We start from the raw sequence: 123,564 nt of genomic DNA on the forward strand, positions 1-123,564 counted from the left end.
TAAAATAGTCTTTTAGGCAAATGTACATTTGGCATTCAAAAAATATGGCTAGCCCAGTGGAGTTGTGCTCTCTGCAGTACAGTTTGAATGCTTGGCAGTTCAGCTCAAGAAAGGACCTCAGTACCTGGTACCTTATCTTGCCAGGTGATCTTCGGGATCTTCCTAAGACAATTCAAATGGAAGCAATTCAATTTCCTGGCATGATGCTGATAGACTGTCTAGGTTTCACAGACATACAACAATGAGATCTGCACAGGGGCTCTGTAGGCCTTCAGTTTGGTAGTCCATCTAATACTTCTCTCCCACACTTTCCTTCAGAGCCTCTCAAACACTGAGCTAGCCCTGGCAATGTACCCATCATCTATGGGTACATCTCTGGAAAGTATATTGCCAAGCATTCAAAATCTCTCCATTTGCTGTAACTAATAGTTCCACATATGGATGGTGCAGTGCCGACTGATGGAGAACCTCTGTTTTCTTGTTAATTTTTAGGCCAAAATCAACACAAGCAGCAGAGAATCAATCCACATTCATTTACAAACAAAAAGTCACTCACCAGTTCTCCCTCCATTTTAGCCTTGGTTCATAGCCTTTTAATAATTTACTGTCAGGGCAGTAGCTGAACTTGGTGCTATTTTCATCCTCTTTGAAGGAGTCTGACATCATGCTAAAAAGCATGGGAGTAAGCACAGAGCCCTGCTTCATTCATTGGTGACTGAAAAAGCTCAAGAGCAACATCCATTATCCAGAACCAATGCAAGCATGCCATTGTGGAGCTTATAACATACATATACAGTGTAAGTGGGAAGCAATCTCCTTATTAAGAAAACTAAGAGAGACCCTGATATTTGGGGGAGTTATGCGTACATATATAGTTTCAGAATGATGATGTAACAGTTATAGAGGTTTTTATGGAGGTTAAAGATTAAACAGAAGGGAGGGCAGATTTGGGGAACGGATGTTCAGAATGTACACTGTTGGGGCAGCTAGGTGGCGCAGTAGATAGAGCACCGGCCCTGAAGCCAGGAGGACCTGAGTTCAAATCCAGCCTCAGACCAAAGACTTGACACTTACTAGCTGTGTGACCCTGGGCAAGTCACACCAACTGCCTAACCCAAAAAAAAAACCCCACCAGAATGTACACTGTCTTGGGGTGGGAGGAGGGGAGAGATGGGGAGAAAATCTGGAACTCAAAATTTTGTGAAAGTGAATATTGAAAACTCAAAATTAATTAATTAATTAATGGAAAGTTAAAAATATTAAAGACAGGACAGGATGAGGGAGACAAAAGGAATCTTTTATGGTTTAAAGATTTAAGGGGGTATACAGATTAACATTAGAGATGGGGCAACACAGGATGAGGGAGCTGAGAAGAGAAGGAGCAGTTTTGTGGCATTTCAAGTTTATCTTGAAAGAAGCGACTTTAGTTTGCCTTCAAGTTACAGATTTCCAAAGTACTAGAAAAGCAACCCTTAATATTCTTTTTAACCCTTAGGGCACTGTTTGTATCCTCTTCAATTAACATATTGATGTCAGCTTGGAAGGAGATGTTGATAGTCCAGAAAATTTGACTGAATCTAATAAGATAAAATTTAATAAGGAGAAATGTAAAATCTCACGCTTGGGTTCAAAAATTCAATTTCACAAGAATGAGATGGAGGAGACGTGATCAGATGATAGCAATTTATCTGAAGAAATGACAGGGATTTAAGTGGATTTTAATATGAGTCAACAATGTGATATGGCAGCTACAAAAACAAATGTGATTTTGGACTACATTGAAAGCTGACCAGAATTTAGTGCCAACAGTACTGTTGTACTATGCCCTGGTCAGACCACATCTGTAGAATTATGTTTAGATCTGTGTGTCACAGTTTAGGAGGAACATTGGTTAGCTAGAGAGCAGAGGGCAACCAGAATTAAGGGTCTTGAAACCAAGACGTATGAGGTTTAAGGACCTGGGAACATTTAGCCTGGAGAATCAAAGTTTCAGGGGGAAATCTTTTTTTAAGTACTTGAAAACTGTCAAGTGAAAAAATCAAATAGACTTGGCTCTGTCTGGCCTCAGAGGGAAGTTGCAGATATTAAAACTTAGAATTGATATAAAGGAATACTTTGATATAAAGGAATACTTTGTCCAAAAGTGGAATGGGCTGTTTTGGGAGGTAGTGGGTTGCTCCTCTTTGTAAAGATCTCTTTTAAGCAGAAGCTAGATGAGCATGGTTTGGGTATACTGTTTGGGGAATAAGTCGGACTAAATGGTGCTAGATTCTTTCCAACTCAAGATCTGTGATTCAAAGGCGTATGTTGATTAGTAGGCATGCCCATTTCAAAAGCAGTTTAATTCATTGCTACTTTTGCTTCCATACAACAAAACTAGATTATATTTAATTTTAAAAGATTACTATCCTATTCATGCAACTGTAATATGTAAATATTTGTTGGATGAATCTGTTAATGAACATGGACTAACCAAATAAAAAAGCTACTTGTGATAGGGTGAGATTTCATTATGAAATAGCTCTTCCTTTAGGTAGATAAATCTAGAGGGGAAAAAAACCCCACCTTTCCAAGCAATTGAAATTTCTGTTTTGTCAGTCAACAAAAAAAGGAACTACTGTATCACTTTAATTTCCTTAAACTTTTTCAATTCTGAACTTAACACCAAATAAAATGCTCATTTCCACATACATTGTAGAACAGGAGGGAATTTTATGTGAAACTGTGAATCTTTATTGTATAAAGCAGTGCTGTCAAACTCAAACAGAAACAGAAGCCACTAACCCATACATAAGAATCTCTGCAGGCTACATATTTAGCTTTAAAATGTATTATATATTTTTTTGTGTGTTTTTATTTATTTTGTTAAGTATTTCCCAATTATATTCTAATCTGGTTCAGGCCACACTTGAGGGTGTTGTCATTGTGGGCTACATGTTTGACACCTCTGGTGTAGAACTTGCTTTTCTTTTTTTAGTATATGATAAATTTAGTGTAACTTAAAAAGCCATCCTGCTTGTCTGTGACTTCTTTTCTTCCTTCTGTTCTCTTTCATTTTTGTTTTTTGAGACCACGGCTCTCCCCCTCAGTTGAAAAGAAATCAAAGCCCTTATAACAAATATGCATAGTAAAGCAAAATACATTCCCTTATTAGTTATGTACAAAAATGAATTTTTCATTTGTATCTTGAGTCCATCACTTCTCTATTAGAAAAGTAGGCAACATATTTCATCTCTAGTACTCTGGAACTGTTCCTAAATCTTTCAAAGTTGTTTGTCTTTACATTGTTGTCGTTAATGTATAAAACAGTTGTTTGTCTTTACATTGTTGTCGTTAATGTATAAAACTGTTCTGATTCTGCTCACTTGACTCAACATCAGTACCTTTGAGTGTTCCCAAGTTTCTCTGAAATTGCGCCTTTCATAATTTCTTACAGCACAATAATAATCCATTATATTCTTATACCATAATTTGTTCAGCCATTCCATAACTAATGAATACCCCTTTAGTTTTGGGTTCTTTGCCACTACCAAAAAACCCCAGCAAACCTGCTATAAATATTTTGTACATTAATTTCTACAGAAAGTATATTTTGTACTTTTCCTTTTATCTATTTAGGGTATAGGCTACAAGTAGCATAGCTGGGATGACTTTAGTGACTTTGGGGGCATCGTTCTAATTGCTTTTCAGAATGGTTGTTCTAACCCACAGCTACACCATCAGTGCATCAATATTCCTGTTTTGTCTCAGCCTCTCCAATATTTGTCATTTTCCTTATATGTTATTTTCACAAATCTGATGAGTTGCAACATCAGAGTCGCTTTAATTTGCATTTCTATTACTAATGATTAAAAACATTTTAAAATTTGTAGGTAGCTTGGATTTCTTCCTTTGAAAACTGCCTGCTCACATTTTTTGACCATTTATTAATTAGGAATGGCTCTTGTTCTCACAAATTTACATAATTTCCTTATATATCTTAGAAATGAGAACCTAATTAGAAAAACTTGCTGCATGCCTTTTCCCCCCAGTTCAGTTTCCTTCCTGATCTTAGTTTCATTGGTTTAGTTTCTGCAAAAATAATTTTATTTTTATGTAATCAAAACTGTCCATTTTGTCTTCTGTAGGCCTATATCCCTTATTTGGAAGAGTCATGAACTCTTCTGTTCATAGTGATGAGGTAGAAAGGAGTGCTCAAAGCAGATGAAGCAAACAGGATGCAGGATGTGACCAGCTAAAAAAGTGATCAAAGAAGACTATGCATTTAAGGTCCCCACCATGGACTTACCTGTGTGTTTTCACAAAGCACCCCCAACTCCAGAACAACTCTTCCCCTCCCCTCTCCTATTCTCTTTGCTTATCTGTATGATAAAGGCACCTCTGGACTACCTGATATCCCAGCAGCTGTGCTTGCTCCTCCCATTCTCTTGTCCCCTTTCCATAAAACTGTATTTAAACCAGGCACCTAACGCAATAATGGCCTTTGCCTCCTATAAGAAGCAGGGGCCACTCTGCTCCTTAGGGGAGTGGGGCCTGCTGCCTGTTGTCTCTCCCACATGGGAGCAGGCCCACTTGGGTGCATCACTCCAATAAACGTCTTTCTTTAACTTGGAGACTGTCTGAGTGAATTCTTTCAGGACAACATGACTTGCACATCTATTCCTCATTTCAGGTGGCACCCTAACATTCATACCTCCTCTAATTTATGACTTTTTTTATCTAAATCTTACATCCACTTTGCATTGACTGTCTTGGCATGTAGCATACTACATGCCAACAACTAGTTGTTGATTTATACCTAATTTCTGCTGAACTGTTTTCTAGTTTTTCCCAGCAGTGTTGCTTGAATAGTGAGTCCTAACCCCAGTAGCTCGGGGTTTGGGGAGTAGACAGAGTTAGCCAGAGTAGCCCTGGAGTTAGGAAAACCTAACCTCAAATCCAGACTAGATACTAGCTCTGTGACCTTGGGCAAATCATTTAACCTCAATCTGTGGGTTTCCCATCTGTGAAGCGGGGATAACCCTGTTTCCCAGGGTTGTTGTGAAAATGAGATATATATTAAAATGTTTTAAAAACTTTTTCTTTTTTTTTTGATAAGACAATCAGAGTTGTGACTTGCCCAGGGTCACACAGCTAGTATGTGTTTGATGCCACATTTGAAGTTGGGTCTTCCCGACTCCAGAGCCAGGGCTCTAACCACTGTGCAACCTAGCTGCCCCATGTTTTACAAACCTTAAAGCATCATATAAAATGCTATTTATCATTGAACATTAGGTTCCTAGGTTCATTTTCTTTGATATAAATCTAATTTGTCCCATAGATCAACCTAGTTTTTAACTAGTAGCAAATGGTTTTGATGATTACTGCTTTGTAGTATAGTTTAAGATCTGGTATTGCCAGGAACCCTTCCTCCCTACTTTTTAAAATCATTTCCCTTAAGATTTTTGACTTTGTTCCTTTAGATGAATGTCAATGTTTTTGTACTCTATGAACTACTGCTTTGATATTTTGATGGATATTAACCTAGAATATTTAAATTAAATTAGTATCATTTTCATTATATTGGCTTGGATTATGCATGAACAAACTTTTTCTATTTATAGAATTTTTATATATAAATTCATACAGTATCCTTGCTAGGTAGGTAGACTTCCAAATATTTTATACATCCCGTAGTTATTTTGAAGTTTCTCTATCCCTTCTTGCTGGGTTTTGTTGGTAATATTCAGAAATGTTTATGATTTATGTGGATTTACTTTATGCACTGCAATTTTGCTGGTTAATTTTTTATTTGACCTAAATTTCTCTAAGTGTATCATCATATCATCTGCAAAAGTAACAACTGTTGCTTTGCCTATATGTATTCCTTCAATTTTTGTCTTATTAGTATAAGTAGCATTTCTAGCCCTATATCAAATCATAGTGGTGATAATGAATATCCTTGCTTTATTCCAGATCTTAATGGAAAGGCCTCCAGTTTTTCCCTACCACACTTCTCTTGGTTTTAGACATATGTATTTTTCTAATTCAATTTTTTTTTGGCTAAACAATGGTGTTAAGTGACTTGCCCAGGGTCACATAGCTAGTAAGTGTCAAGTGTCTGAGGCTGGATTTGAACTCAGGTCCTCCTGACTCCAGGGCCACTGCTCTATCCACTGTGCCACCTTGCTGTCCCCAATTCAATTATATTTTCCCAAAGATTAACATTCACTTTGGCCAATACTCCCTTCAGCCAAAAAATCAATGAAGTAAGAAAAACAAAACACCTGTTACAAACATATGTAGTCAAGCAAAACAAATTCCTTGCAATGGCCACATCAACAAAAAGTCTCAAATCCACACTCTTAATTCATCACCTCTATCAGGCATGAAGAGTACCCATTTCCCTTAACTCATTGGTTTTTTTAATTGGAATACAGTTGGATAAAAGTTTCTAATTTCCTTCAATTCTTCATGAGTTTTCTGTAATTGTGGTTATTGTGCTGATCAGAGTTAAGTGTTTCAAAGTTGTCTTTACATTTTTGTTATTGTATAACTTCTTTTCATTCTGCTTACTTTACTCTGCAAAAATCCATATGAATCTTACCATGTCTCCCTGAAACCACCCTCATTTATATACTACTTACCATTTAAGGAAAGCACCATTTATTTTTTTTACTAGAAATCAGTGTTGTATTATCAAAAGCTTTTTCTGTGTCTATTGACATAATTATGTGCTCTTTACTGCTGTTACTAATATAGTCTGTTCATAATTTTCCCAATATGTTGTTGTGGCCTCTTTGCAAAAATTTTATTTCAAATTTTTACCTCAACATTCAGTAGGGATATTGGCCTTTGGTTTTATTTTTCTCTCTTTCTGGTTTAGGTATCCAGAACATATGTGTATCACAGAAGAAATCTGGTAGGAGCTATTTCTATTTTTGCAAAAAGTATATTTACTGGAATTGTCCTTCAAATATTTGATAGAATTTGCTTGTAAATAAATTTGTTCCAAAGGATCTTTATTCTGGAGTGCATGTATGGCTTGTTCAGTTTTTTCCCCCTGAGATATGATTCTTGGTAGAGTCATTTATATTTTTGTAAACTTTTGTCCATTTCCCTTAGGTTGTTGGTTTTATTGGACTACAGTTTGGCAAAGTGTCTAATTATTTTATTTCATTTGTTGTGAACTGATCTTTTTTCATTTTTGATACTGGTTTTCTTCCTTTCTTAAAATCAAATTAGCTAATAGTTTATGTACTTTATTGTTTCTCCTCCTCAAAAAAAGGGTCCTACTTTATTTATTCAGTGGTTTTTTCTGTTTTCTTTCAATTTTGTTAATTTCTTCTTTGATTTTAAGGATTTCTATTTTAAGTTTGAGGTTTTAAAGTTTTGTTTTCTTCTTTTAGTTGTATATTCAATTTGTTGCTCTTTTTTTCAATTCTTTTGATGATGGAAATGTTATAGAGATATAAATTTATCCCTAAGGATATCCTTTAAGGATTGGTGCATCCCATAAATTTTGATATGCTATGTCATTGTCATTTTCTTTGACCCACAAATTCTTTAGGATTGAGTTATATTTAGCTTTCATTCAATTCTTAATCCTTTTTCAAAGCCCATTTCTTGAATGTAATTTTAACTGCATGACTGAGTCATGGGTAGTCACTGTTGTGATCTGTGTGGCCTTTAGAAAGGTGAAGTGGGAAAATGACAAAGAAAACCAGAATTGAGAGATTCAAAGAGAAGAGCTATAGATATTTTGACTGGGTTCCAAGAAAGGGAAACCTCCCATATCTGCCCCATGAAGAGGAGGAAACCTTGTGACCCCAGAGTGGGGCAGTGGTTGGAAGTAGTGGTAGAATGGCATAGAACTCCTGGCAAAGCTGGGAGCTGTAGAAATTGAAGCTGGCCTCAAGTGAGCAAGCTTGGGATTTTGAGACAATGCCAAGTTCCTAGATCAAGATTCCTACAGAGAAGTTCCTAACAAAGTCAAATTCCTGAACGCAGCAGGAGGAGCTAAGGAGCAGCAAAGGATAAAAAATAAAGCAATGGTCCTATCACCTCATTAACTCTATTTAGGGCATGTGCAAGATAAAATTGGACAAGAAAAAATATTTCTGTATTTGATTATAAAAACTGTTGAGGGGCACAAATGCAGACTCAGACCAAACACTTGACACTTAATTACTAGTTATGTGACCCTGGGCAAGTCACTTAAATCCAATTGCCAAAAAACAAACAAACAAACAAACAAACAAACAAAAGAACTGTTGAATTAATGAATATTTCTAATACACAAGCCCCATAAAAGCTCTCAGAAAATCTAATTAGTAACAATTCTTTCATATTTTACACTCTTTTAAAGAAAGACAGCCTCCCTCAAATGAGGAAACTTATCAAGTCAGTTAAAATGCATAAACTTTTCTCTGCTTTTGGGTTGTAGACCTGAGCCAATAAGTTATCAAAGAGAAATCAATTTCCTTTTTAGATGAAAGAAAATAAGAATAGTATAAAACTAAATCAACATGAGTTAATGAAGGTTGATTTGGAACACCATATTTTTGGTCATTCAAAATAAAACAAAACATTTTCCAATTAAGTGGCAGAAACACAACAGATAACTTCCCAAGTCTCCTCCAATTTCATCTGTATAAATGGACTTCTATATTTGATTAAATATTAAAGGTCAGACTGAAAATAAAGAAGTGTTTTCAATGAAGAAAAATGAAGAAATTGGCTAATGTTTGATTATTTCATTCAATTACTGGATTTTACATTGTATACAAGTAGGTTAGAAAACACAGTTAATTTAATTTTATGTATAAGATGGACTCATTTATTTTAAGAGAAGGAAAAACAAATACCGGAAGCAGTTCTAAGGAATGGCTAAGACAATGTTTAACAGTTCTGCAAAGAGTACAAAGACCTTAGTTGTGTTATTATAGGCCAAAAAAGAATACAACCTGAGGGGAATGTAGGCCAGGGCAATAGATGCACTTTCTAAATGAATTAAGACAAAAAGATGAATGAGACTTGTACTCTACTCTTTACATCAGGACTAGTACAACCACAAAACTTTTGAACTGGGAACCCTGCCATTCCAAATCCAGTGGTTTTACAACTCCTATCGAGTAAGAATGCTATAAAAGTATAAACTGGTTTCTTTCCCTTGGACTAGTAGAGAACAGAAAATTGGTTTTATAAGATACTCTTTTGGGTTCTATAGCTTTCATGGAACTTCAGAGCCCCAAAAAACAAGCAGTTCATTGCAGAAGATAAAAGTGAAAAAGTAGACACAAAGGTCTGTGAAAACATCTCCCATTTTACTATAGGTATCCATGGAACGACTGATTACTTCAGCTGGGATTCCAGACAATAAAAGTGCAGCAGTTAGTACTGTTGTCTTCACCTTCTTTTCACTCTAAACAAAGAGAAAAAGCAAGGATAAATAAATTCAAGTACAACTTTCAGCAAATAACATAAGTCCTGTGAAAAGTTTTAGTTGTGGCACTTTTTAAAATCATGACTATACAAACTGCTAGTTTTTTTAAAGCATTAATGGACAGAAAATCAAATCAACAAATGTTCACTGAGAACCTACTATAGGCAAGGTGGACACTGCGCCATGCATTGTAGACACAAAGAATCATAATTGTGGATATTTATGTAGTCCTTTACCATTTGAGCCTAATGATAATATTTTTGAAGTACATTACTTCCCTCTATATATTCTACATTCCAGCCAAATCAATTTAATTCCTGTTGCCCAAATTTGGCATTCCATTTTCTGCCTCTACATCTTTGAAGAGGTAATGCTCTTTATGCCTATAAGGAACCCTCTCATTTCCTCCTTTTAAAATCCTTGGCATCTCTTAAGGCTCAGTTCAATTAGAACTTCCCCAAAGATGCCCTCTGTCCTTCTTTCTCAACGATCATGTATAAACTTTCTGATTATATATTGTACTCCCCTAGTTGAAGCAGGCTCCTTGAGAGTAGTGACTGTTTTTTCTATTGTATTTGTACCCCTAGTACCTATTTAAGCACAATAGGTGCATAATAAATGATTGTTGGATTACACAGCATTGATAATGTAATTACTATCACTTACAGATGAATAAAGCTAATTTGGATGAACTGTCCAGTCTTACAACCAAAAAGCGACAGAATTAACTGAATTTTAGTAATTGCTATATAATATGAAGGACTGAGGGAAGAGTCAAAGATAACCAAAATTTCAAATCTGCCTGAGTGGGAGAATGGTTGTACCCTTTAGGGTGAACAAAGGATGTGTTGGCAGGGGAGTCTGTGTAGCTGCTTTCCAATTCTGCAGTAATGAAGGCAGAATGGCAAGTAAAAGTGATAAAAATCATTCTGAAACATCCACAGATTTTAATTTGACTGTAGGAACTCTAAATGTGAGATCATTATTCAAGGGTATATAGGTGAGTATATTGTTGAAGGACTCAAATCATTACAATCTTGACCTAGCATAACCTATATAAATGAAACTATTAGAAAGGAGGTTGAACCTAACAAAAGGATTGTTCACAGAAACTCACTCCATGGAGAAGCAAAGAAACGAACTGGGGAGAGTTGGTTTTCTTATACTCCCTAAAGCAATAAGAAACATTATTTCATGGGATATTGAGCTATCTTATATTGCAGTGCCCATGAATCTGCAAAAGCATTACCATCAAAATAGCTGCACCTTATTCACCAATATTTATGAGGAAGATGGAGGACAGAAAGAGAATTTCTAGGAAGATCCAGACCCTCCAAATATTATATTAATATACACTTTGATATTCTATGACTTCAAAAGGTGTAAGTAAATGAGAATGATGAGAAATATATTGGAAAGCACAGATCAGAAAGAAAGAATGAGAAAGGTCAAAGGCTTTCCCTCATGGCAAAAGTGAAATTTTTTTTTAACACACTTAAGACTCATTATTGGTATGGGAGTCACCCTTGAACCAGCTGTCCGTATATATAGTCCAACCCGATTTAGAGCAAAGATCAGAATTAGTAAAACACTAGAAGAATCATAATGACAAGAAAATATGAATGCAATTGAAACAACTCAATCTTGAACTATTTAAACAGGAAACTGATAACAAAAACATGTAATGGAAAAGAGAAAATATATTAATACCAATTGTAATTTTTATACAATATAAATCAATTCTTATAATAAGGAGATCAAAAAAGCAAGTTAGTTAACTAATACTTGCTTTATTTGACAAGCAATGTGAGATGGTGGCTAAAGGCAACATCAGTTTAGAATACAAGCTTCTTTGTAAAAATCTTACCAAGATTAATGATGATTATTAATAGTAAAGCTTCATAAAGCAAAGAGAAGCGGTTTAAGTTAAAAACAATTTAAAGAAAGCTTGACAAATCATTTCTTAAATATAAAGAGAACTGAGTCATATTTATAAGAATACAAGTCATGAATAGGCAGTTTTCAGATGAACAAAATAAAGCTATCTATATAGTTATAAGAAAAAATGCAAATCAAAACTCTGAGGTACAACCTCATACCTATCAGACTGGCTAACATGACAGAAAAGGAAAATGATATATGTTGGAGAAGATGTGTGAAAATTGGGACATTAATGCATTACTAGTAGAATTGTGAACTGATCCAAACATTCTAGAGAGCAATTTGGAACTATGCCCACAGGGCAATCAAACTGTGCATACCCTTTGATCCAGCAAAACCAGATCTACTAGGTCTGTATCCCAAGGAGATCATAAAAAAAGGAAAAGGACCCACATGTACAAAAATAATTATAGTAGCTCGTTTTGTGGTGGCAAAGAATTGAAAATTGAGGGAATGCCCATCGAAATGGGGAATGGCTGAACAAGTTGTGGTATATGAATGTAATGGAATATATTGTACTACAAGAAATGATGAACAGGCAGACTTCAGAAAAACCTGGAAAGGCTTACATGAACTGATGCTGAGTGAAGTGAGCCAAACCAGGAGAACACTGTACACATAACAATAACATTGTGCTACGATCAACTATGATACTTAGCTTTTCTCAACAATACAATGGATCTAAGATAATTCCAAGAGACTCACGATGGAAAATGTTACCCATACCAAAGAAAGAACTATGGAGTATGAATGCAGATTAAAGTATACAATTTTAACTTTTTTTTGTTTTTGTTTCTTTCTTTCTCTTGGTTTTCCCCTTTTGTTCTGATTTTTCTTTCACAACATGACTAATGTAGAAATGTTTAACATGACTGTACATGTATAACCTATATCAGATTGCTTGCTGTCTTGGGAGGATACGGAGAAAAATTTGGAACTCAAAATTTTATTAAAAAATGAATGTTGAAAAAAACTATCTTAACATGTAATTGGACAAAAGAAAACACTATTTGCGCAAAAAGAAGAAAGTAAAAAGAAAAAAAAATGCTTGGCAAGACCCTCAGATACATTTTGTGGGCATTTAAAGCTGAATGTGGAAGGTCAACAAACTGAAGAAAAATGGAAAATATCTACAAATATATTTATATGAAACTTTTCACTACCAAGGTCACCACACTTGGAATCATAAGGCCCAAATCTGTTTACAGACAAGGCAGAAATAGCACTCAAGAATAAAGATGGGAAAAGCAGCTAGAATGGACAACATATATACAGATGAGGCCCTTATCAGAAGTAACAAAATTTTGAGGCATCAATGCATAGGTACCTGAGGAAACAAAAGATGCCAAAGGCATGGGAGGAAAAAATTGTACATTTTATTAATGCAAAAAAAAAAAAGGGGACAGAAAGAACATTAACAACTATTGATGTACATGCCTACTTTTGCATCTATTAAAAAAACCTTAATGAGATTCACCTACAAATGTACAGGGGGATGTCTTGATAAAGCTGTTAGTAGAAATGGGAAAGTTTTTTACAGAACTCTACAATGGACTACATCTTTTCCACTATGCAACTAACAAAGATATATAGATATAAGCTCTCAGTGTTTATTATGAAAAAGGAAAATGCTAATTTAAAGGCTCTTCTAACAAGATTTCTCTCCTATACTTCACATAAAATCATTCAAAATTCCTTGAAAGATAGAAAAGAAGTAGCCTTTTTCAATAATCCTCTTACAATAAACATTAGGCAAGGCATAAAACAGGCAGACACGTTTGCTAAAGGTGTTTGCCAATGTGATGGAGAGCCAGTCCAGAATACAAATTAATAAGGGATTCCCTCAGAAATCGTGAACCTCCTCCAGATACTCCTTTTTGCAGAAAACATAGTAGTGATTGCATTGAACCCCAGAACACTGCAGAATTAACTAACATTAATATATTGCTTAAAGATTTACAAAGCACTGTATGTGTGGGTATATACACACATACATACATACATATTTTTATATATATATATATATATATATATATGAATATTTTGATCCTTCTAACAACCTGTGAAGCAAGAGCTATTATTATTACCATTTTACAGATGAGAAAACTGAATTTAAGAGAGGTTAAGTGACTCATTCACTAACATAGTAAACGTCTAAGGCAGGATTTGAACTCACACCTTCCTGATTTCAAGTCTACTGCCCTATCCAAACTTTTGAGTGGTTATGGATAGACTGGTTGTATTTATATAAATGATAGGTAGACAGCTCAGGTGCTCTACTAGTATACTTACGATGTTAGGAGAAAGGAAGGCAGGCTTCTAATATTACAGGAGGACATGGACAGAAAGTTTCAAACTTGTATTGTTAGTGGAAATATTCAAAACAATGAGATCTCAAATCCATGTAAGTATCTGAATATGATGAGCTGGGTTTTAAGACATATTTGAGTTGAAAACTAACATGAACGGAAATGTCCAAGAGTCAAATGGAAAAAAACAAAACAAAAGCAAGATATCAGAACCGAAGATAGAGGTGTAACCAGCCTATGTAGTTGAGATCATGGGAAATAGGTGGATGAGATTTCCAGCTAGACAATATAGAAAAAGCTGAGAGTCAAGAACTGAATTCTGGGGAAGACTCACAAAAATTGAAAGAGAACACAACAAAGGAATGATTAGAAACAGGAAAGATAGAAGCTTCAAAGGTACAGGACTGCTACTCAATGTAGATGGGATGATAACAGCAGAAGAGAGAGAAGGAAAAGCAACGTAACTCTTAAATGCTTCTAGTTTTTTTTTCCAAGACAATGATCTTTGAACTAGAAAGAGCAGAACAAAAATGGCCAACAGAAAATTGATAACAATGATAAACAGACAGATGTAGTATAAGAAAATTCCTAGCTATCTTCGATGAAGCCCAGATGAAAAACATCTCAGGGTATTTTAAGAAGCAAAGAATGCATTTGCTTAAGCTATTTTCAGTGATTACTGAAAGATTATAGAGGATGTAAGAGATGGAATAAGAATGTGAAGGTCAAATATTCTAATGGTCAAAAGGAAAAAAAATGCAATATAGGTTAGCATATTTGTCTTTGAGTCATGGCAAAACTCTAGAATGTATTATTAAAGGGATAGTTAATGGACAGAAAAGGAAGTGCCAATCACATAGAGCCAATATAGCTCCATCAAGAATAGTGTTTAAAAAAAAAATCCAGGGGCAGTGGATAGAGCACCGGCCCTGGAGTCACGAGGACCTGAGTTCAAATCTGGCCTCATATACATAACACTCACTAGCTGTGTGACCCTGGACAAGTCATTTAACCCCACTGCCTAGCAAAAAAAAAAAAAAGAATACAATATCATCTAACCAAAGCAGAAAAACAGTGGATAACTGGATACTATGCTTCTCTTAATAAAATCAACTACTGTTAAGCCAGGCAGTTCCGAAAGAGAACCCTTCTGAAATCTGGAGAAAAGTACTAGACTTGGAGCCAGGAAAACTTGACTTCAAATATTCCCTCGTCAATGCTTATTACCTATGTTATCCTAGTGGTCAATTTATCATGTCAAACTAACCTCATTTCCTATTTTAACAAGAGAATGTTACTAAGTTGGAAGGCCTGGCAGATTAGGGGAACATGGTAAATATAGTTTCTCCAGATTTTAGCAAAGTATTTGACAAAGTCTCTAAGACTAATCTTGTCCACAAGCTAGAGATGTGGACTACATCACAAGTAAATATGGAAACTGTAAATAATTGGATGATAAAGTGCAATATATACTAGTTAATAGTTTGATATCAACTTGGAAGATCTCTAGTTAGTGCTTGTGAACTCTGCACTTGGCCCTACGCTATTAGACATTTTTAATCAATGATTTGACAAAAGTATAGATAATAAAGGGCCAGGAGGGAGTTGGGGGGGACGGACAGGGAAATGAACAAGCTGGATAACAAAGTCAGGATCTAAAAAGATCCTGACAGAAGAAAAAACGCTGAACTGCATCTAAAGAGGTATAATCTAACTGAGATAAATTAATTTAGGTTTAAAAAAACCCAACATAATAAGTACAAGAAGGGAAAGGGGAGGCTCATAGTAGTTCACTTGAAAAATATCTGTGATTTTTAGAGGATAAGTTCAATATGAGTCAAGAGTATGATACAGTAGGCAAAAAGCTAATATAATCTTAGCCTTCATTAAGAGAAGCACAGTATCCAATTGTGTCCACTATTTTTCTGCCATGGTCAGACTACACTTAAAGCTGTTTGATTCTAGGTGCCAAATTTTAAGGACATTGATAAACTAGAGAATGCCTAGAAGAAAGTAGCCATGATGGTGGAGGGCACTGAAATTATGCCATGTAAGAACTGCCTGAAATGGAGATGATTGGTTAGCAGCAGAAGAAAAAAACTAAGGGGATATAATAGGCATCTTCAAGTACTTGAAGGGCTTTCATGAGGAAGAGAGATAAGACTCTTCTTCTTGGCTCCAGAAAGTAGAATGAGAATTAGGAAAAACAGGTAGAAATTACAGAGGTCTTTAGTGAGCAAAAAAACCCTTTTTAACAAATAAGCTGTTATTTTCTTTTCTTTTCTTTTCTTTTTTGAGGCAATCAGACTTAAGTGACTTGCCTAGGGTCACAAAGCTAGTAAGTCTCTGAGGCCAGATTTGAAGCTGGGTCTTCCTGACTCTATGGCTGGTCTTCTATCCCATGTGCCACCTACCTGCCCCTCAAGTGAGCTATTCTAACAGTGGAAAGAACTATTTTCGGAGATACTGTGTTTTCCCTAAGAAAAAGCTATCAAGCAAAGTCTGAATGACCACTAGTTGGATATATCATAGAAGGAATTCTTGTTGAGGGGCTGATAAACTAGCTGGCCATTAAAGTCCCTTTCAACTCTGAGGTTCTTTGTTTTGTTTTTGCTGCTTTTTTTTTTTGTTTGGTGAGGCAACTGGGGTTAAATAACTTGCCCAGCTAGTTAAGTGTCAGGTGTGTGAGGTGGATTTGAACTCAGGTCCTCCTGATTTCAAGGTGCTGGAGCTCTAACCACTGTACCACCTAGCTGCCTCTCTGAGGTTCTTTGAATAGAACAAGGAGCACAACAGTTATGGAAACAGTTTTAAAAAGGCAGCCAAAGGGGTCAAGGAAAAGAAGGTCTGAAGTTTTTCTTTTTTTGTTTAAACATTTGTTTCTTCAATGATTTTCACTTTATCCTCATAGAAAATTCATCGTGCTGTTGTCTTCTACTTTAGGATTGATGTATTTAATTTTCATAAACCTTTCCACTCATTATTTAAAAGTTGGCTGGACACAGGAAAAAAAAATCAACTGTCTTTCTACCAATGCTTTCATACAGTTAGTGCTCAAGAAAATTAGATTAACAGACATTCCAGTGGTAAAACTGTGCTTTTATAATGATTAAAGAAAAAGATATTGCCCTCCTTTCCCCTGTGCTCCAAATCATAATATATTTAATGTTCATCAATTACCATGGGTCTAGATGAGCTTGATTCAGCTATCAGTCAAAAAAATTTTATAGTAAAGACAGACAGACAGACAGACACACAGAGTCTCTCTCTCATACAGGACAATTATAATTGATCTAAGCAGATGGCTCAAAGAGAGTAGCAAATGCTCAATTCTTCAGTGAGAAATTGAAAACTGGGTAATAAAGTATGTTGTGAGGTTTTTTTTCTTCTTAAAGACGACACTACAAGAATGAGCAGACAGCATTTTAACCTGTCACTGTTACTCATTCTAACAATGTAAACAAAACATTGTATTTTCTAAATTCTGAAAAATGAGTTCATAAAAGAGAAAAACTTTAAAGTAAAAAGACTAAATACAATCAATTTATGTAGACCTATTCCAGACCAGGAATAATATGTAGTCATTGTCAATTATAATTCTCTAGTCTGTTAATAGTTCTTTAAAATTCAATTTTTAAAAACTGCGCAAGTTAAACTTAACTACATATCTCTTTTCTTTTTATCTTCTGTATTAACAAAATAAGAAATAAAATTTTATATAAAACCCTTGACATTTAGCAGGTTAGAATCAAACAAATCAGCAGGCGACAAACTATAAATGTCTTTGCTGGGTGTCCCTTTCAGTGTCTGAAGTTCTGCTATTTTAACCTCAGTTTTCATTTTTTATTTAGTTATAGTTGATTTGTATAAAATTCTGGATCTACCTATCTTCCCTTATGTCATTTTCTATAAATATTTAGTCATTTAGTCCAATCCTCACAATTTAGAGAGGAGGAAATGGAGGTACAAAAAAAGTTAAATGACTTGCCCAGGTTCACTTTGGTAGGGAACTGGGACCAAAATTTGTCATTCTTCAATAGCTATTTCTAGTTTTTTTTTTATCATTACAGACACAGCAAATGAATGCTTTTGCACAGGTATGAATATTTTTCTAGAAATTAGATCTTTCTTGATATTTTAAAAATATAATCTTAGCAATGTAGTATCTTTCTCCCTATAGCTTTGCCAATATTAGATTTTCTTTTTTTGTTCTTCTATTCTGCCTTTCTGGTGGGTATTCTTAAAGCTGTTTTCATTTACATACTATTATTTATATATGATTATTACATTAACACATCATTTCATGAAGTTATAAACAGTTTGTCTTTCCTCCTTCATGTCATCTGACCACTGTTCTATTGGGGGGGTAACTTACTCTTAAAAATAGCTAGTTGCTCAGCAGTTGCAGATGTCCCTTTTTTCTGATATGTTTTTAAAACGTTTTCTTTTAATTTTAGAGAGACTGTTGATTCATTCATGCAAAATCTTTTTTATCTTTTTAAACATTAACACTTCTGGTAATATTTCTGGTTTAAGTTTTTATTTCAGTGATGATGGGACTTGTGGGATACTAGTTTCCAAAGAAGGTAAAGGCAATGGGAGAGGAACCTGGAGAGAAATCAGTACACTGTAACCTTACAAATGAGGAATTTTGTAGATGTGTATGGGATGTTATCTAAGGAGCCTGTGTTTTGTTTTTTTTTAAAAAGGCTGGTAACATGGTGAGACCAGGGAAAACTAAGATAGTTTTAATATTAAAGGTTCTTAACCTGACATCTGTGGATCCACATTTTTAAAAATATATTTTGGTTATTGTATTTAATTATAATTGGTTTCCCTAATAATCCTATCTATCTTATTATGTTTGTTTAAAGTTACTTTTCTTCTCATTGTTTCTATGGGTGTATGTTTGTGTGTGCTGGGGGGGAATGTGAAGAGTCCAGATCTTTTTCAAACTCTCACTTAGCCATCTTGACTTGAAGGCTCAAACTTTTCTTTTCACAAAATAAAGACTTCCTTTCAAATCCTTTCAAAAAACAGAAGGAATACAGTTTTGCATGAAAGAGGAACAATCTAGACAGCTAAAGCAATTTCGAAATGGCAAGTTCAAAACAAAGGCTTGTTCATCCTATCTTTCAGGCAAAGCAGTACCATCAACTTTTCCAACACTTTATTCTCTTCTCTTTCCTAACTGATATTAATCTCATGCTTTTGTTTTCTGCTCTTTTCAAGGAGGGGGTGACACAAGGCAGTTCACAGAACCAAGAAAACCTTTAACAATGCCTTATTATGACTGCTTATTAGCTATCACAATGAGATTTTTAAAAAAACTTTATTTCAAATTTTAATTGATAGCTTTTGGTTTTAAAATCATCTTTTTACTTTCAAATATATCTCATCCTCCCATACAGTTATCCTTTGTAAAAAATAAAAAAGAGGAGGAAAAAAACAACACGGTAAAATCAATCAACACATTGGCTGTGACCTACAGTAAATTCAACATTCTATAATCAAAGTCCCTGACCTCACCCAAGAAGGGAGGCAAATATTTTTTTCCTTGTCTTCTTTGGGTCCAAGCTTTGTATGAAAATCCAATTTTTTTTTTTTGATAAGGCAACTGGGGTTAAGTGACTTGCCCAGGGTCACACAGCCAGTACGTTTCAAGTGTCTGAGGTAGCATTTGAACTTAGGTCCTCCTGACTCCAAGGCTAGAGCTCTATCTACTGTGCCACCTAGCTGCCCCTTGAAAATCCATTTTTGAGATAATTTCAGACACCAAATACCAATGCCTGACTTACTAAGTATCGACTTACCTGTACAATTTTAGTCCTAGAACACAAGGATCACTTCCATTTTTGTCTTTGTATCCCTTGTGCGTAGTTCAGTGTTTAATAAATGCTTGTTAAATTAAATTAATAATGCTGAAGAACATGATTCATTTCCCAGGGTCCTTTAACATTTTTGTGTCATGGACTCCTTTCACAGTCTGGCAAAGGCTACAGACCCCCTTCTCAACATGTTTTTAAATGTATAAAATAAAATACACAGGCTTACAAAGGAAACCAATTATGCTGAAACCGTTATCAAAATATCTTTTTAAAAGTTTACAGACCCCAGCTTAAGAACTGCAAAATCACCTAAACATCTTTGAATATAACTCCACAAAAACAGAATTAGAAGACTTATATACATTTTAGGTATAACTGAACTTACCTTTGGGAAGTACTTAGATAATCCCATGAATGCAAGTTGCAACGTAAGAAATGGAGCAAATATGGACTGTAAAGACAAAAGAGCAAATTAGCTGCTAGTGCACAAGTTATTCAGAAATCACATTAAGTCAAATTAATGCCAACTGCAAAATTCAACTTAAAAAACCACAGTAAAATATTTAATTTTAGGTTGATTTAAAGAATAATATTGTTCCTATAGAAAGAAAGGTGAGGAGGACAAGAGAATTTTATTCATAAATACTGTCCCAAATTTCTAAGTCAACATCTGGACAAATGCCAATTTCTTTTAACAAACTGTCACTTCAAGCTAAACAAGTCTTCCCCTATGATACAGCTTAAAGGTATGTGGAAATACACACACAAGTACTCTTGTGTATATATGTATATGAATATACATGAATATGTATGTGTACATATGTCTATATTGCATATACACACATACTTTTTTTATATATACATGTATATGTTGGGAAGGGGTGGGGAATGAAGTAGGGGGAGGTGTTGTATGTATTTACAAAACAAGTGTTGTAAATACATTTTATGTAGTTACCTGGAAATCTTTTTTCAAAAATATAAAAATCTCAATCAGAATTTATATGCACATAAACTCCAGGTTCTCATAATCTAGAAACAGGAGAGCTCATCAGGTCTTCACTCAGAGCCTGCTTACACTAATTTAGCTAACTGTACTATAACTCCTTACTACAAAACAACCAACAATACCTGTAACTGAAAAGGATCTAAAATGGAAAGTTCACATTTTAAAGAGATGTGGACCAAATACAGAAATTATATTCATGGGTACAGTTCCCAACTAAAACACTGAATTATCAAGAAAAAAAATAAATTGTGTATAAAATATTTGAGAAGATAAAATGTTTCATAAAAATCTTTTTTAAAAAAAAGCTACAGTGCTTAAAAGGCACATTCAGTTATTTGGAAAATTAGCTTATTTGGAAAATCTCATCTCCAATGATTCAAGATGAAACTTTTAAAGGAAGTAATACAGAAGATAATACCTTACTTAGACCCTAAAGTTTCTGAAAATAATTCTAACATACCTGTTGTAGAAAAGCTACATGTTCCCTCTCATTAAGTTTTGGTGTCACAGAGAATATAAACATATTGTTATTTTTGTTCCATTTATGGCAATATATTTTTATCTTTGATATTTATAATAATCATATAGCTTTCTAACTGAATATACATCATCTTGAGTACAGGGAATGTTAACTAAGAAACAGTACTATTTCTTAGCTTCTCTGCATATGCTCTTTCACTGTAAAACATAATTATTACAGTAGATTTCATTATCCAGTATTCTGCTAATTTAAACACTGAAATAATAGGAACTTGGACACTTCACAGTAAAGATAATCAATAGTTATGCTCAGAATAATATTGTTTCAATACACTTGAATTATTTGAAAAATAATATTTAACATATATGGTACACATGATCTCTATTAGAAAGAATATTTTATTAAACCAGAGCACCATACTATGTAACTCTTGAGTAATAGAATTTATTTCCCATAAAAAGCATGAGGTTGGTAATATTAATCTACTGTTAATAAAGAACTGTGAAAAGGATCTTATTTTTAGATTTGAAACACCTGGTAATTGTTAATATAGTAGTGTTCTTTTCTTACCAAATATTTGCATACGAAAGCCCGAACTCCCAGGGCAAGAAGAGCACATCCCACCAATCTGAAAATTCGAAAAGTATCAAATTCTTCCCCTGTACTTCCATTCTCTTGACTAGGTTTCTCACTAATCAATTGTTTTCTTAATTTCATTGCTTCATCAAATCTGGAAATATACCGGTCTAAGCCATGCTGGGAGCTTCTCTGGACAGTTTCAGTTGTAAGATCCCCTCTTTTTCGATGACGGAGCTCAAGATTACCATCACTACTACTCTCAGGTGGATTGATTAAAGAGTCCTTTTTATCTATCAGTTGGGTTGCCTTGATATCTGTAATGCCACCCTGGTGGTCCACTGCTCCTGTGCTAGTCGAATCACCCAGCACCACTCGCTTTGAAACTGAAGGAACAGGGAGGGAGTTTAGCTTATCAGTGTCATGCTGCTTTGCTTCTGTGTTCGATTCTTCTTCTAAAGGAAAAAAAAAAGCGTGCATGCTATGTTATGGTAAACACAATGTATATTAACATATAAAGAGCTTGCCACTGAGACAATGAACCATTAAACATATTAAAAATTATGGTTCTGAATCCAATTTATTAAAGACCTTGCAAAAACAACAACAAAACACATCCTTAGAACCACCCTTCTGAAATATTAAAGCTAAACAAGGCAGAATAATTGTTCTTCCAGAGGATGAAATATGAGCTTTATGGGGACAGGGATTTCTGTTCTTTTTAATCTAAAATTTAAAATGGTTATTGAATATGGATTTCAAATTGTACAGAGTGTGGCTAAGCCAAACAATACCTGCTTATGCAATCTTTTAATTGTAGAATTGTATATGCTGACATATTCTTAAAGATTTGAAAAAGCTATTCTTTCCAAAAGGACCTAAAAAGATAGTTAGGAATTGCAAAGTAAAAATGGGCAAAATGAAAATAGTAATAGTTCACAAAATGGGGAAAAACACATTAGAAAAAGGACTGTGAAGACTTGACAAAAGAAAATTTTTATAGTCTTAGGAGGTAGGTGTTTTAAACATTATTCTTGTTTCGGATATAATCCAAAAGAAGCTCAGAAAAGGTCAACAGAAACTAGCCCATGGTCAAAAGTTGCTAAGTGTTGGAAGTAGGAGTCTAACATAGATTTCAACTGACTCTAAGTCCAAGGTTATGTCCACCACACCCTGTTGCCTCCTACCATCTCTTTGGGTATTAGAAATGTACTTTAACATTCCTTCATTTTTCCAGCTCCCAGACATATATGTATATATGCATAATTACATTTAAATATGTGTGTGTGTGTGTACATATATTTCCTTGAGTAGCTAGGTGGCACAGTGGATAGGCTTGGCCTTCGAAAGACCGGAGCTCAAATCTCAAACTCAGACACTTACTGTGACTCTGGGCAAATCATTTAACCCTGTTTGCCTCAGTTTCCTCATCTGTAAAATAAGCTGGAGAAGGAAATGGCAAATCACTTTAGTATTTTTGCCAAGAAAAGCCCAAATGGGGTCACAATGAGTTGGACGTGGCTGAAATGACTGAACCAAAACAAACTATGTTGCCTTAAATTTTAAGCCTGTGTTTCTATAACTGAGTCTTACCAGAATACTGTTATTTCTTCACAAAAATACATATAAATCTGTTATCAGTTTGCAAGTGGTGATAAAATCCATTTAATAAAGGGAATGTTCAATGCAACTGGAAGTACAAACTGGGAGAAAACGTAGATTAAAAGTTATTTTAAAATTCAGTTTGTAAATTACTAACTTACAAGCTTCTAAAGGGTTAAGATTATGTTTTCTTTAAATTTGTGCCTTGTCAGGGGCCTACCACAGTGAACATGGTAGTATACATTTAACTTCTGTTCAAAATCGAAGTTTACCACTCAGTTATTCCACCTGGAAAACTTTCTCTAAATGTAAACTGTTTAGTTAAAAAAATGATTCTTTTGCTAAGTGCCATCATAACATTCCTTACAAGATTTGTACCATTTACAATAACATCTCTTACTCAATAAAGGTGGTTACTGGGACATCTAGAGCTTAAGCAAAATAAATGAAAGGCTTTGTTTTCCACTGCCTGACAGCGTCAAAAAACAAGGAATGAGAAAGACACAAAAGCAAAAAGATAATCACAAAAATAATCGATTCTACCAATAGAAATACATCTCTCAGACAGCTATTTAGATGAAAGGGAACAGCTAAGAACCAATCCTCCCTCCACCCCCCCCAATCCCATCATTCCTTTCCCTGATTCAGCAGGCCCACAGGCTACCAATCTTGTGGGTAATAAATGCAAAGTGCAACCCTTTCTTTTTTTTTTAGCGCAGGTGAGAAAGAGATGAAAGGAAGGAGAGAAAGAAGAAAAAGAAAGAGAGAGAGAGAAGGAAAGGAAGAGGAATAGTGGGGCAGTAAAAGGGAGAAGGGCGGGACACTGGGGAACGGATCAGAATCCGGAAAGGCAAATAAATCTGAGCGCAGTGTGGGAACGAGTCTACACGGCTGGGCAGTCTGCCCGGGGGAAGGGGAAATGCCTTTTGGGGTGGCCAGGAAAGCAGTCTCGCTGGGGCTGACGAAGCACCAGTCTGTCTTTTAGAGATTAGGGAGGGCTTCCCCTCTCAGAGGGGTGCAGGAAGGGGAGGGAAACTTTCCCCGAGTCAGGGCTCCGCCGAGACTGGAGAAGGGCCCCCCGCAGGGAGGCTGGGGCAGGAAGGGACAGGGCTGGGGCCTGGGCCTTCGGGGGTTCCCCCCGCCGGGACCCGGAGCAGGAGGAGGCGGGGCCGGGGCTGCACCCGACAGGACCAGGAGGGGCAGGACGCCAGGGGTGCGGGCTGAGAGCCAGGTGCCGCAAGGGGGTAATGTTGGGGCGCGAGGGGGGGCCCCCACGGGCTCTCGGCGAGGGCCGGGGACTTACCCGGAGGCCCCAGCTTCTCGCCCGGGGCACTCCCGCTCCTGTGGAAGCCCATGATCCGGTTGATTCGCTGCTCCGAGTTCATTAGCAGCTTTCTTCGCCTCAACTCAGCCCGGCGCTGGGAAGCAGACAGGCCCCCGCTCTCCGAGGGCCCGGGCGGTCCGGGACCGTCATCCTCCGGGCCGCCGGTCATCGGCTCCATCCCGGCCTGAGGCGGCGCCACCCGCAACCGAGGCAGCGGTCCGCTGGTCCCCCTCACACAATGGGCTCACTCTCCCGGGAACGCGCATGTGCCATCCTCCGCTGGCCTCGCGCAAACACGGGGACGAGGGAACGCGCTGCCCCACCCTCCCCACCCCAACGCCGCGCGCAGGCGCACTATAGACCCTTCCAAAGCTTTTCGTTGGAGGTGGGGCGAGGACGCTCTCCCCCTTCCCCGTTTTCGGACCACGTGATGCACAGCCATCTTTAGTGCTGGTCAGTGCTAAATTTAATGAGGTAGTATCAAAAGAGCATTATTTTAGACGCAGTTCCTCTGCGAAGTGCAGGAATTGGGAAGGAAGCAAAAATCCTTGCATTGAATCCCTTGAAAAAATTAACCATCCTCCTACTCCCACGGGCTTGAAACCGGGGTGCCATGCTCAGTTCTGTTGCCTACTCCTGTCAATCCTATCTTCCAGCATCTTCCTTTACCCCGCCTTCTTCTTTTCTCCGATGCTGCCACAACCGTGGTGCAGGCCCTGTCACCTTACACCTGGGCAGTAGCCTTATGGTTGACCTCCCTTCCTAGACTCCCCACTTCATACTCCCCTCAGCAAAGAGATCTTCATAAAGCGCTTCTCACTTCTCCCTTCCCTGTATTCCAGACTCCAGTGGCTCTTTGCCTCTAGAATCAAATAGAAAATCCCAAGATACCAGGAGAAGAAATCTGTTCACAACTAAGAGAAGTGGCTTCATCGAAGGACTTTGTGGAACTGGGTTCCAGAAAACTTAATATGACAATTCTGTTAAAATGCAGAGTTGAAGTTAATAAGCATACTTCTAATGTTGAGGTCAGATTTGGGGGAGTGGTTTGAGTGTGAAAGAATTCACTCAGACCTTCTCTTTTAGTCATTGGGAACTATTAACCTGAACACAGAGGGGCCTTTACCCTAGCAGCAAAGCTACAATTAAGGGACTGGTTATTTGGGGAATTAGGCTTATATAGAGAGATGTTCAGGATGATGAATGTAGTTTTAGGGTTTTGTGGTGGTTAAAGATAAGGACAGGAGGGGCAGCTAGGTGGGGCAGTGGTTAGAGCACTGGCCCTGGAGTCAGGAGGACCTGAGTTCAAATCCAGCCTCAGACACATAACACTTACTAGCTGTGTGACCCTGGGCAAGTCACTTAACCCCATTGCCTAGCCAAAAAAAAAAAATAAGGACAGGAATCCAAGATTAGGAGGGAAGTAGAAAACAGGGAAAGAATTTTTACAACCAGTTTCTCTGATAAAGGCCTCATTTCTAAAATATGTAGAAAGCTAAGTCAAATTTATAAGAATACAAGTCATTCCCCAAGAGATAAATGGTCAAAGGATATCTGATGTATAAGTATGATGTATAAGTAAAGCCTATGTCAAGTCAAAACAGGCACTTTTCAGAGGAAGAAACTAAAGCTATCTGTAGTCATATGAAAAAATGTTCTAAATCACTATTGATTAGAGAAATGCAAATCAAAACAACTCTGAGGTACCACATCACACCTATCAGATTGGCCAAGATGACAAAACAAGACGATGATAAATGTTGGAGAAGATGTGGGAAAATTTGAATACTAATGCACTGTTGGTAGAGTTGTGAACTGATCCAACCATTCTGGAGCGCAATTTGGAGCTATGTCCAAAGGGCTACAAAATTGTGCATACCCTTTGACCCAGCAATACCACTTCTAGGTCTATATCCCGGAGATCACAAAAATGGGGAAAAGAAAGACCTACATGTACAAAAATATTTATAGCAGCTCTTTTTGTGGGGCCAAAGAATTGGAAATTGAGGGGATGCCCATCAGTTGGGGAATGGCTGAACAAGTTGTGGTATATGAATGTAATGGAATACTATTGCGTTGTAAGAAATGATGAACAGGCTGACTTCAGAAAAACCCAGAAAGACTTACATGAACTGATGCAGAGTGAAATGAACAGAACCAAGAGAACATTGTACACATTAACAGCCACATTGTACAATGACTAACTTTGATAGACGTGGCTCTTCACAGCAATGCAAGAATCTAAGACAACTCCAAAAGACTCATAATGGAAATTGCTATCCACATCCAAAGAAATAACTATGGAGTCTGAATGCGGATGGAAGCATACTATTTGCTCTCCTTTTCCTTTGTTGTTTTGTTTTATTGCTTCATTCTTGTGGTTCCTCCTATTAGTTCTAATTGCTCTTTCCATCATGACTAATGGGAAAATGTGCTTAATATGAATGTATAAGTAGAGCCTATATCAGATTGCATGCAATCCTGGGGAGGTGAGAGGAATGTGAGGGGGAGAAAATTTAAAACTCAAAAGCTTATGGAAGTGAATGTTGAAAACTAAAAATAAATTAATTAATTATCAAGGGGAAAAAAGATAAAGACAGGCTAATGAAGACAAGGGAAATTTTATGACACAAGATAGGGAGACAAGGAATTTTATGGTCCAGGATAAGGGGAAGTTTTATGGTGTTTCAAGATAAGGGGAAAAGGACTTTAGGATGCTCTCAAGTTACAGGATGAGCTTCAGAATGAGCCCCCCTTTAGGAGGGGCCTCACAAAGTACTGGGACAGTATATATGTTTCTGGGACAGAAGGGAATTTTGGGGAAAATTATGGTAACAGAAATTGAAGTTCGATCATTTTTTGGTGGTGTCCAACTCTTCACGATCCATTTGGGGTTTTCTTGGCAAAGATCCTGGAGGGGTTTGCCATTTCCTTCTCCAACTCATTTTACAGATGAGGAAACTGAGGTAAATAGGGTTAAGGGACCTGCCCAGGGTCCACAGTTAGTAAGTGTCTGAGGCCAAATCTTTTAATATTCTCTCTAACCCTTAGGGTATTGTTTGTATCCACAGCACTAGCACTGTCAAGATTGGCTGTTTCAACTTCAAGATTAGTTCAGTGTTCAGTTTATAGAGGTGAAGAATCATTCTCTACTTTTCAAAATTAAAAGCAACAAATGAATTGCTATACAGCCCAAAGAATTCTCTCAACAGTTGCATCAAGCATAGAAACTTACACTTCACTGAATCTCTGACGGTCATACTCCAATTTGACAGCCAAAACATTAAAGGCACTCAAAAACATCAGCAGAATTTAAGTTTTCATGACATTAAAACTTTATTGAAAGTTCTAATTTGGTTTCTCTTTTATATTTTAGTGTATATTTAATAGGGTAGTGCTCACGGCTTACTGTAATCATATCCCTTTTATAAAATCCATAAAATTTAGAGCTGGAAGGATTTTGGATATTATCTGATCCAACCTAGCACTTTACATATGAGGAAACCGAAGCTCAATGAAACGAAGTGACTTGTCCCAGGTCATAAAGGTCCTCTGACTCCAAAGTCCATATATGGTCTTTTCACAACCACATAGTACTTTTTTTTTTTTTAAGATTTATTGATGTCTTTTGTTTCCTAAGGGCAGCTAGGTGGAGCAGTGAATAGAGTGCTGAAGATTCATCTTCCTGAGTTCAAATCTAGCCTTAACAAAAAAATAAATTCGGCCTCAGACACTGTAAAATGGGCTGGAGAAGGAAATGGCAAAATCACTCCAGTCTCTTTGCCAAGAAAGCCCCAAAGGGATCATGGAGAGTTGGGCACCACTGAAAAACAATTGAACTTTGTTTTCTATTACCATAATTTTCCTCAAAATTCCCTTCTGTCCCAGAAAGCCACCTCATGACAAATAACATTTTTAAAAACAAAAGAAAAAAGAAACATGAAAAAAAAAATCTGAAAATATGTGCAAATGTATACCTATGAACATCCCACCTCAGAAAAGGTGGAAGTGTCTCCTCATCTCTTGAGCCATACTTGTTCTTTAAAATTTTGCAACATTCACTTTTAAATGTGTGTGTGTATGTATGTGTGTGTTTCTGTTTATATTGTTGTAGTCAATTTGTGTATTTTTTTCTTGGTTCTATTTACTGTACCCTGCATCAATTTGTGTAGATCTTTCCATGCTTCTGTGTGTTCACCTCACTCATTTCTTACAACACAATAATATCCATTACTTTCATATAGTGCAATTTGTTTAGCCATTCCCCAATTGATGGATGTCTGCTTTGCTTCTAGTTCTTTGCTATCATAATTATATTGCTTCTATATTTTGTTCTGTATGAGGACTTTCTTATCAATGGTTTAGTAAGGGAATTTCTAGGTCAAAGGTGTGGGCACTTCACTTTATTTGCACAATTCCAAGTTGCTTTCCAGAATGGTTATACTTATTCACAACTTTACCAACTAGTGTGCCTATCTTCCCACAGCCCCTCCAACATTGATCACTTCTATCTTTGGTCATTTTTACCAATTTGCAGGATGTGAGGTAAAATCTCAAGGTTATTTTTATTTGCATTTTTCTTATTAGTGTTTTGGAGCACTTTTTATATATTTGTCTCACATTACTTTGGTTAATGGCAATTTCAAATTGGCTTCTAAGTCACATAATTTTGGTACTAGCTTTTTTCCTTTCAAACTGTTTCTCAATAAGGGGAAAGGTTGCTTGAACTATTATACAGCTTTGATGAAATTACCCCTGGCGGGTCAGTGGGTAATAAGCTATTCCTTACTGACCACTCATTCTTAATGAATGACACATCTTAAAAAGAATGTTTTGTTCGTTGGGTTTTTCTTTTTTTAAAGATCATCAAAAAGTTTAAAAGTGATAGTCTTCTGCTCGAGTTAGACTATTCACACACACTCACAAGCACACACACACACACACACACACACACACACACACACACCCCTCAGATCTGACATTCCAGCTATCAGCAAATCTTAGCATAGGCAAAGTGACAATTTTCAGAGCTACAAAAGCAATTGCTACTATGTTGACACCAATCAGAGTAGTTGGTTTGTCTGCCCGTTTGTCAAAAGCCACCTTCAGTTCAATGAATAAATGAGTCCTACACACTGTACACTGTGCACTTCAAGTCTTTGCTTTAAATATCCTGCTTTTGCCAACATTCCCTCCTCGATATAAAAACTTGAGTTGCCTAATTATCTCCTATCTTTAGAAAATCTCTGTCTTACTAAACAATACTCCCAGGATGGTATTTGCACTTTCATAACTAATTGGTAAAAACATTGGCGATAAATCTGACCAGAAATGCCTGTCCTTTGTCCACTTGGCAGAGCTGTGCTAGGCTCTTCCCAAGGCAAGAATAAGGGACTGATGGGCCAAAGAAGGTACCTTTCCATCTGTTGACAGAACTCCTACTCCTTATGTCTCCTAGCAGGTCTCTGTGAATTGCATGTAGCACAACCAATGAAATACATAATGACTTACATTTATATAGTGGCTTAACGTTGAAAGTTATCTTCTTTATACTAATCATGTGAAGTACTCCAATTATTTTCGTTTTTACAGATGAAGAAATTGAGGTGCAGAGAGGTTAGATATATACATGGTTCCAAAACTAGTTATCAGAAATGGAATTCAAACCCAGGTTTCCTGGGTCCAAGTCTGGTGCCCTTCTTACTACTCCAGTGTTTCCAGTTAAGCAAGCCAAAGCTATTCCACATGTACCTATATAACTTATGGCTCTAAGACTCTGGCCATCTGAATTCATATCTCTTATGAAGAGAAGCACTTTCCTAGTATTTGAGTATTAGCAGGTTCCCAAATTGTCATGTACACAAAAAAAAGTCCAATAACACACTGGATCTGGAATTTCTTCAGCTTTCTAAAGCAGTGGTTTTCTAAAGCCTAGTGATCCCTAGGCCATAACATCTTGGACCCAGGAATCCATATGCATACAAAGTGCGCCATTAAAAATAATTGTAAATCTTTTAGCTCTAGCAGAATATAAAGAAAGGGAGGCTTGGTGTAAGTGAACGCCTCCGAATTAGGAAGACCTGGTTAAAGTCAGGCCTCTTAACACCTACTTGCTATGTGACCTAGGTGAGTTACAAACTCTCAGTGGCCCAGAAAGCTAAGACTATGTTACCAACTAACTGCGAAGTCTGCATTCGCAGAAAGAGCTTACACACTTCACACTTGTGGCTCCCTACTCCCATAGTCACAGGTCTGGATCTTCCTCCCCTAACAACAACAACAAAAGTTAGCGTGGCTAAGTACAACAGATAAGAACACACAGATTTTGCAGACCGTATAACATATGTGCTTTTTTTATTCCTTTATTCTGAACTTCAACACCGAGCAAAATGAGCATTTCTGTATACATGGTATTCTCACATATGAATTAGTATTTTTCAAATGTATATAGATTCTGTAATTAAAATACAAATTCATTTTAAAAGGTTATTGGATTCATAAGTAGCTTTTTTCATAATTTCTTCAATCAAGGGAATGATTTCATGGGTCCTTTAAATGTGATACCAAAAAGGATCCTTCATATTTAAAAAGCTTGAGAGCTATCAAATTATTCATAATTAAACTTTGCCTCAAAAATAAAAAAGATTATAACTATCTCAGAGCTGAGGCTCGTAGATTCTAAGCCACTCACCCCAAATCTGAGTTTAAAAAACCAAATATGTAGGTTTTTTTTGAATTCCAAAATGAACCACAAAGTAAGGAATATAGGGCATTTTTTGTCTTGCAAATATGCAAAGCCTGGATAAGAATTCTAATTACTTTTAAAGTAAAATGGATGTTTTGTATTTTGTTTGTCCCAGCCTACAATTTCATTGCTATAAGGTTATCTTGGTGAAGAATTTTCCCCTACTAATACAGATCAATAGCTACTCAGCAATGTATAGTCCTAAAAACTGGCGCAGACTCTGAGAGTTTTAGTGACTTGCTCTGGTCCATAGTGCGGGGGGGGGGGGGGGGGGTGCGCGCAGAACAATAGAATCCAGGCCTTCTTGAAGGGGTTCTATCCACTGTGTAAGTTCTCTCTTTACTGAGTGGATATATGGATGGCTAAATTAATCCATTTAAGGGAAAAAACAAAGCCATGCTGTCACACTACTATTTTCAATGCACTTTAGTATGCAATTTTTATTTGATCCCAACATTCCTGAGGTAGCTTAGTGTTCTCACTTTACAAATGACGTTTAGACACAAAGCTTCTATGTACTCAGTGTCAACAGGAAATAACAGTCTAACTCCCAAAGCCAGATGTAGTGTTTCCCATGATCATAATAATACAGAACATACTGCAACATAACTCAGATTGGTTTGTTTTACAGTATGGTGCTTCCATCAGTCCAAATGACTGGCCATCTGTTGTAAGTTCTTTCAACTAACTTTGTTGAGTAGCCAAACTGATAAGTTAGTACAGATAAAATAAGAATTTGCATGTGTTACAAATGACTTTTCTTTTTACAGTGAAAATTACAAACTATAAAAAAAAAGAGGACAAGTAAATCTTGGCTCTTAATGTTTCAAAGGGGCAAGATTTAACACATCACACTGAAGAACAATATGTATTTGGGTTTGAGAACAAGAATTTAATGTTACAATATTATACACTACTTTACAAAATTAAAATTTACTATAAGGATTACATTGTAATATGGAACAAAAACATAAAATCACATTTGATGGTCCCCTAGATAATAGCTGTTATGCATCTTTGATTATTGTTAAATGAATAAATTTTATTCTAATTATTACAAAACAGTCTATTAGACTCAATATATTAAATTAAAAATAATGAAAATATATGCAAATTAAGATTACTGCTTTTGACTGAATGCTAGTAAGTCAAACTTATAGATATATTATTTTTAAAATCCCAGAAACTAGAAAAATAGAGTGCATTTGCTGTGGTAGGACTGTCACTGCTCCAGAACAGGTAACAAACTTGCTCTTGCTTGTTACCTTTAGCAGTTGTAGAGCTATAGAAAATGCAAGCATTTCTAATAGTTTACAGCTACATTGAAAAATATGGCATTGTGTAAATATTGGTGTGTTTTACAACATCAAAATGTAATGGAAGATGAGACAGTAGGTCAGGTGCCCACTATTGGGAATAAAATTAAAAAGGAAAATTTCATATTGCAAAGAATAATTACCTAAGTATCAACAATTCCAAAAGCATTCTGTCTCCAAGAGCATTCATTCATTCATTCACTGTTTATAGAAATTACAGACCAAACATGGAGAATGCTAAATGGAATATTCATTATGACCCATGGATTGAAAGTTATAATTATTCTAGTTCACACATAAATTGGACAATATCTAAAATAGGAGTTAAAAAAATAAGTAGATTTGTGAAATATGCTAATAAAGCATGTCAAGCAAATAAGAACCATTCCCACTGTAGGGATGTTTGAGGCAAAGGAGGATTTCTCTCCCTAGAAGGATGTACCTCCCACCCTGGAAGCTTCTTCTTTAACTTCTCAAAGGGTTTTAAAAAATAAAATAATGTGCAATTCTTATTTTTATAAGAATTTTAGTTCTTTTGAGAAATGTCAACACATGATAAGGTGAAATGAATTTTATTACAGAGGAAAAAAAACTTCTATTTTGTTATAATTTGAAAGCTATTACACACCAAATTTAAAAAATCATAAATTATACATTGGTAAGAATTTTCGCAAAGCTTCCAGTACAATGGACTTGAATAGTGAGAATAGAGCCTGACATTGCTTGGGGATGGCATAGGTTTCTTCAGAAATAATACAATTATGTTTAGTTTTTTCTGATCCAACTTGAAAACAGCAGCTCTATTCCCAGGTAAAACCTATTTTTTTCCTTGTATCAAGGCAACTCAGTTAAATTTAAGTACAGCTTATACTGATATAAATCTTAACTATTACTATTCCATTTGGTGATCAACCTAGGCCAACATTGTAAACACATTTATATTCCATTAATATAAAAAAGCTTCTGCTGAGTATTAATAAAAGGAAACATCATTTATTAATGAGTTGTTACTCACAAGGAAAGATGAATTTGTGAAAAATCCTTGAGTCAAATTCTTTAAATTAATATTTATCATTGCATTTTAAATATATAGATGCACATTAACTAAATAAGTAAACAAAATGCCTTGAATAGTTTTGGCTTCAATATTTCCTTTGCTGAACTGAAACCCATAATTTCTGAGCAAGTCCTGAAAGCAGGCCTTTTAAAAAAATTAACTTCATTAAATAAAATTTATGAAAACTTAAAAAAATCCACTGAATCATAATCTATTCATGCTTTAATAAATTTTCATTTCCAAGAATAAAATTATTTATGCACTATTTCCAATTTCATCATTCATACTCCCAAAAAAGTTTCTGGTGCATTTCAAACAATATTAAACATTTGATCTTTTTCATTCATCCATATTTCATCAAAAGATTATTTTTATTTTTCATTATATGCCAGAAAGTTGATGAAATACAAGAGAGACCAGAAACATATCAAAAAATAACTCACAAAGGATCAAGAACATTAAAGATTCACATCTCCCTAATATAGAGGCATTACTCTTTCTCCTTATTAGGAAAAAAAAAATCACAATATTTATGCCTACTGAGCTCAGATTATTTTCAATGCAGAATAAGGCTGAATATACAGTCGAGTCTTACTGCAGCCAAATCAAATAAACACTTAATTATAGTTTTTGCTGCATCAGGGCTTTGTCCTTCAAGTATAAAGAATACTGATGGATTTAAAAGCTTGAATGTACTACTTCATATTTCCCTCTTGAACTAAGAAAAAGTTAATATTAGTTCTATTTAACATGATAACTTTTTTTTCTAAAAAAAAAGGGAATAACAAAGGTTTTCAAATATCCATTTACTTTATCAGTGGATTAAACTTTTTATTTTTCTTTAAAGGTCTTATCAGTGGATATAACTTCCCTGAAACACTTAAGTCATGTGAGGTTTTAATTGTAGCAGCAAAAAATTCAGCAAAAATAAAAAATAATATACATTTTGAGCAACAGAGAAGTCTTTATTTTACAAAATGTAATTTGCCTCAATATTATCTTTAACTTACTTCAGTCTACAACCACTCAAACATAATTGGCAGCAAATAAAAAGGTGCCTAATCATATTTAGATATATTTTGATTTGAAAAATACAGTATCTTTAGATGCATGTTTGATTTTCTTTTGTGGTCCATTATTTGCTGAAGTTTGTTGAAAATCACAGTGAAAATATCTTAACCATCACACTAGGCCACAAAATTAATAAAAAAAGTTTTTTTCAAAAGAGGGCATTACAAGCTCAAGTGTTCTCAACTCTAATGATTTTCCTTGGGAAAAGTTGATCCACATTCTTCATTTGTTCATTTATTTACTTGCTGTTGTACATGCAGGAGAAACTCATAATATGATAAGGCAGATTCTGTTCTGTCTTCTACCATGTACTGAAGGAAAGTTGCTTTCATCGGACTCTCATCCCTAAGAAATAAAATGAGAAAATGTGTGATTTCATTTATGATTTAATTAATGATAACAACAGCAACAATAATATAAATAACAATAATTAGAAATAAATTCAATCCAGCATAAGCCATTTAAATTATTTTAGTAAGTACCATTATTATACCTTGTGTACAGTTATTTCAAGGTATTTTTTCTGAATAACAATTCCATGATAATGAAAACCCCACAATTTGTAGAAATAGGTATTAGAACTGTCAGGCCTAATATGCTAGCAAAAATGTCAAATGTAAAGTTACTTAAACAGTCAAGAGTTCCAACATTTGAATTATTATTCAACTACTTTATATCTATTCTGTATATACCATGTGTCAGTTGTCTCTCCTATTGAAATGGAAGGTCTTTGCAAGTACAGATTGTTTCATTCATTGTAATCTTATCACCAGAGCCTAGCATATATACTAGATGCTTAATAAATACTTGTTAATAACTGATATATTAAGATAATATTTATCTTTCATAGGATGAATAATTTTCTTTTCTCAATGTCTTCTTTATTACTCTAAACGGTATTTTTGCAGCAATCGATTACAATAATATTTCTGACCTAAAATTCAAGCTCTTATAAGGTACAATTTCCATGCTCAAATAACAAAAAGGAATAAAAGAAATCTAGCTTACCTTATTATATAAAGTACTGGAAAGAATGGCCTATGTTCTCTAAGCCATGAGATAAAACCTCCTATTCTTGCAGATTCTGCTGTATTAAGGTCTGGAAGGTATGTCTGGTGAATAAAGATCAAGCAATCAATTGATAGACTTGCATTTAATAAGCTACTACTATGTTCCAGTCATCCACTGTACTAAATACTAAGCACAGAAAGAAAGGCAAAAACACAGTTCCTGCTCTCAAGGAGCTCACAGTTAATAGAGGAGACAATATATAAATGACTATGTCAAAAAAAGATATACATAGGATAAACTGGAGACTTAGAGAAGGAAAGTATTAGCTTTAAGGAGGACTGGGAAAGGCTTCTTGTAAAAAGGGGAATTTTAGCTGAGACTTAAAGGAAGCCAAAGAAACCAGAAGATAAAGATGAAAAAGGAAAGAATTCCAGGCATGAGGACAGCCAGCGAAAATGCATGGAGTCAGGAGATGGAGTATTCTGTTTGAGGACAAGCAAGAAGGTCAGTGTTACTAGATTGAAAATTGTGTATGTCTACGTGTATATCAATGTATGTACATGAAGATTGGAAACGTGGGGGAAAGGGGAAAATTATAAAGAGTTTTGAATAGCCAACAGAGTATTTTATATTTGATCTTGGAAGTGACAGGGAAACACTGAAGTTCTGTGACTAAGAAGCCACTGGATTTTGTTAAGTAGGAGGTGACATGGTTAGACTTTCACTTTAGGAAGGTCAATTTGACACTTCAGTGGAGGATGGACTGGAGTGTGAAAGAGACCTGAGGCGTGGAGACCAACCGAAGGGCTATTGTAATGATGTAAGTGTGAGGTGATGAGTGCCTGCACTGGAGTGCTGGCAGTGTCAGAGGAAAGAAGGAAACTTATAAGAGAGATAGATGTTACTAAAGTAAAACAGATCGCCTTTGGAAACTGACTGGATATGGAGAAGTGAAAGAAAGTGAGTATTGAGGATGTTACCTAGGTTGCAAGCCTAGGTGACTGGGAGAATGATGGTATTCTTAACAGTAATAGGAATCTTGAATTTACTTCTCACGTATATCCATATATATAACATACTCTTTACCTTAAAGAATACTGATTTTTGATCTATTAAAGCTATTAAATCTAGAACAAGTGATTCATTCAGTAATTTCTTCATAATGCTATATTACAAATAGAATCACCATTCTCAGTTGCTCAGGGTTATTTCAGCATACACAGTACCCTCAGTTTTTCTTCCAGAGACTGGAAGAACTTACTACCTTTCTGGATGACTTTGTTGTTGTTTGTCCTTCATTTTCAAAGAGGACCAATGAATGACATCATGGGTGATGTCTTGACTTCTGAGTGAACTGGATTTAAGTGAGGCAGAGTTACACAAAGTTGTCAGCCTCACTCGCTCTTTTAGAGTCATTTAAGTCCAGTGACAACACAAAAATCAAAACAACTGGCTATCACCCACTGCACCCAGGGATGAAGTGAATAACTTTGGCATCACTGATGTCTGACCAAGCTTTAAGGACTCTACAATGCCTTCTTCGGCCACCTTCATGGCCACTGGAACAAACTGTTCTCATCAACTCATTCTGCCAGGGAAAGTCTTTACTTGCTTGGGGTAGACAGAGACCTGTTAGTTACCCTCAACCTGGTTTAGCTTGACTGCCAGGCTAGGGCTGCTGTGAGTGCTATAGCTTCTTGGAGCCACAGAGGAGAGTTGCGTGAATCAGGTGGACACCAAAGATAGATGAGCAGGCCTGAAAAGGGACTGGTAAGGCCTCACACCAGAGGTGCTAGTCCTATTGAACATTCCATATGCCCATGGATGACTTAATATATATCAAACAACAACATTTGAATAATAAAAGTGGTGGTAAAATCATCCAGGTTCTACAATGATGGGAATTATATATTATTGACTTGAAAATACTAGAGGTTCACACATTTTATAGCATCCATCTAAATTAAAACACAATTTGAATATACTACCTTTCCTCCAAATATCCTCTGAAGTTGCACAACTGTGTCAAATCTTGGAGTAATATTTACTTGTGGCAATTACCCAATTTGTTTCCCTCAAACAGCAAGTAAGACGATTCACTGAATGAGGCAATAACAGTACATGACTCCTCTTAAAAGGAATTTTAAGATGCAATCTTACTAGCTATCATGGTAGCAGGCTTACTTAAACAGTAACTAGATAAATTTCTTTTTGCCCAGTTTCCCAAAATCTTATATTATGTTCCACATGGTACATGTGGTTTAGCTTGACTGCCAGGCTAGGGCTGCTGTGAGTGCTATAGCTTCTTGCAGCCACAGAGGAGAGTTGTGTGAATCAGGTGGACCCCAAAGATAGATGAGCAGGCCTGAAAAGGGACTGGTAAGGCCTCACACCAGAGGTGCTAGTCCTACTGAACATTCCATATGCCCATGGATGACTTAATATATATCAAACAACAACGTTTGAATAATAAAAGTGGTGGTAAAATCATTTTAAATACATGAGAAATAGTTACACATCAGTTAAGGTAAATGATCTAAAGAATACATTTAAATTTTCATCAACTGCTACTGCTGAAATAATTTCTAATAGAAACAAACATTTAATATTAGCAGAGAAGTATGATTCTTTTCTGATTTTAAAACAGACAAATATGGCATAAATTTGAATTGCTCTTTAGGTGTTATAGCACTACATTGAAACATTCTTACCATATTCAGTGGTAGAGATGCATAGTTTGGAACTCCAAGAACTTGGCTGAGAAAATTTTGTCCACAATTTTTTCCAACCCACAACATCATTACCTAGCAATTAGGAAGAAAATTCATTTGGTGCATATTAGTATACTGAATCTGCTCATGCAAACATTTGCCATTTTAAGTGACTATATGAGATGTATGACCAAAATGCATGACAGTATGACTATTCCATTTAGTCAGATTATGGACAAATCAGACTACTCACAGTGCCTGCATCCATAAGGAAAGCTCCATCCCTGCTCAACTTCTCCGCAGATAGCTGCAGAATAGGTGGCTGAGGTATAGTTTTATCATTGATGTTGAGGGCTCCCTAAAGGGTTAAAAAAACAAAAACACCCAACACAGTCAGTAGGAAAAGATTCTATCTAGATCAATTAATCAAAACAAATTTTTTTCTGCTTTTTGACCAGGCAATGTGGTTAAGTGACTTGCCCAGGGTCACACAGCTAGTAAATGTCAAGTGTCTGAGGCCAAACTTGAACTCAGGTCCTCCTGACCCCAAGGCTGGAACTCTATCCACCTAGCTGCCCCTAAAAAACATTCTATTAGGCACATACTATATGCCAGGGACTATGCTAGGTCCTGGGGATATAATGACAAAAATCAAACAGTTCCAGACTTCAAGGAGCAAGAGACAATACAAATACACATACACTAACTTTCTGTGCTTAGAGGGTACTAGTAGCTATGGGGATAAGGAAGGGCTTTGTGAAGAAGGTGGTGCTTTAGCAAAGTTTTGCATTTAGCAAGAGATTCTACGAAGACCAAGGAGCCAGTGCATTTTAGCCATGTCCGATAGCTACTACAAAAGTGTAGAAATAGGAGATGAAGATGGATGTGATATGGATATACTATTAAGCAAAAGGTGTCTCCCACTTTCTTATTTGCTGAGGTGGGGGGTTTGGGGTATGGACACTACATATACTGTCATACTTGGCTACTGTGTTAGTTTTGCTGAAATGCCCTTTTCTTTTTTTATTCTTTGTTTCCATACAGTGATAGCTTACAGGCAAATGGGGTTTAGAAAAGTGATATATTTAGAAATAAAAGTGATGTGATAAACTCCAAATTGGTACAAAAGGTCACATCAGTAAGCAAATCAAAAGAATGAGAAAATATCTTTTCCCATTATGGAATTCATGATCAGACACAGATAGAATGATCATATAACATAAAATGGACATATGATTAAAATAAGTGAGACATTTTTATACAATCAATTCAGATAAAATTAGAAGAGAAATTGCTGAATGGAGAAAAAAATCTTTGTAGCAAATTTCCCTGATAAAGGTTTGATATTCAGAATACATAATGAGCTAATTAAAATATTTAAGAATGACAAGTATTCCCCAATAAATAAATAAAGGATATGAACAAACTGTTCTTAAAGTAGGAAATATAAGTAATCAACAGTCATTCTTCCAATTATTAATAATTATAGAAATACAAATTAAAACAACTCTTCGGTTCCATGCCAGAAAAGGAAAAATAAAATTGTTGGAAAGGCTGAGAGAAAACAGGTCCACTGCTGCTGTGAATTGGCCCAACAATTCTATAAAGTAATTTGGAATTATGCTAAATGAGTTACTAAACTGTGCATATCCTTTTAACCCAGTGATAACAATATTTGACTTATTCCCTTAAGAGATTAAGGGAAGAGGGAAAAGACCTACATGTACAAAAATATCTGTTAACTGCTCTTTGTTGAAGCAAAGAACTGGAAACAAAGGGAGTGCCCATCATTAGGAAATGCTTAATAAGTTATGGTATATAAACATAACACAATAATTTTGTGCTGGAAATGAAGGTGATGTAAAAGCCAAAAAATACCAATAAAAGTTTAAAATTAAAAAAACCCTACTACTAATATGCCTAACTCCTCTCATCTAATAATCTTGAGACTAAATAAAGAGCCTTATTTACCTCATAAATAAACTACAAATATTCAAATACAGTTAAAGTTAGGCAGCGAAGTGATACTTGAAAGAAACCTAAAAAAGATCATGTAATCCAACCTCCCAATTTTAAAGGAAGATACTAAAACCCAGGGAGGCAAAATGACTTGATGAATGTCACACACATATAAAAAAGGACTATTTTCCTGGCTGAAGTTATTCTATCTTCTAAAGTCAAATCAACTGCTGCTATTAATTTGTATCTTAATAAGTTGAAATAACTAAAAACATTAATGTTTATATTGTGACATTCAATTAGTAAACCAGAAGTGGTAATTTTTCATTCGTCTTTAAATTATTAAATATAAGGACAAAGGGGTGTGTGTGTGTGCGTGTGTCTTAAAGATACTAGTATTACCCAACAACAAAGGATAAAAATTTCTTAAATATCAAAAATGAAAAAAGTTTATAAATGTCAAATGTCTCTCTACAAATACAAGTAAGCTTAATTAAATCTAATAAATTTAAATACAGGATTGTCCTATGGTTACTATTTCAACAAAATTTTTATAATTCTATTAAAAGTATCATTAGTGTTTTCTTTCTTTCTTTCTTTTTTTTTTGTATTTTGCTAGGCAATGGGGTTAAGTGACTTGCCCACAGTCACACAGCTAGTATTAAGTGTCTGAGGCCGGATTTGAACTCAGGTCCTCCTGACTCCAGGGCTGGTACTCATCATTAGTGTTTTCTAATTTCTAATAAGCCCCCTCAAATGTAACTAGCCCTTCTCCTTTTAATTACATGGAAATGAAATAGCTGATTGAAAATATTTGTGTTAGACTTAGGATATCTTTATAAACACCAATAACATTAATCAAAGATATCCCATTTTCTTTAAGGCAAATTAATGCCATAGCCTTTAAAATTGGTTTTCCTTAATTCATGGACCCTATTAGAACAATCTACAATGACTGACCTTATCATGACAATTAAATACTTGATAATTTACATATATCAAATCAAGCCATTTTTTGGAGAATTCTTAAATGACAACTATAATATGAAGTATTACTTAAACAAGTGACTAAACCAAATTTTGAGTCTTCAGAATTCTTAAAGCAGAAATTTAAGTTTAAAATAAAAAAAGGAATGAAATCTTCATTTCTTCTTTGGATTCATTATTAAGACTTATGAATCCATGGACTAAAGTAATTAATGGGCAAACTCACCTCATCTGAGAGATTGTCAACTCTATACAGATTGGGATGGGTCATGAGCATGAGGTAAACCAGGGGGCTGATTTTTCACTTGACACATAGCAAAAATACGTTCATCTAGACGAGCACTAGTCCCAGTTTGGAATGATTTCTGTGAACAGAACATATCAAATCCCCCCACACCAAAAAATAAAAATTAACTTACATTTGTTAAACACAGATGGAAGAGATTTTTCAAGACTTAATGATAAGAACCATCAGAAGGTACCGGGCATTTATTTTTTACTTATTTGAATAAGCTTTATCAGCAAGTCAAATCTGACCATTGTTAGTAGTCACAGTCCTATAACAGCTATGAATTATGTATTGACATCAGACAAATAATTTGACTTGTCTCCATTTCCTCATCTGCAAAATATCTACTATAAACCATTTTATCTGACTCACTATGAGAATCTAATAATAAAATTAGGAGTTTCATAGCTCTTGACAGAACTGACAGATGAAAATATGAAGATGAGGAAAAGAAAGCAGGCAATTTAGGTTATAGGTGGTAGACCTAAACTAAGGTTGTGAATAAGAAAAAGGAGAGGTCAAGCATAGAATGCATACATAATACACATACAAATGTTTGTATATACATGTAAATGACATATATTTACACAACTATATCAGAAGATCTTGTTGTATGATTATGGGGGTCCTTTAGGGAAAGCACTTCTTATACTGAAGGGGTTGTGAGAGGAAAAAGTTTAAGAAGCCCTGCTTTAGGGCAGATAGGAGAAGTACAGGGAATGAAAAAAAAAGGAATCTTAAAGTAACTGAGACTACAGGTTTAAGAAGATGACTCTACTGGTAACAGGGAAACTGAAAAGAATAATGATTTGAGGCAAAGTAAAGATAATGAGCATAGACTGCTACATATTAAGATCCAGGCGATAGCAAAACATACAAGTTATAGACTATAAAGAAATGGAAATATCAGTTTGGGAGAAAGTAAGAAATCAAGACAAAGCATGTGGATTCTCACATACAAGATGAAGGTTTAATTCAAATACAGAAAGAACGGAGGATGCCAGAATGAATGCTGGGAAAAGTGAACCCTTAATGGTTTGATAGGTAAGCAGGGGTAGCAAAAAGGAGGCACAGAGTGTTGCCATAAGATTAAGAGTAGACCAGTGCAGTATTATAATTGATAAAAAGGTATAAAGAATTAAATGGGGTATGGGGCAGCTAGCTGATGCAGTGGATAGAGCACCGGCCCTGGAGTCAAGAGGACCCGAGTTCAAATCCTGCCTCAGACACTTAATACTCACTAGCTGTGTGACTGTGGGAAAGTCACTCAACCCCACTGCATAGCCAAAAAAAAAAAATTAAATGGGGGAAATGGGAATGGGTGGGGGAAAGGTGCTAACAGTGGCAAAATACTGTTAAAGAAGGATAAGAAAGAGAGGATTCCAGATTGGTTAGACCTGATGATCAATGAGCTAAGCTAATTGTTTGGAATTGGCAGATCAAAGGTCATAATGAAAAAAGCAAGCTGAATACAAGTATAGAAGTGACAAGTCAGTAAACTGTGGTCTGAGCTGAGTACCAAAATATAGAAGATAAAAATAAAAGGGCTGTTAGAATCATTCATGAATTGACCAATTCATCAGAAATACAAATTGTAAAGGATTTAGAAGATAAAATGAATTTTGTGTGTGTGATTAAGGACTGCCAATTTGAAAATTTATCGTCAGTGTGAGGCTCCTCACACTTGGTATTGAGCTTCATGAAGAAAAGTGAGAATAGGAAATATGGACACACTAGCAAAGTAAGAACATTTGCTATAAAGAAAATATAAAAAATCACTAATATGAAACATGTATTAGCTATCCATCCCCTTTAACTTTTCTATTTCATTCTTACCTGTTTAAGAAGAGCTAACACAAAAAGTGGGAAGAGACGTAAAGAAAAGGGAACCAAGAGACCAGGCTGCTGACTATTTAGGACTGAAGTGCGGTAAGCAGACAGAGAATCTATTACGGCATTCACAAGGGCATCACGAGCATCACTCAGACTGGCAGTAGTGGATCTGTCAACAGCTGAAAAGAAAAAGGAAAGAGAGAAAGGGAAAGATTATAGCAATCACACGATCAGTATTAAGGGGTGATCATTGAAAAATTAAATTTCCTAAAGAGCATCTTTTGTGGAGAGAGGTAGGGAGGCGAAATTTTTTTTTTAAAGCAAACTGCAACTAGTATGTTGTAACACTTTATGGAGTTAGGTGGATGGACATAACTCTTTTGTTGGGCTCCACAGAAGAAAAACACGTTTAAAAGCAACAAAGATAGGCAAAATGTAACCATCCACTATTATATGTAGAGTGGATAGAATCCCAATTGGAGAAAGCAAATTATGCAGTCTTTCCCAGAGCAGAAAAGAAGGATAAAAAAACCACACTATGGAGGAAGGAGCAAATAGGATAGGTAGATGTCTGGACCATTGCCTTGCTCTGCTACTATTAATAAAACATGGGTCTTCGTAAAAAAAAAAAAGTTTCATATCAATAAACTTGTCTGTAGAGGGAGTTGTTAAAGTGTTTCAAAACTTCTTTCATCAGTGGTCTATGGGAGGTAACATGATCTGGTAATACAAAAGAACGTCTTTATATTCTCCAAAAATAACCATTTCGGGGTTTGTCCAATGATACTACCAGAATATTATTACAGTTTATTCAACTATTCTTACCCATATTTGCCAATAATCCTGAAATTGCTTGAACATCAGCTCCAAGGTAGACTTCATTCAGTGTTGAAACTACTGGTAAACACATAGTATGCACACGAATCCTCCTTTCACCTTTGGGAAAAAAATGCAAATAAAAGTATGACACAAGTAACTTAGAAATAAGATACTGGGAATGGAATTAATTCTCATGATTAGATTTAGTGCCCATCCTGAAGTACAAAAACTACTCAGTCTTTGATAAGAAGAAAATTAAGGATTTAGTTTTTTTCTTAATTACAATTTGTGCTGTTTATCCACTGTGCGTAGTTAAGCTGATTTCTACAGACTTTATAGGGTGTCCTTGGCAGTACTCCAAGGTTCAATGTAATTATAACAACTTAAACAATAGTGTTTAAAGGAATTCACCAATACAGTTCTACTTGGGTATCATTTGGGACATTTTCCATGATCCTATTTAACTCTTTAAATAAGTCTATGGCTTTCTTTTTCATTCCTTGCTTCTTGTTGATACTCAGCAGATCATAGTCCCATCTGTCAGGTAATCTTATATAATTTTAATGTTATGTGTGGAGAAAAAAACCTTGTTTGAGACAAGGCTGCATTTTGTTCTTTTGAGTCAAAAGTTTTCTTGAAATTAATAAGGCACAATAGGATCATTTACTCTTTGCATCTCTTAGTTATTTGTGAAAAAGTAGTCTAGTAAACTATAAGCAAAAGTAATGATACCCTCAATGCATAAGATATTCTCATAAAAATTTTGGAGGTAAAAAAGCAAGCTTATAGGGCAGTATTTTCTCAGTTTACATGCATGTAGTAAGATAGACTTTAAAGATTTAGTTGCAAACATGAAGACAAAGTTAATATTTAATCTGCATAACTGAACTTTTGCCTTACAAATGGACCCATCAACAGACAGGGCTAGACTTGATATTTTGCTTATATCTAGCATCAGTACTAGCTAATCACTGAAGATCCTGATGTTAAAATACTCAAAGTGCTGAATAACTTTTTTGAATTTCATGGTTTATTTTGGAACAATGTGTTGATATTTATACTAATAGTAGAAAAGCAATGGTGGGTACCAATGCTGGCACCTTAGCATGAATCAAAATAGTGACACAAAATTGTACTAGTAATCACTGAATTCTTCACCACCAATCACAGTAAAAAAAAATACCAATTTTACTTAAGAATGTCCTTGATGAAGCAACGAAAATTATTAAATCTTGACCCCTGAGTACATGTCTTTTTAACATCTTGTGTGACAAAATTGAAAGTGTACATAAAGCTCCTCTGCTACATACTAAGGTATGATGGCTGTATTGGGGAAAAGCACTGGTATGACTGAGCTGCAAGCTGAACGAGCCGTTTTTATCATGGAACACCATTTTTGCTTGAAAGAAAACTATGGCTACTCCAAGATGAATTTGGCAGATATTTTCTTGAAAATGAATGAGCTAATAAACCTGTCACTTCAACGAAAACACGCATCAATATTTGTTGCCAATAATAAAATTTGAGTTTTCAAGTGACAATTAAAATTTTGGAAAACCTGTATCCTCCACCATGAGCTAGACAGTTTTTACTTAGAGACTTTTCTGATTAGATCAGAGGTGATATTAATGAATACGATTTTTTTAAAAGTTGCATATTGAAATATGTCAACATTTGGAAGAGCTATATAACTTAGTGAGCCAATGTCTTCCAAATGACCAAATGCATGTTGCAAAATCATCTATTGGTAAAAGGTCCATTGAAAGTATAAGATAGGAGGAGCTAGGTGGTACACTGGATACGGTACCGGCCCTGGAGTCAGGAGGACCTGAGTTCAAATCCAGAAAAAATGGTCATTCAATGAGAAAGAGGACATTCAACGAGAAAGAGGACTTCCAAGAACTAATGATGAAAACAGCAGAGCTGAAGAGAAAATTTCACTTTCAAACAGAAGACTCAAGAGAAACATAAAAAGGTAAACAGGAAAGAGAAATCATAAAGGACTTAATACGGTTAAACTGTTTACATTACTATGTGGGAAAATGATACTTGTAACTCATAAGACATTTCTCATTATTAGGGTAGTTAGAAGGAGTATATAAAGACAGAGGGCACAGGTGTGAGCTGAATATGAAGGGACGCTATCTAAAAAATAAAAGAATGGAAGAGTTATATACTGGGAGAAAGAGAAAGGAAAAGGTAGAATGGGGTAAATTCTCTCATATAAAAGAGGCAATAAAAAGCTTTTACAGTGGAGGGGAAGAGGGAGGAGGTTGGGGGAGTGAGTGAACCTTACTCTTATCAGAATTGGCTCAAAGAGGGAATAACATACACACTCAATTGGATATAGAAATCTATCTTACCCTACAGGAAGACAGGAAGGGAAGTGGATAATCAGAGAGGGGAGATGGTGACAGAAGGGAGGACAGACTGGGGGAGAAGGTAGTCAGAAGCAAAACACTTTTGAAGAGGGACAGGATGAAAGGAGAAAGAGAATAGAATAAACAGGGGAGGGTGGAGTGGGGGGGATAGAATGGAGGGAAATACAGTTAGCAATAGTAACTGTGGAAAAAATTTTGAAGCAAGTTTCTCTCATAACAGCATCATTTTTCCAACATATAGAGAACTGAGTCAAATTTATAAAAATAAGAGCCATTCCCCAATTGATAAATGATTAAAAGATATGATCAGTTTTCAGATGAAGTAATCAAAGCTATCTACAGCCATATAAAAAAAATACTCTAACTCACTATTGATTGAAGAGATGCAAATTAAAACAATTCTGAGATACTACTTCATACCAATTGAATATAAATGGGCTAATAGGAAAGAAAAGGAAAATGGCAAACGTTGGAGGGGATGCGGGAAAAATGAGACATTAATGCACTGCTGGTGGAGTTGTGAACTGATTCAACCATTCTGTAGAGCAATCTGGAACTGTGCCCAAAGGGCTATAAAACCATGCATAGTCTTTTTTTTGTGTGTTTGTTTTTGCAAGGCAATTGGGGTTAAGTGACTTGCCCAGGGTCACACAGCTAGTGAGTATCATGTGTCTGAGGCCAGATTTGAACTCAGGCCCTCCTGACTCCAGGGCCAGTGCTCTATCAACTGCGCCACCTAGTTGCCCCCCCATACACTATACCACTACTAGGTCTGTATCCCGAAAGAGATTAAAAAAAAAAAAAGGAAAAGGACCTATATGTACAAAAGTATTTATAGCAGCTCTTTTCCGGGGGCAAAGAATTAGAAATTGAGGGGATGCCCACCAATTCAGGAATGGCTGAACAAACTGTGGCATGTGATTATTACGGAATACTATTGTGCTATAAGATATGATGAGCAGGACACTCTCAGAAAAACCTGGAAAGATTTGCATGGGCTGATGCAAAGTGAAATGTACTGTGCACAAGGTAAGAGCAATATTATAAGATGATCAGCTGTGAATGACTTAGCTATTCTCAGCAATACAATGATCCATGACAACTCCAAAGGACTTTTGAAAAATGCTATCCAGGGGCAGCTAGATGGCGTAGTGGATAAAGCACCGGCCCTGGAGTCAGGAGGACCCGAATTCAAATCCAGTCTCAGACACATAACACTATTTAGCTATGTGACTCTGGGCAGGTCACTTAACCCCAATTGCCTCACCTTTCCCCTCATCCCCCCAAAACAAAAGAACTGGGAATTTTAGGGGCAGCTAGGTGGTGCAGTGGATAGAGTACCAGCTCTGAAGTCAGGAGGACCTGAGTTCAAATCCGGACTCAGACCAAACACTAAACACTTACTAGCTGTATGACCCTGGGCAAGTCACTTAACCCTAATAGCCTTTAAAAAAAAATGCTATCCATCCCCAGAGGAAGAGCAGATTGTGTCTGAATAGATTGAAGCATACTTGTTTTTACTTTATTTTTCTGAGGGTTTTTTTTTGTGTGTTTTCTTTCACAACATGACTGTTATGGATATGTTTTGCATGACTATACATACATAACCTACATTGAAATGTTTGCCTTCTCAATGAGGGAAGGTGGGGAAGGAGAAGACAATTTAGAACTCATGCTATAAAAATGAATTATTAAAAACTGTTTTTACATGTAACTGGGGAAAAACTAAAATACTAAAAAAAGAAAAGAAAATATAAGATAGACCAATGGATTGTAATGTAACAGAGTGCAAAAAGGCAACGACAGTTTCAGATTTCACATTGCATCTAAGTTTTAAGAAACTAGCATTTCTTGAGTTTTGGTGCAGTATCAAAAAAGAATATCCACAATTATCTGAAAAAAATCATTGAAATACTCCATTTTCCAACACATCTTTGTGAGACCAGATTCTCTTCATTTATTTCAACCAAAACAACATTACAATAAATTGAATGCAGGATATGAGACTCTAGCTGCCTTCTATTAAGCCAAACATTAAAAAGATTTGCAAACCTGTAAAGTTATGCCACTCTTCTTACTACGTATTTTTTAAAGAAACTAGCTATTCTTTTAAAATGAAAAATATTACTTATGCTAACACATAATGGGCTTATCATCATTTTAAAATGAATTTATCGGTTTTAATTTCTAACATGGTAAATACTGATAATCAGCATAAACAAAAGCTCTTTGGAAACCTCAGTAATTTTTAAGAGTGCAAAGCGGTCCTGAGATCCAAAAGTCTGAGAACTTCTGACATACAGGATTTAGAACTAGAAGGCACCTTAGAGATATTAACCAATCCAACTCCTTTATTTTATAAAGAAACCAAGGTCTAGGGAAGTTAAATGACTTTCCTAGGTTATACAGGCAGAATTGGGATTTAAATTCAGGTCTTCTGACTCCATATCCAAGAACCTTTCCATTAAAACACATCTTGAAACCCAATCCCTTGGAAATTTTGGAAGCCATCATTAGACAACAGGGTGATGACTGATCAAGGAGCTCCTAATGCCTACCTTCCTTATTTATATTCAGTTCCTCCCAATTACATACCTAGTCCTGCTCACATAAACCTTTTCTTTATGGCTGTATAGAAATAGTCAAATATGGTCAAAAGACAGCTCAGAGATCTGGTACTGTAGAAGAGGCTCAGCATAATCAATACATAAAGTTTTTATTATTTGATATTCATCTTCCAGTGGTAGGGAAGCAAAAAAAAAATAATTTGGGAACAGTTCCAAATTTCATTTTTCCATGCTGAGAAAGTAGAGGGAATGATGATATCAAAAAGAAAAATAGAAAATTAAAATGGGAAACATACTAAAAAGTATGGTGAAGATAGCAAATATAAGGTAATAGCCAAGGATATGAAGAACAAACCAGGGACGATTTTTTTTTAAAAAAACATAACAAGGTAGGTCTTTTTCTATATTGAGAAGAATTAGAAAACTGTGCCAACTAAGTTCAATGCAATTGACTTTCATTTTAAGAGGACTTACTGCTGCCTCTCAATCCTTTTATTCAACTATTTCCTAACATAATCCTTATAAAGCTACTGTGAACTTTTTCATTAAAGTTCTCCTTTCCCTTTCTGCAACACGGATAAACATTTCTAACTTTCTGAGACAAATTAATCCTCCCTCTTTCTTCCACTACCCTTTTAAATTCAAAAAGGTCCTGTATCTATGTGTGTATCACCTCAACCTCCTCCTTACTTTCTATAAAGAAATAATCCTCCTTTTGCCCGTCTATCCCTTTCACCTGTATTCTTTAATAATTTTTATTCTTTTGAACTCAGAATTTACCTACTAGATTTTTAAAATTAAAAATTCTTAATTCTGCTGCTTTTGCCAAACCATGTTCCTCTTTTTCATTTTCCTTTGTATTGCCAAACTTTTGAAGAACTACTTTATAAGCACTGCTCTCATTTTTCTACTGCTTAATTACATAAAGACATATTTTCCCCATCTAATTTGACTGCTTGCTTTGATCATCTCTTATACTTTGGTTCCTACCCAGATTACTAAAATTGTCTCCAAGCTCAAATAAAGACCACCTCCTAATCACCAAATCTGATCAACTTTTCTTAATCTTTATCATCCTTGACCTCTTTTCAGCACATGACATTGCTGACTGCTTCCTCTCTTGCTGAAACTGCAACCTTGGCTTCTGTCACAGTATAAATACTCTGATTTTCCTATCTCTTTTGTGTATTTGTCACTTTTTCCATTCATTCCTTAAATGTGGTCACACCACAAGGTAAAATCTTTTTGCCTTCTAGTCTTTATATACAGTCATCATCAGAAGTTTCTCAAAGCTTTAACTATTACCTCTACGACAACTGGTGTCAAAAGGTTTCAAATCCCACCTGAGGCTTACTATCTGTGTGATCTTGGGCAAGTCACTAAATCTCGTTGGTCCCAAGTTTTCTCATGTTTTAATGAAGAGGGTGGACTGTACAACCTTTATGGACTCTCCCAGCTATGATCTACTTTCCTAGGATCCCTGATCTCTCTCCTAATGCGGATTCCTGTATTTCCAATTGTCTAGCAGACAATTCCACTTGGATATCTCGTAATCTGAAACTCAACATAGCTAAAACTGAACTCAGCTTTTTTCCAAAATATGCTCCCCTTTCACCAAATGGTACCATCTTTCTCCAAGCCTCTCAGTGTTATTACTTCCACAGATATCGCATAGCTTTACTTCTTCCCAATGAATTCTGTAATTATCTTCATTTAGCTCTATGATGTATCCTTTTCACAGTTTATTGGTATAGCACCACCTCTGTAAATTAGTTAGGTAGCATATTAGTATAGTTTCATCATGAGTGAGGAATGTCCCTCCAGTTAAGTCATCCTTTATTTCTTTAAGGGAGGGATTCTTTTTTTTTTCTTTTTGGCAATTGGGGTTAAGTGACTTGCCCAGGGTCACACAGCTAGTACGTGTCAAATGTTTGGTTTGAGGCCGGATTTGAACTCAGGTCCTCGACTTCAGGGCTGGTGCTCTATCCACTGCGCCCCAGGGAGGGATTCTTTACGTTTGTGTCACCCACCCCTTTTGTAGTCTAATGAAATACATAAAATACATTAAGATTACAAAGAAAACTGAAGGCTAGTGAAAATAAAAAATGTAACTGTTTTCTCTTTCAAATTTACAGACTCTTTCCTAAAATTTATCCATGGACCACTGGTTAAGAATCCTTACCTTAAAGAATGCTTTTTAGTTGTGCCTATTCAAGTCTTGAGTATTCCTCGGTAGACTGACCCTGATATATTTCATGTATTTCACAGTTATGGTGAATAGGCCTTTCCCTTATAACATTTCTTCCTGGATTTTGTTACTGTTATAGACATGTGTTACTGATTTTTGTGGGTTTGTTGTTGCATCCTGCTACTTATTGTCAAGTCTTGTAACTTTAAAAACAAAAGGCTAAAATAAAAGTTTTCTTGGGTTCCTCTATTATTCACACATTTTGTCAGTTGCCAAATCTTGTCAATTCTTCCATCATAATTTATCTGGAATCTCTCTTTTCCTTTATGTTCCTACTATTACCATTTTTCTCCATGTTCTTTATCATCTTTATCATCTGAATTCTCAAAATGGTTTCCCAGTTTCCAGAATCTTCTTTACTCTAACAATCCCATATGCTGTAAATACTGCTCCATAATTTAAATCCTTCTCTACTAACTGTAATAGAGTCTGGTCTCAACTTACTTTGTAACGCTTCTATCTAGTCAACTCAATATCATTTAATTCTCCATTAACTGAGAGGTTCCTGTCCTTAAGCTTATTTTTCTTAGGCTTTGCTCAAATCTACTTCTGTGAAGGAAGGGGGTGTGTGTGTGTGTGTGTTGTGTGTGTGTGTGGTGGTGGTGTGTGTGTGTGTGTGTGTGTGTCGTGTGTGTGTGTGTGTGTGTGTGTGTGTGTGTTTTCTAGTGAAAAGAGAAATCCTTTGGGGTACAGGATATTTCTCTCAAAGTTTTACAATTTTCTTGAGGCTTTTACAATTCCTAGTTAATGTCTACCCTAGGACTATTTGAAAGTTAAGGTTAATTCAGGAAAGAGAAATTAAAGAAGCTCTTACCTACTCTACCTTTCCCATTTCAAGCTATAAACCTCAAATGTTATGGAAATTAATATAAAAATGTTAACTTTGGCAAAAGCAGAGTTAACTAGAATTCTGCTAACAAAGTCTTTGTTACAATTTTCAGAACTCCGTGGCTCTTTCAGTTTGCTCACCTTTGCTAGATGTATATAAGAGTGCTGACTGAAAAGAAACCACTTGAATGTCAGTGAGATTCTCTTCTACTGACATCTGCACTGCATATCCAGCATCTGGGTTCACATTGGGCAAGGACAGCAAGTCTGTTGATCGCACAAAGAAATTTCCATGGAAGGTGTGAATGGAAAGACCTAGGGGAAAAATTTTTTAAATTTAGTATAATTATCATTAGAATAATTTCCACACTGTTATGTGACTAAATCTTATTCCATAATAAAATTCTGACATAAAAAATTTTTGACAAAAAAGATTAGGCTGTCTCTGAAAGATTTTAGGAATATATTAGCAAAAACAAAGAATAATGTAAACTGACAGCTGTAACAAGAATCTCCCATTAAAATCAACTAAAGGAAGATTAGGTATGACCAGTACATATTTATAAGCACATCACACACACACACACACACACACACACACACACACACGCACACACACAGAGTAAATGTTCTTTTCCAAATAAAATCTTATTTCCTGACCTTTGGTACACCTTATCCTCATGACAGCCTCAAAACCAATCTTCCTGGTTAAGTATCGTTTCAACTCCTTCTGTAACTTCTCTACTTGGACTGGGTTGTGCTGATGATGATAAGATGGATAATAATAGACACTACCTGCTGAATATCTCGAAATACAACCTGGAAAATACAATACACAGTCGTTATAAATTTGCAGAATGTAAGCTTACTGCTACTATGATTACCTGGGTCACAAAATTCTTAATCCAAAGCTGCTCCACTTTCTCATGGTAACATTTAATAAGAATTTTCTTCCATGACTTTAAATTATAAGGTAGAAATTTCTTTCCCTTAAGTTACCACAGAAGTAAAATTAGAAGACAGGCTATTAAAATATGATGCAGTATAAATTCTTATGTCATGTCTATGTTCCTTACCATTACATTTAATGGAGATTACACTTAATCTCTATTACAAAAATATACAATCACTTAAATAATTTTTAAAAACTTACCTAATGAAGCCAGGTCAGAATACTGCCCACTGAGAAGAAACAAATCAACTGCTACTTGCTGACCAGAACAATCCAAGGCTAACTTCTTATAGAAGTCAGTAGATGGTGTAAGATGTATTTCCTGTTAATAGTATATTATACAATAATTATATCATTCTAAATAACACAATTATTGTTCCAGATAATCTCCCCTCAAATAATTTTAAGGTTATTACTCTAAAACACATACAAATCTACCTTCATTAAAAGGAAACTATGTTAGTAATAAAAATAATATTATATACATAGCACTTTTAAGTTCTGCAAAATGCCTTGCATTATTATCCCTATATTACAGAGTAAGAAACTGAAGCTCAAAGCAATTGAGACTATAAAATTGATAATAAGTATGTAAGTGAAATGATTTGAACCCAGGTCTGACTATTAGAACAAGATTTCAAACTATATTACAAAGTTATAATCATCAAAAGAATCTGATAATAAGGAAGAAAAAGAGAGGCTGAACAGTGGGACTGCTTAGGAACACAATGGAGTACACAGAAGCAAATAAGCAGAGGAACATAGTATTTAATAAGGTTAAAGAGCCCAGCTATCGGGGTAAGAACTCACTATTTGACAAAAAAAGTTGGAAAAGTAGAAAGTCTGGCAGAATAGGTATGAACCAACATCTCACCAAAGAAAAGCTTTTATCAAGACAAGCTCAAAATGGGTACATGATTTAGATAAGAAAGGGTGATATGCAAATTAGTGGGGCATGGAAAAAATTATCTGTCAGATCTATGGGTAGGGGAAAAGTTCATGACCAAGAGACAGAAGGATTCACAGGAGGTAAAATGGGTATTTTTGATTACATAAAATTAAAAAGATTTTGCACAAACAAAACCAGTGCAGCTTGAAATTAGAAGACAGGAGACTGGGGAGAAAATCTCTGAAACAAGTTTCTCTGATAAAGGCCTCACTGCTAAAATATATTAGGAACTGCATCAAATTTACCACAAGGGTCATTCCTTAAAAGACCAATGGTCAAAGGATACGAACATGAAGTTTTCAGAGGAAGAAATCCAAGCTGTCAATAGCCATATGAAAAAAAAATGTTCTAAAAAGCTAATAACTGGAGAAATGCAAATTAAGACAATCTGAGGTACCATCTCACATTCATATTGGCTGATATGACCAAAAAAAAAAAAAGAAAATGACAAATGCTAGAGGGGGTGTGGGAAACAGGTACACAAATACACTGTTAGTGAAAATGTGAACGAATCCATCCATTCTGGAGAGCAATTTAGAATTATGCCCCAAAAGCTGTTAAACTTTCTTTCAACTCAGAAATATACTATTAGAGCCATACCCTAAAGATATCAAAGAAGGAGGAAAAGGAAGCACATGTACAAAAATATTTATAGCAGCTCTTTTTTGTGGTAGCAAAGAATTGAAAACTGAGATTAACTGGAGAATGGCCAAATTAGTTATGATATATTAATGCAATGGAGTACTACTGTGCTGTAAAAAATGATGAAGAGAATGGTTTCAGAAAAACCTCAGAAGACTTATATGAAGTGATACAGAGAGAAGTGAAAAGAACCAAGAGAACAATGTACACAATAACAGCAACACTGTAAAGACAAAAATCTTTGAAAGACTTAGTAACTCTGATCCATACAATGATTCACAACAATTCCAAAGGACTCCTGATAAAACAAGCCATCCACCCCAGAAAGAGAACTGGTACAGACTCAAGCCAAGACTGTTGCCCCTTACCCCAAAAGATTTTGGGTCCTAGTTGTTTGAGGGGGGACTGACGGGGTATGGGCCTGGGAAACCTCCTCACCCCACACTCTCCTTGAGTTTTCTCCTTTTCCCACATGGTGAAGTCTTTGGCATTCCCCTGAAGCATCATCCTAGTAATCTCAACTGGCCTTTCATTGTAGTTACTTTCATTGTGATTACTTTCTTGTGGCTAGGCCCAGACTCCCAATTCTGTAACCTCTGACCCATTTCAACCATCATTGTCCAATACCTCCTGATGACCGCAGGCTACTTCTCACCCTTGATCCTATCTAGACCCTATTCTATCTCCCAGTCACTCCTATCAAGATCCTCCCTAGATCCCTTCTCCAGTCACCTCAAACTACTTGACCACTCCTAGATCCCTTCCACATTCCTTCTGTATATAAGATCTATCTAGTCTCCATTAAGGTGCTCAGATTCTTAAAATCTAGCCAACATCACAGACTCACTAGGAATCTTGCTCACCCAATCAGTGTATTAATAAATCTTATCTTTGGCTTGGAGAAAAAAAAAAAAGAGAACTGATGGATTGAGAGTGCAGAATGCAGCATATTTTTTTCTACTTCTACTTCTTTTTTTGGGTGGTGGATGGGGAGAGAGAGGTACATGGCTAATATGGGCATTTGTTCTGCATTTCTATACATATTTGTAATGGGTTTTATTTGTCTTGCCTTCACAATAGGTAGAGGAGCACAAAGGGAAAAATGAAGAGAGAGAATTTGGAACTGAAAATGATATAAAAGAATTTAAAAAACAAACCCAGGTCCATCTAGTCTAATTCTAAGTTTAGTACTCTTTTGTCATGCTATCTCTCAATGGTTTAGCATATAAGCACAAGGACCCTTTCATAATGTGTTGAAATGCAGTACACAGCAGTAAATATATCCAGAAATCTAAGGCCTGACATGCCTCTGTGCAGTTCACCAGATCTTACCTCTTCCTCTGCAAGCACCTGAATCATCCTTAGTGTGCCTCACTAAGAGGCACTTCTGCTCTATAGCTTACTGGAAGCTTAATGAAGTAGGATGGGAAGATTAGGTAAGGAAAGGGCTGTATAAAGTCCTAAGGTTGTAAAGGGAATGCAATGGGTATAGCTAAATCTAAAGAAACAGTGTACATTCCCTCCAACAAACGAACAGGGGAAATAAGCCCCACATGGAAAGTTATGCATGAGCACAAATATGACACTTTTTGGAAACTAAGAACTGGTAATTTTCTAACCTTAGCAGATGATCTTTGGTTAGGCTCTTCTCGAGATTTTAATGCTCCTACTCCGATTGACGGAATCTGTGTTTGGAAAACAGAGATTCGACCACCAGTAGGAGACATCAACTTAAAGGCACTCTGAAGCGCAGGTCCCAGAGCACTCTGTGTTTCCAAAGATTTGGTAAACATTTGTGGCAAAGTTTTCAGTAAGTCTTGAATAAGCTGGAGAAATGAAGAACACACTAGAATTTCACTACATATAAAAAAATTCACTAGTTAATAAAATAGGCAAGACAGTCACTGAAGATAGCAAGAGGGGGCACCTAGGTGGTGCAGTGGATAGAGCACCAGCCCTGAAGTCAGGAGGACCTGAGTTCAAATCCAACCTCAGACCAAACACTTAACACTAGCTGTGTGACCCTGGGCAAGTCACTTAACCTCAACTGCCTAAAAAAAGAAAAAAAAAGATAAGAGAATTTACAAATGGAACATCAAATGAAGAGTTTGTCTTAAGACAAGTGAGCCATTTTAATCAGTCAACATTACACAATTGTCAAGCAGTACAAATTACGATTAATGTCTTATAGTTCTTGCAAATGCAAAAGTTCCACTAAGGTTCTAAGACTAAGTTTTTTGTCAAAAAGAATGTCTAACGCAATAGATATAGAATACATAAATCCCATGGATTTAATTACCATCTCTGTTCTGATGATTCTCAAATCTACTTTTCCTGCCCCAACCTCTCCGCTGACATCTAATCTTAAATCACCAATTGCCTTTTACACATCTCAAACTGTATGTCCAGTAGATATCTTAAACACATGTTCAAAATGGAACTCATTATCTTACCCCCAAACCCTTTGCACCTATTTTCCTTATTACCATCAAGGGCAACACCATCCTCTCAGGCCCTCAGGTTCACAAGACTCTTCACTATCCCTCATCCCCTAAATCCAATCTGTTGCTGAGGCCTGTGAATTTTAGCTTTGTAAAATCCCTGAAATAAGCCCCCTTCTCTTCTGACACTGCCACCACTTGGATGCATGTGGCCCTCGTCATCTCATACCTGGTCTATTAAATAGTAGGTCTGCCTTCCTCAAGTCTCACCCTACTCCAATCCATCCTTTATTCGGCCACTAAAATAATTTTCTTAAATCTCAGGTCTAACCACTGTACTCCCCTCCCCCTCAATAAACTCTAGTGGCTCCCTATTGCTTTCAGGATCAAATACAAAATCCTGTTTGGCACTTGAAACCCTTAATAACCTAGCCCCCTCCTTCCTTTCCAGTCTTCTTACACCTTACTCCCCAGTGACACTGGCCTTATTGTTCCATGAACAAGATATTCCATCTCTCAGTCCTGGGCATTTTCTCTGGCTGTACCCCAGGTCTGGAATGCTTTTCCTCTACCTATCAGGTTCCTCGGCTTCCTTTAAGGTCATCTAAAATCCCATCTTCTACAGGAAGCTTTCCCTCTCTTACTTAATTCCTACTTCTCCTACACACAGCTTGTTTGTACATATTTGTTTGCTGGTTTTCTCTCCTATTAGACTGTAAGGTGCTTGAGGGCAGGAACTGTCTTTTGACTCTTTTTGTAATCCCTGCACTTAGTCCATCCAGTGCCTAGTATACATTAGGCACTTAATAAATGCTTACTAACAGATAGGATGTTATAAAGAATGCCATGAAATATAGCCATTTATCCCCCTCATATACATTTAAATCTCGACTCACTCCTAAAATAGGTTTCACTATGCCCTATTTCAAGATTTAAGATAGTAAATTTGAAAACTAGCAATTTCAATTTTTAAAAGTTGTAGGTTCAGCTTCACAAGTGATGGGGGAAGAATTATGATAATCATAACAGCTAGTGTTTTATGGTGTTTTTAAGTTTTACAAAGAAATTCGTATTACTTCATTTAATCCTCACCTCACCACTGTGAAGGAGGTGCTATCAGCATCCTTATTTTATAGATGAGGAAACAGAGGCAAACAGGTTAGTGACTTGCCCAGGGTCACACACCTAGAAAGCATCTGAGGCTGGATTTGAACTCAGGTCTTCCTGACTCCAGGTCTGGCGCTCTATTTTCACTCCTCTGTCTGGTATGCTACCTCACTGTTCATTTCTCATTACAAACTAATTTTTACCAACAGCTGAAAGCACAGGCTTGCTAGTTAAAATGTTACCTATAGCATATATGTGCTTGTACAGGTTAGACAACAAAATCCTTAACTTTAAAGACATTCTGTTTCCCTGTCACAGAATTACGTCAAGGCAGTTTCCAAGCCAGCCAATAATATGGTTTATACAAATCAGAAAAGCAACATGCAATGAAAGCAGCATGGCTGGAGTACTTCTTAAAATGACCCAGTGCCTTAAATCAAAATACCTTTTGGTCCTCAAATGGCTGGTGAAGCAGGCTTGCCGATTCTATTGGGAAATATACCCACCTGCCACCCTAAAAGGGACTGCTCTGTTATACAATAATAGTTCTAATATATCAAACTAAATACAAGTATGATACATGATAAATTTTAACTACAAAACACTTTAATATAAAGAGTTCACCTGTTTCAGAAACGTTAAAGGCAATATTTTATCATCCTTTATTTTAAATTTCTTAATGCTTTAAAATGGTATCATAAAATGTATACTGACATAAAAATGATTCTTACCTCTTTATTTTCATTTAAATTTACAAGTAAGTTTTCTGGCATTGGTATGAACACATCTGAAAATACAAACGTTTATTTTTTAAAGTTAATCATTTCTAAGCTACATAAAAATGATGAAATGACTTGCCCCCAAAACTCTAAGGATGCAACATTTCTGCATTTGTCAAAAATATGACACCACTGAGTTTATAAGAAGGACTAAGTTATTTATTCATGTGTTTCTAGCCTTCTCTGATAATAGTAAAGCCCTGAAATCGAACCACTTTTGAGACAGCAAAAAATCTGGCCGGTGACTTTCTTTTGATTTGCCAAGAACTCACTGCTGATTCACATAAATAACTGTTTCTAAGATCTAAGGAAGTAATTTGGAATAGAATTCTGTCTCAGCTGTGGCTGGTCCTATAAGTCAGCCATAGGCATGTTCTTGGCACATACAAAAAGTAAATGTGAAATAACCAGAAACACGTGGATATTATATCATTGCACTGAAGTGGTGCAGTTCCCTAACAGCTGTGTAATTCAAAGAGCAATCACATTTCTCAACAAGAACGCTACCATAACAGTTTCTAAAAATTATATCGCTCACCACAGCATACCACAGGGCATGGTCCAAGGGCAAAAAGTATATCACATCACATGAGATACTTTAGATGAAACTAAAATAAAGCTTTAAAGCTTTGTAATGAAAAGTTTTTTTTTTAATGTACCACTTTAGCTTGGAACATTTTAAAATCAAAAGCATTTAACATTTGGCAGAGTGGTATCTTTAATGTGTAATAGGTATTTCACATAAGAAATACCTCTCACACTACTTTAAGTTGCCTTCTGTCTTAAATGCTATAATCTCTAGCTCTATCTTTCAGGAATCAAAACATAAATTCTCTACATTTTTATTTTGTTGAGAGCTGAAATACTGTTTATATATTCTTAGAGCTTGAAGGGACCTTAGAGAACTTCTAAGCAAACCCTCTCATTTTACAGATATGGAAACTGAAATTTTCAATTTTTACTAATTAGATCATATTATTTATCTTAAAAAGATTAGCAGAATACAAATTAAACAGTGAATATCAATTATGAAAGCTCTTATAATTTATATTCTGTCAAATTCTCACCTCTTTAACAGTGTCTCACTATAGATATGTTTTAATTATGATCCTAATGGACTGACACTCCAGTTTTAATTTATGCTAATTCATCAGAGAAGGTTAGCATGGTATAATAGAAAAAAGAAGACTGTGCCAGGAGAACTGGATCCTAGGTCCAGGTCTACCAAGGTCACTATGCTCTCTAGTTACAAAAATTCTCAGATGTCAGCATCTCAACCTCTTAGTAGGACTAGTAAAATCAAGTCAAGAATGAGCAAATAACAGCTGTGATGCCAAGGTATATTTCATGAATACTACATTGACTGGCTCAGGGTATGCCTCATGGGTAACCTGCTGACTCCCATTCACCATTTATCAAATAGAGGAGGCCGGATTAAAGATCACCAAGGTCCCTTCCAGCATAATAAATTATATGATTTACATACAAGGTTCAGCATTGAATGCTCAACATATTAACTTGTGTAACTGATTAATAAATTTTTTAAAATGTCAGTTTAATATTCATTTTAACCTTTAAATTCATAAATATACCTTCAATATCTGAAACTATTAGCATCTGAGGCTGAGAGAGACCTTCTTGAAGACTGTAGAAGTGGATTGTACTGTCAAATGTTATAAAGCCAATTTTTGTTCGAGTGTTACCAGGAAGCCTAAAAAGAAGTTCATAAAGTTAATTTCTATCATAATTTTTCACCCACACAGTTCAATGACAGGAGATTAAATACCTGCTATGAATTTCAGAAACTCTTGGGAGGCAACTTAGTATACCAGAAGAATACTAAGCCTAGAATCAGAGCACACAGATTTCAGTCCTGATCCTTGACATTTACTTGTCTGTAACCTTTGGTAAATCACAACCTTTACAGCCCATTTCCTCATCTGTAAAATGGGGTAAAAATACTTGTGCTATTTACCTCACAAAGTTTTATTAGGAAAGTGATTTGTAAATTACAAAGCTGTACAAAAAAGTGGAAAGGCAATGCAGCACAGTAGAGGGTTGGCTTTGGATTCAGAACACCTCAGTTCAAATTTGTGCCATACACATAATAGCTTTGTGACTATAGGCAAGTCAAATAACCTCTAAATTCACGAAGGTAACCATTTAAGGATATAAATTTCAGATGAGATGACCTGTATTGGTAGAAGGAGTTTCCATATTGGAAGTTACTTACACTAATGAAGTCACAGGTCAAGACCAAAACAATCTACACTCTCCTAACAAAAAATATAAATGTCAAGTATTATTATAATATATAATAGATATGATTATGGAAATAAAGCATAGTCATACCTGAGTCACCAATGTAGCTAGAAACATAGTTCAAGTCTTACACTCAACTTCTTGGCTAGAACTCAGACTTGAAAATATGCCCTTTTCAAAATAGGAAGCATACTATATAGTTACACAAAGTAATAATCCTGCACACCAAAACTTGTTCCAAATCATGTTGCTGTTGTTTAGTTGTTTCAGTCACATCTGACTTTCCGTGACTTCATTTGTACTTTTCTTGGCAAAGATATTGGAGTGGTTTGCTATTTCCTTCTCCAGCTGATTTTGCAGATGAGTAAACTAGGGCAAACACAGTTAAGTGACCTGACCACAGCCACACAGCTAGTAAGTTATCTGAGGCCACATATGAACTCAGGAAGTTTTCCTGAATCCACTGTGCCACCTACCTGCCCCATTCCAAATAATATTGATTCAATTAATGATAGTATTTGAAAATTTCTAATAAATATATCCTTTTCTAGTTATATAATTTTTATGTTCACTTTAACAGAATGTTATCTCTTAAAAACAGCAACTTTTCTGTTTTTAAAATATTTCCTCAAAAAGCTTAACAAATGTCTAAGATCCATTTACAGAAAATAAAAACCTTTATACAGATTTCTTGTACTAATTAGGAAAAAAAATGTAAAATTAACAATACATTAAAGAATGTGTGTATATGTATGTGTATGTATAAACTTTTAAGGAATAACAGTGCACTGGACTTAATGTAGTTCCTCTTATATGTCATATATGTATATGACATAGCTGCCATATATCTTGAATATTAAACAAAAGTGCTACTGAATAAAACAAAAACAAAACAAAAACAAAACAAAAAACAACAACAAAAAACCCACCAAGTATAAAGTTTTTGTTCCTATTGTTCTTGCTTTGGAATTACCAGACAGACAATCCTCAGAAGACTCACATCCTACTTCCAATATTCCTTGTAGTAATGGAACAATGGTAGCTCCCATTCTCACTTCTCTCTCCCTCTGCACAGGATCATTATGCTCTCTTGTCCTACCATATAGCACTACTGTAACTCAATTACATTACTGTATAATAAGCTTCATGGCTTGGCTTAGAAACCTAACCAATATCTGAAACACTGTTTCAACAGGGAAAAAATTTCTGAGTTTCAGACAAATGGGCAAGTCACTTAATTTCATTAAGCTGCTGTTTCCTCACCTATAAAATTGGGGAGTTAGACCAGATGGCCTCTACTGTCCCTTCCAGCTCTAAGTCCTATGATCCTGTGAAACCAATGAACTTTTGGAACCCAACCAATAAGGAGAGAAATTAACTCTTAACAGTCCCAGGTCTGAGATAAAATTCTATGGGCAAAACTAAAAACTTACGAATCTAGATTGTCCAGCAAACTCTGGCAAACTGAATTCAAATATCCAGTTTCAATTGCATTGTGAGACACATCAAACACAAAGAGGTACACAGGAGGTTGAGGTGGACGTAACTAAAGAAAGAAAAAAAAGGCTTTATTAAAACACATCCTCATTTCTAAAGAAAATTAGCTTACAATCTACTTCACTCATAACTTAATTTTGTCCCTAAAAAACATAGTTTTGTATAGAAACATTTTTTAAACGATGAATGTAGATAATTTAATAAGTCATTAAAAAAACCTGAAAATAGCGGAGTGACTATATAATTTAGCGTTGAATCTCTAAAGTAAAAAGTCACGTGCTCACACTTGGTCTTCTACAGTTAAATTTCAGCTATAGGTCCATTAAGTTTACGTGAAATTTCTTAGAAATCAAGTCAGGAGGACTCCAGGGCTCTATCTACTACACTACCAAGCTGCCCCTAGGAAGGCGCTCACACGGAGGTCAGGAATACAAGGACACTCTCAAGGTCTCTCTAAAGGACTTTGGAATTGATTGCGCACATGGGAGATGCTGTCAAAGGACTGCCCAACATGGTGTGCCCTATATCAAAGAAGGCGCTGTGCTGTATAAGCAAAGCAGAATTGCAGCAGCTCAAAAGAAACAAGATATGCACATTTAGAGAATCCACCCCAAAAATTCGTTTGTTTATTTGTACTCGAGTTGTGGTAAAGCATTCCAAGCTTATATCAGTCTTATCAGCCACAGGTGGGTACACTGTAACTTGAGTAACAAAGTGATGTCATTTTGGTCCTTTTTGAGAAAAAATTACAACCAACCAATGGAACTTCTTAATTCAAATTCAATTGTAATGTAGGTCTATACACTCCTACAGCTTTATCAATGGACATGAAACCTTCAAACTATTCAATACCTTTTAAAAATTAAGTGAGAAAACCCAGAGAGGCTGAAACTTCCCAGTCTATCTCTTAGAGACCACTATCTGCTTTGGTCAAGCATCTCCATCAACACTTGGGAAATAAAAAGAGATTATAAAATCTCCACAGCTCTAACTCAATGAGGCAATAACTAAAAATGTTACCAAGTATCAAGGAAGTATCATGAAACAGAAGAAAGAGAAATTGTAGGTCACTCTTGAAGACTACATAGTGAGATGGTTCAGATTAGACAGGGATTAGATAAACTAAGTATTATTATAATAAATATGAATTAACACTTATTCAAAATCCAATACAACATTTGTTAGAATCTAACAATCAAGTACAGTAATTAAATTAGGAAAAATAAAAACTTACCATATATTCTGAAGGAGCCATAAACTCAATAGTAGCATTTTGAACTTCAGGTCTTCTAAGAGGATCTCCATATACTCTGGTCACAGGATTGTACATAAATTCTTCAGGAACTGTATATAATGATAAAATTGTAAGTCAGTGCCTAACATCTCATTTGGAATAATGTTAATTCAAATTTAGAATAAAAAAAATCCAATAGATTTAATGATTATCTATACGCAAATGATGCTATCTGTATATCCAAGCCTACTCTCTCTCCTGAGCTCCAGTCCACCAACTGCCTACTGGGCATTTCCAATTGAATGACCCATAGGTATCTTATGTGCATGTCCAAAAGTAGAACTCAGCTTTCTCCTAAAATTCTCCTTTCTTCCCCACTTCCCTATTTCTGTTGAGGGTACCATTATCTTTCCCATCCCTCATGTTCAAAACTTTAGTCATCCATGACTATTTATTCTCTCTTCCTCATATCCTACTATCAGATCAGTTACCAAGTTGAATAGATCCTACCTCCAAAACATCTCTTACATTTAACCTTTTCTCTCCACTCATGCAGCCACCAACCTTGTTCAGGCCCTCATCATCTCTCACAAAAACTAACTGAATTGCCTCCATGAAATGGTTTCTTGTACTACTTCCAATTCAACTTCTAAAAAGCTGCCAAATGGACACTGACAAAGCATAGATCTGACCATATCTCCCTTGCTAGGCATTTAAAGCCCTATACGATCTGACTCTCACTTACCTTTCTAGGCTTACTGCACGTGACTCATTTTCATGCCATCTACATTTTAGCCATGCTGTCCTGTTATTCCCCATAAATGAAATTCCATCTACTTTGCACAGTATGTTGTCCATAGAGGGAATGCATTCCCTCCTTACTCCTGCCTCACAGAATCCCTAGCTTCCTTCAAGATATAGTTCAAGTGCATACCATCTCCTGAAACTTGTCTCTCCCCACCAATTACTGTGTATACACGTGTATATATTTTGAATTTTCTTATATGCGTTCATGTTGTGGCTGTCCCCTTCCCTCCCTTCAGCAGAATGTAAAATCTTTGAAAAGACTGCTTCATTCTTGCATCATATCCCCAGTGAGAAGCCTGGCACATCAAAGGTGCCAAATAAATTCTTGCAGAATGCACGAATAACTACAAAAGCTTCATATTTTCCGAATATTAAATGAATAGCTGACATTTATGTAGTACATTAAGATTTACAAAGATGCTCCCATTTATATACAAAGAGCCTCACAACAACACTGTGAGGTAAATACTATAGGGCTACAAAACTGTGCATACCTTTGACCCAGCAATAGCACTACTAGGTTTATACCCCAAGAGATCAAAGAAAAAGGACAAGGACCTATATGTTGAAAAATATTTACAACATCTCTTTTTGTGATGGCAAAGAATTGGAAATTGAGGGATGCTCATCAATTAGGGAATGGCTGAACAAGCTGTAGCATATGATTGTGATGGAGTACTACTGTGGTATAAGAAAAGATGAGGGGGGTGGTTTCAGAAAAAATATGAAGAGATTTATATGAACTGATGCAAAGCTAAATGAGAAGGACCAAGAGATCACTGTGCACAGTAACAGAAATGTTGTAATGATGATCAACTGTGAAAGACTTGTATACTCTGAGCAATATAATGACCCAAGAAAATTCCAAAGGATTCATAATTTTTAAATGCTATCCACATCCAGAGAAGGAACTGGTGAACTCTTGAGTGCAAACTGAAGTATAATTTTCTTACTTTATTGTTTTCTGCATTTAAAAAAAATACGGTTAATATGGAAATATGTTTTGCATGATTTCACATGTGTAACTGATATAACTTGGCTTGTCTTCTCAGTACACAGGAGAGGAGTGGGAGGGAGAGAATTTTGAACTCAAAATTGAAAATTTAAAGAATGTTAAAAATAAATAATAAAACAAAGTGGAATTTTAAAAAATCATCTTGTTGAACTATTATTATAAACAGAAAAAAATCAATAGCAGAAGAAATTTCTTCCTCAAGACATCAAACCGCCTCAAATACCACAAAGGGAGATGGCAGGAGAGGGTGATGCAATGCCTAAATCATATATTTAGAAAAATGATGAAAGAATCTCTTATATTAAGCCAAATACATGTGTGAAAGTCCTTGTGAGTTGTTAAAACTATAATGGTAGTATCCTGATAGATGCCATCAATTAATAATGACTATGGAACAAGACTTTCTACCAATAGACAGGTAGCAGGAACTCAACAGTGAATTTTTAAAATTTAAATGTCCTTTTTCATTTTTTTGTTGTTATTTTGGCAGAAGCAGAGACAACATAAATAGAAAATGGAAGCCCTGTGCATGAAGCCCAACGGTGACACTTAGTTTGAGTGAATTTAACTGAGTCACTTACTTAGCCTTCAGTTATTTTTTTTTCTTTTTTCTTTTTGCTAGGCAATGGGGTTAAGTGACTTGCCCAGGGTCACACAGCTAGTAAGTGTTATGTGTCTGAGGCCGGATTTGAACTCAGGTCCTCCTGACTTCAGGGCCGGTGCTCTAGCCACTGCACCACCTAGCTGCCCTAGCCTTCAGTTATTTTAGCAGTAAAATGATTGGCCTGGACTAGAAGATTCTTAGAATCTTTTCTAGGTCTAAATCCATGTTCCTATGAAAACTAAATCTTTGGTCAAAATGCAATTCTTTCAGGAGTTGTTTCAATCTTTATAGTTTTCTTACAATGATCTTAACTACCAAATTCTAAAACTGTTTCTTCATTCATTATTTAATGTTAATTATTTAATGAATCACATTCATTATTTAATATTCAAAGAATACTACAATATATAATTTGAACACATTAACACAAAAACTTAAAACGTGACTCAACACTAGCCAAAAATTCTTTATATTATTACTGAGTTACAGAATGTTTTTATTACACCTTCAGCATTTCATTCTACTCAATAAAGTCAAAGATAATGGAATATTAGCTAGAACTGGAAGGAGATGTATGGTAAATGTATTTTTTGTCTATTTAGTTGTTTGGCTCTACATTATTAAAATATGTGGCATAGTTTTAAAAGTTTTGCATATGAATTTTCTGTAAGTTTTACTATTTGTTGTTTATAATTTTTTTCAAATTCCTTGAAAGCAGTTTTATTACCCCAACTGCTGTTTTACTGCTTTGCTTCTAAAAACTGAATTTTCAAAGTGAATATTAGCAAAAATGTTACTTTTTTGGTGTATATTCAACTGAAAATGGCTAATTTAATAATGTTTTTCAACTGACAATCAAAACCCTGAGGAAAATTGCAGCCAGACTGTAAGAACATTACAGAAATAGACCTCTTACCTTCTCTGAACTACCGAGAAGACTGTATTCAATAAGTTCTTCTTATACCTTGCCTCTTCCTCAATATGTGACTTAGAGACTAAGTAAAAAGGCATGGGGACAGTTCCTGGATAAAAAACATTTCAGAACCAAGACATACCATCATTGACTCTATAACACAAGTTACACTTCCATCTCCTTTGGTCAAGAAAGCTGACAAAAGGGTTGATATATGTTCTGCATGAACGGCATCTCACAATTGTACTGGAGGTAACCACAGGCAATTGCTGGAGAAAAAAAAACAAAAACAAAACCAGAGCTGGTATTTTTTTTTAAAAGACAAGAATTCCTCATTTTTAAAGGCCAAGGATTAATCCATCTCTTCAGAATTAACAGTTGTAAATACTGAAGAAATTTAAATAAAAAGTACATGCAGTTTAAAAGCATCTTCCAAACAAACTTTTACATTCCATAAAGCAGAAAAGAAATATATAACAGTAAATTTTAAAAATCCCAAATACAAAGCCAGCTTTAAGTATAATTATTCTAAGAATACCAAGTTTTTAAATGCACTCTAAGTAAACAGGCTGATAAATTCTTATGAAATCAAAATTTTTCTCTTAGCACGCAATTTAGTTCTATCATTTTCCAATTTATGTCTTTTCTACACATTACAGAATCAAAAGCCACAATAACCTGAAGAAGAGTAAAGACAGGAGAATTCACTGAAATAGCAAAAAAGAGAAAACTGACATGTCTATCAGGGTTTAAATTTAACCCTCCTACGGCTTAGGTAAAACCACATGCCACAAGGCTCCTCAGACTTTCCAGTAATACACTTAGTTTTTATTCCCAAAAACATTCTTAACGGAATGAAATTTTAGTAAAAGGTAATAAATTAAAGTTATCACCCAAGTTATTGGAACTATAACTCACAAAATTCATCACACAATAATTTACATATTATAAAAAACCATTAACACACCATATATATAGATATATATAGATATAGATATAGATAGATATATATAGATATACACACATAAATAAATTCTGCTCAACATATAGTCAGTCAGTTTCAAAAGTTTAACATACCAATAAGTCCTTGAAAGGATGTAGCAGTAGCCCTAAAGGAAGTTTGGCTTTGTTCAATAAGGCCTGAGTCTGAGGAATATTAGTCAAAGTACACCGAAACAACCTGTGTGAAAGTATAACACATAGTTGCTTTAAATATTTCTATGGAAATATAATTAAATATTAAGAATAAAACATTTCTTATTTTTTTTTAGATGACAATTGATTAATTCAAGCAGATCCTCTCCAATATCACTGAATTAACTCTTTTTAGTTGAATCCCATCTAAAAAGAGGACAGATAGTTTATACTCACATGGCCTTGCTTCTCTTTGACTTGGGGAGGGGAAGGAAGGACCTATTCAGGAAATTCCTACGGTGGAAACTTTCTGCTGATTAGCAGTTCATCTAGTAATTACTGTCTTGGGAGTTGCCAGGGGGCAATAAAGAAGTTATTTTGCCATGGTTATAACAGATATATATATGATAACTTAACCATGGTCATAACAGACAAGAGTATATGTCAGAGGCAGGAGTTGAACACAGGTCTTCTTGACTCTTAAGGCTAGCTTTTTTTTATCCTACTACCATGCTTTCATTCTTTACCTACATAATTAGATTTATATTTGAATTATAAGTAGTTCAAACCCAGGCCTGCCACTTACTGCCTACGGGATTTTGGGCAGGTCAATAAAACTCTTTAAGTCCCACCATCCTATGTGCAGAATGGCGATAACAACACCTATACCATGTACATGATAATGCTATTGTAAGGATCAGATGAGTTAATGCACTTAAACTATTTGAATTATAAAGCACCATATAAATGTGTATTAATATTATTTAATATATATTACACAAAAGACTTACTCTAATGATTCATTATGGTAGCCTCTAGATAGAATAGCAAATAAAACATTGGACTTGGTGTCAGGAGACCTGAGTTCAAATCTTGACTGAGACACTTATTAGTGGACTGACCATAGGCAAGTTACTTAACTTCTCTCAGCTTCAATCTCCTCATTTATAAAAGGGATAAAAGCAGCCACCCGCCAGAGTTTTATGAAGATCAAGTGATATAATAGAGTTAAAATGCTTTGTTAGCTATTGTGATGGGGGAATGACCTGTCTAGCTAAAAGCTGAGGGCTCATTAGTGAAGGTTGGCCATGGTAACTCACGAAACCATTTAAAGCATGAGGTAGAAAAGTAAGGGATGGGTGTCAATTAGCAACAATGGAGAGAGTACACATAATGATGAAAACATAAATATTTTGAAACTAAAGTATATCATACTCCAATTTTGTTAGAGCTTTTTATAAAACCATTTGAAACACTTAAGTAATCTGATGTCTACAAGATAGAATTAAATATGACATAAAATTTTAATAATAATAATAACTACTAAAATTTACATAACACTTACTATGTGCCAGGCATTGTGCTAAGGTCCTTTATTTGGGTCACCAATCTCAGTTAGCATCTTATGGATGGTTTAACATTCTCTTAGATGAAGTAATTTTTTTTAAAAGACAAGGTCTCTCCAGCTCACTCAGGCTGAAAATGTAGGGGCCCACTCATAAACCCAGTACCAATACTGATCAGCATAGGAACTTTAATGGACTCTGTTTCTAGTCTAGACTGGTCTGCCCTTTTTTAGACAACTTAGACAACTTAACTTCCTGGGGGTTAACATATTAACGCTGAAATTTATGTGGGCACTTGATCATCATAGCTCACTGCAATTCAGAATTCTTGAGCTCAAGAGATATGCCAGCCTCAGAGTCTCCCCCATAACTGGAATTAAAGATGTGTGCCACTGTATCTGGCAGATTAAAGTGATATTAATATCAACAATAGCTGCAACACAGGCATGGTGTGACATGTCCTTAGATGAACTGATATTAATATCCAGTAGCAACTTATTTTCTATCTTTATTAGATTTGTTTCATAACTGAATGGAACATATAACAAAACGTATCTAGAAAATTTATTTAGAAATAAACAAAAACTATTTTAAGAAAGCTAGCCTTATTATGCCATGTATAACATCTAAGAAACCAGCTTTGGGGATTACTGTAAGCTACATTTCATAAGAAACATTGTTAGAAGTCTTACTCTGGGTTACAGTTAAGTTTCTGTATGTCTTCATGCAAGTTTGGGACAGGAGCCTTCAAAGGGGTTGTCGGAAGCATATTTCTTTCTTGAAGAAGATTGATAACTCGTAGTCCTTCTGGATGAAGACTTAACCCACCCATGCTTGTGGTTAAATGATTAGCACCTAAGGGAGACTAAAAATATAATTTCAGAGTAAGTAATTTTCATTAAGTGCTCAGTTTAAGGTAAAAGCAGAGATAATGTAATGTTGAGGGGCTTGGCTATTTAATTTCTCTGCCAAATAAAACCTGTATTTTCCACGTCAACATATTAGCTATGGAGAAAATAAATACAAAAATGAAGAATTTTATATATAATTCACATTACCCTAACCAATTAAGTAAGTATGAAATATAGAAAGTTATCTTGAAATTTGCCCAAGTACAAAATTCTTTAAGCTAAGAAGAGAGAAACGGGGAAAGGAGAAAAAAGCATTTACCTGAGAAAATGGCTGCAGCCCACTGGTGTACTGCAAGGCTGTGGATGGCCTTCCTGACATATTAGGGAGAGATGTATTTTGATAACCAGGTGGTAAGGAGGGATATGAATAGCCAACATTTTGACTTGTTTTGGGATTCTGGCTGGCAAGTTGTGGTGCTGCTGAAAGAAAAAATAATAACTTTGAGTTGAAAAATACAGTTTAGAAATATTTTTACTAAGTAAGTCAAAGAATCCTTACTTCGTAATCAAAACCAAAACAGGAAATCAAAGTTTGAAAGTGCTTATCCATAATGAGTGCTTGGTTCAATCAGTTTAAGAATTTATTTTGTGAAATAAGTCAAATGACAAGCCTTTCTCTACCAGATTAAAATAAATGCAGTAACTTCAGCATAATGTATACTTTAGCTGTCACACAGCAACACAGTATATAATGATCAATCTCCAACTGACGTACACCCAACTAAGGGTAAATAGATTTCTCTCCCATTCTCTAACCCATTTGCTATTGTTTCTCCTCTCTATCCAATTTTTCACCTCACTAGATTCAAGGAAGCAGGGCAGGATTTTCATTGGCTGTGAAGAATAGTGGAGGATAAATTCAATACTGCTACTTTCCCATTCCTGTCCTATCTTCTCACATTTCTGAGAAGTTGATCGTATCCCTGTGATGAAATGCCCAGGATAAACTGAGTTTACTTTTCCTCTGAAAAACCAGTTGTACTCAAGGATTCCATTTAACTTCTAAATGCAGCGTTCATTATAGATTCTAAAGGCAGGGAGAAAAGCAGAGAGGAAGAAGAGAGAGAAATGATAGGAAGAAAGTCCTTAATCCCATATTTCCTACAGTTTAACATAAAGATACTTGTAAAACTTCAAAGGGTAGTGTGCTCACTTTATTATTATTTTTTAATTACATTTTAAGTTCCAAACTGTCTCCCTCTCAACTTCCCTACCTGTACTAGAGAAGGCAATCATTATACACATATTCATTCATTCATTCATTCATTCTCTCTCTCTCTCTCATTCGTAAAACCATATTATGAATACTTCTAATTCTCAGTTTTTTCTCTGGAGATGGATAGCATCTTCCTTCATAGGTCCTTTGTAGTTGATTTGAGTATTTATGACACTCAGAATAACAGTCATCCATGGTTATTCTTTGAACAATATTGCAGTTGCTCTACACGATGTACTCTTGGTTTTGCTCATTTCACTCATTATTTCATGTAAGCTCTTTCCATGTTTTTCTAAAATCAATCTGCTCATTTTTTATAGCACAGTAGTATACCACCACAATCATATACCACAACCTATTTAGCCATTCTCCAACTAGACATCACTTCAATTTCCAGTTCTTTGCCACCACAAAGAGAGCTGCTATAAATATTTTTGAAGATATATGCTCTTTTCCTTTTTCCCCCATCACCTTAGGAAACAGATCTAATAGTGGTATACTTTTTTTTGTAACTCTTTGTGCTCAATTCCAGTTTGCTCTCCAAAATGGTTAGATAAGTTCACAGTTCCACCAATAGTGTTTTAGTTTCCCCAATGTGCTCACTTTAAGAACAAAAACATAAAGGGAAATCCATCCATTCTGCAATTAAGGAGGGAGGAGAAAAACAAGGCAGCAATGAAAAGAAAAATAGGTGGGCTAATTTCCAGATTTCATAGTCAAAAAGAAACGATGCCAATCTAAACCATGAACTATCCCTAGAGGATTTACCTTCCCCACTCCCCTCCTTGCACCATCTCTGCTCATTCCTACTCCATATCCAGATTATCAGTCCCCCAACCAATTGGAGTTCAAGTCACAGGCCACAGAATCACCAGTTCTAGTACAGGAAAAAGAGAAGAGTCCCTATTCTTACTTCCAGGAAGGTAATGAAAAAAAAAAAATGAGTTCCCTCTGAACTGGTAGGATACTCCCTTCCCACACTCACCCCACCCTGGGAATCACCAGAATAATTATAAAATGTGTCCTGAATAAAAATTTTGAATAAATTCTTCCCATAGGAATTTAATTTTCTATAACAATTTTGTATAGAGTACCATATTCCAAGTATATTATAGATTAAACAGGCTTTTCTTAGGTTAGTCTAAGACTACCAATCACCAAGACTACTAAATAACACTATTTCTATAGGAAAAGTGAATGAGTAAAAAAACATTTACTAAGCATTTACCATGTGCCATGCCAGGCACTGGGGATACAAATACAAAAGCAAAGACCATCCTGCCCTCATGGAGCTTATATTCTAAGAGGAGAGACAATATACCTAGGGGAATGTTGATCAGGAAGGGCACATGCTTTCAGTTCTAGATACTCATCTTACACATGACCATTAGCAAGTTGAAGACAACTTGTATATTCAACTGATTTTCACACAATCTACTAAGTTACCATTCAAGAGAAATTTTTTATAGTAGGCAACTTAACTAGTACCTTACCCATGAAGCCACCTCCTTCAATTGTATCATAAGTATTCTCAACCACAGAGCCATTATTGGCAGTTGACGTATCACCTAGAAAAAGAGTTCACTGAAATCATTTAATGGGTTCAATATCAAGAATGATTATTCACAATGTTTTTCCAAAATTTGAACTATTAACTAAAATGTAAGGACTAAATAGTTTTTTAAGAAAATTTTATCATATTCCTGCATGGAAAGATGATATTTATAACTCATGAGACCTTTGTCAGTATTAGGGTAGTTGGAGGAAAAAAATTACATGTACGTATATATAGATAGATAGAGGGCATAGGGTGAGTTGAAGATTAAGGGGTCATATCTGGAGAATAAAATTAAGGGATGAGAGAGGATGATACTCGGAGAAGAAAGGGAGAGGGAGAATGGGATAAATTATCTCACATAAAAAAAACCCAGAAAAGTAAAGTCTCTTACAGTGGAGGGGAAACAGGGGAAGGTGAGAGGGAATGAGGGAATCTTATTCTCATAGGATTTGGCTTAAGGAGGGAATAACATTCACATTCAATTGGATATGGAAATCTGTCTTACCCTACAGGAAAATAGGGAGAGAAGGGGACAAGAGAGCAGGGGGATGACAGAGAGGAGGGGAGATTGGGAAAGAGGGTAATCAGAAGCAAATACTTCTGAGGAGGGACAGGGTCAAAAGGAAGAATAGAATAAATGGGAGGGCAGGATAGGATTAAGGGAAATAGAGTTAGTTTTTCACAACATGTCTACTAAGGAAGAGTTTTGCATAACTGCACATGTACAGCCTATATTGAGTTGCTTGCCTTTTCAATGGGGGGGGAGGAAGAGAAAAAATTAGAAACCTAAAGTTTTAAAAATATATGTTTAAAAAAATGTTTTCACATGCTACTGGGAAATAAGAAATACAGGAAATGGGGTACAGAAGTCTATCCTGCCCTACAGGAAAACAGAACGGGAAAGGGATAAGAGAAGGGGGGAGAGATAGAAGAGAGGACGACTAGGGGAAGGGATATTCAGAATGCATGCCATCTTGAGGTGGGGGGAAGGGGGAGATGGGGTGAAAATTTGGAACTCAAAAACTTGTGGAAGTGAATGTTGAAAACTAAAAATAAATAAATTTATATAAAAAAAGAAAATTTAATCATAGACTATACTCTCATATCTGCTGAAATAACAAAATTTAATTATCATTAGAGATAAAATAGTTGTGCTGACCACATACCAAATATTTTAAGTAAGAAACTGATATAATTATACTTGATTCTTTCAAATATTCAAATATCTGGAATCATATGAACTAAATGCCTAAATAGTTTGCTTTTTAGCTTAGTTTCTTTTTTAAAGCCTAGATGTTTTGACGTGATTTTTTTAGACAATACCTCAGTGGAAGGAAATACAAGTTCTCTGAAGGCAAAAATCCCATACATATTGGTAATGCAATTTTAAAACAACTAGGCACTTGAAGAACTACATCAACAACTCCCAAAGAGTTTCAAGGAGAAATGTCATCAAAATTAATGAATACTATTTGATGAAGGAAACAAAATGGCAAAAAGATGAGCCTAAACAAGGCTGAAATTCAAAGTGTAACCATCTGAGAGATCATACCTTTCAGAGCTAGATGAAACAACAGAAGCCACTGAGTACACAATTCCCTAATTTTACAGATTAGGAAGTAGGCACCGGCAAGTTAAATGACTATAATTTTTATAGTGCTCTTATAAAGAATCATATAGCATGCAATTATGACCACAGAGTTTGTTAGCCTGAGCTAAAACTGTTAGGTTCAGTCTTCTTATTTTTTTTTAAAGGGCAGTACAAAACCCAAATAAAATGTGACAACACCTTAGTCATAAACTAGGATATCTATTTTTGAAAAGCAAAGTTTATTCAAAAATTTCTGTGCTACCTGCCTGATAGAACTCAAGTTCCTAAGGTGCTAAATTTAGCAGAATATTAATACTTACAACTACTTCTATACCTGAAAATACAATTATACTGGTTCATGTGTAATCTTTCCAATAGTAAAATCTCCCTTGGATTTGGTCATCACAGATATAATAATAAATAAATTCTAACAATGCTATGTTGGTAAATTGTAAATTTTTTCAATTTGAATGAAGTTTTTAATTTCATGGAGTGCTATGATTACTAAATTCTTTTCTACTAGATAGAAGCTACTTCTAGAACAGGGGTTCTTAATCTAGGGTCCATAGATGCCAAAAGAGGCCTGTGTATAGATTTTATGGAGTCTGTGAACTTGGATGGGAAAAAAACTGAATCTTTATTTTCCCTTACCTAAAAATGAAATGATAATTTCCTTCAATTATGAATTTAGGCAACAAACCATTATTCTGAAAAGGGGTCTATAGTTTTAATTTAACTGCTAAAAGGGTCTAAGGAGACAAAAAAGACTAAGAATTCTGGCTCTACAACAACTGCAACAATTATTACTTCCTCTGCTGGTTTTAAATTACAACATATGCCCACCATAGTCTTTTAAATCTATTTGCAGGTTTCACTTCCCCAAATCATAATTCTTTAAAATGACATTGTTTAGTGGATAGAGCACCGGCCCTGAAGTCAGGAGGACCTGAGTTCAAATCTGCCTTCAGACCAAACAGTTGACATTTAGTAGCTGTGTGACCTTGGGCAAGTCACTTAACCTCAATTGCCTTTAAAAAAAATACCATTCAGATTCAGAAATTTACCTGCAGTAATTGCTGCCTCAAGGAAGCTAGAAAATATGTGATGTAATCCATAAACTACAAAGTATTTACTAAGCACCTATGCAATGCTGCTAGGTACTCAGTTACATTTTAAAATGCTACACACTAGTAACAGTAAGTATATAAATTACTAGTAGTGATTACATAAAAATATACCTACAGGTGGGTTTTATTGAATTTTCTTCTCTCTTTTCGAAATCTTTTTTTACTTTTGGAAATAAAAAACAAACCGCATCAACAAAAATTTTAAAAAACAATACCACCTTAAAAATCTTCCTCTCAAGAGTCATTGCAACATGGAAGTGGCCCTGGAATCATAAGCTTAGGTGGCAAAATGTAAGTGGCCATAGTATGGATTCATTTTGCTTGATTATGCTTATTTGTTAAAAAAGGTTTTTTTCCCCTTTTAATGGGTGGGAGGGTTAGAGTAATAAGAGGGTAGTAATGGTGATGCCAAAAGAAAAAAGGAGTAGAACCAATAAATACTTTAAAAAGCACACAGAAAACAAAAGGAAATTCAGACAGAAAAACAGCTAAGCAGGGTAGTTTTGAAAGTAATGTGTTGAATTTACTACATATGTTTAAAAAAAAAATCCAAGCAGAATTGTAGAAATATTCATGGTTTCATATAAAATTCTTTTTTCACGTGTGTCACTCTACATATGGAAACGTTCATAGTTTTAGGGTCTGTTAGGTTTAGAATTTTAAAAACCAAATTTTTAAAAAGTTAGGGCCTTACCCTTGAGACAACTCCTCCCCTCCAAAATAATTCTAGACAAGTTGAATAATGGTAGAAAATACACTAATGAAGTAACTCAACTAAAGAAATAAAGGTTTAGGATAAATTCATCCCTTTAAATGAGATAGGATATGTGAAAACACTTTGTCAACCAAAGAGATCTAGTAAAGCATAAGTTTATATTATTATTCCATAGAGTCTAACTGTGAGTTTCATAAACTTATTAAGTATAAGACTAAAATATCAGAAAGCTACTTCAGTACTTGATTTTTTTTTTTAAAGTTATTTCTGTTATGACACCTTACCTTGGTTCACAGCTGAGTTAAGCTGTGGTTGGGGTGGAACACTGTTTGATGTTTTGCTCTGGGGATCCAACGATCTTACTGGAGGTGGGCCTCCAGATGGAGGTGGTCCAAGTGGAGCTCGAGTTGGTTGATAAATTGTAGGTAAAGGCTGATTTGTTGGTGGAGGTACAGAGCCTATAGAAATATTGGTTTTTCACATCACTTGTAAAAGAAATACAAATCAATAGGAATATCCTTCCTTTATGAAATCTGAAACTATTCCTTCTCTCTAAATTTCAAGTAGTAACTCATTACAGGAATAAAAACTTCTACATTCAAGACCAACTTGATAACTTAGTTTTGAAAATTCCATTTTATTACACTCTTAAGCATTTTAAGTACGTCTCACCTTACAATTTAGAATGAAATCTAGGTAGTCAGTACAGTGAATGGCTTTGTACCTATGTACTTTAACCTTTTTTCAGTTATAATTCATTACCACCCCTCTGAACTCATCAAGACTCTGCTAAATATTCTTGGTAGAAGTCAACATTCAACTGATTTTGCTAATGGTGGAAAAAGGCTTACCAAATTATTTAAACTCCTAAGATGTCACATTGTTATTATTCAAAAAGCTTCCAATTTTTTTTCCTATAAACTAACAGACTTGTAAATTTGCATATTTTCATTTGTCATTTTCCCTAAGTCATTAAAGAAAGCTGATTTGTGATATGGAATATATTGAAATGTTTTTATTCTACACTATAGTTCTCAAATGATTTGAAACTCACACATGGAAACTTTCTATATCTTAAGGAAGACTGACTGCAGATAAAATACATTTTAATGTTTTCTCACTGTCATTGGGGACAAGATGAAGAGATCTAAGTTAGACAGATTTAAAGCTGCCTGAATAAACAGATCTAAAGAGTAGTGACTCATGGATCAATATAAACATACCTAGATGAAGGTTTTCATTACTGTATCCTCATGGTTCTGTCCTTGTCCAGATTCTATTCAATATTTTTACAAATGACTTGCATGAAGGCATACGTTATCAAATATGAGGATCACATAAAGCAGAGTATGATAGCTAACAGTTTGGAAAACAGTACTGGGATCCAAAAAGATGCCAATATGTTAGAAAAATGAACTGAATCCAAATATGTGAAAGTAAGTAAAATCTTATGTTTGGGTTCAAAATAATCAGTTGCATAAGTACAGGATTAGAGAACTTTGACTAACATATTGTTACATGAAAAAGACCTGGAAAGTTATAGGAAAGAAGGTGGGAGGGGGAGCAAGAAAGTAGTAATAGTCTTAGAGACTACTCTTCCCTCTTCCCTGCCCCTGCCACAGCTGGGAAAAGAAAGAGCTTCAGTAAAATATTTTTAAAATACAAGAAAGAAAGCAGAAAGAAGTTCAGAAAGACATAGACAAGCAGGATGGTTTGGGAACTACAACGAAATTTATTAAATGCTTTTTAAAAAATAAAGTTGTATGTAGGAGATTCATGATTTCATATACAATCTTTTTTCTAAAATTCATAAAAAACAAAATGTTTAATAGGAAAAGAACTTTTAGTATTCCTTGAATAATCAACATGACATGAGAGCCCAAGGAGTCACACTGTATTTTGCCATCGAGAGTCACCTGATCAATTTTAGGAAGAACTGATAAGCTGGAGTACATCAAAAGAGGAATTACCAAAACAGTTATATAACTTGAAACTGTACTGGGCAGGAACAGTCTAAAAAGCTGAGGGTGTTTAGTCAGGAGAAGATGTGCAGAAATGGAGAATGTAACTGTCAAACATTTGAAAGGTTGTCATATAGAAGAAGGATTTGATTTCTTTTCTTTGGTCTTAGAACATATAAGTAAAACCTAAACACAATTAGAGCTGATCAAAAGTTAAAAGGGCTACCTCAGAAGGTAGTGGAGGTCTTCCCAAGTGGACACTGAAGATCAAACATGCTGAAAAGGATTCCAGTTCAGGTATAGATTCCCTCTGCAGTTCCTTTCAACTTTGAGATTTTATGGTCTTACGGGAATTGTCACCAATATTACTAACATGATCTGCACCCTAGTTGCACTCTTCTTATGCACAAAGAATAAGTAGCAAAACTGGTACAGTGAAAAGAGCTATTAAATGGGACTTAAAAACCAAGGTTTTAGTCCCAGGTCAGATACTCTGTTGGCAGCTTTGTGACCTCAGGAAAATTACTTTTCTTCTCTGAGTTTCATTTTCCTCCTTCGTAAAATGAGGGTAGAAAATGAGATAATGTATGATTTTAAGATGCTCTTGCAGTTACTTTGACACAAAGAATTTTCTTAAAAACAAAACCAAGAAAAATACTGTACCACCTCTCCCCCACCTGTAAGTTGATCATATCCCTCTCCTATAGGTCACTAGGAGATGTGTGGAGGGAGGGCATATAAAGCACATTATTCAGCAACCTTTGTGGCTCAAGTAGATTTGATTTTTTTACCCCTATGATGATCAACAGTTTACCCAGTAAATGTTGTTCTATGTGTATCACATTATCTTTTCTAATTCACTGCTAGTCTATATAAATTAAAAAATTCTATGTAAAAAAAAAGTAAAAGAATAATTTATTTCAATAAGGTGACCGAAGTACTCATATTTAAAATCTTTCTGTACACTTGTCTAACTCTGGAAAACACTCAGAAACTATAAAAGAGATGAATATAAAACATTTCATTATTGAACTTGTAGCTACTTACAAGATTAACCAGTCTTACTGACAAAGCTGAGACAAAGCTTACTTCCATTTAGTTCTCTTACCTGTGACAGCACCCACATGTTATCTTTGGCAATACAAATAAAAAGAACAAATGGGCAAGGTCCATGACCAACTCAGCAAAGACTGCTTGAACAAGAACTTGAGATGCATCTGGTCACAAAAATGTAACAAACTTACATTACAGAGTATATATACTAATTAATATCTGGCATAGTAGTGTCAGAAGACCCAGGTTCAAATCCTAGTCCTGCCATTCTCTACATCTGTGACTTTGGGCAAATTATTTAACTTTTCTGGTCCTCAATTTCCCCATTTGTAAAATGTGAGGGCTGAATTTTTTCTTCTTTTTAGGGCAGTTGGGGTTAAACGACTTGCCCAGAGTCACACAGCTACTATGTGTCAAGTGTTTGGTCTGAGGCCGGATTCTAACTCAGGTCTTCCTGACTTCAGGTGCCCTGAGGGCTAAATTTCTAAGATCCTTTCCAACTCTAAACTCCTATGATCTATTTATCCACAGCAATTGCAGAGTTCTTTTACACTCTCAATGTAATTTGATAATTTTTTTTAAAACTCCACATTGAAAAACCAAGATATAGAACATTCATAACCTAAATTTTGTCCATTACAGTAAGATGATTCATTACGGTGTGGAAGTGACCTTGGATACACAAAAGCACGGGCAGGTAATACCAATCAGGAAAGGCTTCGAGTATGGGCATGATGGTAAAATTTACATCTGTCACAGACTAGCCTAGCTAAGTTCCAAGAGGCTTGTCAACAGGTAGAATACAGGGTGATTACTTTTATTAAACAAAGTTCTCAAAGACTAGCTAGCAGTAGCAAAGGATTTAGATATGCACTGCTGAGAATACCCACATCGATTAAATCAAAGATTCAGTAGTCAAAGTTTGGAAAAAGAGTATTCTGTGTCTTCTGGTCTTTAAAACTTTCACAGAATAACAGAGCATACACATAGGTCAGTGGAAAGGGGGTGGGAGGTTCAAAGAGCAGTGTGATTGGAAAGAGTAGATAAACACGACTTCCCAATGGAAACAAGAGGAATCTAGGACTATTAGCAACATGGAGAAAAAAATGAACTTTTAAAAATGGATGATACTTTTAAAAAGTTTATGAAATTTATATTCTAAAAGGGGTATCATAGACTTAAAAAATAATAATCCATCTGATCCATCTATACCTACTAGCCACTGTCCTATACCTCTCCTCTCTTTTATTGCTAAACTCTTTGCTTAACTCTGCAGAATGATCTCCAACCTCATCATTCAACTGAAACTGTTCTCTACAGTTACCAATGATCTCTTAATTGCCAAATCTGATAGGATTTTCGTCAATCTTCATTTCTTGACCTCTCTGAAGCCTTTGATACTACTGATCACCCTTATCTCCTAGATACTCTCTCCTTTCTAGGTTTCTGTAACACTGCTCTCTCCTGCTTTTCTTCCTACCTGTGTGATTTGATTACTCTTTCTCAGTCTTATTTGCTGGTTCTATATCCAGGCCATGCCTGCTAACCATAGGTTTTCCCAAAGCTCTGTCCTGGACCTTCTTCTCTTTTTCTATACTACTATTTCATAAAATGATCTCATCAGCTTTAATGAATTCATCAATCACATCTATGAAGATGATTCCAGATCTGTATGAGAAGCCCAACCTCCTTCCTGAGCTCCAACTGCCTACTTGTCACAACTAGATGTCTCATGGACATCTTAAACTCAAAATGTCCAAAACTCATTATCCTTCCCTCAAAATCCTTCCCTGTTCCTTATCTCTGTTATGAACACTATTACCTTCTCTATCACCCAATTTTCACAATACAGGTGTTATCCACAACTACTCAACTTCCTCTCACCTATCCAATCAGTTGCCAAAATCTGTTGTGCCCATCACTTGATGCAGGATCTCATCATGTCATAACTATGCTATTGCCACAGCCTTATTATTGGTCTCAAATCTCTCCCCACTCCAATCAATCCTCTAGACTCAGCTGCCATGTTACACTACTGTTCTTTAATCACAGATCTGAACATGTAAATACCCTCCCCCCCATTCAATAAATTCCAATAGTTCCTTCTTATTTCTAAGATCAAATATAAAATTATATTTGGCTTTCAAAATCTTTCATAACGTAACCTCTTCCAACCTTTCCAGTCTTCTTACTTTACACTTCTCCACATACTCTGATATCCAAGGCCACTAGCTTCTTGCTGTTCCTCATACAAGATACTCCATTTCCCAATTTCATGTATTTTCACTGGCCGTCCCCCATGCCTGAACTCTCCTCCTCTTCATCTCCTCCTCCTGCCTTCTCTGGCTTCCTGCAAGTCTCACCTAAAGTTTTACCTTCTGCAAGAAGCCTTTCCTTGTTCCCCTTAATCTTGGCATCTTCTCTCTGAGATCAAAGTCAGTTTATCCTGTATCTTATTTGTATATAGTTGTTTGCATGTTGTCTCATGTCACTTGACTGAGATCTTTGAGAGCAGTTTTGTTTTGTTTTTGCAGGAAGGAGCCTTTTTTTTTGTATCCTCAATATTTAGCACAGTGCCTGGCACACAGTAGGCATTTAATAAACATTTGCTGACTCACAGATTTCTCCATCTCCCTCCCTTTACTGCTTAAGTGCATTTACTGGGCTTAGAAACCAAGAAGCAATCTATTATTCTGAATCACTGAATTTTAGAGTTGAAAAGGATCTTTGACATCATCTAGGCCATCAGAGGCAGCTAGTTGGTGCAGTGATAGAGAGCTGGGACTGGAGTCAGGAAAACAAGTTCAAAACTAGTCTCAGGTACTTACCAGCTGTGTGACACTGAGCAAGTCACTTAACCTCCATATCCCTCAGTTTTACCTGCAAAATGGGGATAATAATAGTGCCTACCTCACAGAATTATTTCTAAAAAGCACTTAGCACAGCGTCTGACACATAGGAAGTGCTATATAAGTATTTATTCCCTCCCTCCACCTACTCCAACCCATTAGCATAACTAAAATATTCATTGTTAGTTAAGATCAAGGAGGAACTAAACGAGTAGAATAAAAGTAGTCCACGGAAATCTCTGACACTTGACAGCAACTATCCTCTGGGAATCAAGGATTCTAAAACTACATTTTGGGGAGGTCCATTTTGGTGCGCACACGCACGCATGCACATGCACACACACACACACCTACACAAGAGTCTGCCCACCAAAACCTTCTTAGTAGCTCTTCTCAATTAAATACTAACAATTTAGAAGACTGTATATTCTTTATCGTCAAGTATCCTAAGAATCAGTTTTTATAAATTATTTACCACAGAGATATAGATGCATGTCACTATTATATTATTTTTGATAATCCAAATGAAATTTAAAACAATATTTTTACTATTTTAAAGCTTCCTGTACTACCTAAACTGACTCAATTTGTAATCACAGATTAAACCAGTTTAGCCTAAGATACTTTTCAGAATACAATTAGTAATAAACATGTCATTATTTATTTGAACCACAAGATACTATTTTTCAAAAAGAAAAGAAACTGTCAAAGTCAGTTACTGATAAAGGTTTTTTGAATTTGATTTCATCCCAGAACAAATTTACTTGACTTTTTAAAAACTTGTCTAACACATATCCGAATAAAAGCCTGATAGCATTTCTGAAAATGTACATAACAAAAGAAGACAGAAATATTCTTAAAATCATTGTCAATGAAAGCTTGCCAAGAAGGCAATTACTATTTCAGAAATACTCCTTGTACATTAGTAGCTAGCTCAACCTCTCTACTCAGTGGTCCTTCTATTAGCATATCATTTCCACTAGAACCAGTGAGTTAAGATACCTACACTTGCATGCTTTTTAAAAAAACTTACACTAAATTCCCCCTCAGACACCTTATACTATGATATGGATATAACCTAATGGGTTCTAAAACACAGGGCAAAGTGATTTATGTTCAATCTTCATATGAAGAACACAACATAATAAATGTTTTTGGGCCACAACAACAAATGAAATCTACCTCTGTGGAAGAAGTGTTGATGACAATAAAGTCTGGAGTCTATGATTCATTTAAGTCATAATAGAAACTTTAAAATACCATGAGGCTACACAACCAAAGTCTACTTGTGACAGTTTCTGAGAAATGGCTATAATGTGATTTGGCAGCATGAAAAAAACAGTAAGGTACCATTACTTTGATATCTGAAAGAGTTGATGGGATAGAGCTTCTTAATCTGGGGTCTGTGAACTTTGTTTTTCTTTAAAAAATTGACTAACTGTATTTCTTTAAAATTGGTTTGCTTTGTTTTCTTTTGTATTTTATTTTATGCATTTAAAAACATATAGATGGGGTCTATAAGCTTCACCAGACTTCAAAAAGTCCATGACCCACAAAAAAGGTTAAGAATCCCTGGTCTAGTTCAATGTTCCTCCATGAACAAAGAACATAAGAACATAACCCCTCTTTGATTTAACAGTCTTTAAAAAATTCTATAGCCAAAAAATTGCATCATTTTGTTATCAAACTGGTTATGAGTCTCTCCAAACTTACTAAGGTTTATCCTCAGACAAAAGATGTACAATCTGTCACTATGTCCATAATAAAAATATTTCCAGCTCTGTCAGACCTCTTCTGCCTGGCTAAGCCTTCAAGAAACCAGGGTCTCCTGACCAGCACAGCAAGGTATCAGAGGAGGAATTATTAAAGATAACACAATTCAGTAAATTTAAGATTAAAAATGAAAACCAAGTATTCTCCAGGAAAAATTCTGGTCTTACCAATAATTACCTACAATTTTCCTTCTGACTTATTACTCTGAACAAGACACTTGGTCTACCTATGCTTTAGTGTTTTCATCACTCTTCAGACGTTAAGGATAAAACAATGGCTAAACTAATATAGCACAGAACAAAAAAGCTATTGTTACTCTATGCAGAAAATACTGATGGTGTTCCACCAGGACTCTGCTCTAACACAAGAGAAACTAAACACTTATCGTAGCCTTTTAAAACAGTAATACGGAAAGACTCTATCTGTACAAGTGACAGAACTGGAGGGCAAAAAATCATTAACCCTTTCAACTTAACTATCCCAAACTAATTTTTTAGAACATACTAATTATAATTATTCTCTCTCATAGAAAAGAAAAAATATACAGTACATGGAAATTTAAGATATCGCTTTGATCACTGGTATTCTTTAGATACAATGTTCTAAGACAAAAATGAGGGTGAGGAATGTTTCTAAATAGCCGATCACATGGTTTTTCCATTTCAGGGGAAATCACTCATACTGATGCTTATTTCAAAGTAACATTAATGTATAGGATCTGCACAACAGATTGTCCCTGTAACACTTTTCTGTAACCTGGGGCTGAAATGCCCTTCAACTTCATTATCCAGGCAGAACTGTACTACTCTCTCCTAGCTCTACTTCCGTCTCTTGCATTTAGATAAGAAAAGTGGAAGCATCGTTAACTAAGTGCCTTCTCCCATATTCAAGGTGAGTACTGACTTTAGGGTAAGAATATGGGTGTCCAAGTACCTAACATTTTGTGGAAATTAAATATAATGGGGAAAAAAATACTTTTAAAGAAGATAGCATTTTAAATTGCAATGATGATTTAAAGAACTATTTTATTCATTTCATCTTTTCCCACATCTCACATATTTTAGTGTGCATGTATATTTTACCCACTATTCATTTGTAATTGCTGATTATCATTTGCTGACTATCTACACGTAACAAATTTTTTCCCATTGCTATTTCAGGTCTGTCCCCATCCAACCTGTCTATTACAATCTATCATACTAACACCACTCCCCTGCTCAGAAAGAGTTAATGGTTTACTTGTTTCCTATTTAAACTGTTCACGAAGCATTCAACATCCTTCACAATCTTGCCCCAATTTACCTTTTCAGCTGTTATCTTCCACTACTCTTCTTCATACCATAAACTCTAGACCAACTAGACTACCTGTCGTCCTTTTTAAACACACACTCAATGCTTCCCACCTTCACAAACTCTGCTCATGCTGTTTCCCCTGTCTGGAATGTCTGGCAGAAATGCCAAGTCCTCTATGAAGGCCTTTATGCCTAAATAGAAATAATGTCTGCCTCCCCTGAACTGCCATAGTACTTAGTTTATGACTCTCTTAATGCAAAAAATACAAACAGCCACACTTTAGGGTTAAATGTGAATGGCTTCTCTCTCCTAGACCAAGGGTGAGGAACCTTCAGCCTTGAGGCCACATGCGACCCTCTAGGTCCTCAAGTGTGGCCCTGACTGAAAGCAAACTTCACAGAACAAATCCCCCTAATAAAAGGATTTGCTCTGTAAAACTTGGACTCAGTCAAAAGGCTGCACCCAAGGACCTAGAAGGCCACATGTGGCCCCGAGGCCACAGGTTCTCCACCCCTGTACTAGACTATAAGCTCCATGAGGCAAGAATTCTATATTTTATTCATTCTTTTATTTCTTATATGATGTCACACAATGGCTGGATACAGTAGGTGCTGAATAAATGTTTCTTCATGAACTCCGTCTTTCCTATTTCCAAAATGTAACACAGTAGAAAAGTACTGAAACATAAGGAGGGCAATAGATAAGACTGCAGACATGAAGTCAGGAAGAAGAGGGTTCAGATCGTACTTCTGACACTCAGTAGCTATTAAACCTTGGACAAGTCATTAAACTTCTCTGAGTCTCAATTTCTTGGTGTGTAAAATATAAACAATGTTGGCACATATAGTACATATCTTAGAGGGCCACCACTGTGATGTTCAAATGAAATAACGTGCAAAGCAGTTAGGAAAAAGTGTTCTTTAACGGGTAGTTATCATTTTTTCTGAAACTATATAAAAGAAGCTTTAAGTGAGAACGAAATATAAAAGAATGATGAAAAGATCTACTTCAATACATTCAACTCCCAAATAAGAGGGAACATGAGGTGGTCTTAGATGATATGCAGGAAATAAATGTTAGTAACTGATGTCCAACTCACTGCCCTAAAAAAAAAAACAAAACAAAAAACAACAATACACTAGGAATTGTTCTCAATGTCCCTGAAGTGATAAAAATCAGGGCAAGAGGCAAAGGAAACTTCCAGCTCCCCCCAAAATTCAAAATTATGCCTATTTTAGCAGCTCATTTTAGGGATATGTTAATCTCAGAGAAGCAACATGGATTAAAAATAATGCCCTAGAGAGAAAAAAAGGTATAGTTATCTGTTTAGTAGAATTTTCTCAATTACTTGATGTAAATTGCGCCCTTAGGTAGTCTTGACTGACACTAATTACTATGAAAAATAATTATCTATAATTTTTTCAGACTTTTTTTAAAATAGGGATTTGAACTTAATCCTACGAATAATAATTTCATGTTTAAAAAGTCCAAATGCTTCTATAAGAACTACCTGTTTTCATGTAGTTGTTTTGAAGTGAAGGAGCTCCAAGAGAAAGATCCTGATTATTTCTTGACAGATTTGTATTCCCTGATAAGGATGGCTGGGTCAATACAGGAACAAAATGATTTATTTTCGATCCCACTGGTGGATGACCATATTGCCAGTTTGAAGATGGTGAGGGGTCAGGTCCATAAAGAAAGCTATCAGAAGATGTTGGTACAGCAGCTGGGGTTTGAGATGAAGGTGGTGGTGGCATTCGGGGAACAGGGACAGTTGACTGCAAAGATGCCACTGGATTAGGTTCCAAGGGAAGTCTACTGAGAGTCTGCCCAGGTCCCTGATAACTATTTAATGAAGAAACAGTCTGAGAACCACCATAATTATATGGTCCAGAGGCTGGATTCAAAGGAATCTTTGCTGGTATCTGATGAGGGTAAGATCCTGGAAACGGAGAACTGTATCCTTGGCTCGCTGAAACTTGTGAATGCATCAATGGGTTTTGCACAGGACCTTCAGAGAAGAAAAAAGAAAAAAAAAATCAAACAATACATTTTTGCAAAAAGATAGTTTTCATGGTTTAATAAAGCTCTTTTATGAAAATAACACAACCTTTAATAAAATAAAATAATTTCAATATTCCTAAAATTCAAACATTTATAGGCTGAATATTATAAAGATTTTTAAAGTTTTTTAAAAACAGAATAAAAATGTTATTTCAGTTTGGATGTAGACATTAATCTTATTGGCCTCGAAACTACATTTCCCAAAATATCTTCCCTATAATGAAGGTATTCCTTTTATTCATCTACAACTCTAATTTACAAGACAATCCCAGAGTTTTTTAGCCTATAATTAGAAGGAAATTGCAAAAGGCAAAAATGTACTACCTCTTAGATTACATAGTTACAGAACTCTGACATTTAAATGCAATGAGATATTTTGATTATGAAATGTTATTTGGGCTGCTCAAAGGTCTGTTTTTGCTTACTTCTTAGTTTGGGCTTATTATCCAAATACAAGTGGTTACAGGACAGTCCAGGATGAATGATCATTAAAAAAAAAAACAAACAACCCTCATGCAATAATGCATATTTTTCTCTCAAAAAACAAACAAAAAAACACAACAAATCATCAACACCCAAAAGTAAGAGTAATTTGTTTTACACACAAGTCTAATAAGCTTGGAAATCTGGCTCCTAAAGCCATAGTAGATTAGAAGTAAATTAGCATGGAAAGAAGAAAGGACATTTATGTAGCACTGAAGGCCAAAACTATGAATTATAAAATGACTTCATCGTGATCAATGAGAACTGCAAAAATACATCCAGGTTTACATTTTCTTTGCAAATCTGGAGTGCTGGCCTAAATTGTTTTCCTCCACTCTTTAAACACTTTTTTTTTTAATAGGAAAGGGATTTATAGTTTATTGGGAGGGGATTTTTTCCCATGGGTTACAATATTAAATACTATAGCTAAGGTGGTGCAGTGGATAGTTGTAACACTGGACCTGGGATCAGGAAGATTTAAGTTCAAATCTGGCCTCAGGCACTTGCTAGTTGTGTGCCCCTGGGCAAGCTGCTTAACTTCTGCCTCAATTTTGAACTCATATCAATCCTGTGCCGTGCTGTAAAATGTGAATAATTACACCACCTACTTTACAGGGCTGATGTGATGGTCAGATGAGACATTTTTTAAATGCTTTACAAAAAGTATCTCAAAAATGCTACTGTTATAATAAATTCACACAATCATTACTAATTCACATTTTGCAGTACTCTTTTCTATGCATCAGTCACAACAGTAGCAACTTCAGTTTTATATCTTCACTTCAAGTAAAAAGGATTAGGTTTTAGTAAAAAATTTAATGACAAAATTACCACATACATAATATTCCCTCTGAAAATGTTTTAAACAATCACAATGATGTTAAAATGTAAATCAAATGTCTTCCAAAGGACAATCTTTCAGCATATTTATGCTCAAAATACAAATAGGAAAGGATCTAAAGGAAGAAAATAATATATGTTAAGAATGCAAAATATAAGGTGATTTCAGGAACACTAGACCCATGAAGTATGAAGGTGGAAAGTAATATTGTAGAAAGGAAAATTAAATAAATTCAATAAAGTAGGAAGATGAGTAAGGAACAAGGGATGCAGGATCCTGAATAAAAGTTGGAATTTAAAGATAAATAATCATTGGCATTTTTGAAAATAAGGATGACAGTGCCATTAATAGGAGACTTCAAGATGTTTAGATTAAATAAGAGTAGAAGACATTCAAAGTACTAATTATCAACACAATACATATGTCAATTTTTATTCATTTCATGTTTTGACTCTAATTACTTTCAACTCCTATAAATGATCCTCAAAATGATGGAATAAGCACTCTACACTTTAATGCAAGTAAAGCTATATTTAGATTACCAGAGTACCTGCTTTACTGTTGACAAAAAACTCTTTGGCTGCCAAAAAAAAACATAACAAATTAGTGAGAATTAAGACCTAAATCAAATGAGAAAACTATACAAAGTTGATCAAGATTTAGATAACCAATTCACACTTTACTCAGTTACATTAAAACGAATTCTCCACATTAAATAAACAGACATGTACGTACCAGCTCTCATCAATTTGTTCAAACATTTCATAAAGTAGCCGTTTGATGGCATTCAATAGTGTTTGACTCTTAACTATAAACTGGCCAAAGAGAACTTAAGAAGTCTTATAGCTGGAATTCGGAAGGTACATATGCATATAGCAATTCACTCTAATAAAATCTTTCTAGACAACCTATGGATAACCTCTGTGATTCCAAAACTATATAGTTGCTTTTTTTATAAAAAAATTAGTAAGGCAGGCTAGTGCAGTAGAAAGGACAATGGCCTGGGAGTCCTTTGTCCCCAGTCTGACTTTTACTAGTTGCATGCCCTAATTAAGTCCCTGGGCACCTCAGCTTCCTCCACCTTCAAGGTACCTGTACCATTTACCTCACTAAAAAGCAACACACACACATATACACACATTTGTATACATACATGTAACACGTAACTCAACTGAATTCCATTCCATTTGAAGTATGGAGTTTTCATTGTAGTTTTTGGTCAGCAAATGCTTAGGACTTGGAAGTGAATATATATGACATCAAAGTCAAACTTGAATTAACCCAATCCACTTTATCCTTATCTAAAGAAACACTTTTTCTGCAATGTGGTTAGAAACCTCTTCACTCTCAAAAAGAAACTATTCTCTTGTCACTGAGATGATGCTAAAGCGATCCTATATGTTTCGACTAGAATCTCATGGAAGTTCATACTTTTAAATAATACTTTAGAGACCTAGGTACAATGCAAAGCTTTCAAAATGAATATAAATTAAAGTTAAAGAACTAAAGAGGGCATTTATCTATTGTGGTTCAATATATTTGTACACACTGCATACAAATATCTCCAATTCTGTCACTAACAACACTTAAAAAATTATTTTGAAATGATTATAGTTTTGTATCTTTTAAGTTTACAAATGTGCTAATAGATTTTTGCTTCTTGTATCACTGTAATTGCAATTACAGATTATAAGGAAAGGCAACAAGTTTTTCTATAAGTAGTGAACTCTATCATTCTTGAAACTTCAGATACTTAAAGTGAGTGCCTTTAAATTGTTCCAACTTCACTTATGCACATTGTTAAATAGACTAGAGATGTACTCAATTTACATAATCTTTATTTCCCTTAGTTTAATGGAATGAACATATTGTTCAGCTTAGCTCAAGATGCTGCCGCCTTTTCTTTCACTTATTCTTGCTTCTGCCCACACACTACCCTACACACAAAAGGACAATTTGTTTCTGTGGTAAATGTCATTGTATCACTTACAATGTATAAGAAATTGTACATTACTGCAAAATATATTACAATTATACATTATTACAAATTATGTCATAATTTAAAATTATAAACATTTAAAATACTGTAAGTGAATTCTCTTCAAATACCACCTTACATTGTAATACTAAACTCTCTTTTAATCAAAGAGGTGATGCAAAGTCCAGAAAGTAGCATAATAAATCTATTACTATATAAATTTATTATTTTTTTTCTAACAACATGTAAAACAGTTCAAATCCCAATCAATGATCAACTAGTAAGTTAGAAAGGAACTACCAACTGTTTTCCTCTCAAGTACATTCAATTAAAAAGTTACATTTGAAGTCAATTTTGGGAATCCGAGACATGCCATAAAATGACAAGACACTCCCATTCCAAATAACAAACCTATCAAACTTAGGGTGCTACATGTATATTTCAGGCAGAAGGGTCAGAGAGTTCATTGTAATTATTCTCCAATCTGCCAGTAGGAACTCCTTTAAAATGTTTCTCAACTTCTCTACCTTGTTCAAAAGTTAAGCAGTATGTCTGGAAAGAACTCTCCACCTCTCAGAATTCCCATCTTCCTTTGATGGTGATTTCCCTAGTTACTACTGCTCTCTTCTGCCTCAAAACACCTTGCATTTACTAATCTATTTACATACTGTATTTTCTCAGTAAAATTCATACACCAGCAAGTACTAAGCACCCACTATTTTCCAGGAACCATGGTCTAGGGATACAAGAACAAAGAATAAAACAACCGTTTTCTTACAGGGAGCAAGCTCACTTCTCAATGGGGTAGGCAATAAGTATATATAAAAACAGAGGATAAATATAAAGCAAAGAAATACAAATGTAAATAAAGTTGCCAAATAAAAGGAGGTCAAGATGAGGAAAGGCTTCAAACAATAAGGAGAGTTCAGGATCTGCAAAAGATTGTGGTGCCTAATTGCATTTCAGGCATGGGGGATGACAACTCCAACCTCCAAAGGCCATGGCGATGGAGTTTCCCCTTGAAGAAGAGACAGAGTCCAATTGGGACTGGATCTAGGAGAGTGGGAGGGAAAATAATGTCCAATGAGGCTGGGAAAAAAATAGATTGAAACCAGGTTATGTAAGATTTGAAAGCTAAGCAGAGGGATTTATATTTGATCCTAGAGACAAGAGGAAGCCAATGGAATTGATTATGAGTCACATGGTCAGACCTGCACTTAAGAAAAAATTACTTTGGCATCAATGTGTAGGATGCACTGATTTGGGCAGAGACTTATTGGCACGTTGACCAATTAGTATCTGTTGCAATACTCTACGCAAGGGGTAATACAAAGAAAGCCTGAACTATGGTGATATGTGAGTGAGAAAAATAGTCAGATATAAAAGATGCTATAAAGATAAAAATGGCAAAATTTGGCATTGTCAGTGCCAAACTACCCTCCTTCCAGTTACCCAGATTCATATTTATTATCTTGGCCCCCTGTCCTCTCTCTAGCTCCACATCAGGAGGACAGGGTGGTTAACAATGTCAAATAGAGCAAATCGGTTCAGACAGTTTCGAGCAGAGAAAAGACCTTCAGACCTGGCAATTAAGAAAACACAGGCAACTTTAGAGAGACCAGTTTCAGAAATGTAAAGTCCTGGACTACCAGGAACTTTCATTTCTGTCTCAGCCCTGAGGCATAGGGACTAGAAAGCTAGTCACAAAATCAATAAGATCTGAGTTCAGAGTGTGAAACCTCCCTCCTCCCAGTCCCTTGACCTCTCAGTGACCCAGGCAACCATGACAAAGCAGTTGCACATCTTCATGGATAAAGTTTCCATAACTGGAGTTCAACATACAGAGGAAATGCCTGGTATCATAGATATCTCCTCCTTCACCTCTTTAAAAAAAAAAAACCACCACCAACAACCCCAAAGCCTAGCACCAGCGCCTTAGAAATTGGCAGGCACTTAAATTAACTGAACTGAAAAAACCCCCACAACTGAAGTATACTCAATCGACAACCTGAAATCTTTCTTGGCCTCAGTTCCTTCTTCCAAAACGATCGCAAAAGTTTCTTCCAGCTGTTAAATCCAACAATGCTATTCATTCTAGAATGAACAGGTCCTTCAAAGTAGCACCGACGAGGTGCGCCCTTGGCATCTCCTCGATTATTAAGTATCCTATGCGTCTCCTAAAGAAAAGCTACAAGGGTCAGAGTGAGCAGAACAGCAGGTGTTAACTCAAATTTTTCACTCTGGTAAGTCTGCACTGTGCTATACGGGATAAAGCACTGGCGCACAATCTAGGTAATCTGAGGAGAGCGACAAGCCCGGGGTGGGGGTAGGATTCAGAGAAGGCTTCCCGGAGTGGTGGCCCCAAAGCTTCAGTCTTGAAGATAAGTATTCCGAGAATCGCCCCAGCCAGGTCGCATTCCAGGCTTGGGGGGGGGTGATCCCGGGAATGGGAGCCCTGGGACCCCAACGAGGAGCTTGGGAGGAGCGGAGAGCAGCGGGGGAACGGGGCTCGAATCCCAGGCGCGGCCCCGGGCGAAGTTCTCAGAACCTCAGTCCCTCGTTTTAAACCTGCGGCTCCGGAGTCCCTCGTTTTAAACCTGCGGCTCCGGAGTCCCTCAGGGCCCGACTCTCCAATCGGTCCCTGACTTTCGGTGTCGGTGGCCCGGGCTCCCCGCTGAGGGCAACCCCCTCCCCCCCCCCAGCGCCGGGCCGGGGCACTCACCGTTGCTGTAGGGCGGCCCCGCGGCGGAGACGGCCCCGTTCTGCGCCGGAGAACTGGCGCTGAGCCTCCCCGGCTGGGCCATGGCGGCCGCGCGAGCTGCTCCGGCCGGGCCCGGCACAACCGACTCGGAGGGCCCGGAGGCGAGGGTCCGCGAGCGGTCGGGCGGGAGGGCGGTGGCGGCGCCTTCAGGCTCTCGTCATGCGGCCCGCAGCGGCCCGGCCCGGGAGCCAGCGCTGCCGGACAGGGGAGCGGGGCTGGGGGATTGGGGGAGGACTGGGGGGAGGGAGGGGGACGAAAAAGTGGAGGAAGAGGAGGCGGGGAGGGGGACCGGGGAGAAGGGAGGCCCTCGCCGGAAGTGCCTGTCAACCGCCCGGCCGCGCAGGCGCACGACGTACACGTGGCACTTCCTCCTAGTGGGCCGGGACGGAAAGGGGGCGGCTCCCGGGGCTCCTTCACCTGCCGCGCCGCTCTCGCCGGCCTCGCCCTATGCGCTGTGCGTCACGCGTGGATCAGGAGGAGGAGTGAGAGAGGACTGTGCCCGCCACGTCATGGAGCCGAGCCTTTTGCCAGCTCATCCAGCAGTGCTGGGGAGGGAGTTTATCTGGCACTCGCTGTCTGCGTGGGTCACTTCCTTTCCCAGTTAGGATCATCGGTCTGGAGTTGGAAAGGGCATCCGAAGCCATCCAGTCCAACCCTATTTTACAGGGAGGGAAACTGAGACCCACACCAGCTTCCGTGCCTTTCTGGCACTTTGGAGAGTCGGGGAGTGGAGAGAGCCCAGCCACTTTAATATGCCTAACAGCTCTGGATATTCAGAGGGACAGTGAGATTGTCTGACCCCTTGCCCCCACTTCAGAGTTCTGTTCACTTTGAATGATCTTAGATAAATTGTTCTGGTTTTGTGCCTTGTGTCTTCATATACATAAGACTGAAATGTTTGTAAAGTTCTTCGAAATCTTTGTATGAATAGCATTTCAGAAATAGATTCTATAATTTGTTTCTAAGCCAAGCATAACAATGTCTAACCTCAAGGAATGGCTGCTAGACCACCGTCAGACACCCAAGCCCTGTTTCTGCTGCAGACCCTAACATAACAACTTGGGCCAGGTTCATAGCTGAGGGACCCTGCTTTTAATCAAAGGAGCTAGACCTCTCTGTTCTTATACTCATTGCATCCTGAACTCCACCCCAGCTCCCCTGGACAATTTTTGTTATTGGATCACATCTAGAGGCTCCATAAAAGGAGACTTTAAAAAAAACTAATGAATATACATGATTAATCAGGGATAGGACAGTTAATTTATTCCTACACATAAAAGGTATGCTAAACACAGGATACTCACAAGGGTACATTTGACAAAAACAAACCTAAGACGGGATGTAATTACATAAGTAGTGTAAAAATTTTCTGTGAAGCTAATACTTAAGCTTCTCTATGAGAACATAAAGCATTTTGTAGGATGACTAATTGGGCATTTTACATCTCCCGTTGGCATTGCACCATGTAATCCATTTCTGGTTCATATCTGCTCTAGACTTGAGCCAATCTTCTTGTTAGTGGTTGTTTTCACTAATGAAGATTTCCCTGCTTCCTGCTTACTGTGACAACCACAAGTTCTCATTGGAACTGATGCAGTTTGGGGTCGCTGGGAACCCTGAAATGTCAGGGAACAGGGCAGCATCTGCCTGGAATCAGTTCAGGAGCTCAAACTTTCCAATCAAGAGACAAGTTTATCTTAAGGCCAGTAGAGCAGGAGAGATTCTTAGGGAACTTGCAACTTAATAGGGGTGAGACCAATGCTTATATACAAAAAAGACTGTGAAAGGATCTAGGTGGGATTAAGGAGTGGTAAGTACTCTGGGGTGGACCAAAAGCAATAGTGAAAGAAATGTCAAGTAAGTTAGTTAGGTGATCTAGGTGGGCTGGGGTGGGCCAGTTGCCTTGGGTGGAAGGTGCCAGTGATCTGGGCTGCTGAAATGTGTGGAAAAATTCAGGGACTGGGTTGCTTTCAAAAACATGGTCTTTTCCTTTTAGGGGTCCAGGTCCCATCACCCCATCAGAAGCAGGACATTGGAACCTATAGAACTCACAAGGTTGCCTCTAAGCCTGAACATCAACCTGGAGAATCATATTTGGTCACCCGCTTAGGAAGGTAAGGCCAGCAGAAACTTAGGTGCAGATTCATCAAGTTAAGTCTATGCTCCTCATAGAGTGTTGCATAGAGGTGTGGAGAAACCCCCAAAAACATACAGGAGAGCCAAAGGAAAGAGCATACTACTTGCTGAAAGGAAGAGATGCAACCAAGATCTCAAGCAGGAAGCTTTTTGTTTTTTGAACTCAGGCCTTCCCGACCCTACACTAAACTGAAAAATCCTTTCAGAGCTGAGCCACCACATGGCCAGATGTTATTGTTATTGTTCAATTGTGTCCCCATGGACCATAGCTCACCAGGCCCTTCTGTCCTTCACTGTCTCCTGAGTGTGTTCAAACTCATGTTCCTTGACACATCTATACCTCTCATCTTCTGCCATCCTCTTTTCCTTTTGCCTTCAATCTTTCCTGACATCAGGGTCTTTTCTGGTGAGTCCTGTCTCAGCTTCAGTATTTAACCTTCCAATGAATAGCCTGAATTAATTTCTTTAAGTATTGACTGATTTGATCTCCTTGCTGTCCAAAGAGAGGTCTCAAAAGTCTTCTCTAACATCACAATTCAAAAGCATCAATTCTGTGGCACTTAGATTTCCTAATAGTCCAAATCTCAAAGCCATACCTTGCTACTGAAACAATAGCAGCTTTGACTATATGGACCTTTGTCAGCGAAGTGATGTCTCTGCTTTTTCCTGTGCTGTCCAGATTTGCCATAGCTTTCCTTCCAAGAAGCAAGCATCTTTTAATTTCATGGCTACAATTGCCTTCTGCAGTGATCTTTGAGCCCAAAAATATAAAATCTGACACTGCTTCTATTTCTTCTCCCTTTATTTGCCAGGAAGTGATGGGACCAGTTGCCAAGATTTTAATTTTTTTTTTTATGTTAAACTTGAAGCCAGCTTTTACTCTGTCTTCTCACCTTCATCAAGAGGCTTCTTAATTCTTCACTTTCTGCATATCTGAGATTGTTGATATTCCTTACAACAACCTTAGTTCCAACTTTTGATTTGTCTACCCTGGCATTTTGCATGATGTACTCTATGTAGAAGTTAAATAAATAAGGTGAACGTATACAGCCTTGTTATACTCCTTTTCCAATCTTAAACCAATCAGTTGTTCCATGTTTGGATCTAAGTGTTGTGTCTTGACCCACATACAGGTTCCTCAGGGGACAAGTAAGATGATTTGGTACTTCCATCTTTTTGAGACTTGCTATATTTTGTTGTCATCCACACAGTCAAAGGTTTTAGTGTAGTCAATGAAGCAGAAGTAGATATTTTTCTGGAACTCCCTTACTTTCTCCATAATCCAGCAAATGTTGACAATTAGATGTCTAAGTTCCTCTGCCTCTTTGAAAACCAGCCCACATTTCTGGTAATTCTCAGTTCATATATTTTTTGTTTGTTTGTTTTGTTTTTTGGCAAGGCAATTGGGGGTAAGTGACTTGACCAGTAGCTTGTAGAATCTTAAGCATAACCTTGCTGGCATGTGAAATGAGTGCAGTTGCTCAGTAATTTGAACATTCTTTGACATTTCTCTTCCTTAGGATTGGGACATAAACTGATCTTTTACAATCCAGTGGCCACTGTTGAGTTTTCCTAATTTGCTGATACATTGAGTGAAGCACTTTAATAGCACATATTTTAGGATTTTAAATAGCTCAGCTAGAATTCCATCACCTCCACATGGCCAGAATAGGCCCCAAAGCACACAATGTTGATTACAAGAAACACACTTGAAGCAGAGAGAGACAGACTAAAGGTAAAGGGCTGGAGGAGAATCTATTATGCTTCAGTGAAGTAAAAAAAAAAGCAGGGATAGCAATCATGATCTCAGACAAAACAAAAGCAAAAATAAAACTAATTAAAAGTGATAAATGGGGAAACTACATTTTGCTAAGAAGTACCAAAGACAATGAAGTAATATCAGTACTAAACATATGTGCAACAAATGGTATAGCATTCGAGTTCTTTTTTTTTACATTTTCTTTTTTATTATGAACTTAACAATCAGCAAGAAATGAGAACATTCCAATGTTTCCCATATATGTTTTGTGTCATTGATGCTTTTTTCTTTCCTTTAAAAAAAACAAACTTCTGTTGCTTCCCACACTCATCTCCTGTTCAAGCTAGATAATAGGTGTATAGTATGGATGAATATTTGATAATTGGATGAATATCTTCCCTTTTTAGACCAGTTTAGATGTGAATTAGGTTCAAGCATTGCCTATCCCCCAACATTTCCACCTCCATTGTAAAAGCTCTTTCTTATGTGCTTCTTTTATGTGGGAAAATTTCCTCCATTCTTTCTCTCCTTTCCCTCTTCTCACATTGCATATCTCTTTCTTACCCATCCATTTTTTGCTTTTTTTAAAAATTAATTTATTTTTAGTTTTCAACATTCACTTCCATAAGCTTTTGAGTTTTAAATTTTCTCCCCCAACCTCCCCACCTCCTTTCCCAAAACGGCGTGCAATCTGATATATGCTATACATATACATTCCTATTAAACGTATTTTCACATTAGTAATGTTGTAAGTAAGAATTAGAACCAATTGGAGGAGCCACCAGAAAGAGGAAACAAAACTCAACAGAAGAAAAAAAATAGCAAATAGTATGCTTCCATCTGCATTCAGACTCCATAGTTCTTTGGATATGGATAGCATTTTCCATCATGAGACTTTTGGAGAGGTCTTAGATCCTTGCATTGCTGAGAAGTAAGTCTATCAATGGATGGGCATCCCCTTGATTTCCAATTTTTGGCCACCACAAAAAGAGCTGCTATAACTATTTTTGTATATGTGGGTCCTTTTCCCTTTTTTATGATCTCTTTGGGATATAGCCCTAGAAGTGGTATTGCTGGGTTAAAGGGTATGCACATTTTTATAGCCCTTTGGGCATGGTTCCAAATTGCTCTCCAAAATAGTTGGATCAGTTCACAACTCCACCAACAATGCACTAGTGTTCCAATTTTCCCACATCTTCAACATTTATCATTTTCCTATTTTGTCATAGCATCCAAATTTTTAACGAAAAAGTTAAATGAATTACAGGAGGAAATAGTAAAATTATACTAGTGGGATATCTCAGCTTTCCCCTTTTACCACTAGATAAATCTAACAAAAAAGACCAAACAAGAAAGAAGTTGAGAAAATGAATAGAATTTTAGAAAAGTTAAATAAGATAGACCTCTGGAGAAAACTAAATGGGAATAGAGAGGAATATATCTTTTTCTCAGTGGTACATGACTCCTACACAAAAACTGACCACATATTAGGGCATAAAAACCTCATAGCCAAATTCAGAAAAGCAGAAATATTAAATGCGTACTTCATAGATCATAATGCAATAAAAATTACATTTAATAAAAGTTTGTGGAAATATAGATTAAAAATTAATTGGAAACTAAGTAATCTAAACCTAAAGCATGAATGGGTCAAAGAACAAATCAAGAAACAATAATTTCATTAAAGAGAATGACAACAATGAGACAATATACCAAAATTTATGAGATACAGCCAAAGTAGTACGTAGGGGAAAACTTATGTCTCTAAACTCTTATATCAGTAAAGTAGAGAAAGAGTAGATCAATAAATTGGATAAGCAACTAAAAAACTAGAAAGAGAACAAATTAAAAATCTCCAGTTAAATACCAAATTGCAAATCCTGAAAATGAAAGGAGAGATTAATAAAATTGAAAGTAAGAAAACAATTGAACTAATAAGTAAAACTAGGAGCTGGTTCTATGAAAAAAAAACAATAAAATAAACTATTGTTTGATTTAGTTAAAGAAAAAAAGAAACTTAAATTACTAGTATTGAAAATAAAAAAGGTGAATTCACCACCAATGAAGATGAAATTAAATCAAGTATTAGGAGCTATCTTGCCCAATTATATACAATCTCAACAACCTAAGTGAAATGGATGAATATTTTAAAAATATAAATTGCCAGATTAATAAAAGAGGAAATGGAATAGTTCAATAACCCTATCTTAGAAAAAGCAATTGAGGGGCAGCTAAGTGGCTGAGTGAATAGAGCTCTGCCCTTGGAGTCAGGAGGACCTGAGTTCAAATCCAGCCTCAGACACTTAACACTTACTAGCTGTGTGACCCTGGGTAAAAGTCATCTAACCCCATTGCCTCACCAAAAAGCAAAAAAAAAAAAAAAAAGCAATTGAACAAGCCATCAATGAGCTCCCTAAGAAAAAATCACCAGGACCAGATAGATTCAGAAGTGAATTCTAGCAAATATTTAAGGAACAATTAATTCCAATACTATATAAGTTATTTGGAAGAATACGCAAAAAATGAGTCCTACCAAGTTCCTTTTATGACACAAATATGGTGCTGATACCTAACCAGGAAGAGCAAAAACAAATAAACAAAAATGATGAAATAAAACTATCACTCTTTGCAAATGATATGCTGGTACACTTAGAGAATCAACTAAAAAATTAAGTGAAATACTAACAACTTTTGCCAAGTTTCAGGATATAAAAAACTCCACATAAATCATCAGCATTTCTCTATATTACCCACAAAACCCAGAAGAAAGAGATAGAAAGAAAAATTCCATTTAAAAGAATTGTAGACAAATGTAAAATACTTGGAAGTTTACCTGCCAAGACAAATCCAGGAACTATATGAACACAATTACAAAACATTTTTCACACATATAAAGTCAGATCTGAACAATTGGAAAAATATTAATTGCTCATGGATAGGCTGAGCTGATATAATAAAAAATGACTTTATCTAATTTAATTTACTTATTCAGTACCATACCAATCAAACTACCAAAAGTTATTTTATACAGTTAGAAAAAAAAACAAATTTATCTGGAAAAACAAAAAGTTAAGAATATCAAATGAAGGGGCAGGTAGGTGGTGCAGTGGATAGAGCACCAGACCTGAAGTCAGGAGGACCTGAGTTCAAATCCAGCCTCAGAACAAACACTTGACACTTATTAGCTGTGTGACCCTGGGCAAATCACTTAACCCCAACTGCCTTAAAAAAAAAATCAAATGAATTAATGAAAAAAAAATGTGAAGGAAGTGGTCTCACTGTACCAGATCTCAAACTATATTATGAAGTGATAATCATCAAAACAATCTGGTACTGGCTAAGAAACAGAATAGTAAATCAGTGGAATAGATTAGGTCCATAATACAAAGTAATAAATGACCATAGTAATCTAGTTTTTGATAAACCTCAAAATCCAAGCTTTTGGGACAAGAATTAACTATTTGACAAAAACTGCTGGGAAAACTAGAAAACAGTTTGGCAAGAACTAGGTATAGACCAACATCTCACACTGTATACCAAGATAAGGTCAAAATGGGTATGTGAGTTAGAGGTAAATGGTCATACTTAAGTAAATTAGGAGAGCATGGAATAGTTTATCTGTTAGATCTATGGATAAGGGAAGAATTTATGACCAAACAAGAGATAGAGAGCATTATAAGATATAATGGGTAATTTTGATTATATTAAATTAAAAAGTTTTTGCACAAACAAAACCAGTGCAGCAAAACTTAGAAGGAAAACTAGGGAAATTTTTTTTACAGAAAGTATCTTTGATAAACCTCTTATTTCTCAAATCTCTCCCCTTAGTCTATTTTTCTTCTTCTGTCTTTCCATTCTTCTTTTAAGATCATCAGGACATAATGGAATCATCCTAGACCTTCAATCTAATTAGACTCCCTCTGTGACCCCTAATGATGGTGGAATTCAGAGGGGACATGTATCATCTCCTCATATTAGAATAAAAGCAGTTTATCCGTGCTTAGTTCCTTTTGATTGTTTATGTTTATCTTTTTTTTCCATGTGTTTTTTTTTGGGGGGGAGGGGAGTAATTAACCAACAATTTTATGAGCAACAAAGGTATTTATTTTTTGTTGCTATTATGAGTTCCAAATTGTCTCCTTCTCTCCCAACCTCATATTACAGAAGGCCAATATTTGAAGTAGATATATATATGGAATCATACAATACATATTTTCATCCATCAGCTCTTTCTTTGGAGGTGGATAGCATTTTCCTTCATAATTTATGTTTATCAGCACAGCTAAGTGGTGCAGTGGATAGAGTACTGGCTCTGGAGTCAGGAGGACTTGAGTTCAAATGTGGCCTCAAACACATAACACTAGCTGTGTGACCCTGGGCAAGTCACTTAACCCCAATTGCCTCACCAAAAAAAAAAAGCATAATTTATATTTATCTTCTGTGTTTGTACTTCAAAGTTTTAATGGTCTCTTCATCAGGAATGTTCTATTTTATTCAAGGTCCATTTTTTTCCTCCTGTATGATTATATTTAGTTTTGCTGAGTAAGTTATTCTTGGCTGTAAGTCAACATCCTTTGCCTTCTGGAGTGGCATATTCCAAGTTCTCCATTCTTTTATAGTTGTGGCTACTAAATTGTGTGTGATCCTAACTGTGGCTCCTCAATACTTGAAATCTTTCTTTCTAGTTTCAGTATTTTTTTTATTTTTCTTTGACCTGGAAGCTCTAGATTTTGGCTTTTTTGTTATTTTCTTTGATAATTTCTTGAAATATAATATCTAGCCCCTTTTTTTGGTCATGGCTTTCAGGTAGATCAATGATTTTAAAATATTTTCTTCTTGATCTGTTTTTGCAATGAGAGATCTTACATTTTCTTCTAATTTTCAGTGTTTGCACTTTGCTTTAATATTTCTTCTTGTCTTGTAAAGTCCTTAGATTCTATCTGGTCTATTCTAATATTCAGAAGTTTGTTGTCTGGGCAAGGTTTTGGACCTCTTGTTCCAAGCTATTAATTCTCTTTCCAAATTCCTCTCTAGCCCTCATTTCCTCCCAATTTTCCCACTCATTTACAGAAAACATTTTTAAACTAATTTTTTGTGCTCCTGTTATTTCTCTTCCAGGAATTTTAGATATTTGTGCCCAAGCTGTGTTTTCTCTTGAGGCTTTGCTTATAGATGTTTTGGAATCATTCTCTTTTTCTAGGTTTGTGTCTTGAATGTCTCTGTCACCAAATGGCTTCTTATGGTAGGATTCTTTTTTCTTCTTATTTTTTCCAGCCTACTTTCTGATTTCAGGCTGCAGCACTTCTGGAGGGAAGGTCTGGGTTGATCCTTCTACTACTTTCTTAGGGGTATTGAGTGTGGGGACCTGCAAGCTTTTAGCATTCTCAGAGTGGTCTGATCCAGGGCAAAGTTGTGCACTACACCCTTGGTTTGAGCTCTGCAAATTCCTGACTTGGGTTTGGGTCTGAACAAGAGTTCTGTTGGATTCAGCCACTCTTAGTCAGCTGGAAAGCTCTGCTAGTTCTGAGTGACAGAATCATAGTTTCCCTTTGTTCTGAGATTCCTGCGATTCTACTGCAGGTTTCAGACTGGTCTAGAATGTAGAATTGAGAATATCCTCAGCTCCTGAGGTTTGAACTAAACTGCTACTGCTTGCTTTTAAACTTGTTCCTCTCGGTACCAGCCTAGGGCCCCTGACCACTCCTTTCTTTGGAACACCATTCCGGGGTACAGGTCCCCTTCTCAGTATGCCCTAGATTTGTCACTGTGTAATGGGAGGCAAATCTGCTCCTGCAGCCTTCAACAGGTTCAGGCCCTTCTGTGCTGGTTCTAAGATCTCTTCTTGCCCCACTGTTTATAGCCTCTTCCGGCACTGGAGTGCTCCAGGTGACATGCTCCAGGCTAGACCCCATCCCTTGGGTCCATAGACCTCTCGGCCTGATTCTCAATTCTGGAAAAATGACTCATTGTGACTTTTTCTTGGACTTCCCAATCCAGATTCAGTCTGACATGTTTTCAAGATTTGTTTGGAGGAGGGTTTTTTTTTGGGGGGGGAGAGGGTGGAATTTGCTCTCCTGATTGATTAGATAATGCCTGGTATCTTTTTTGCTTTGCTATAATTTCTCTAATCTTGCTCATTTCTGATACTACTAATGTAATAACATCTAAACTTTAATTGTAAGCACTCTATGTAGGTACACACAGGGTGAAAATCAAATCTTTTTGTACAGTCTTTTTTCACAAAGGTGAAAGATCTCCTAGATAAAACTACAAAGGAATTGCAGAAAAGAGAATAAATAACAAAATTTTTATTTAGACTATAGAACTTGTACTTCAAGATCACTTTGTCTGCTTCACTTTGTTCCTCATAGTTGCCAAAAGACCTACTACCTTAGAAACGAAGTTCAAGACTTCTGCAAACCCTTATACAAGGAACTGAAACTGATATTTAATATGAATGACTAATGTGTTACTGAGCTGCTGCTTAAGAGCACACGTGACTCGTGGAATTGTGTTGAAAGACAGAAACTATTACTAATAATTTCTTAATTCTATTTTTCTATCCAATCAAGAGCATGGTTTTTAACCTGTGTGCATCGATTTCCTTTAAATTTAATTTTGCTTTGTTGTGAGAAATTGTTAAAATGTTATAATTACTTTTGTAATTGAAATAATTACTTTTGTAATATATGTATACTGAGTGAATAGTATGAAGATACAGTTTGTATATGGCAAGATAGATCTATTATCTGAAATCTCCAAGGTGAAATTTCCACCTTTGAAGAGAATGGGCTGCCAGCTGCTAATCAAGGAAGGCCTGATAGGATCCAGTGCTATTGTGACTGGGCGGTCTTTTCTTCACTTGCCTATCTCTGGTTTCCAACTGGAATTATTTCTGTCTATCACACATCAAATATTTTTTAGTAGAATTACCAGGTGTTAAGAATAAAAGGCACTTTCCTCATCACTCTCAAGGAGAGGGTAACACTTAGCTTGCAATTTCCACCAAAAGGGTGGTTACACAAAAGACCTATCATGAGTAGCTAGTAAACCTCTTTATGAAAGTAAGCAGTAAACAAAATTGGGAAAGTTATACAGATTAGAATAGACCAAAGAATAAACAAAAGCAAATGAGCCCTTCAACTTGGAAGAAAGATAAAACCCCATCTCAAATAAACAATCTGAGAAGGGGTTGAGGTAGTTCTCTCTTAGCAATCCGTAAGTTTTCAAGCTATGGGAGTTAAGGGGACATGACAAGGGCTGGCTTTTCCACATTTCTGTGGCCCCTGGGATATCTCCAGTCTGCCACTCAAAAGTTCTTTCTTGCCTCTCTCCAATGCCTTCCCTGAATTCCCATCCCTTGCACAGGTACACAAGCAATGTCAGTTTAGCAGTCTCTCAGTTAATCAGGAGTCACATCTCCTGCATATGCAGCATCACAGAACATTCCCTCAGCAAAACTACCCCAGGATTGAGTAAAAGTGGGGGTTACATTCTAAAGGTCTCCACAACTAATATTCTCCAAGTACCTAATATTATGTGCTTAGTAAACACTTGATAAGACACTAAGTTTGTATGATTGAATAAAAAATTCTCCACATATAGCCAGTTCATCAATGTGAAGACCAGAGAGCCCCAGAAATTTCCAGTGGGTGACAGACAAAATAGAGCCGGTGAGGCACTTTGAAATTAGATTCCTCCGTCTTCTCTAGGACATAGTGCTGTCCCCAGCTGTAGATAGGCTGGTATACAGGATTGGGTCAGCTGAGTTTCCATGAGGCAGAGAGGGGTTGATAGTACTGTTAACTGTGGTGGCTACTAGTATGATTGCAGCTGCAACCTGACACTGAAGGGGACAGAGGCTGAGACTGCTGAGGACCAGTAGTGTTCTAGGTTTTGGAAGAAATAGAGACTGGAGCCACATAGAGGAAGGATCCCTAATTCTGCCACTGTTAACTCTAGTGACTTCCCTTGGATTGGTGAGCTGGAGAGCGAGCCCAGTTTCTATCACTGCTCTTTCTCACACATTCTTCCTTATAAACTGTTCATGATCCAGACACAAGGTCTTGAATATACAAACCTGATTTTCCTTACTCCTTTCCAGAACTACATACTTGAATGATTTGATAATAATCCCTTCCACCTGTCAAAGAACAGGAAGGGAAAGCAAGAACGGAATAAGCATTTGTATAGCACTTAGCCAGGCATTGTCCTAAAGCACTTTACAAATATTATCTCATTTGATCTTCACAACAACGCAGCCAAGTAGGTGATATTATTATCCTTATTTTATAGATGAGGAAACTAAGGCAAACAGAGGTTAAGTGACTTGCCCAGGATCACATAGATCATAAATGTCTGAGGATAGATCTGAATATAGCTCTTTTTGACTCCAAGCCCAACATGCTATCCACTGTGCCCCCCAGCAGCCTAGGGGAAATTTACAAGATGGCTTGAGGCAAATAGTTCCATATGTGGGTATGACCTATTTCCTTTCATTTTTGCTGATAATAAATACAAAATAAATAATTAAATAGTGAAATAAATAGTCAGAGTATGAGTCCTGTGCATGTGGATGTGGAGAAAGTAGTGACCAGAGAAGGAGAGCCCAATAGACAGAATACAGGCTCATGAGCTGGGAATAAATTAAAGACTTCACATTTTAATATTTTGAGTAATATCCGTATCATTCCATAGATTAATTCCAGGCATATCCAGTACTGCCACTTAAAGCCATGCTCTGAAGATGGAGCAGACTAGGTATTTTCATGCTAAAAGTCCCTGGTGGTGAGTGGGAATACTACAGCCTTTTAGAAAGGCTAGCCCATGTATGTGCCAAAGAGACTGATAGGACCACGAGGCTGGTGGCTCAAGTGGATTATCATTTTTTGGACACTCACATCTTGTACTCACTCACAGGAGAACTAATGAAGTGTTATACTGCCTTTCTTCAGGCTTAAGGAATTAAACACTAGACCATGTGACCCAAAGGCACCAACACAAAGGTTACAAGTGTCCTTTTATATACAGTGACCTATTTAAAAACAGGTTGTGTTTGGGACTCAAAACATATTTTCCTACTGCTTAAAGGACAAGTTTCACTTCTCCCTCATGGTTCTGTGGTACCCTTGATGGGGGTGGGAGGTGTCTAGACTCTGCAAATGGCTCTAAATCTCTTTAATGATGTACCCTTAATTGTAGAGGTAGGTCTCCTGCGCCACACTTCCATTTAACCATTAAAATTTATATTAACTTTTACAAAGAAATATTTACGTCAAAAATGTAAACACAAATATGTAAATTTACTCCCCCCAACATTGGAGAGGGACAATCTAACCCTCCCACCTCTTACCACCTCAGTCTCTGGGGAGGGCATTAGGTTCATAGCTTAGCTCAGTTCCTATAAAGCACAGTTCTAAGTTCCAAGTCCCAACCCAGGCTTGAGTCCAAGGTACCTTGGCTTCTCCGGACTTCCCTGCCAGGTTGAATGACTGCAACTACTTACTTGCACAGCTGACTCCAAAGTTCCCATGGCTCTAACTCCCATATCCAGTGAGGATCACTATTACACCTGAAACTCAAAAGGACAAACAAAACAGAATGAAAACAAACACCTCCAGGCCCATTTCTCCATGAGAACAGAGGAAGAAACTCCTTCCCTTCTCACCTGTTCAGTTCATGGTCCCATGCTGTGGGCAAATGGAGATCTTCATTCTCAGGAAACAATAAGGAAGAGCTCACAGGAAAGAGAATTCAGGATATAGAGTGAGACAGAAAAAGTGTTTCTCTTTCAGCTGCCTCCACCTAAGTGGTAGAAGACCCAGAATATCTCATGGAAACTCAGGTGACCCAATCCTGTAGACCAGCCTATACACAGCTAGGAACAGCACTATATCCTATCTTCTCTCTGTGTCCTAGAGAAGATGAAGGAATCTAATTTCAAAGTGCTCCATCATGGTGCCTCCATATTAGGAGATCTGGGAATATTCCAAAGGCTTCTTCTATACAAACCCCAGAAAATATCTGAAAAGGGCCCTAGAAAGACCAACGATTAAACCAAAGAAAATCAGAAGTAAGTTCCTCCAATCAGTTCAAAACTGCATAAAAAGTTGGCCAGAAGTGGATGGAGGATGGTAGAAGGGTAGCAGGGAACCTGCTAGCTACAAATGCAAGTTCACAAAAATGAGCTATAAGTCAGTGGAATATCATTAATAATAGTCAAAGAATGCTCCACCTGGTGCTATATTTATCCTCCATTTCAACCTCCTTTAGTACCGACCAAATTAATTCTGTGAGATCAGTAAGGACCATCTCTCTGTCCCATTGAGAATATCTACCATATACTGCCAGAAGGGACCTGGTCATAGGTTGCCATTCTGCTGTGTCTGTATAATTAGTCACCTAGTCCTTCCCTCACTTCAACAATCATAGCCACAAGGTCATTCCAGTCTAATACAACCAACTAACATTGAATGTGTTTTAAACCTGATTTAGGATCGTCTAATCCATCAAGACTAGTAGACCATCCTATATGACAAAAATAAATTTACTTAATAGCTGGGCTTGTTTGCTCTTAGTTTAGGCAGCCTGCTAGCTGCCCTCTTCTCCCACTTTTTGGGGGCTCCCCATATTAATGCCAAACTTAGTACTGACGTCCAAGTGGCTTAACCTACTGCAACTCAGAAATCCTCAGTTCAAGTGATCCAGCAATCTCAGCCTCTCCAACAGCAGGGATTACAGGTATGATTATGAGCCTGACCCAGTTAAGTGTTACTAAAGGAAAAAGAAGTGAGGCTCCAATGGAGGAAAAAGAGGGATCTGAGGCAGAACATGAGTATCCCTGGTCAGAATGTTTGAGAATGGAAGAGGAAAGGAAGCGTGATAGGACCAGTATTTTTAGGAACAACTTCCTTGGACTACAGCTTCCTGTTTTAGTTTACTTGCCTATTGGCATAAAAAATCCCTGCCATGTGTAATCTGGACTCTCAGATTTGGTAAGTACCTGAGACCATGCAAGTCACCGTACCCTGATGGCTTACTAGCTAGACAAGTTTCCAGATGGATGTAAGGGGGCCTGCCTCCAGAGAAGCTACTTGTGTATCCTTGTGGCATATTCTTGCTGGTTAGGGCAAAGTAACCCCCCCTCCTTTGTTAAATGTTTGGTGACTTGCACGTGCTTCATTTCATTACAACATCAAACCAGAACTAAAGCATTAGACTTGTACCTCCAACAGGAAGAAAAAAGATGCCTTATAATTAGAGATTAATAAAAGATTTGCAGGACTTCCTGAAGAGGAGGGAGCTGGCTTCTCTGAAGAGAAAGAAGCTGTTTGTCTTCCAAAGAATGATATAATGGAGTCACAGAGGCTATCAGGTAAGAGAGCATTCAGTAAAGGTCACAGGAAGATTTGAAAATGATTAATAATTAGTAATTCCCAGCTCAGTGGTACTAAGACAGCTGTTTGTCAATCTGATCACAGCAGCAGAGAGCCCTGTCTTTCCAGGGCATGTATCCAAGACATAACAGAGAGCCTCCTAGGATTTACCAAATGGGTGACAACTACCCACTTTGGGGAACTCGTGAACGTGAATGATATTGCTGAAGGGACATAAAAAGTATTCCCCATGTTTATGAAATTTTGGACAAATATCAGAAGACCATAACGACACAAACTGTTTTCCTCATTGTTATCCCTCAAAGGCAAGAGATACAGAAAAGAAAAAATAATTTGGAAAGATAAATACAGTGTTAATAAAATAGTAATTCAGAATGAGACTTGGACTTTTGGACAATGGCTTAAAATATAAGGATGATGGAGTACACCTAATTTATACCTAATTGTAAAATTATTCCATCCACTCTTTACCCCCACCATGATCCTTGGCCTCTGTAGGCTATGTATTGCAAAATAATATTAGGACAGAACTTTAGTCTAAAGTCCTTGGTCTAATCTAAATGAGAAAGCTTATCAGTTTTCAACTATCAATTGAGACAGAATGACCTACACTGAACTCTTTTAAATTTATCTTTATGGAAGGCCTAAACAGTTTCTAAAAGAAGCAGCCTGATCAGTCTAGGAAGGACTACTCCCTGTAAGCAATTGACTAAGAGCAAGAATTTTTTTTTGAAGTATTAATTCAGTTAATAAAAATATCTCTTGAGTTCAACTTTTGCTAGGAAAAACAGAATCCTTCAAGAGAGTGGTTAAGAAAAGATTGAATAGTTTTGGGAAAATGATCCCCCACAATTTAAAAAAAAAAAGTTAAGCCACGATTGTGCTGCCTGATGAATCAAAGCTGTTTACTCGACTTTGTTTTCCTGTGTGATCTTGATTATGGTGTTTGTCTTTGTTCTTGAAACCTATAAATTATAACTCAAACATGGCTGGCTTAGAGAGATTTTCAAAGTTATTTACAGAGGTATGATTATAGGGGTGATGTGGGGCTTCAATTATCCAGATATTTGCTGGAGTTATTTCTACCAGAAGTAGAGAAGCTAATTTGATCAATAAACTTGTATCTGGCAGATTTGTGCCCAAAATACATGATACTGAGCTTTTCTTTCTTATAACAAAAGCTAATAAGAATATATTTGTGACATACACATCTAATCAAAAAGGCTTTAAATTAAAAAGGATGGGGAAAAAGAAATTCACAGGAGACACAATCCAAGAAAGGAGAAGCAGTCAAACTCTTGACCTCAAAGGTCTATACGTAGATGCCCAAAGTTTAGGCTATAAGCAAGAGGAACTAGAGATCCCAAAGCAAGAAAGCAAAGTTGATCCCATGTGTATCATTGAGATTTGATGGGGGTGAAACCTATAACTTGACTAGGCCTATGGCTCTGGATGGGTATGCCTTATATAAAAGAAACAGCATAAGTAAAAGGGGAATAGATGATAGAATATTGCATATGAATATAACTGGGGGTTTAATCCTGGTGCATTTGTATAAGACTCTCCTTATTGGTGGAGAGAGTGATTGATTACACAATGCTCTTTGTGTAATATATTTCTAGTCTGGTATTCTCTGCAGAGAGAAAAGGTCAGCCTTGTGGTTCCAAATGCCTGTTCCACTCTAGTCAAGAATCAAAGCCCCCTTGAGAGAGATTGGCAGTATTCCAGAGGTAACTGTTCACACTGCCTGCCAGCTGCATTTAGACAAACACATGTGCATACATGAGGCCACTAGGTGGTACAATGGATAGAGTGCTGGGCCTGGAGTCAGGAAGACCTGACCTTAGACACTTATTAGCTGTATGTCCCTGCCTATGTAAAACTGGAGAAGGAAATGGCACTCTATGAACAGCATGGTCCATGGAGTCACAAAGAGTTGGATAAGACTGAATAACAACAATATGGATATACACATAACTTATATAGGCAATGTACGCACCCTACATGAAGAAGGCATGTTTGTCAACCAGTGAAAACCAGTTTAACAGGTATGCCCCAACCCTCCAGGATGATAGTGTGCCAAGGTTAATAAACCCAAACACTGGGCATTAACCTCTTATCCTCTTTCAACTTCTTTTGGTATTGTGCACAATTCAGGTTAAGCTTCCTACTTCCCTGCTCCTTATTCCTCATTAGGCAATTTGGAAAATACCTTCACTCTACTTATCATAGAAATAACAGCATGGTCTCCAATTTGTATTATACTGACTCTTTGTCTCAAATGATATATGTTTGACTTATGAAGGGCTTGGATCCTTCAAGTGAATCATGGATTCTTCCTCCATCCCTCGTCTATGCCACCCAATATGGGCATGGAAGCTGCAGCATGTGTGCTGTTCTCCCCTTTCCCTTTGTGAGTAGCAACAAAATTTGTTAAAGTTATTTTTCTGTGGCTGCTGCTTTTCACCTGAACTCCCTTGAATTACATTACTCATGTGTGAAAATCTAGGAATCAAAAAGGAGAATTATAGCAGAGAATATTGGGGTAAAGTTCAATGAATGGAGAAGCAAAAATAATTTTGTTTAGATAACCTGGATAGAAAAAGAAAATCAATGAAGAAGTTGGGAAACATCTCAAACCTTTTACAGAGGTATGATTATAGGGGTGATGTGAGGCTTCAATCATCCAGATATCTGCTGGAGTTATTTCTACCAGAAGTGGAAGAGTTAACTTCTTGACTTGTTTTAGTGAAAATGTTATCTCTCATTAAAAGACAGAGGAAATAATGAAATTCTATTCTAGATCTGATTCTCATTTAACAGGAAGGAGCTGGGTTGGAAATGATGGGAACCCTGTGGGAAATGGGAGTGACTTCTCCCTCTGAAAGTATATGATAGAGGAAAGGTAATCTAGGCAGTCTGACATGTACCCCAGATTTGGGGAATACGGATCTCAAATGTTCCCTGGGGAAAATAGGGAAGACCCCATGACTATCGTTCTATAGGAGAAGTCAGTCTAGGAAGAATGGCAAATGTCCAAGAATGAAACTAAAGAGAAGGTTGATGAATATCTAGAAAGGAAAGCAGTGATTACAAATAGCTAATATTTTATAAATGACTTGGATAAAGACATAGATGGCGTGCTTATTACATTTTCAGATGACAGCAAACCTCAGAAAGATAGCCAATATGCTGCACAATTGAAGGAGGATCCCAAAAGATCATAACAGGTGAGAGGATTGGACCTAATCTAAGAAGATGAAATATAGTAGGTGTAAATATAAGGTTTTACACAAAATTTGTATAAGGTTTATACAAAAATCAACTTCACAAGTAAAATATGGGAAAAGTATAGTTAGAGAGTAGAGAGAAAAGATCTCTAGTTTTAGTGTTTTGCAAGTTCAATATGAATTATCAGTGTGATGTGGCAACCAAAAAAGTTTATATCTTGTGCTACATTAAAAGAGACATCCCAGGAAGAGGGAGTTGATAGTCCCGCTATAGTAGGGGCGGGGAACCTATGACCCCAAGGACATATATGGCCTTCTAGGTCCTCAGGTGCAGCCTTTTGACTGAGCCCAAGTTTTACAGAACAAATTCTTTTGTTAAGGGAATTTGTTCTGTGAAGTTTGGATTCAATTAAAGGGCCTCACTTGAGGACCTAGAAGGCCACATGTGGCTTCCACGCTGCAGGTTCCCCACTCCTGCTCTATGCTATGCCCTGGTCAAACATCCTCTAAAGTGTTGTGTTCAGTTTGGGGAGGCATAGTTTGAAAAGGACACTGATAAGATAGAGTGTGTCCAGAGGAGGACAACCAAGATGGCAACGGACCTTTAGTCCATGACATATGAGGATCAGTTAATTAAAAGAAATACATATATGTATGTATGTATGTATGTGTATATATATATATATATATACATGTATACATATATATAAAATTTATATAGTACTATAAAACACTTTACAAAGATTATCTCATTTTATGTTAATAAGTCTGTGAGGGAGGTGCTTTTATTATCCTCCTTTTATAGGTGAGGAAGCTGAGGCAAACAGGTTAAGTGATTTGCTCAGGTTACATAGTGTCAGAGACAGGATTTGAATTTAGGTCTTCTTGACTCCTCATTCAGCCTTCTATCCCTTATGTTGCCTCTGTTGAAATAACTGGAGAAGTCTAGCTTGGAGAAAAAAAGACTAGGGACAGACTGGATGACTGTCTTCAAGTATATGAAGGGCGGTCATGCAGAAGAGGGATTTTTATTGTTGGGCTGCAGAGGAGGAATTTTTATTCTGTTGGGCTGTAAAGGATAGAAATAGGAGAAATGGGTAAAAGATACAAAGAAGCAAACTTAGGCTTGAAGTCAGGAAAAACTTCCTACCAATAACAGGAATCCCAAATTAGACCCTAGACTGGGCTGCCTCTGAGGTATATGCTCTCCTCCTGGGAGGTAGTCAAGCAGATTCCTTTGGGACTTGGACTGGATGGCCACTGAGCTCCATCCAATCTTTAAATTCTGTGATTTTATGATTCTTTGATGAAAGTATTAGATTGATTGGAAGAGCCTGAAAGCTAAAGCTGTCCATTAACCAATGCCAGTCTTTCAGAGCATTTATTGAGAACATATTAGGTAGCAATAGAGAGTGAATATTGACTTAGGGAAAAAAAATTCTTGACAGCTTGTACCATCCCATGAATCTTTGAGAACTAAAGAAGTTTTAAGGATTTTTTTTCTATTCTTGGAAATTTGTGAAGAATTATGCTATAATTGCTAAGTCATTCAGTGATTCCTCCCTTCCCCCTTTGTAAGTATATAGTTGGAAAGACCTAAAACTAGAAGGATAAAAAAGGCAAAATGATCTGATGTCTTTGGAGGTCATTCAGACAGGAAGTAAAATCAAGTTTTTAGAATTTGGCCAACTACCTCACCTGCACCAGTGTTGGCTTTTGCATTTCCAAACAAGACCTTTGTGCTGTATGTTGATTGCGAGAGCCAGCCTGGAAGGCTTAGGAATAGTCTTGTACTAAGTGATAGACACCAGAAACCTACTGCATTTGACAGTAGAAGATACACTCTCAGTGAGCTCTGTAATCCCATACACAAAAGTGGAGATCTTGGTATAAGATATACTGGCCCTTTAAGGCCCTTTTCCTCTGGAGTAGTTTAGTGATAAAAAGGGCATAAAAGGTATTTTTATTTAAAGGAAAAGATTTATATTCCTTGTTAAATGATGTAAGAAATTGCCACCGTTATACAGGAACGTTGGTACTTAAAAAGGAGTGGGAAGGGAACTTTGTTTTAATAAAAATCAGCTAATATATATGTAGAAAGAAGCAGCTTTCAGATGGAATTTGGATAGTTTGGGACATAAAATGAATTGTCATAAAATATAAAGAAAAAGAATATGGAACACATTAACTGTAAGATTTATGGATAGGTGAAAAAATTTATGAATAAACAAGAGACAGAAAGCATTGTGAGATGCAAAATGGATCATTTTGATTACACTGAATTAAAAAGGTTTTATATAAATTAAACCAATGTAGCCAAGATTAGAAGAAAGGTGGAAAAATAGGAAAAAAATATTAGACAGTTTTTCATAGAGAGGTCTCATATCTCAAATATGTAGAGAACTTTGTTAAATTTATAAGAATATAGGTCATTCCCCAACTGATAAATGGTCAAAGGATATAAACTAATAGTTTTTCAATGAAGAAATCAAAACTATAGATAAAAATGCTCTAAATCATTATTGATTAGAGAAATGCAAAGTACAATAACTTTAAGATATTATCTTACACCTATCAGATTGGCTAAAATGATAGAATGGGAAAATGAAAAATGTTGGAGGGGATGTGGAAAAATTGGGACACTAATGCACTGTTGGTTAAACTGTGAACTGTTCCAACCATTTTGAAGAGCAATCTGGAATTATGCCCAAAGAGTTATAAAACTGTGTATACCCTTTGACCTAGCAATACCACTATTAGGCCTGTTTCCCAACATGATCAAGAAAGAGGAAAATAATCTGTTATAAAATATTTATAACAGTTCTCTTTGTGGTGGTAAAGAACTGGAAATTGAGGGGATGTCCAATTGGGGAATGGCTAAAAAAGTTGTGGTATATGATTGTGATGGAATACTATTGTGCTATAAGAAACGAAGAGCAGGCTGATTTTAGAAAAACATGGAAAGGCTTGCATGAAATAATGAAAAGTAAAATGAGCAAAACCAAGAGATTGTTATATACTGTAACAGCAACATTGTTTGAAGAACAACTGGGAACAACCAAGTTATTCTGAGTATTATAAATACTTAAAATCAAGTACAGAGGACTTATGAAAGAAGATGCTACCCACCTTCAGCAAAAGAGCTGATAAATAGAAGTATGCATACTATGATTTTATATATATTTATAAATCTGTGCCAAATGGTGGCCTTCTCTAAGTGTGGGATGGGGAGAGAAGGAGAGAGGAAGGGAGGGAGACAGTTTGGAACTTAAAATATAACAAAAAATACATAAAATTAAATTTAGAAAAAATATAAAGACTCAAATTTCTTTCTGAACAATGTAGCATGATGCTTCACTTGTGTGGGAACAGTTTAATGTTATAAAGAGCCAGATGTAAAGAAGCAGTTTCAAGAACACAAAAAAATATTGCACCATGTTGAAGCCTTCAGAGATACAAACATCATGGGTATCTCAACTCATTTGCTTCTACCTTTTAGGATTAAAGAGAATAACAGTTTTAAAAATGAGAAATAATACAAACATTTAGAAACTGAAATGATTAAAGAATTCTTGATTTGAAAAGGGAAATTTGGGGGAGCGTTGACTTTTTAAGTGAAAGGTGAGTCACTGTGAATCAGGAGCCTCTCTTTAAACCACTGAAATGCAGAGGATCTGGATATAGGAGCCCACGGAGAGTTGAAGACCCACATGGGACACTGAAAACTGCTGGAGCAATTCAAAGCAGTCAGCTCACAGAAGACTTCAACTGACTGATTCTCGATTGGCGGAGAGAGAATCGACTTCATCGGGTACAGTTGTCCGAGGTGGCTATTGCCCTTCAAAGCCATCTAGAATTGGAGAGAGGTGAAGCTTCTTATGAGGGCATGTTGAGCCAGAGTAAAATGGAGGGGGCTGTACAGCTGCTTTAGCATCTTGTGATGCTCACTTTAAAAAAACAAACACAAACACAAAAACAAAACAAAACAAAACAAAACCCAACAATTTAAATTGTGTTGTGAGTTCTACTCTGATTGGATCAAAACAACAGCTAAGTTAGTGAATAATATAGTTGTGTCTGGGCTGATGTGTTTAACCCAGTCATTGCCAGTTTGATGAGCCTCATGGTTCTTTTGACTTATAGAGAATTGCTATTCACATGAAGAGCCAAGACTTTCTAAACACCCATTTAAGAGTGATGGTAAATTGGAAGAGCTTGTTATGTTTGAGTAGAGAAAAGTATTTCCTCAGTTGAAAAATGGTGAGGATTAGCAGTGATCAGAGAAAGTTTTATGTGATGCAGATGTTCCTGAAAAGACTGGTAACACTGATGTCTGCTGACCAGAGTTGTGAGTTACCCTTAGCACGAGTTACCCCCTTCCCCACCATGTGCTTTCTGCCAAGTTCTTTTAAGTGTGTGCCCCTTCTTCACCTTAGATATTGAGTTCATTGTTCTAAGAGTGTGATCTGGGTATATGTGTGTATTTTGATGTATATATATATATATATTATATATATACATATATATATATATATATATATACACACACACACACACACACACACACACACACATATGTATGTATATATATACACACAGTATATTAGTTATCTGTAGCTAATATATTAGTATACATACATATATTAGTATACATATGTATATGTATACATACATATATTAGTATACATATATGTATATGTATACATATAGTATATTAGTTATCTGTAGCTAATATATTAGTATCTATAATATTTCTTTGGTCCATCATTAAGTAAATGGTTATATTTAAGATCTAAAAGTGTTATTATTGTGGGTGGCTGACCGTATAAATAAAAACTGCATTACATGATAGCTCAAGACCTAGAGTGAGTTTATAGTTTTCTTCAAGGATCTCAGGAATGGCTCAGATCAGCAGCTTCAAACTTTCAGAGCTGCCAAGGTTTGCCAATTGGTTGTTTCCCAGGATAGGAACTTTAACCACTTTGTCAGCTCCCATCCCAGAGCTCAGTGAGCCTTAACTGCCAAGAGGCTTCCTGGTTGGAGTACTCTGAGCTGGTGGAAGCTCAAAGGCCTGCCAGCCCTGCACTTGCCTCATCCTAGCTCCTCTGCTTGGGCCCTCTCCTTGGTGCCTGAAAGTTTTTGGGTGTCTCCCTTTGCTAATCTAGGCTGGTTGAAAGCATAACTATAGTTTTCCTCTCTGTTTCTTAATCATTCAGTCTGAAACTCTTTTATCTTTTCTGGAGTACAGTGTAGGAACTGTGTGGTTCTATTCTCTCCAGCACTTTGACCAGAAGTATAGGATTATCTTTCTAATAAAGGTATTTTTCCTATCTTAAATGTTTCCTATTGATTTTACCTTTGCTTTATCAAATCAACATTACTGCTTTGGTTCAGGCCTCAGATACTATTCTTGGAGGCAGAAAAACTAGAAATTCAAGGAAACACCTAGTGCTTCCTTAACTAGGGCCTCTTTCACCAGACTGAACACTAAAAGAACCACACTTTTGGATATCAGCCCTGATGTAGAGTTATGTGCTCCACTGAATATAGTGCCACATGTGAATTGGGTCTAGTTCTTGGGGACCCAAGCCTCTGGTCTGTATTCCCTGCCATTATTCACTACCTCCCATCTCCACTTCCAGCTCTCTATTGTTTGTAGAGAGGGAACACAGCACCAATGTTGTCCTCTTAATACAACAAGATCCTGGAAGGTAGAGATCCCAAGCAACTTATGTCTATAGGTATCAAATTTTTACATTTGCTTTTCAAATTGCAGTGATTCAGAGTAGATTTCCCCAGAGTAAAAGCCGAATTCCACTGCTACTTCTTCCCATATGTTTGTTCCATCCAGCTGGTGACTGTCATTCTCAAGTCCCTTTTCTTTTCCGCCTTCCTTTTCCTTTGTGTTTTCTGGAATGCTTGTTTAATCAAAATTTCCTTCATTCCTGAATTCTTTTTTCCATGTCCTTTCTTTTTACCTACTTTTTTTTTGTGTTTTTTTTTTGTTTTAGGCAATGGGGTTAAGTGACTTGCCCAGGGTCACACAGCTAGTAAGTGTCAAGTGTTTGGTCTGAATCTGGATTTGAACTCAGGTCCTCCTGAATCCAGGGCTGGTGCTCTATCCACTGCGCCACCTAGCTGCCCCTTTTTACCTACATTTTGAAAGATTTTTTTTGTGGTATTTTTATATGACTATTGATTCTCAAAGTCTTTTCCACCTACCCCCAAACTTCTAGAGGTTTCAAAGTTACTTCTCCCTTGAAACAAGGACAGTTAAGCTAAACAAATCAACACATCTGAAATTGTACACCCTCTGCACATATTGCCCACCGCATCTCTGCCGAAAGACAAGTCCTCTGAAGTTACAATTGGTCATTGAATTGGTAAGAAGTCTAAAGTCTTTGAATGTTTCTTTTCTTTGTGTTATTTCCATACATTCTTTTCATTTTCTCGGGTTCACAGAAATCTGGTTCTTTCCAGAAGATGCCATCACTGACCACTCTTTTCAGTACTGATTACTTTCTCTTATGTCCCCTGAGACACTGGGGCAGGAGAAAGAATTGGCATGCTTTTTGCTTCCCATGGTTTCTTCCAGAACCTCTATATATCACCATCAGTTAACAATCTCTCTTCCTCTGAGGCTAACTTCATTCTACTTTATCACTGAGTTCAAATCCTTTTTGCTCCTTTTTTTTTTTGCTTCTAGTTCAATCTCTTCCTTTCTGAAGGAGTTCAGTACTTGGCTCACAGCCTTTCTCTTCAGATCAGCAAATGTGATCCTCATACTTGGAGACTTTAATATATATAGTGGTATCTTCTCATAAACCTGGTATCATAGTTCATCAGCTTACCTAATTTCCATGACTTAACAGTCAACTCCAGGGAATGTTATTATCTGCTGCCATTATCCGTAACAGTGCCACTTCTGTAATTTTGAACTCAGAAAATTCTCCTGTCTAATCACAGTCCTTTATCCTTATTATCTATCCCTCAGCCTCATTCCTTTTAAACCATCTGTCATCATAGCTACAGTCTCCAGTCCCCTTACATTACTATGGATGAGGCAGAGAGAGAGAGAGAGACAGACAGACAGACAGACAGACAGACAGAGAAACTTATATGCCAAAAGTCCTTGGATTGGTCATAATCGACTAGCATATCATAAAATTCAGGGGAAAAGCACTTCACTAAGGGGAGATGATCAAGGCCTCTATAATTGTGGGTCTCTTCTTAGTCCATAACTCAAATGCCAAAATTCAATATTTGGTATCAATCCCCAAAACTAAGAAATGCTTTGATCTGTTCATAAGTTTCATGGCAGAAAGAATTAAAAGTAAAAAATGGGATCTTAAATCATCTAATCTTAGTCTGATCTTTTGCCACTTTCTGTCTCATTCATTACTTAGAAGGGGTTTCACTAAAGAATTAGACAGGCCAGTAATGTATAAAGCCCTAGGTCTTTTGTTACAGAGGCATCCTTTCCTCCTTCCCCCTTCCTCTTTCCTCCTGGCATTTATTCAATGCCTGCTCCAGGTCAGGTATCCAGAACACAAAACCAAAGTGAAATAGCTCCTGCCTAAAGGAACTTACATTTCTACTGAGGAATGCCAAGGTTAGATGACAAAATGTACATAGATGAGTAAATATATATATATATATATACATATATATATATATGCATATATATGTATATATGGAAAAAGGGAGAGAGCTCTCTAAGATAAAGTGATTTCTGGGTTGGGGAACAGTACTAACAACTTTGGGGGAAGGACAAGAAAGATTTGTTTTGTGGGAGGCAGCACTTGAAATGACCCTTGAAGGGTGCTTCACAGAAGCGAAGGGAAAGGGGAGGCAATAAGCAATTATATAGTGTCTAATACATGTCAGGTGTTGTGCTAAGTGCTTGAAAATTATCTCATTTGGTCTTCACAAGAACCCTGGGAGGGTAGGTACTATTATTATCCCCATTTTACAGTTGAGGAAACAGAGGAAAACAAAGGTTAAGTGACTTTCCCAGAGTCACACAGCTGGCAAGCATCTGAGGTCACATTTGAACTCAGATCTTTCTGATTCTGGGTCCAGTACCCTATCTACTGTGCCTCCTACCTGCCTCCAATATGAGGGGGAAGAATATTCCAGAAATAGGGGACACTGCAAAGGCACAGAGAGGGGACATAGGTTGACCTGTAGGGAGAATCCAGGAGACCAGTTTGACTAGAATATGAAGGGAAGTAATTTTGTAATTATCCTGGAATTTTTTTTTTAAATGGGGAAGGAGTGGTTTCTTGCTTAGACATATTTGGTTATTTTTCATCTTTGATGCCATAAGCAGGAAGATGCCAGGTATTGGCCTGAAGCAGTTCCAGCTGAACCAAATAAGAAGCACACATAAAAAAGAGATGTGTGAAAGTTTCCCCAAAAGGCCCATTGGGCCGGGAAGAGATAGCCTGACATCAGTCAGCCCTGTGGGTCAAAGTCATCCATAAACGGGATTTTTGGACTTTCACAAATCCTTATGCTTCTACAAGGCTCTCTAAAGTCTGGTTCCCACCTCTATTTACACTCTTATTTCTTACTTTTCTCTTTCACAAGCTCTACATTTAAGCCAAACTGGACAACTAGTTATTCTATGAGTTCATTATTCTCTTTCCTGCCTCCGTACCCTGTTAAGACACTCCATGCTCTATTCCACCTCAGAATTTTTACCTTCTTTCTTTCTTTTTTATTTATTCAATTTTTTTTACCTTCTTTTAAAGTTCAACTCAGATACCAAATTCTCTGTGAAACTTCCATAGTTCCCTCTCCTCAATTTTCATTTTAATATTCTGCTTATTTGTGTATTAGTCACACATGAGGTCCTTGAAGGCAGGGACTATTTCATCTTTGTCTTTGCATCTCTAGTTCTTAACGTGGTTCCTTGTATGTAGTAGAAACAGGGCTTAGTTCTGTCACTCTGCAACTTAAAAGTTTTAGAGAATCACCTACAGAACTGAGAAGTTAAATGACTGGCCTAGAGTTACACAGTCAATATATGCCAGAGGTAGGACTTGAACCCAGATCTTCCTGGCTTTGAGATTGGCTCTCTATCCCTTATACCATGCTGATTGACTTTGGAGGGTTTTACCAAGTTCTTCACAGAATTCCTCTAACTCATCCTCTACAACAGATCATAGGGACATAGAATCATAGAGCTGGATATAGAAGAGTCCTCAGATCCTCTCGATTCTAATTCACTCATTTAACAGATGAGGAAAATGAAGCCCATGGAGTTTAAGTGTCAGAAGGTAATAGAGGTGGTAGTATCAGAAGTTGCACTTGAACCCAGGTCTTCTGATTACAGAGTCAGGACTCTTTTATTTTTTCCCCCACTTAATAGTATTTTATTTTTTCCAATTACATGTAAAGATTGCTTTCAACATTCATTTTTAAAAGATTTTTTAGTTCCAAATTTTTTTCTCCCTCTCCTCTTCCCTCCCCAAGATGGCAAACAATGTGATATAGCCTATACATGTACAAATCATATTAGTCATGTTGTGAAAGAAGAATCAGAACAAAAGGGAAAAACCATGAGAAAGAAAAAAAAAGAGACAAAATAGTATGCTTAGATCTGCATTCCTACTGCATAGTTCTTCCCCTGGATGTGGATAGCATTTTCCATCATGAGTCTTTTGGAATTGTCTTAGATATTGCTGAGAAGAGCTAAGTCTATCCAAGTTGATTATCACACAATGTTGCTGTTACTATGTACAATGTTCTCCTGGTTCTGCTCACTTCACTCAACATCAGTTCCTGTAAGTCTTTCTGGGTTTTTCTGAAATATGCCTGCTCATCATTTCTTATAGCACAATAGTATTCCATTACATTCATATACCCCAACTTGTTCAGCCATTCCCCAATTGATGGGCATCCTCTCAATTTCCAATTCTTGGCCACCACAAAAAGAGCTGCTATAAATATTTTTGTACATGTGGGTCCTTTTCCCATTTTTATGATCTCTTTGGGATATAGACCTAGTAGTGATATTGCTGGATCAAAGGGCATGCATAGTATTATAGCCCTTTGGGCATAGTTCCAAATTGCTCCCCAGAATGGCTGGATCAGTTTACAACTCCACCAACAATGCATTAGTGTTCCAATATTTCCACATCTTCTCCAACATTTATCATTTTCCTTTTTTTTGTCATATTAGTCAATCTGGTAGTTGTGAGGTGGTGCCTCAGAGTTGTTTGAATTTGCATTTCTCCAATCAATAGTGATTTAGAGCATTTTTTTCACATGACTATAGACAGCTCTAATTTCTTCATTTGAAAACTGCCTGTTCATATCTTTTTGACCATTTATCAATTGGGGAATGACTTATATTCTTATAAATTTGACTCAGCTCTCTATATATTTTAAAAATTAGGCCTTTATCAGGAACACAGGCAGTAAAAATTGTTTCCCAGCTTTCTACTTTCCTTCTAATCTTGGTTGCATTGGCATTGCTTGCACAAAAGCTTTTTAATTTAACGTAATCAAAATTATCCATTTTATACTTCATAATGTTCTCTGTCTCTTGTTTGGTCATAAATTCTTCCCTTCTCCATAGATCTGACAGGTAAACTATTCCTTGATTTCCTTATTTGCTTATAGTAGCATCATTTATGTCTAAATCATGTACCCATTTTGACCTTATCTTGATACACTGTGTAAGATGTTGGTCTATGCCTAGTTCCTGCCATACTCTTTTCCAGTTTTCCCAGCAGTTTTGTCACATAGTGAATTCTTATCCCAGAAGGTGGAGTCTTTGGGTTTATCAAACAGTAGATTACTATAGTCATTGACTACTGTGTCTTGTGTACCTAACCTATTCCACTGATCCACACTCTATTTCT

General features: G+C 36.4%; 2 protein-coding genes across 2 annotated transcripts; both read right to left on the minus strand.

The window, feature by feature from the left end:
- Nucleotides 1-8,720: 8,720 nt before the first annotated feature.
- CAMLG (calcium modulating ligand) lies at nucleotides 8,721-24,824 on the minus strand. The gene is given in 5 exon segments (XM_020991229.2): nucleotides 8,721-9,403; nucleotides 19,888-19,953; nucleotides 21,560-22,020; nucleotides 24,471-24,693; nucleotides 24,695-24,824. Coding segments are annotated over 5 exon segments (1,005 nt in total). The 5' UTR covers nucleotides 24,758-24,824; the 3' UTR covers nucleotides 8,721-9,211.
- A 6,004-nt stretch (nucleotides 24,825-30,828) lies between these two features.
- SEC24A (SEC24 homolog A, COPII component) lies at nucleotides 30,829-94,301 on the minus strand. The gene is given in 24 exon segments (XM_020991221.2): nucleotides 30,829-35,025; nucleotides 35,689-35,792; nucleotides 38,403-38,495; nucleotides 38,656-38,760; nucleotides 41,575-41,640; nucleotides 41,642-41,713; nucleotides 43,474-43,649; nucleotides 44,296-44,406; nucleotides 52,455-52,628; nucleotides 52,974-53,132; nucleotides 53,467-53,587; nucleotides 56,476-56,682; nucleotides 59,136-59,191; nucleotides 60,776-60,894; nucleotides 62,879-62,991; nucleotides 64,177-64,286; nucleotides 67,658-67,784; nucleotides 68,593-68,695; nucleotides 70,688-70,860; nucleotides 71,166-71,326; nucleotides 73,616-73,690; nucleotides 77,398-77,571; nucleotides 87,553-88,053; nucleotides 94,131-94,301. Coding segments are annotated over 24 exon segments (3,297 nt in total). The 5' UTR covers nucleotides 94,213-94,301; the 3' UTR covers nucleotides 30,829-34,910.
- Nucleotides 94,302-123,564: the final 29,263 nt, after the last annotated feature.

The sequence above is a fragment of the Phascolarctos cinereus genome, unplaced genomic scaffold, assembly GCF_003287225.1.
Source record: "Phascolarctos cinereus isolate Bilbo 61053 unplaced genomic scaffold, phaCin_HiC Scaffold_2;HRSCAF=192, whole genome shotgun sequence".
Lineage (NCBI taxonomy): Eukaryota > Metazoa > Chordata > Mammalia > Diprotodontia > Phascolarctidae > Phascolarctos > Phascolarctos cinereus.